A 144,179-nucleotide genomic window follows, 5' to 3' on the forward strand; every position below is an offset into this window, starting at 1 on the left:
TCCAGCCCTGGATGGAGTCTGCCTGGGTCATCAGGGCAGCAGCAGAGACAAGAGGGCTCTGGAAGCTTCAGACTTCAGGGCAATTGTGAAGGGAGGGATGAGGATCCAGACTCTGCCCTGGACCAGGTGAGAGGCCAATGGGTGTGGCATGGGGTCATGTCATCTTCTGGAGCTCACACAGCAGGCTCTGGTTGAGGAGAGAGGTATAAGGAGGAGCCCAGGGCAGAGACTGTGCAGTGGGCAAGGAGGACAGCTGTGGCTACCCTGGGTTTAGCATAGGAACCCAAGTATGCTAGGGACCCCTGAGGCCTGGGCACCTCAGTAAAGCTGGGTGTATTTTAGGAACAAGTTGGGACCCATTGAATTCTGTCTCTGTTCACTGACTCAGGAGCTATTAAATAATAGGCTTTCAGCAGATCTGATGATTAACGGAACCAAAGTAAATTAGTAATATAGACCAAACTAACAAAATCTGACTAGAACATTTTATAAATTAGTGTTTACCATGCATAGCCCAGAAACTAGGACACTTTCTCCTTTATTGAGTCCAGTTTTAATTCAGAGTAAGAAAGGAGCCAGCAGGCCTGGAAGTGCCACTCCCTGAACACACAGTCTCCTATAAGTTTATGACTTCCACGAAGCAGCCATTTTGAAGAGAGACTCTGTTGACAATTATATTCTCTGCTATGTGATTATAATTCAGTGTTATAAAATTATTTAATGATAATTACTGCAATAACTATTTTTCTGTTGAACCAGTGACACAAATAAAAGGCCACTGACTCCAATTTTAAACAAAATTAAAGCAAGCATACATTATGTACACAAGAGAGCTGGCTGGCCAGCAACTGTCTCACACAAAAGTCAGGCCAGAGAACAGCCCCCATCTAAGGGCATAGGGCTTTTTATAACCAAAATTTACAAAGACAACTGTCTTGGGAAACTTACAGCTAACATGTTTCTGGCAAGTGTAATACTAGGGAAGATAGCAGATTAGAGCTCTACAGGGCTTAACATTTCAAGGTAGGGAGTGAATTGAGATTACAACATCAGAATTTATGAGGGGCCACTAAGGTTTTAGGGAGGGTTGTTATCTGGTCAAGAAGAGCCAGGCATGGGGGAGATGAGAGCATAGGCAGGATTTCCAAAAAAGTTTAAAAATCAGATTATGGTCAGGAAAAATAGAAATCCTAGTAATTTATAGTAAAACAGAAATGAACTTTTTATGACTTTGTGATGAGATGTCTCCCAATCTGAAGATGGAATGATAAACCCATCATTTTCCAAAATTGAGAACTTTTCTCTTTTCAGGTAATGGATTAAAAAAAGAAAACAAAACAAGCAAAAAAAACCATTTACTTTGAGTGTCCTAATATCTTGGATTTGAAGGTGGTATAATCTGGGACAATGGAATTTGTCCTAAGGGTCTGTTTTTATTGATGATAAGCAAGTTTTTTTTTTTATCAGAGATGAGACTTATTTTCATGCCCCTGAATTACATAAAATATCACCCTTTAGTTACATTATAACTTGGAGAATATTGTTTTTGTGGCTACTTGTTATGTCAAAGATTAATGTCTCCTTTAATCATCCTTAAAAACAATGCTCAATGATGTAGTAAAAAAAAAAAAAACCCAGACAGACAAACAAAACCTCATTTGACAGGTCCTAGCACATATAAGTGAAGCAAGAGTAGAAATACAAGTTTATGTTACAATGTTTACAAGTAATGCACACTTTTAAAAGTATTACAGACAGTCATTTCAAAAACAATGAGCAAACAGTTGAGCCTCTGCTAACTCAGTCCCAGCAACCTCAGGTGAGAGCTGTGGAGAAGGAGTAAGAGAGCTGTGTGTGTCCAGTACATAGCAGAGCCTGAAGGGGTGTCCCTCTTCCCTCTTCCTCCCATACCTCAAGCATGGAGGAGACTCAAACCCAGGGAACTGCATTATCCCAATTAAGATTAATTACTAGTTTGTTAAAAATTAGTAAAGGGGTGTCCAGCAACTGGAGTGCCAATTTCTTCCAGGGTAGTGGCCAAGTAAAATAGGCACAACCAAAATAGGAAGTTTATCTACATTGAACTCTTTTGTAGACAGTCCTATAATCCTATAATCCTGGAGAGCATCACACTGTGGGATTTTAAAGTTCACATCACTTCATTTAACTTTTTTTTTTTTTTTTTTTTTTGGTACTGGGGTTGAACCTTAAACATTGAGTACATTCCCAGAACTTTGTATTTATTTATTTTTTATTTTGCTGATGAGCAGAAAGGAATACTTTGTGATTTCAGCATAAACATGATGGCTAGAGGTGGAAGCATTCAGCCTCACTGCTCCCACCTCTAGCCATCATGTTTCTGCTAAAATCACAAAGCCTTTCTTTCACCTTGTGCATTGTCCCCTAGTTTATTGTTTTGTTCATATGTCTTCCTTTGCTGTTACCTTGTTCAAGTGGAAAACATTCCTCACTTCCTCGGGGCGGGGCCTACAAGAGGAACAGAAAGATGAGCTGTTGCACCTGGTGTAGATACTTCCTGCAGCAAGCCTTGCATGTCCTCCTTCTCCTCTAATTGATCCCCAATTTCCAAGCCCAAGGGACAGAAGCCTCGGCCATTTCACCTCTATTTGCTGACTTGGAAATAAACTCAGTTCAAATTTAGAGCAAATTCACCAACCTGCTCAGCTCTGCAGCTCTGGCCTGATGCCCAGAATTAGTCTCAGGAGGGAGATACCCAGCTATTCCAGAACAGGATGGAGAGCTTTAAGTGTTAGATAATGGTGATTTGAATCCCTTTGCTTGTAAATTAGAGACAGAAGTTTCAACCACACATAGGAATCACTTATTAGTCTTCTGCTTGATGATAGCTACACTAGTAGCAGGAACAATTACCTTCTATAATCTGCTTAGTTTTCACAGGAAATTGTTGAAGATTGTGACTAAGTTAATTTCTGCTAAGACAAATAAATTGTTCTATTTGAACAAAGGTAGATCATGGTTTTGTGATAATAATAACACAGTCAGAAATTCTACTAACATGGAAATTTTGATTTAAATAAATTGTGATAAAAATAAAGTTTAAGATTCAGGTAAATAAATCTATAATACAAGATCCACCGCTGACTAGGAGACTGGCTTGTGATAAACATTTAAAATATTAGTTTATTGACAAATCACTAAAACAAAACTAATTTTAAGGACATTCTGAGAACTAAGTGGAATTATGCATGCCAAATGTTTGCAGATTATCAGCTGCAGAGGTGAGCATGGAGAGACGTGAGGGTCTGTTACTATCTTATTAACTCCAGAGACTGATAAAATAGAGAGGTGTGAATTCAAGTTATCTTGGGTACTTGATTTGTCCCATAGCCTATTACTATATCATGCGATGACAATATTAGTTAATGACATTGTACTTAATAAATATTAGTAATTCATATTATGGAAATATAATAAAGTATAAAACTTTAAAAAATGAGTTCAAATTTCAGGAGTGCATATTATAAATATATAGATTTTTAAAATATTATTTTTGCTCATCTTTTGCAAGTACCTTCTGCCTTCCCATGTGCAGAGTGGTGCTCACTGCCCCTGCTGAAGAACTCCAGTTCACCTAAGCCCACTTCAGCCTGTTTCCCTGGCTGCACAATTCACACAGAACAACAAAACATGGCTGGAGAAAGGTACAAGCTATGACAACAAATCTTAGTTTGAATTTATGAACACAAATATCCTACTGGTCATTTTGGAATGGCACAAAACATTCTCACTCTAAAATCTAGTAGTTCATGCCCTTTCCAAACTCCAACACCCATCCACATTTCCTTGCCATAACTTGGAAAGGAATGAATTTGGTAAGAAAGTATGGTACGGGTTCAAATCTACTGTCATTAAATGGATTGGCTTCCTTCTCTCTGGAACCACAAGCTCAGCCTTCTCTCCAGTGAATGTGCGGGAAGTGGCCCTTTTCTAGCCTAAGTGCACCATCATCTTCTCCAAAGGCATCATTTCTTCTGTTGTCTTCCCTTTCCGTTTTCTTTTTTTCTCAGCTAGACCAGCCTTATAAGCATGTATACAATTTTGTTGAAACAAAGTGGTTGTATGAAATTTAATCATACTTTTTAAACCAATGTAAAATTCAAAAAAAACCCTGATATGAGATTGAGGATCTTTTTCTGTTGGTAGAGATGGTAGCTGCTCATTATTAAGGTGGTTGATGTGGGTATTATAGATAAAGGGTATACCAGCTCTCCCTCCATCCCCTTGCTCATCACTTCATAGACCCTTTAAAAGTGGCTGTGGGAGCTTAGACAGAGTCAGTGCAGGAGCTCATCAGCACGAGTTTGGTCTTGCCGTGGAAAACCTTTTAAACTATTATTATTAATAATATCATCATTATCATAATTTAGAAGTACTATCAATATGCTTCTGGGATCCTATAGGATAATCTGATATATTTACATAAGGCATAATGAGCAAATCAGGGCAATAAACCCTTTCAACCATTCAAACACTAATCTGTCCAGAGTGTTGGGAAGCTTCATCCTCTTCTAGACATTTTTCAACATGTCATCTGTAACTGTAGCCAACACTTACCCTACGGAGTAGAGAAAACCAGAAGCTATTCATCCTCCTCCTTTGTTTGTGCCTTTCTCTCACTTTTCCTTCTTTCTACTCCCCACTGTTCTTCCCAATCTATTTTTACCAATTTACCCTGTTTATCTTCAAGATCAACTTTTTAATTTCCACAAATGTGTGATAATATATCATATTTGTCCTTCAGCCAGTTTAATTCACTTAATGACTAGCAGTACCAAACAGAGTGGGGAAAAAAACAAAATTTCATTCCTTTTGTATCTAATTAATGTTCCATTGTTAATATATATTATTTTCTTTAATGTTGAAAGTTTTTTTTTAAATTAGTGTTTCTAATGACTAATCTGACTTGTCAGCTGGATTGGATTAAGAGATGCCTAAGTTTAAAAGGATTCTGAGTATCTCCATGAGACTGTTCCTAGCAATGATTGGCACTGTGGGACAGCAAACTGAATTGGAGACCCACACTAAGAGGTTGGAGCCTTGAGTGGAACAACCCTGTAGGCTGGAGTCTTAGATGGAACAAAAGTGGGAAGCACAGCAAAGCACAGTCGATGCAAGCTTGCTACTTCTTGGATGGACTGGTGATTGCTCCTGTGATGGCCTGAGGACACCAGACTCCAGGTCCTTCATGCTTACAAAGCAGTCTTTGCCCAGTGACACTTCAGGGAGTTTCCAGGCCTTCAGTCCTGGAGTGGGAAATAACCACAGGATGAATAAAGAGGCCCACTGGATCCACTGTGAGATGAACCTTGGCCAAAACTCCATTGGTCAGCTGACATTCACAAGTCCCCCTTTTTTTACAGGACAACTAAAATAACAAGTTTGATCTCCCAGAATCAATATCAAGTAAGAGACTGTATCTAGCTGTCCCATAAAGGTCTTAATCACTGACTTTTCACCCATGCACAGTTACCCTGGTCAAGGCCTCTGGTGTCTTTGGGGAAGAATGGGAGAAAAATTAACAGTAAAGCCCGGAGTCTCAGAAGAGATTTTGGACTTGGACTTCTGGTAATGCTTGAACTGTCGAGACTATGGGGACTCTTGGAAATGGACTAAATGTATTTTGCAGCATGAGATGAGTATGATCTTTGTGAGGCCAGAGACAGAATGTTATGATTTCAATATTAGTTGTACCCCATAAAACTCATTTGTGACAAAATTTATGAGAATGTAGAAGAGATGTGATTGGGTTATGACAGCCCTAACATAACATGTGAATTAATCCCTTGATAAGATTACTGATTAGTAAGTGAAGGCAAGCAGGGTAAAAGTGGAATCTGTTGGTCATTGCCCATATAGACTGGCCCATAACATTTCCCCCTTTTCTAGAAACAATGAAGCCCTTGATTTATCTTTGAAATTAGGTAAGGAGTTATAATGGCCATGCATATACAATAACTCAACTGATAAAATGTGTTGCTTTAACAGCTCAGCCCTTATAATGTAGTCTAAGCAAGAGAAAAAAATGGGATTAACTTTTTTTTTTTACTCAAACTAGCCTCCATTTTGCAATTCAACCCAATTATCTATCTATCTCTTATTTTTTCCTCTAATTTTTGGGACTTCATATTGCTATAAGGAAAAGGGTGTTGACCACTCTTGCTGCTTAAAGCTGAAAGTGGGTGACATGAAGTGAAACAAGCAGTTTGGAGTCCCTTTTTAGAAATTGGTTTAGTTGGGGTGTCCATGGTAAAAGTCTGGTTCAGGAGGAACAGGTTGTAAATTCACCTGGGGTAGGTGTTTCTATGAGAGAAACAAAAAGACATGATCACTGAAATGAGATTAAATGTTGCAGCATCTGGAACATGCTAATGGATATCATGAAGATAATAGAAATCAATAAGCTCTCACTAGGAGGAGAGATAACTGAGAGATTGTCTCCTTAATGTGGCCTAACAAAGTCTAATGAGGCCTTTATTTGGGAATGTAAACCTTTAACATTGTCAGAGTTATTAGGAGTGTAAAGACAACATTTAGCTAAGTTACTTAAGGGATACATAATCATACTAGCAAACACTGATTAAGCTGTGTAGGAGGTTAGGAAGATCTTTAGGCATTAAAATGACTAAAAACTTCTGACTCTAGAAGTTTCTCTTGATAGTTATCATGCTCTCTTCTCTAAGAATTTATTTTACTTTCTTTTCTTTTTTTTGCCTCCAGTCTTACTTATTCCTGAGGGGCTAACACACATATACATCTTAAGTTACATTAAAATAAATATATTTTTTTAATGCCCAGAAAATGCTGTGTTTGGTTTAACTGTTTTTGCTAGATGTTTAAGATGGCCAAATTGGTTTTGTCCTCATTTGTTGTTAAGAGTCAACTGAGTCCCCTTGGGTACACTTTTGGCAAACTTGTGAGCAGCCTTTTAGACCCACAAGTGCCATCTGCTCTAGTATGGCTCTAGGTCTTGCTGACCGTGTGACTTCATTGGAAGCATCAGGAATGTCTCCCCTTTATGATGACCCTCCTATTTTGGAGTATGTACACTGTTTGGCTTTCTTTTTAGAGTTCCAGTCGTCTCCCTGATTCAGAGGTCTTGTGACCCAGAGTTCCAAAGCTCTTCCCCTTGTTCCCTGGGTTTAAGCTTACTCAGAGGGCAAGAGCCACATATTGGTTTTCTTGAGCCCTTTATTTTTATTTTTAAGCCTTGGTCTTAAACATCTTGCAAAGCAGTATTACCAGGCTTAAACTAAGAGTATTGGGCTTTAAGTTTAATGTTTATAACTTCATAGTTATTTTTGCCTCCTTTATTTACTATTTGTTTATACTTGATGGCTTAATATCTGAAATTAATTATGTGTTTTGAAGCAGTACCTCTGCAAAACATTAACAGGCAACAGTTGTAAGGAAAATAAAATGTGAAATTAACAAGAGTAAAAACATATATAGTTTGTGTAGTAGCTATCTTGAATTTGGCTGAGTTATACATTATACCTCTTGTTTGAGATCACTGTAATATTTATAACAAAAATATGATCTACTTTGGAGTCATTCTAACATGTAGTAAGGAGAAAGGTAGAGTCTTATCTCAGGTAAGGCATGACTTTTTACAAATCCTGGATTAAGTGTCATAGATCTAAAGCTGACTTTTGTGTCTTTTTTGATATTATTTAATAAAGTTTACATATATTTTTCTTGAGTGTATATGAATGTTAGCTAACACAACACAACATTACATCTAAAACATGAACCAAATAAAGGCTGAGAGCCCCCAACTTCTCTCTTGTGTGAAAAAGGTGGCAAAATGTTTTACAATATTAACCTTTACATAGATAAAGCTCTCATTATCTTTTATAAATACATTTACATTTTTATCATCAGTGTAACATAAGGTTTAGGTTTGGTTAGAAAACATCAAGTAATATAAATAAATCCCCAATAAAATTTGCCATCTTTTTAAGTCTAAAATTACCATTGCAGACAACTCTAGTTTGGAGAACACCAGCTTGATTAAAATGCTCCTATAAACATCTTACTTTTAATTATTTGTATACCTGAAAGATATGAACATATTGAATATAGAAAGAAGAGTAATAATACCATAATTACATATTTTTTGGTGTGTGTGTGTGTGTGTGTGTGTGTTGCTGGAGATTAAATCCAGGTCCTTGTGCATGAAAGGTAAGCATTCTACCAACTGAGCTGCATCCCGAGCCCCCTATATTGATGTCTTTATATTAAACAAGTTTAGATTTTAGAGAAAAATTTAGACTCTGTAATGTAATACAATACTCAGAAATAACAGTTGCTGTTTAACCAGAATTGTACAAACCTTAATTTCTTTAAGACTAGTTGTTCTAGAGCATAAAACGTACCAAACAAAATGTTGGAAGTGAATTAATGTTTTAAGAAATCCTTGTCATTTTAACATAGAGATAAAATTTTGGTTTATATCATTATATTAGTATTTGACATTAGGGAAAAACCTTAAATAGCTTAAACTGTTTGTGTTTCTTATTTGTAACCAATTTAAATACATTCAAATCTTTTAAAATAGACCATTTATTTATATAGACCTTTATATTACTGAATTAGACCCACTTGTTTTTTACATTCTGAGATAGAACTTATGAATTCTCAAATTTAGAGAATTTTTTAAATTTTAATAAAATAAACTATTTCATGTTATTTATGGTAATTTAATTGAAATGTACTTGAAACCTTTGGTTTCTATGTACATAGAAATATGCCTGCTGGGACTTTTAACTCTTAGTAACATTGCTTTCAGTGATGACACACAGTAATCTTAAACCATTTTTTAAATAAAAGCACCAATTATGTTTAAGTATATTACCCTATGAATTTAAGAAGTTAAGAGTTCTTTATTTTATATTTAGTAGCATTTTGACTCTGTAGATTAATTATATTTATGATCAGTCCCATATATGTCAAATACAATTTACTTATTTTAAAAAACTAAGGTATCAGATAAGTGCATTTAACAGCATTAGTAATTTTTTTCTATTGAAGAGAAAAATCCTAGAAACAATGGATATTAAACATTTCATATACATTAATATTTTACTAACAACTGTTTAACCACCTAGAAAAGCTTGTGAGTTAGTAACTTTCCAAAACATCTTTATTTTATTTGTTTACCCAATTTAAATTGAATTTTTCAATCATGTGAACCAAAGGTATTTGTATCCATTTTTTAAATTTTAATTTATGAGCTCATATGACAATTTTGGTACCAAACATATGTAGACATGACAGTACACGTTGACTGACAATACATGATGTACATACACAAAACAAACAGTCAAAGCCTTGTAAATTATGTTCATTTTTTTTTAGAAAAACTATTGGATTGAGAGCTAACCCTTGTAAATTGACTTTGAATAAATCAGAGTGTAAAAAAAAATTGTAATTGGATAAAATAGGTCTGAATGGTCTCTTTGGGACAGCCCCTCAGGTTGGGTCCTGATCTACATTGGTTTTTCTGGTCTTTTGGATAGTGTCCACTAAAATCTTAGCCTGGCATTTTGAAAAACCTTTATCAGTTGGACTGTCACAATTAAAAATCTTTAGGGTTACCTCTAATAGTTGGAAGTTACACATGCAAAACTGTAAATTTTTGTGACTATCTGGGTTTGAGAGACAAAAAACAAAATTTGTAGACAAAATTACACTTTTACATATTTTAGAAATGGTAATCCTATACAATTCTCTAATTCTAATCTGCCCTTTATAGGAACTGACATTATCTACTCTGCTGGCTACTGGCCAACTTCCTAAATGAAGTCCTATGGATCAATAAGATTCAGGAAACATATACAATTGTTCAGTTGGACAATAGACATTTTAGATCAGGAACAACTTCTTTGTATAGTCTGGTCATATTCCAGAGGAACTTGTTGGTGTTTCTGAGTATGTTAATTTGTGCTATGACAAGATACTTTCTTCAATTTGAAGGAGGTAGAAAATTGATTCATGAAAATATAATGCAGTCATCAGTTCTACTAAAGTGGAAAGTAGACTCAGAGGTCTTTTGATAAAGTGAGGACTTAGAATTAGAGAGAGGCGTCCAGACTTCCAGATCCCCCATGACTGGGACACTGAATTGGCACAATTATGTCATTAGTTTGTTGCCAGATTGGCAAAACAAGACTAATTGAAGGGTCATTCTGGGAACTAACTGGAGGTATGCATGACCAAGGTCTGCAAAATATCTGTTGAAGGAGTAGAAATGAATAGACATGACAATCTCTTATTGTCTTACTAAACTACAGATGGGCAAACCAGAGAAGTGATGATGTTACATGTCGAGTTGTTTTGGATACTTAGCTGTGAACTGGAGACTCTTATCATAGGAGATAAGAATCAGGACACTGTACCCATACATATTAATGACCCATTAGATAAAAATATGATGAAGCACAAAACTTAACCAATGAGGTTCATTGCTTTAAATTTCAGAGGTAAATCAATTATAAATCCACAGAGATTTGTTTTTTTTATTACCATTGTTCATCTTTGTGAATACCCCCTTCTCCTGTTTATGCAGAGTTGTACTCATTGTGTTGAAACCAGCTAATCTCCACTTCCAGTCTATTACCAGAACTACAAAATCTATATGGAATAATAAAATTGCCAGAAGAAGAGGGCAAGTCATGAAGATAGATCTAATTTCAAATTTAGGAACAAAAAATCTCATATTTGTGTTTTTGGCCTGTTACAGGCCAAAATCTAGCCTTGTCCAAACTCCAGCCCCTTTGCAATAGCTGGAAAGTGCTGGAAGTGGACCTGCTCTTGTGGAAAGCCATGCTTCTGCTTTGGCAAGGTGCCCATCTCTCATCTCTTCATCTCTTTCCATTTTCTTTCAGCTAGATCATTCTCAGAGGCATGTAAACATATATTTTTTTGATAGAAAAAGTATTGATATATGTAATTTAATATTATTCTTTGAGCCAATGTAAAAATGAAGACTCTGGAATTAAGTTGAGCTTCCTTTGCTGTGGAGATGGAAGTTTCATCATAAGGTGGAGGTATAGTAGTTGATACCCATTTTCTCAGAGGACTTGGTATAGGTAATTCCAAGGGTTTCTGGCTTTTAAGATCTGGGCTAGGAAATCAGTTAAAATCCTAACTGACTCACCTCAAAAATGTGACCTGCTGCTTTTTTTCCCAGCTTTAAAAAAATCTATTGATATCCTGTATATTAGGAATTTTAATCAAAATGTGCCTTGGAGAGGATGTTTTTTATATTGCCTATTTGGGTTCTAAATGTCTCTTGTGTCTGAATTTCTACCTCATCCTTAAGATTTATAAATTTTAAAATCTTATTTCATTAAGAAATTTATGCAATCATTTTGTTTGTATTTCTCAAATTTCATCTCTAATATTATCTTAATGTTGAATATTTTGTCCCTGGTCTCTTAACATATTTTCTTCATTTTCAACTTTATTTTCAAGTTTGTATGCTTTGTCTTAAAGGCCTGAGAATCTGTCTTCAGTGTGGTTTAATCTACTAGTGATGCTTTCAACAGAATTTGGTAATCCCAGCAACAGCCAGGATCCCTGAATCCTGAACTCCTACACACCACAGAATCAGGCAACAGACATTATCTGCAACTTCTGAGCAGCCACCTTGAGTGACAAATTAGAAGCAGCTGGTGGGAAGTTCATGGCAACCAGGGGAGTGACCCATGTGTCCCAGAACCTCCTGGGATACCCAAAGCCAAAGAATGATGGACATCTCCTAAAGGTCCCAAATACTGAAAAAAGCCCTGTCAAAACTCAAGAATTTTCTTCATCTGGGCATAGTTTATTATAAATAGCTCTAACAGTTATTGTGAATAGCTCAACTTTGATTATGTATATATTACTTTTCATTTTCATTTGGTGATTGTTAACTTGATAGCCAATATTGTGTCCTGAATCCTTTTGATTGTGTTTCTTCTATTTTTAATTTTGAGTTAGGGTTTGAGTCTCAGGGTGCTAACCACTGAGCAACATCCTCACATCCCCAGTGCTGCTTAATTTTGTTTTGAGACTAGGACTTCTATGTTGCTCAGGGCTTTGCTAAGTTGTTGATGCTGGCTTTGAACTTGTGATCCTCCTGCCTCAGCCTCCCAAGCTGCTGGGATTACAGATGTGCCCAGATCTCTTATAATATTTTAAATCTTTAATTAGAATCATCCTCTCTGTGTGTGTTTTCCTAGATCAGGTTCACATAGGTTCCTCTTACCTTTCTTTTCCTCTTACATCACCTGCTCCTGTCTCAAATCCCCTTAATCATCTTTTTCTTCTTTTTATCTTGGTAGGTACTATTCTTAAATACCTTTTCTTTTCTTCTTTTGACCTGTTTTTTCTCTACCCATTTTTAGTTCCTATATTAAATTATATCAATTTTACTAAATTTAATAACTAACTTTTTAACATATCCCATCACTATATCAAAAGTTCACATACTTGAATTGGAGAAACTGTGAAGAACAGTATCAACTTTTTCATTTTTCACGAGTTTGAATAGTAGCTGGCTATGCTTTGAAGAAATGGTAGTAAATAGGGTTTTGTGGCTTTTGTCAAAGAGGTGCTGATACAGGGAACAACAGAAGAGTTAAAACATGAATATTCAGATATTCACCAAGCACAGGACTTTGAAGAGAAAAAAGCTCATAAAATGGTCACTTACATAAAATAAGCAGTGATAATCACCTCAAAAAATGGGTAGATGCACAAACAATTTTAAAAAGCAAGGGAATAGTCACCCCATTATAGCCCATAACACTTCAACAACTGACTACAGTGATACCACAGTGGATAAATTATTGGGGAAAGAATTTAGAAAATTTATAGTTAAAATGTGCAATGAGCTTGAAGAAGAAGTAACAAATGAAATTAGAGAGAAAATTCAGGAAATAAAGACCATTTCAATAAGGTGATAGAGATTCTGAAAAGGAGCCAAATAGAAGTCATAGAATTAAGATGAAATTAAAATTAAAATCCAATTAAACTTTAATGAAAAGCATCACCAGTAGATTATACTAATTAAAGGCTGATTTTCAGGATTTAAAGGCAAAGTTTAAAATCTGAAAGTAAAGTCAAATAGAAAGAAAAGATATTAAGAGATCATGAACAAAACCTGGGATAACATCAAGAGACCAAATTTAAGAATAACTGGAATCAATGAAGTCTCTGAAATAAACTAAAGGAATAAACAATCTTTTCTAGGAAATTACATTAGAAAAACTTTCAAATTTTAGGAATGAGATGGAGATCCAAATACAAGAAGCACACAGGACTCCAAATAGGCAAGATTAATTAAGAAAATCCTCTGCAAGGCACATCATGGTAAACATACCTAAGATACAGAGTTTTAAAAGGTGAAAGAGAAAAACAGGAGTTTGTTCATATATCAAATGATCTCTCAACTCAGACTTAAAAAGCCCGGAGAGATTGTAGTAATATATAACAAGCCCTAAAAAAAAATGGGTACCAACAAAGATTACAACGTTCAGTCAAATTATCCTTCAGAATATAAGAAAAATAAAAATATTCCATGATAAGAAGAAACTGAAAGAGTTCATAATCAGTAAGCCTGTACTACAAAATATATTTAAACATATATATCATGTAGAAGATTAAAAAATGGAAAATTAAAACCAGCATGAGGATAAATTGTAACAGAAGAATTGTCAGTTAAAGGAGAATAAAGTTTGAATTATGCATTAAAAAAACTCTATAACAACATTAAAGGTAAATGGTCTAAGCTGTTCAATCAAAAGACATACACTTGCTGATTGAATTAAAAGAAAACAAGACCCAAACCATATTCTTTTTGCGAGGGACTCACAATTACAAAGACATCAACAAATGAACGTGAAAATAGAGAAAATCTATAACGTGCAAATGGTAACTTAAAGAAAGCAGAAGTTGATACTCTTATCTCAGACAAAGTAGAAATCAGGTCAAACTAATCAGAAGACAAAAAGAAGTCACTTTTTACTGGTTACGGGAATCATCCAAAATGTATTGTTATTGTGTATATTTATGACTCAAACATTGATTTATCTACTTATATAAAACAAATGCTTTTCAGTATAAAGAAACAAGTAGCTTTGAATAAAGTAATATTTGGTGATTTGAACACATCCAACTACACAGGTTATCCAGATATGATCTAAGCATAGATTCTTTAGAACCAAAAAAAAAAAAAAAAAGAAGAGAAACAACAAAAACAACAACAACAAAACTATTAATCAAATGAACTTAACAGACACCTATAGAATATTTCATCCACTGACAACTGAATTCACTTACTTCTTATCAGTGCATAAAACATTCTCTAAAACAGATCATATTTTAGGGCAAAAAATGAATCTTAGCAAACACAATAAAAACTAGATATTTACTTGCATTCTAGCAGATCAAAACGGAATACCATTTAAACATCAGAGAAAAAAAAACCATTCTAACATCTGAAGTATGAATAATACATTTCATCTTAAAGAATTGGTCACAGAAGAAATCAGGGTAGAAATAAAAAAATAGGAACAAAAATAGAGATACAACATATAAAAATATCTGGGACAGTATAAAGGTGGTTCTAAGAGGAAAGATAACAGTACTGAGTTCCTACATTTGAAAAAAATAGAAAGTCATCAAATAAATAATCTAACATTAAACCTCAGATTTCTAGAAAACAAAGAAAGTAGCATCAAAATCAGTAGAAGAAAAGAAATAACTAAAATTCTAGCCAAAATCTATTAAATTGGGACTAACACAAACAATACAAAGAATCAATGAGACACAGAGGTGTTTCTTTAAAAAGGTAAAGAGATTGATAAATGTTTGGTCAAGCAAACCCAAAGAAAGAACTAGATTAACAACATTAGAGATAAAAAAAGAAAACAAATATCACCACAGAAACTACTAAAGACCAGACTATCATCAGACACTATTTTGAATTTTATATTCCAATAAGCTAGAAAATCTCAAACAAACTTGCATATTCCTATAGATATTTGACCTACCCAAATCACTCCATGAGGATATAGAAAACTTAATCAGAGCAATATAAAGAAATGAAATAGAAGCAACCATTAAAAGATTTCTAATAAAAATCCAGAACAGATGAATTCTTAGTCAAGTTCTACCAGGCCTTTAAATTCTCCTCAAATTATTCTATGAAAGAGAAAGGAAGGGAAGACTGCAAAATTAATTCTATAAAGTCAGTGTCACCCTGATACCAAACAAAGTCACACCAAGGAAAGAAAAATTCAGGCCAATATAATTGATAAATACAGATGTAAAACTTTTTAATGAAATATTGACAAACTGCATTAAAAAACATTATAACAAGACAGTGTTACCATGAAAGTGTTTCATGTCCCTGGGCTTTTATAAACTCAGGCCCCATATTTCTCTGGGACACTTGATAAGTATAGGGTGGACATTGTTATGTGCTATAAGCTCAAAATTCATACAAAACCTTGACAAATTAGAATTAAAAAAAAAAACTATAGAAGAACATTCATAATATTTCAAAATGATAACAATCTAATATCAGTATAAATATTGTTATGTATATTATAGTAATATAGGTGTAACATATAAAATATAAATAATGTATAATTAATGTCCACATTGCTAACATAACATAAATAATTATAATATTTCCTAACATAAATATCCATAATGATTATGGATCTATATAATAACCAACATATTATTTAAATTAATTTTACTTTTAAATGAGTCACTATAAAATTTAATTTGCAGGCTGGGGATGTGGCTCAAGTGGTAGCGTGCTTGCCTGGTATGCGTGTGGCCGGGTTCAATCCTCAGCACCACATAAAAAACAAAGATGTTGTGTCTGCCGAAAATGAAAAAAATAAATATTAAAAAATTCTTTCTCTCTCTCTCTCTCAAAAAAAATGTAATTTGCACAGGTGGCTTGCATTATCCTTCTATTAGTCAGCACTGCTCTGAAGTTTGCATGAAAAGAAGTGATGCAGAGAAGCAGGAACAGCCATGCTCACTTCTTCCTGGGGGAGAACATCCCACAAACTCTTCCCATGGCCCCCAAGGACCTCCTTGTTCCTCAGGCTGTAGATGATGGGATTGAGCATGGGGGTGAGGATGGTGTAGAAGACAGCCAGATTCTTATCCTCTGCTGGGGAGCAGAGACTCTTGGGATGGAGATAAATACAGACAAAAGGAGCATAGTAAAACATCACCACAGTTAAATGTGTGGAGCATGTGGTGAAGGCCTTTTTTCTTCCCTTTTTTGAGCGCATGTGGAAGACAGCAAAAAGAACCCGTCCATAGAGGCAGTGATCCCAAGGAAAGGGACAAGGAGAAACAAAACTGTTCTCACAAACACCATGTACTCATAGACCCAGGTGTCCACACAGGCTAGGGGCAACATGGCTGGAATGTCACAGTAGAAGTGATTGATGACCCTGGATCTGCAGTAAGGAAGATGAAGGGCATAGACAGTGTGTGCCAGGGAGCTGATGGAGCCCAGTATCCAAGTTCCTATGATCATCTTCACACCAGTCCTTTTACTCATGCGGATGAGGTAGTGGAGAGGGTGGCAGATGGCCACAAAGCAGTCATAGGCCAGGATTAAACCTTCAGAACCAGCCATGGTCAGGAAAAAGAAGCTTTGCACACCACAGCCCAGGAAGGAGATGCTTTTCTGGCCAGAGAGGAAGTTGTACAACATTTTGGGGACCGTGAGGAGATGTACATCAGGTCCATGAGGGAGAGCTGGCTAAGGAGAAAGTACATGGGGGTGTGGAGCTGGGGGTCCAAGAAGATGAGGGCAGTCATCCTTGAGTTCCCCAAACAGGTGAGAACAAACACAGAGATGATCAGGAGCAAGAGAAGCAGGCCAGTTTGGTTTTGAGGAAACAACCCCAGCAAAGTAAAATCATTTGATGTTTCATTCCATTTCTCCATGAAAATGCACTGCTTTAACTTTTTAAAAATGAAAATAAAAATAAAATTTGAGAGAAGTAAGTTTGTAATTAGAAGATTCCCTGATTACAATTTTTGAATTTTTCAAAATGTTTAAACACCGGTCTGTGCTCAGTCTGCCAGGCTAAGCAGTCGGGCCTGCCACTGAGCAGAAATAAGAACGCATTCAGTGCTTATTGCTCCCACCTCTACCTTTTGTCTTTATGCTGAATCACAAAGCTCTTCCCCTTGTTCAGTGTTCCCTGTGTTATTGTTTTGTCCATACATCTTCCTTTTCTATTACATTGTTCAAAGGGAAACAGTAAAACATTTCTCATTTACTCAGGTTCTACAAGAGGATCAGAAGGATGAACTGCTAAACATGATGTGCTGGACCTTCCTGCAGAAAAACTTACATGTCCTCCTTTTTTCTCTAATTGATCCCCAATGTCCAAGTCCACAGGGACAGGAGCCTTGGCCATTTCACCTGACTTTGCTGACTTGAAGATGAACTCAATTCAAACTTATAGCAAATTTCTTTTAACCTGCTCACCTTCACATCTCTTGCCTGCTGCCCAGAATTAGTTTCAGGAGGGAGCAACCCAGCTATTTCAGAACAGGATGGAGAACTGTCAGTGGTGTTAGGTAATGGTGACTAAAATCCCCTTCTTTTGTAAATTAGAGATCTAAGGAACAACCAGATGTAGGAATCACTTATGAGTCTTCTGTTGGATAATAGCTACATTAGTAGCAGCAGAGATTATTTTCTATAATATGCTTGGTTTCCAGGGGAATTTTTTGGAGAATGTGACTAAGTTAAATTATGCTGTGAAAAATATATTGTTCTATTTGGGCAGAGGTAGATGATGGTTTTGTGATAATACTAACCCAGTTAGAAATTCTACTATAATGAAAATTTGATGTAGACAAATTATGATAAAATGAAGATTAAGATACAGGTAAACAAGTCTGTCCTACCAGATACACCACTGACTAGGAGACTGAGTTGGAATAAACACTTGAAATACAAGTTTCTTGACCAATAATTTAAACAAGAATAATTGGAAGGACATTCTGAGAAACAAGTGGAATGCCAAATATTTGCAGAGTATCTGTTGCAGGATAGACATGTGGATCTATTATTACCTTATTGAATCCAGATGCTGACAAAACAGAGATGTGTGCATTCAAGTTCTTTTGGATACTTTACTTTGACCTGGATCTCTTTTCATATCATGATATGACAATATTATTTAATGAAATTGTATTCAATAAATATTTGTAACTCATATCATGGAAATATAAAGAAGTATAAAAGTTTTAAAAAATGACTTCCAGTGACACTGCTACATCAATGTTCATAGCAGCACAATTCACAATAGCAAGACTTCGGAACCAACCCAGATGCCCTTCAATAGATGAATGGATAAAAAAAATGTGGCATTTATACACAATGGAGTATTACTCTGCATTAAAAATGACAAAATCATAGAATTTGCAGGGAAATGGATGGCATTAGAGCATTTTATGCTAAATGAAGCTAGCCAATCCCTAAAAAACAAATGCCAAATGTCTTCTTTGATATAAGGAAAGTAACTAAGAACAGAGTAGGGACAAAGAGCATGAGAAGAAGATTAACATTAAACAGGGATGAGAGGTGGGAGGGAAAGGGAGAGAGAAGGGAAATTGCATGGAAATGGAAGGAGACCCTCAGGGTTATACAAAATTACATACAAGAGGAAGTGAGGGGAAAGGGAAAAATAATACAAGGGGGAGAAATGAATTACAGTAGAGGGGGTAGAGAGAGAAGAGAGGAGGGGAGGGGAGGGGAGGGGGGATAGTAGAGGATAGGAAAGGCAGCAGAATACAACAGACACTAGTATGGCAATATGTAAATCAATGGATGTGTAACTGATGTGAGTCTGCAATCTGTATACGGGGTAAAAATGGGAGTTCATAACCCACTTGAATCAAAGTGTGAAGTATGATATATCAAGAACTATGTAATGTTTTGAACAACCAACAATAAAAATTAAAAAAAATTACTTCCATTGTTTCAAATTTCAAGAGAGCCTATATTATAAATATAAAACTTTTTATTATTTTTGCTCATCTTATGCAAGTGCCTTCTGCCTCCCTCTTGTGCCAAGTGATGCCCACTGTACCTGCCAGCAGAACTCCATTCAAGCTAAGCCCACCTGCAGCCTGGGATCACAATCCACATGGAATAATAAAACATGGCTCGAGAAGTGTGCAAGCCATGATGACAGACCTTAGGTTGATTTTTTGAACACAAATATTATAGTGGTCATTTGAAACATGTATTGGTTAATTTGAATTGTCTATTTGATTGAATTAAAAGATGCCAAGGATTAAAAGATGTCAGTGAGGGTGTGTCAAGGAATGATTGGCATATGGGTTAGCCAATTGAAATGGAGACTCTCCCTAAGCATGGGAAAGAATAAAAACTGGAAAAACAGGAAAGCAGCAGCAAATGCAAGCTCTATTTTTCTTGCATGTTTTCTAGATTGCTGCTGTGATCATCTGAGGATATCAGAATATCTCCGTTTCAATCTTCCAAAGCCATGCCCCAGAAGTTTTTGTTCTCGGACTAGGTTAACATTGTTGGTACCTCCTGTTCTAGGGCTCAGCCCTTTGGACTGCACAGCTTCTGGTTTTTCCAGCTCTGCAGCCTGCAGAAAGCCATAATGGATTATCCAGCTTCTGGTTACATAAGCCAACCTACTAAGTCCTCCTGTTATAATTATACTTCCTGCAGATTCTGTTCTTCTGGAGAATACTGACTAATACATTAATTGGCACTGGATGTGTTGTAAGGATGAATTTTCTTAATTGATTTTGTGGGTTTTGGAGAGGCTGTCTAAACTGGTTAGACCTAATGTTAATAAAGTCTCTCCTACTGGTACTAAAAAGAGCACTGATAATTCATGATGTGAACTGTTTAAAGAGATTTGTAAAGTAACTACATTTGATACTACCAATTCACCACTTTTAAAAGCAAGATGTTTAGTGACTCTGTACATGAAAGCTTTGAACAATTCTGGAAAACTAAGAAATATGATGATGTTTATTGGTGGCTTCTGGTTTCATGGGAAAAAGTAACATAGGAGAATGATGAGATCAAAAATTTAGTTTCTAAGCTGCCATCACATATAATTGATCTGAAAGCTGCTAAGTGTATTCTGAAGGAGATTCTTCTCTCTTGTAGTCAAAGGGCTGAGGTTGCTGAAAACCAAACACAAACTCTAATTGTGCAATTGGCTGAATTAAGATGGATGTTTAACTCTGAGCCTCAGAAGGTGTCTGCAGTTAAAGTGAGAGCTCTGCTTGGAAAAGGATGGGATCCTGCAAATTGGGATGGTGATGTATGGGAGGAGGCTAAAGTGGCTGGGGTCATTAAACTTCCATATTATAATGAATTTGTCTTGCCAGAAATCCTGAGTTCCCACCCTTAGCCACAACAGAGGAATCCCTATACACACCTTTGTGGCATTGGCTTCTTCACCCTGGCTGGAGGAAACTTATGGAAACAGTAAAAACCTTCTGTGACTCAGTTGCTCAGCATGAAGATGTTCATACTCCTTAGGACCTACCCTCACCACCCACGTTTGCCTCCCGGCCTATAGCTAGGTCTAAATTCAAGCGGATCTCTAGAATTGACATGTCTTGAAAATAGATCAATACCTTGCTGAATGTCACTCCTCAACCTTGGCTCAGGGTTGTCTTGTGTCATTACTTACTTGGCCTCTGTTGTCCAGGTCTGAGAAACACACTCATAAATAAAAGCAAATCATTGGCCTTAACCCCTAGGTGAAAGGAGACTGGACCCATGGCTTCTCTGCATCTCTATAGAGATCTCTAAGATGTGAAGATGAAGAGGTACATTTACTTGAAAAAGAGTCAAGTAGTTTACCTAGAAAGTGACTCATTTATTGCTGCCCTCTGGACATGGGTTAGCAAGGCAGTGAGATTTGAATGTGAAACCCTCAATATGGCTGCTGTGTTTTATCATGTTTCCTGAGGATGATGTTCAAAATGACAGTTGTAAACCTTTGGTTTCTGATAATGGAGATGATTCCACAGAAAGGCTGCCTCTGTCCTGGATTAGGACATGGTCCCCACAATGTTATTTTAATTTGTCTGTTTACCCAAGATTATTGATATGCTCTGTGAAAATACTTGGCACCTCTCAAGTCTGGAAAATCAGTGGCCTGTCTCCACCTGCTACTCCTCTGACAAAGGCTAACTTGGACACAAAGCTCTGCAGCCATGTGATCCTGCAGGAGCCAGGCAGGGGGCACCCTTCCCACACACTTCACATGACTTCTCCTGCAGTATTTCCTAATTCAAGGAGAAATGATGGAGTCTGAATCTTACTGATGCTTTCACTGCAAGTGAAGTAATAAAGTGGAACCTCCTTTCTCAACAGAAAAGTCTTAACAGAGTCTCTCGAGAAATCTTCACCATGGCTGATTTTAGGACTCTCAGCAAATGAGTCTCTACAAAAGAGTTCAATGTAGATAAACTTCCTATTTTCATGTTGCCCTGTTTCCTTGGCCACTGGCTGGGAAGAAATCAGCACTCCAGATGCTGGTCACCCCATACTAGTTTTTCACAAACCCATGTATACAGTATAGTAGTTTGTAGAAATGTGCAAACAAGGCCTCTGATCTTGAGCTGGGCTTCACAGAGATGTCTATATTTTTAGCATAAGTTACCAAACAGACTCAATGGTAACAGCTGGAAGGAGGAAAGAAAGGGGAGAAGCAGCTCTCCCCTTCTTAGATGTTGTTCTTGTAGAGTTAACTTGCCCAAAACAGTAAAAAAAAAAAAAAAAAAAAAAAAAAGCTGCTTTTATGTGAATTTCTGCAGACTGTGAACTTCTGAGTCCCTCTCCTTATATACTGGGTATAAAATTCTAGAACTACCTGAGCTTGTGGTTCAGGGGATTCATTGATTACAGCAAAAGCTGTGCCCTCCAACCTGGTTGCAGCCAAATAAAACTGTTTCCTGCTATCTTCAGTGTCTTGCCTCATCTGTCCCTACAACAGGTACAGGACAACACCAAAGCTATAGATGACAGAGTTAATACCATGTTGAACTCTAGCATTAACTAATCATAAAAACTAAATGCTTTTCTCCCTCACCATTATAATAGGAGCTAGGAAGTGCTGTCAGCAATGAGGGATAGGGACATCAGCTCTTTTCATAATCTTCCTGGAATCCAAGGGGGAGGCTGGGTGAAAACTGGCCAGCCTGTCTCCTCAGAGCTGGGGGGCTGATTGGAACTCTGTGGGTCACAACTTCATCCTTCTGCTGAGGAAGAGGGTGCAACTGACCTTATGTAAGGAGGGGGTTCTTCCACTTACAGAGCTATGACATGAAGGCCAGGAGACTCCAAGGAAGGCTTGGTTTCCATGAGGCTTCCCTCAGAACCTTAGGCCAGTCTCCTCGCCCCCACTGTCTAGTGTGCGCCTGCTCTCACCACTTGCTGGTGCCCACATGTGTGCCTGTCATGTGGAAAACATCCCATGCATCCAAACCACACAAGTGAAAGAGGCCATAAATCATTTACTTTGGGAAAACAGGAGGCATGGGACTGAAGCCATCTGGGTCATCTGATCTAGCCCAAAATATAAGACAGCCCTGGGAAGAATCTTGTCATTACTACTATTCTTTTTATTTTTAATATTTTACTTTTTACTTGTAGTTGGACACAATATATATATTTTATTTATTTTTATGTGGTGCAGAGGATTGAACCCAGGGTCTCACACGTGCTAGGCGAGCACTTTACCACTGAGCTCCAACCCCAGCTCCAGTATTGTTCTTTTCTGCAGTGTGTGACAAAGTGTCCATCCACCAGTGACCCCAGATTTACCTAGACCAAGGCATCCTCCCCTAGGCACATTACCTTTCACTTTGAACATGGGCAAAAGAGAACGCTGAAAGAATTTCCCTGGATATTTGTCTAGACATGCATCCAGTATGGAAGGAATAGAACCTGAGGTGGGCAGAAGATTTTCAATCCTCTCTTTCCATTTCAAATTCCCCTCTAAAGGAACTCTTGTTTCTAGGCTGTTGGGCCTTCCCTTGCCGCCAGAGAACAGGCAAACGTTACCCCCCAAGCCCTTTGTGGCTCTAATGACTGTGGAAAATATGGTCGCCCACTAGGGCTAACGCACACCTCTGTGGGTCTCAACTTCCTACTCAGACTCTCCTAGATGGCCAGAGTCCCAACCTGCATGCACTCAAGCAGCCAGGAAGGAGATATGGGTCATACCTGAGTCAAAGTTCCTCATCACATTTCCTCTTCTGGGCCCCAGGTGCTGATGAAATGTGGGGGTGGGGGACTTACACCAGTCTGGGATTGTCACTGTCCTGGAAATGGGTCTTGCAGTGGTCTGTGTAGAGCCCCATATTGCATCTGCAACCCAGGTGGCCTGGGATCCTGTCCCCAAAGAAGCAGAAGCAGTCTCCAGAACTCAACCTTCTCATGGGAGTAAGATGTGGCATGTCTGCCATTCTGTCATTGCTTCCCCACCCATTGTTCTCAAGGCATCCCATTCTTCTGTGTAGACATGAGGCCATGTTTCCAGTCCCAAAGTCAGCTTGTGTTTTCAGTTGATCCTGGAATCATTCATCTTGGTAAAAATGTGAAAGGATGCTTCCATAATCCAGTGGAGGCCATGAAGGCCAATCATCTAATATTCTGTGGACACTGCCAGCTTTTGAGTCTGCAGGACTCTGTAGAATAATTTAATTCTAAACTCTAATTGAACTCAAACTAAGGACTTTTTTTATTTTATTAGTAAAATATTTTGCTTTGTTCCAGGTGTAGTGGTGAGGACTATAATCTCAGCCACTCAGGAGGCTGAGGCAGGATGATCAAGAGTTCAAAGCCAACCTCAGCAGAGGTGAGGGGCTAAGCAATTCAGTGAGACCCTGTTTCTAAATAAAATGCAAAATAGGGCTGGAGATATGGCAAAGTTGTTGAATGTCCCTGAGTTCAGTCCCAGGCATTCCCCTTGCCAAAAAAGCCCCCTGTTTCTTCTGATGATCAGAATCACAGCCTCTGGGACAGGAACTCATGTGCTGTTCCTTTGATAGAAAAAAATTTTTAAATACATTTTCTCTCAAAGTCATGTTATTATTGGATTGGCATTGGGGCAGAGAATGAAACATTCAGTAACACCTTAACTGCATGTTTTCATGACTCATAGCTGTTATCTATCAGCAAATTTTTGGTTTTGAAACGGTTTGCCTGATGTTAGGAGAAGTACTATAGCATAGCTTAATCATGCTGTGTGCTTCCATGGTGTATGATTCATATCCTTCTGTTTTCAAACTATATATTTGCATCCAGACAGTGACTCCTGTAGATAATATAGAATTTGACCTTGTTTTTATTCTGCCTGATGATCTCTAGCTATGGATAGGATTCTTTAGTAATTTCACATTTCATTTTACTGTTGATGCAGTTAAAAAATTTATGTCTGCCTTTTTACATTCTTCTATTTTCTTATGTTGTTTTTATTCCTCTATTCCTCTTTACTGTGTGTGTTTAGTTTTACTGGGGATTGAGCCCAGGGGTGCACTATAACTGAACTACATTGTCTGTCCCTTTTAAAGTTTTACTTTGAGAGAGGTGGAGGCCAAGATGCTGAGGCTGGCCTAGAATTTTTGATCCTACCAGCATGGTTTGTACCACCATATCAGGCTACAGCTCTATTTTGTTTTGTTTGCTAATGAAGAATGTCTTCAATTATTTGTTTTCAGTGTTTTTATGTATTGGTCTAGTGATAACTTATCATGTGTGAGAAATATGCTCACTTGTCCAAACCCAAATAATTGCCTTGTTATAGACCTGAGCCTTCTGAGAAACTGAGGCAGAATAAAGATCCCCTTCAAATCTCAATTCTTGCAATCAAGTCAGAAAAATTTCAGACATGTCACCTGGTAATAGGCATGAGTTTATTGAAGGGATAGGAAAAGGGGAAGGGAATACTTTCAAGAGAGAATGTGGTTTCTCTCAGAGAGGAGAAGTACACTGTGCTTCTCCTGCACTCCAGTTTTATTGTGTTATGGGCCAGGCTTTATGGGCAGTGACCAAATAGGCTCCACTTTACCTGAGATTCCACATCATTTAAGAAATGCTTCTCCCATGGAAAAGCACCACCTCTGTACTCATTAATAGTTACCTAGCATAGCACACTTGGCAACACAACATAGCAATTCTTATACAATATAAAATTGTTCTTTTTTGTTCCATTTTTCTTGGGTAAGATACCTTGTCAGATTGATTGTCTGGATATTAGTAAACATTTTCTAATGTGTACTGTACTAGGATCATTTTGACCCACTTCCTTCTGCTTGCTTGCTGCTATGCCAACCTGGAAAGCCCCGTGAGAAATGCCAATGTACCCATTGCATCATCTTGCTAACTGCCCAATCCATCTTCTGTACCTCTGCTTGCAGCTATGTCAACCCAGATGTGATTTTTGCCTTTAAATATCCTAAAATGCTCAGTCTCAGGGCTCTTCTTTGCAGAGACAGTTATGGATCCTGTGGGGTGCAGTTGCTGGTTGGCCAGCTAAATAAAAACTCCTCAATTTGTACAAACTGGTGTGTTTTCTAAGTGACTGGCCCCACAACAATTTGTATCCCAGAGAAGTTTCCATAGAGGCCTGTGCAGGTCCACACACTTGACTTTTGGCTGACTGTAGGGTGACATCAGATTTTCAAGTCGCCACTGTCATGGCAACTCTATGTCACCTTGATCCATGCCGAGTGGTTTTAATTGGATTTATTATAAAAAAAAAGTTATCCTTATCTTCCAAAATCTTGCCTGTGGAAAGGGTCACAAAAGTCTCCCTGCAAAGTAATTTGGGTTCCTCTAAGGGTGTTTCCTGACTGTATTTCTTCTGCAGATAATAGGTGGTTTGCTGAGGAATGTGACATCATCTGTCCATGTTGGCTGGGCAGGGTTGGAGGTAAATTGCTTTTTGGCAAGGAAAGCATGTGGGGATCAGCACAGTGGGCCCATTTTATAGAATAATTCTCTTTACATTGTGTTCCCACTATTGACTTCAATCTTTACCCTAAAAGACTGAGACAAAGGTACAGAGAAAGCACAGCTTTACTGATGGTCTCACAAGATGGAATGTCTGGGAAAGCAGGCACATCCAGAGCCGTTATGATCAGCATTTTATCCTCAGGTGCACAAGGTCCCCTCTACCTAACCCAGTTTCTCATTGGCTAAGTAATATTGGGTGTTCATCTTCCGGATCATCACCTGGGTTCCACTGTCTCCCATTGGGTCATTTAAAGTAATGTGTTGCCAGACACAGTCACACATACTTGCAACCATAGGGTCTTGGGAGGCTAAAGCAGGAGGATTGCAATTTCAAGTCTCTGAAACTTAGTTATGTCCTAAGCAACTTAGCAAGACCCTGTCTCAAAATAAAATAAAACTAGAAGGAACTGAAAATTTGGCTCAGTGGTTAAGCCCCCTTTAGTTAAATCCCTGGTATCAAAAAAATTATATTTATGTATTTAAAGAAATATACCATTAGTTGTCTCCACTTTCCTTTGTTATCTTGCAGCAGAAAAGTCTTTGTGTATTGAGTGCATCTTGGCATGTACAGAGTTTTTACTTCTTCTAAACTAACAGATATTTCTATCTCTGTTGGTCAGGTTGATCTCTTCACCTACCTCCTGTGGTGGTGAAGGTGATCCCCCACTCACTGTCTTGACAGGGTCACAGTGAGAAAAAGTGCTGGCAAAGCCGCTCTCCCACTGTCTTGACAGGGTCACAGTGAGGATGAATGCTGGCAAAGCCGCGCTGATTGGTGGGAAACCAAAACCATGAGACCCTTTTTTATGTAATTGGGACTTTTCATTTTCATGCTTATGTTCTTGACAGGAGGCATGAGCATGTTAAATACCAAACAAATTAAATTTCAGATGGCTGAAAAATAACAGGTATTTCATGCCTTGGAGGCTGTTCTACTACCCCTCAGCATATCAAGGACAAAGTAGAAGGCTGTTCTTCTATCTCAGTTCATTGAGGACAAATCTGACAATGGACAACAATCATCCTCTGAAAAAGGTCATGAGAATTTTAGGCACCACATTGATTATATCAACTAGAACCCAAGCCCGTATTTCCAGCCTCTTAGAAAACCTAATCATTATGCTTATTTTACAAAGTTCACCACATGTAGTCTCATTTTTGATTAAGGAAAGTTATATTATACACTTAGGAAAGTTAAAACATATAAAGATATATTCTTCTCTTTTTATAAACCCCTTTTTACTTTACATAGGGATATATGATGAGCATAGTTAATATTGGTGGAAAGTGGATTGATGTTTAGAACTTACTTTCTATTGAGAAAGATTATAAAGATATGAGAACAAGTGCACCTTGACTGAGAAACAAAGAAACTCTTTGAGAAAGCAGCTCAACCAGTTTTATGAGAATAAATTTAGGAATTAATTAAAATAGCTTTATAAGATACAGTTTTAGAATAATGTTAGAAATATTATTTTATTTAGATTCTTAAGTTTAGAAATTCTTAAGTTTTTAGTTGTATGGGTTTCTGATATGTTTTAAGAATGATTTATAAACTTTAGGATGTTTTAAGTATAAGATTTAAGGGGACTTTTTTAGATGGGAATTTTAGATTAGAAATAAAGTACAAGTGTACTTTAAACTTAAAGGTTAATGATTGGTTAGGAGACTGAGAGTCTGGTTACGTAGTTTGGCATTAGTTAATAAGAAAATAGCATATCTTGCGGAAAATAGTAAATCTTGGGAAAATCTGAAAAATGTAAATTAGTGACGTATTTTATTAATGATTCTGTACTTTTAATAATTAAATAACTAAAGGTCATATCCTGGAAAAATGTAAATTAATGTTACATTTTTTGTACCCCCCAATCATGGTTAAGGACATGTCATGTCTTGGCAAAGTTTTAAATTATATAATCAATGACGTATTCTGAATCCATAATGATGAGAAAAATTGTAATAAAAGATGAACCAGAGAAAGCTGCATTAGAGTTCTCTCTGGAGATTGCTCCAATGGAATGACTCCTGTCTCATCTTTTCAATGATGCCACTCATCCTTCAGGACTCCCTGGACCCCGCTAGGGCAGGACCCCGGCACTGTGGGTCAAGTGTATTTCAGGTGCATGAACTCTGGATCTGCCACATGCAGAGGCTGTGGTGCTGTTTGGTAACCTCCAATTATGCTCTGTTTCCCATCAGGCTGCCTTTCCTACATTCCAATTTTACATTTAAGGGCTAAATACTATATTCTGGAAATTGATCCCTGGACTTTTTATTTCTCACACCATGTATATCTCATCAGAATCATCCACATATTCATTCTAACAATTCCAGATAAAGAGAAACATTATCCTACATAGCTCTATATTGCCCTACACATATAGCTGTATATCCCTTTTCTACATTCTGCTTTTGCATATTATTATTTTATATATCATACCTATAAAATTATAGATTGAACAGTAATTGGCTGGAATAGTTTTAGCATTATGTAAAACTATGTAACTATGTCTTTTGAGGACATTAAAGGGAGAGAAATGGTATAATTAGAATTTTTTTCTTTTTTGTTATGGGGGATTGAACTCAGGTCCACTGACCATGGAGCCACATCCTCAATGCTATTTTGTATTTTATTAAGAGATTGGTTCTCACTAAGTTGTTTAGTGCCTTCCTTTTTCTGATGCTGGCTTTGAACTAGCAATCCTCCTGCCTCAGCCTCTGAAGCCACTGGGATTACAGGAGTGTGCCACCATGCCCAGCCTAATCTTTTTTGTCATTTTCTTTATTTAATCAATAATAGATTGGAGTCACCATCTGGAGTTATATTCTAAAACCCATTACATATATGCTCCCTCCCACCTTCTTTGTACTACATAAAAAGGGGACTGGGGATGTGGCCCCTGCCATGGATTCAATCCCTAGAATAGGAGAGAGAAATCAAAACAAAACAAAACAACAACAACAACAACAACAAAAAACACCTGGAGTTCAGCTTTCAGCCCTGGACAGGTGTGTGGCTGCTTTTCCACACTTGTGGAGATATGATCTTTATACATTAGCCCCCCCTCCCCTTGTTCATGGGCGATTTTGTTAGGTAGCATGAATTAGGGCCAGTGTGCAGGATGTGGAAGACTTCACAAAGTCCAAGTTTACAGTAAAGAAAAAACTTTATTTACTTTCCAGGAAGGGGTAGATACCACAGGCCTTATCTGCCCCAAGTATATTTTCATATGCAGGCTCTATGAGCAGAGCTGAGCAGGGTTTTTGTTTCTTTCTGGTTTGACTATCAGTTGAAACCCAGGAAGCTGAGAGCACTGGGTCAGCATCTGGGAGTATGTTGCTTTCCTGGCAGGAGCAGGTGGGCTTGTGGATTTTTTAAAAAAATGTAGGTGTCTTTGAATGATTGACATGGGAAGAACACATGAGAGGGGGGACTCCTCCTGAGACACAAAGTGAGGTCAGTCTGTGCAATGAAGTGATGGGTGTCAAGGGGACAAATGCACATGAGCTCACAGACATGTTATGGGATCCATGGATGCATGGATCCTCAAAGCCACAGATAATAGCAAACCTTACATAGAGTATTTCCTATACATACCTGCCCATGATCATTCTTTCTATAAAACCTCAAAATCCTTGTCAGCCCCTGAAGACAGGGCTAAGCACAGGGTTCCCTTGTCTTCCTGGTGCAGCTGCACTAGTCAAAGTTCCTTTCCTGCTTTTCATCATGACATTTTTTTTCTATTTGGTTTTGGTGTAAACAGCTGACCTGACCTATGGGATCACCAGAGTCAGGCCACTGCCTAGGACTCCTCTAACCGTAGAATGTAGAACATGTACAAAAAATGCACAGGCATCCAATTTATTTCCACTGCACATTGCTGCCTTACAGGATTGCCTCCTTCTCCCACCCGCCTTCTGCTGGGGATGGGACACTGAGCCAAGGCACCAACACTAATTACTTCCTTTCATAGCTCAGGCTGCCTCCTCTAAAAAACATTGGCAGGAGGTGATGAGAATTACTAAAATAATTGCCAAACTGTTTGCATTTTTAGATATCATATATGTGTGACAAAAGTTTCAATTTTTTTTTTTTTTTTTTTTGAGGTACTGTGGAATAATCCCAGTGGGATTCGACCTCTGAGCCGGGTCCCCAACAGTTTTTACTTTATTTCCAGACAGGGTCTCACTGTTTGCAGAAGGTGGCATGAACTTGGGCTCCTCCTGCTTCAGACTCCCCAGGAACTGTTGTTATCATTGCTGTTCCTTTCCGTGGTGAGGTTACAACCTAGGGCTTCACCTGTGCTAGGAAAGCCTCTCCCTAGAGCCACAGCCCAGGCCCAGAGGTCACCTTTTGTGCCGGGTTCCCAGCAAAGGCTTCCTTCTGGGATTGGTTCCCAGAACGCAATGAGGCCCGCGAGAAACAGGGCGGGGCCCAAGGATCTGTCCCTCTAGCCTAGGTCTGCCATTGATCGGGTGATGTTAGCTGTCACTCACTTTGCGGAGCCGCGCCTGGAGGCGGTCCATCAGGGAAGCCCGGTGGAACTGTCCAATCAGGTGCGCCGACGGCGGGGGAGGGCGGGCTTCCGAGGCCTGGCGGGCTTTAGCGGTCTGGCGGTCTTTTCTTCTTCAGCAACTCCGTTCCTACCTTTCAGAGCCCGTCGTCCTCGGCTCGGAAGACTCAGGTGACTGCGCAGCCTGTGTACCGCGCTAGCTTGTGTGCCCGAAGGTCCCTCGAGAGGACATCGTGTTCCTACGGAAAGCAGAAATGGCAAGTTAGCGACCAGGGCTGAGGGCACCTGTCAGCGCCTGCCTTGAGGCCTGGAGTGCTGGTGAGCTGCGGAGCCTGGCAGAGTCGGTCCTTGCTGGTGGCCCGGTCTCTGTCCCCTGGTCCCGCGGGTTGGGCTGAGGGGCAGGTTCTTGAAGTCAGAAGCAGGCGTGCGGCCTTCTCCCCCCCGGCAGGTAGCCCTAGCCGCGGTCCCCTGGGCCTGAGGGCCGGGCTCTGTGGCTAGTCCCTGAGGTCAACTGCGGACGTGCAGTTCCCGCTGGTGGCCCTGGGCCGTGGCTCTGAGTGTTGAGTGGGCGGCTCGGGTCCCTGCTTGCCCTCCCCTCCCTGCCGGCTGTGTACTCCTACTCTTCCACATGTGTCCCAAGTAGGACCTCAGATCGCTTTCCTTCCCCCACTTAGGCGCCTTTGAAGTTGGCTGTGGGTGCTGAAACTGCACTTGCCCTCTGCTTTCTGAAGCGCCATCTGCTCCACAGCTTTGTCAAATTGTCCTTCTTCCTGCTGTTTCCAACGGACACATCTTAGCAATTTTCATTTTTCCCCCTCGTGAAATATTGCAAAGCATCTATCTATCTATCTATCTATCTTTCTATCTACCTATCTATCTATCTATATTGGGAGCAAAACTAGGGAAGCTTTGTCAGTGACATCCCAGCCCCCCCTCCCCGTTGTTTTATTTATTTATTTTTTTAAGAGATCTTCTCCCAGGTATTTTGGATGCTAGCCCCCAAAATGTGATCCTCCTGCTTCAGCCTTCAGAGTCCCTGGGATTACAGCCTGTGCCACTATTCCTGGCAAGAATAACACTTTGAAAGCATTTGTTTTCTGTTATAGAATATTATACTTGAGGGGAAAGAATAATCACCTGACACAAACTGTGTTTGGGTAAAGTAAGTGTTTTAAATGAAATAAGGGAGATTGTATTGGTACTAGGAATATTGAATCTTGGGGTACATCACCAGCCCTTTTTTGTTTATTGTTTTTTTGTGGTAAATTATTTATTTTACTTTGTTTTTATTAATTATACATGACAGGAGAATGCATTTTTTGACACATCATACATAAATAGAGTGTAAGTTCTCCTTTTTCTGGTTGTACATGATGTAAATTCACACTGGTTGTGTAGTCATATATGCACATAGGATAGTAATATCTAGTTCATTCTACTGTCCTTCATCCCCATCCCTTTTAAGCTTTATTTTTAGACAGGATCTGGGTATGTTGCCCAGCCTAGCCTGGAACTTGTGATCCTCCTGCATCAGCTTCTCAAGCTGTTGGGATTAAAGGCCCTGGCCATCCCACCCGAGGAAAATAGTTTATTTTGGTTCAAATATTAATGATGATAGTCAGACACATGAATTCATCTCATCCTGAATGATGTACGTGTCCCACCCTGGAAGAGATTCATAATTATAATTATATTTATATACCCAGCCCCCTCTATAATTCTTTTTTTTTTAATTTTGATTCAGATTATTGCCAGCTTGCTTAGGGCCTCACTAAGTTGCTGAAGCTGGCATGGAACATGAAAGCCTCCTGCCTCAGCCTCCTGAACCTGGGTTTTTTGAAAACTGATTTCAAAAAACACTTTTCCTGCAGCATTCTTTATCAGATTTTAGGTGATGGTTGACTGGATAAACAATAATCTGCTGTTCTTACCAACTGCAGGCTGTTTGTTTAGTTAAATTCTTTTAAGGAATTTCTGCTAATTTTTCACAGTGATTGTTTCTAACATAGAAGAGTGAAGGTTGTTTTGAACATTAAGATAATCCTGTGGTGATTTTAGTACAAAACACAGAAACTTGGATGAGATCTGCTGTGTGCATTGTGTAGCCAGTGACCAGGGTCTCACACTGAGATGTGAGGCCACTATCCTACATAAGAGAGGGGCTGTCTGAAAGGGGAGTGAAGGCCACACCATGCTTGCTATTCTCCACTGTTCTTCATGACTGCTTCATGTGGCTGTGGTGAACAGTTCAGGGCTTTTGGTCATGATGATGTTCTTGTTCTGATGGTTCTGCTTGTGTTTCCACTTTTCTCTGGAGGGCAAGCTTGTGGAGCACTCCCTCTCCCTGGAGCCATCGTCATTTTGGATTTAAATGACTTTTCTTCTTCAAAGATCAGTTGATGTATTTGTGTGAGTGTATTTTGGGAGCTCTATTCTGGTGTATTTTATGGCAGTACCAGGATGGTTCCAGGTTTTCAGTTCTGTTCTGTTTCATTGCAGTAGTCTGATGGTTCCAGACTCTCTATTCTGTCATTTTGGTGTATGCTGATCTTTTTTTTTAGTGCTTATGATTTTTATAGAATTGTGTAGCTTATGACAGTACTGTGATGGTTCCAGACTCCCTGTTGTGTCATTTTGGTGTGTTTATCTTTTTCCTTACTGCTCATCATTTTTGTAGAATTGTTTAGCTTATTCTATAAAACTAAATTTCCACTGGGTGCAGTGGTGCATGCATGTAGTTCCAGAAGCTGGGGACACTGATGCAAGAGGATGACAAGTTTAAATGCTAGCCTCAGCCACTTACGAGACCCTGAGCAAGTTAGTGAGTACTGTTTCAGACCACAAATGTGCTGGGGATATGGCTCAGTGGCTAAGTGCCCTTGGTTCAATCCCACCTTTTTTTTTTTTTAATTTGCCCCATAATAAATAAATAAATAAATAAGCAAGCAAACAAATAAGTAAAACTACATTTCTTCTATGCTTTTCAAAAGTGTTAGTCTTCCACATTTGAATGTATAATAAATGGACTTTTGTCTACAGAATAGAGGGATGGAATGCCTTTTGCCACCTAGATTCCAGTTTGCCTACAGCATCATTGTGATTTCTCTCCATGACATCTGCTGTCACTTATCTTTCCATTCTGGGAAGGCCAGCTCATGATGGCTTTCTCATGGTACCTTTCTAATCTCTGCTGATATTGTGGTGCTCAGAATGTCACATGTTTTAAGTCCTTGAGTATGGTTGTATGTCAGTGGTAGGGGCACCTTCTGGTGGGTGATATTTTTGGCTGTCCCATCACTGTGCAGACACCATAGTGTGCTTACAGTTGTACTTGTGGTGGCCTGTTTCACACCCAGACTGTGTTGAATAGGTGAGGATCAGGCTGATTTACCTCACCCTGGAAGTGCTCCCATGTTTGGTTTATTTGTAACAGCATCATTACAAGCATGAGGAATCTCTTTCTCAACAGACAACCATTGCACATGTGGCCTATCTTTGTTCAAAGGGCCCTTGAGCAGAACATGGCTATGTGGCACGTAACTGTACCTTATGCTAATGAACTGGCTACTGTTCAGAAGAAATTGACAGTCATTTATCATTCATTATTGCTATGAAAATTAGAAAAGTAGTTTCTGCTATTTATTAAGAATACTGTTTTTTAAACTTATATAAAACTTTGTAAGGGTGTTATTTGGACAAGGTGATATCTTGGGGTGATATCACCTATTTCTAAGACACATGCTATCTTTCCACTTACCCCATTCTGCTTTTACAGTAACCAAATTATCAAATTGTTGTGTTTATTAATCATTGTACTTTACTAGTTGGCTAAAGTGGTTCTGGAGTAAAGCACCTGCAAATTGTAGTTCTTCTCTTGGTGCAATCACACAGGATGAGCTCAGTCCCCAGTTAATACATTGTGACCACCTGTGTGAAAGATTTTCTAAATGTTTTCTGAGGGAACTCCTTAGTGACCCCACACCAAGAGTTTTTGCATGGGGGCTGAATATAGGCACTTTTTAAAGGAAGAAACAATATACTTTAAGAAGGAAACAGTAGATCAGTAAATGCCAAGTTGTTTACATTAACTGAGTAGGCACAGTAAACCACTGTGGTTGGCAGGATCTGTCCCAAATGCTGAGTTTCCTGATTCTAGCAATTTCCTAATCAGTTAACTTTCTTTCTAAGTATAAGTAATATTGGGGGTGCTAATATCTGCTTTCTACTCCACAGGAATTGTTAGAATGGGTATTGGAGGTGCAACCAACAAAAAAGTTAGGAGTGATGTGGGAGCCTGTCTTTCTTACTGTGAACTCATCAAAGGAAGGCTGTAAAACACTCTACTGTTTTCCTTTTGAGTGACCCAATTACAGTGTTGGAATAACTAAGGAATTGAGTGCAGTAAAGATTTGGTGGACCAAATCATGGAATTGATTGTGAGTCCAGAGAATCATTATACATCATGCTTCTTGAATATTGATTCCTCATTCTGTCAATCTCTCCTGGCCTCCACCATACATTTGGGGGATATTTTAGATCTCGGTGACCCTTGAGGATGTGGCTGTGAACTTCACCCAGGAGGAGTGAACTTTGATGGATCTACCCCAGAAGAAACTTTACAGAGATGTGATGCAGGAATTCCTCAGAAACCTGGCTTCTATAGGGAATAATGATGTTTCTTTATTTAATCAAATAGAGATCTAATGTTTATTTTGGTCATTTATGTGGAACGTGAAAAGGAAATCATTTGGTGAATTATTGCAGCAAAAAAGGCACCTAGAATTTGTTAAGGAATTTCTAGTTCCTAAGAAGTCATAATGATAATTCTGGATTGGTGTTCTGGGTTGGGGGAGGGAAAGGAGAAGACAAGAACATTGAAGATCAGATTGAAAATTCTGGGAGCAATCTAAAGTAATCATACTCATAAAAGGAAGCAATGTCCTTGAGGGAATCTGAGAATGTCATATTTTTAAAACAAACCAACTTAGGAATATTCACAACTTGAAATTAATTTATTCTTATAAGATTTTTTTTAACTGGAAATATATACTTAACTGTGACAGATATTCAGTCTTCTCAAGTACTTGACATGCTGAAAATAATATGAAACTGCTAGTGTGAATATCACTATTTGGATAATAGCCATAGGGAAGCTGTGTTGCAAAGGATTGTTTCCTTTGAATCTCTCTTATTTTCAGGCAATTTGAACAAGTCAGAAAATCTCACCGTTACCTGATGTTGGTACTAATGTAAGCCTAAGACCCATGAATAAATACAAAATCATGAATGAATCAAATATTGATAATGTGGCGGTCATTATTCCAAGAAGTCATATGGTAAACCTCAAAGGTAAAGAAGATAATGTGGGGAAACTTTCAGTGAGATTCATAACCCGACAAAGATAAATTTTAATAGCGTAAATCCATGTGACTGAATTATGTATGCAAAAGACTTCATATGTCCTTCTTTCCTTCATAGGCAGATTACATCTCACTCTGAGCAGAAAAGCTACAAGCATGAGGAATGTAAAGAGAACCCGTGTGAATTTAAACAGTATAGGAAATCACTGGTTTCTTTCAAAAGTGTTCATACAGAAATGTTAATATAACCTCAAGATGGACTTTATAAAAGTACAGTAAGTGGGAAAGTCTTCATTTGTTCCAGTTCCATTCAAAGACACAAGGAAACTCATATTTGGTGGCAATCCTATTAATATAAACAATGTAGTAAAGCCTTTTCTTCTCTCACAAGTGTTCAAAGACACATGATTACACACAGTGGAGATAAACCTTTTCAGTGTAAGGTATGTGGGAAGGTTTTCATTTTCATTCATTATTTAGAAGACCTCATTCTGGAGAGAAATCTTATGAAGGTGGTCAACCCCCACCCCCCTTTTTTTTTACTCAAAAGTCTTCAAATCTCATGATTATGCACACTGGGAATGGAAGTTTTAAATGTAAGTTATGTGGGAAAGTCTTTGGTTAGACCAGTTTATTTAGAATACATCAGAGAACTCATACTGGAAAGGAGCCCTATGAAAGTAAGCATTGTGGTAAATGCTTTCCTAAACCCAGTTACCTTCAGATCCATGAAATAATGCATACTGGAGAAAAGCCCTATAAATGTAAGCAGTGTGGCAAAGCCTTCACTCATTCCTCTCACCTTCATGTGCATGGAAGAACTCATACTGGAGAGATGCTCTACAGTGTGGAAAAGCCTTCACTCAGTCATCTAACCTTCACTCACATGAACAAATTCAGAAGAGAAGCCCTGTGAATGTAAACAATGTGGGAAATCCATCACTAGTTCCAGTCACCTTGGGATACATGGAAGAATGCATACTGGAGAGAAGCCTTATGAATGTAAACAATGTGGTAAAGCCTATAACACTTCCTCTTATCTTCAAATACATGAACAAACTCATACTGGAGAGAAGCCCTATAAATGTAAGCAGTGTGGCAAAGCCTTCACTTGTTTCTCTACCCTTTACTCACATGAACAATCTTAAACTGGAGAGAAGCCCTATGATTGTAAACAATGTGGAAAAGCCTTTGTTTCATCCAGTGAACTTCACTCACATGAATGAACTCATACTGCAGAGAGATCATACTAATAGAAACAATTGGCAAAGTCTTCTGTTATTACTTTTTCACTTATAAACATGTAGAAAGTTTGCTGGGAAAAAATTCTTTGAATTTAAAATGTGGTAAATTAATTTTCCTGTCAACTTCAAAGACAAGAAAGGGCTCAAACTGATGAATATATTTCTCTATATATTTGTCCCTGGGATTAAGTCTGGTGGTTCTCTACCCCTGAGGTACATTCCCAGTTCTTTTTTCTTTTTTCTTTGGATACATGGACTTGCTGAGTTCCTTAGGGTCTTACTAAGGAACTGAGGGAGGCCTCAAACTTACGATCATTCAGCCTCAGCCTCCTGAGTCTCTGGGATTACAGGTGTACACCACCAAGTCTGACTGAATAAGTTTTTAAATATGAAAAATATGACAAATCATTCCATTTCCCCAGTTGTCTTCAAAGCCATTTCACTCACACTTGAAAACAAACCCCCTAAATGTTTGATGTTCCATTTTCCTGTTCGTATATGAAAATACTCATGGAGAGAAACCCTGTGAATGGGAGAAATGTGGGAAACGTTTCAGTTTTCCCCGCTTCTTCTCTGGACTAGGAAGATTCTTATTGAAAGATTTATGCCAAATAAATAAATCCTGTGCAAGTAAGAAATGTAAAGTCTTCAGATGTTCTAGTTTTGTTCAGTTGTATGAAAAGACTCATACTGTAGAAAATCCTGTAAATAAGCAATGTGGGGCAGTATTCAACTTTCACAGTTTCCTTCAAAGACATCAACAGATTCACATCAGGGAAAACCGTTCTGCCCTTTAAAAAGTGTGGTAACACTTTCAACTTTTCAATTGTCTTTAAAAAGCATGAAAGAGCTCATTCTGGAGAAAATCCTTGAATGTAGAAATGTGGTGAGGCTTCCAGTTGTTTCAAATCCATTCAGATTTGTTCAGACTTAAGGGAATTTTATTTTATCTATCTATTTATCTATCTACCTATCTACCTATCTTTATATTTATTTATTTTGGTATTAGGGATTGAACCTAGAGATGTTTAACCACTGAGTGATATCCTAGCCCTTCTTAATTCTTTTTTTTTTTTTTTTCCAATTTTGAGCCATGGTCTTACTGAATTTCTTAGGTCCTCACTAAGTTGCTGACTCTGGCTTTGAACTTGTGATCCTCCTGCATTAACCTACTGAGCCTTTGGAATTACAATCATGTACTGCTTTCAGCAAATGACCTCTTTCTTGAGAAAACTACTATAGGTGTGTGAAAAGAATGTTTGACTTCATTCCTCCTCTTTTCTATTCAGAGGTAATGGAATGGCACCCTGGGGTGGAACTAAGTGTTGCATCAGTGTGAAGATGTGAAAACAGCATTCTTTGCTGGGTTAAATCTCTTTTTACTTATTATTAGATTCAATTTTCCTGTATTTTAAGTTTTTTTTTTTTTTTTTGCATCTGTAGTCAACTCTCACATATTATGACACGATCTTATACATACTATGCATAAATATGTGTGTAAACCTAGTATATAGTATAATTTTGTATATAGAAGTATATATTATATAGAATAGTTGACAAAATTTCTAGTTTAAATTTATAAACATTTATTTGCAGCATTTTAATTATTTTTTAAGTTTCCATCTATCTACTTCCTTAAGAACATTTTCTTTCATATTTTCTATTTTTTTCCACTAAAGACCTTAGCAAATAAATCATATTTTAAACCTCTGGTTTCATACTTAAAGTTAACTTTTTAGAGGCCCATGTGTAATTCTAATATTTTCTGTCTCAAATATCTTACAATTTTATATATGTTGTGATGGAATAAAAATGTGAGAGGTTTTAAATATGATTACCAAGGTCAGAGAACAAAGGAGGAACAGAAAAGTAAAATTATCATCATCATCATATCTGCAGTGCTTAAGCATTGATCCCTATCCTTATCTCTCTTTTTTTTTTTTATGTTGCTACAGGATCTTTCTAAATTCTTCCCAAGGGCCTCATTAAGTTCCTGAGGCTGGTTTTGAACTTGTGATGCTCATGCTGTTATCTTTTATATCACCAAGAATACAGGCATATGCTAGCATGCCTGGTTCCTGGATGTTTCTTGATACCCTGATGTAAATCAAAACATGCCTTGTTTGTGTGTAGTTTCCAGGTGTTGACCAATTCAGAAGCAAGAATTTGTTTCTAATGGGTTTATGTACATTTATGTCCTTCAAGCTGGAAGATTCTATGCTTCTGTTTTTAATAATTATAGCTTGGCTATTCAGTATCACTTTTAAAAGAGAATTTTGAAAGCTCCCCAGGACTACTGAAAAGTTTCTTTCAACCTAATAAGACAATCTGGCAATTTCCTAGTTTTATATATTTGATTCAGTAGAAATATTTCATATTGGTCTGTGATTAGTTGATGCAGAGTCTGGGTTTCTCTGTAATAAATCCATTTGCCAAAGGCAGGAGTTACAGGTGTGCTAGTGGCCAGTGTGAAGCACATGAGTGATTGCAAGTGTCCTGGGGTGGGGGCATGCTCTGTAGGAGTTCAGTCTTGGTGAGTACATGAGTGCAGGAATCAGACTCCTAGGAGGGCCACAGTATCTCCTGGCAGGAGCTGCCTATGACTTCTGGGCAATTGGCTGGTATGTGATGTGGCAGGTGGACGGCTGCCTTCTGATGTATTTGGTTGAGTAGCTGAACCAGTAGGGAGCAATAAGAAATACAAGATTCTTCACTGTACTGATGACATGTTTTGAGAGCCCCAAACCTTAACGTCTTGGATCTTGAGCCACATATTTTCCTTCAAGTATGCTTTTCCCCACAAACTTTTGTAGCTTGATCCTTTTGTGGAGTGAACTGAGATGGATATGAAGAGGTTTTATATAATGGCATAGTGTTCTGGAAATTTTGAAGACCTGCAGCAGATTTAAATTCCAACTCGTGTTACAACTTTATGGAAGATTGGAAAATTCTCAAAATGCTATGACTCATCAGGTGCAGTGCCACACAGCTGGAATCCCAGTGGCTCGTGATGGTGAGGTAGGAGGATTGTGATTTCAAAGCTAGTCTCTACAAAAGTGAGGCACTAACTAACACAGTGAGACCCTGTCTCTAAATAAAATACAGAAGAGGGCTGGGGATGTGGCTCAGTTTTGAGTGCTCCTGAGTTTAATCCCCTATAATTTCTCCCAAAATACATATGAATCAAGTTTTAATATACTGTATGATGGGAGGATGGGCCTGTCCATTATACCACTTTTTTTTCCCTTTGATTTCTCATGGTTTGGTAGTGCAGGAATTCTGTAAAATGAACAAATTCAATAAAAAAAACACAAGTATATGGATTTCTAAAACAATGAGATAGCCAGAGTTATCATATTTTAAACCTCTGGTTTCATACTTGAAATTAACTTTTTAGAGGACATAAATGTACATAAACCCATTAGAAACTAATTCTAGGAGGGCCATAGTATCTCCTGGCACTAGCTGCCTACCACTCTTGGGCAATTGACTGTTATGTAAGGTGGCAGGTGGATGGCTTCCTTCTGATGTATTTTGTTGAGTAGCTGAACCAGTAGGGAGGAGTAAGAAATATAAAAAAATTTTTCATAATGACTATTCCCACAATCTCCTGCTTTGGGAATCCTCAGTAATTGATGGTCATTACTGGTGACCATGATTTCTTTATTCCTAAAAGAGTTGTGAAAGCCTCTGCAGTACAGGAGTCTCTGAAGCTATTAAGAGTGCCTGTCTGTTCAGAGCCTTTTGGTGGAAGAATCCCATATGGGCTTGCCTGATTTGTAGATGGCATCATCATAGAGATTGTGTGAGACTTACAAGTGAGGAACACATTACCACTAGGTCCCCTGCAGCCTAAAAAGTGTCAGATTTGCTTGTTTTTAAAGAGTGTGTCAGGGATCCTTGGAGGAGGATGTCAGCAATGTAAGGTCAACCCTGTGCTCCTGGAGAAAGGGGATGCTGTAAGTCTAATCTCATGGTACATGTCAAAATCTGTTGGGTACTCTAAAAGAAGTACTTGGTCCTTTTAGAAGTAAGTACAATTTTCAGTAGAATTGCTATTGAAATAAAGGCAACAGAAAACATTAGCCAAATCTTTCTGTTATTAATGTAGAAAATCCAAGTTATATATTTTTTTCTTTCAGAATTGCCTTCATATTCTCTCAACGATTTGGCATATTGTATCCTCTCTTATTTGTTTCAAAAAAAAATATTTCTCCCTGGATTTCTTTTATGATCGATTCTTCTTTCACAATTATATTATGTAATATTCAGGTGTTATAATGGTTTCTGCTTTTTATCTTGTTTTTTTTTTTGAATTTTATTCCATTATAATCTCAAATGCAAGGAATTATCTCTAATTTTTATATTTGATAGACTTGCTTTGAGCCCTAAAATATGATATTTTAGGGAAAATTCCATGTGCCACTGAAAATGAACTGAATTTGGTTGTCAGTGAATGAAATATTTGATGGATGTCTTCTGGATCCTTTTGGTTAATAATGATTTTTAGTTCTGAAGGCTCTTAAATTAGTATATTTCTGGATGATCAATCTACTGGGAAGAAATATGTGTTGGAATCTCCCAATGTTCTGGTTTTCATGAATCTTTATATTGGGAAGGGTTTGTTTATGTGGGTAGTTGCATGAATGTTTGGGGTATAAATATATACAATGATTATATTTTGTTGGATGATTCCCATAACCAGTATGAAATGGCCTTGGAGTATGTTAAAATGCTACTGCAAGCAAAGGAGTGCAGGCATCTCTTTGAAATAAATCATTTCCTTTGTGTATACACCCATTAGTAGTATTGTGAAATCCTCTGAAAGTTCTATTTTTAGTTTCTAAGGAACTCTCCATTTTTTTTCCATAATGACTATATTATTTTACATTCCATCCAACAGTGTTTAAGAATTCCTCTTCTTCAACAGCCTTGTCAGTTTTTGTGAATTATTTTTTTCCCTTTTGTAATAAATAGCCTTTCTAAATTGGGTGATATGACTGCAGTTTAGATTTGCCTTTCTTTGACAATTTATAAAACTGAGAAGATGCAGAAATGAGAAAGTTTTAAATACTAGGATATTTCAGTTTGTGCTTAAAGAAGTTTTATATATGCCTTCTCAATAATTTGGTAGCTACAGTTTTCTATTTGTATATATTTTTTCATTTTTTATTTTGGTAAATTAAATATAAATCTATCCTTATTTTAGATTCATTACCTAAATATATTTTAGGTGTTAGTTACTTAGACCATGCATTTATTTAAAGCTTGTATGTTTATATTTAATTTCAGAATGCAAAACATATTCTTGTGTATGTATATGTGTTACATGTATATATGCATGTAAAATTTTATATGGTTTCATGTATGTGTGTGTACAGTGGAATAGCTAGGATCTAGAAAAGTTCATGAGCTTCAGGCAAGGTACTTACAGCTGTTTCAATGGATAAAAATTAAAGTGGACCTGTTATCTCAATTTGATTTATTTTTACATGAGAAAAAAATGTCCTCACATTATGGAAACAAATGCATATTGGTTAAGGCTGCTTCCATGTGATGTGAAGGCTCTATTTTATTATGTTATAGTTATTATAATGTTAGCAGATTGGAACATGGGTAATGAAATAGATGCTGTGTTGGCTTTTACGACACACAGTAAAGTATATAAGATTCATGTGTCATTTATTTTTATCTCTTCCCTTCTCTTTTTCCAAAATTTTGAATCAGGATAATTTTGGCCATCTCATGGTAGATGAGTCATTGACAATCCTGTGTAAATCAGAAATGGCAGAAATTATTGTAGAGGTTGTTGACTTTGAATAGTATGTTTTTACTTGCTAAAAACTAAGTTATTTAAACATCATGATACATGATGTTATCAGTCTAAACTGCTTGTTTCATGTTGACTTGAAATGACATTTAAAGAATAATTTGTTCTCATTTTTTTTTCTTTTACAAATTATCAAAATTCATACCTTAATGTCATTTACTCCATAAAGACTCAGAATTCTACCTAAATGATCTTAAAATTCATTTGGCTATCCAAATTAGAATGACTGAAGCTCATTTAAAAGTTTTGACTTTTATATTAGGATAAAGATAGATAAGATACAGTGAAAGCATTCACATTAATGTACAATCATCACTGCCATGCATTTTCAGAGGTTTTTAATCAATATAAACTAAAACTCATTAATTAAATGCTCTCTCTCCCCTTCTGTTATTCCCAGACAACCACCATTCCAATTCTTATTTCTGTTAATTTGACTCCCCTGCTTTTTCTTGACTGGCTTCTTTCCCAAAGTATAATCTCTTCAGTGTCCATCATTACTGTAATCTATGTCTATATTTACGTTTTTGTAACCCCATTTATTTTATCAATGTGTAAGTGTTTCACATTTGTTTCTCATTAACCTGAAGATGGACATGGCACACAGATATCTGTTTTAGCACTTCCTTTTTTTTTTTTTTTTTTTTTTTCGTGTGTCTGTACCCTAGAGGTGGAAATGCTGGCCCATTTATTAATTCAAGGATAATTTTTTTTGAAGAATCACTGTATTGCTTTCCATAGTGGCATCACCATGTCAAAATTGCCACAAAACCCAGCAAAGCTTCAAGTTCTGCACATACTTGTCCAAACACATTTGTCTTTTATTTTTGGATGAAACTTTTCCTAGTTGATGTGAAATGGATTCTCATTGCAGTTTTGATCTTCATTTCTCTGATAAGTACAGATACTGGGCATGAATAATGTTTTTATAATTCATTTGGATATCCTCTTTTGAGAAATGCAGTCTTCAAGTTGTTTGGTCCTTTTGAGTTTCCCTTATTCATTGAGCTGCAGGTCTCTTAATGCTCTGGATATTATTTCTAATCGGATGTGTGATTGTGAGAATCTTTCCCTCCTGTGCTGCCTTTGCACTTTCTTTCTAGTATCTGATGATACAAAAAAGTTTTAATTTTGATAAAGTCAAACTGATTTTTTGCATGTTATTTTTTCTTTTGGTGTCATATTCAAGAAATCACTTCCTAATACACTGCCAAATACATTACTAGAAAGATTTCCTCTGTACTCTTTCATTGATATGCCTGTCTTCTACCTCCCCCACGCTGCTCACCCTTCCATGGCTCAGCACTCAGCACCCTGTGCTGGCGAACTGACTCCTGGCCTCATCACCCTCTGCAGGGTGCACGCCCTCTTCCAAATCTCTCAAGGACTGTGTCCCTCATGATGGCTCAAGGGAGAGTTGACTACATCCTTGCAGTTATCAATACTAGTGTTTTCTCGGATGTTTTAGAATCTTGTTCCCAAGGAGAAAATACTTTCAATAAAATGCTTCTCATTTGTTTTGTGATGTTTTCATACAATAGCAAAAATATTTGATTTCTGAGAATTTTCTTTCCTTTTGCCATATGAAATCTTTTATTTTATTATATGTTTCTATGAATGCACATAATCATCCATTAGTTATACATTATTATTTCTATTTTGTACTTTTTATATTGTCAATTATCTCATGCTGTTTCTTCTTTCTCATATTACCCAGTTTGTCCTTTAAAACGTCTCTTTATATTTTTAACAATCAATGTGATTTATTTTCCAGTAGTCCTTTACTGTTCCATCATCTTGTAAAATTAAAGAGACATGTTTTGTGGATTTAATGACATCAGATTCTTCTCCAAAGTTATGGAATTTTCTGTAAAGCGATCATTATCCCAATAACTTCCAATCTAGGGAATACTCTTGCATCTATTCTAGTGTATACACTCTGTGTTGCCAAGAGCATCCTGTGTGTGTGTGTGTGTGTGTGTGTGTGTATGTGTGTGTGTGTGTATGTGTGTGTGTGTGTGTACAGATGTATGCACACAAGAACACTTGTATGAATCTTAATGTTTCATGATGTGAACTTTCCTCAAGTCTGTTGAACTTTGGTTCTAAAATAATATATAAACCTAGAAATCACATACCTTTTGGGAATACTTCTCAAAATTGTTCAATGATCAACTTCATCAAGACCAGAATCCCCTATTCTCCTCTGATCTGAATATTCTTGGGACACAGCTCCTCCATCCACTTAGGCAACTGGCAGGTCTTCTATCCAATTTCTTTTTGTTGAAGGGCCCATAAAGCCATGTGTTTGGTATATAAGTGTCACAGAAGCACAGAGACATAATACAAATGCTTTTTGGTAAGAGTTTGGGTACAGCTGGGAAGCTGCAGAGAATATTGGCATAAAGTTAGGGACTGACATTCTATAGCACTCTTGAGATTAAATGAAGACCCAAAGGAGACTTGGTGGAGGTGAACACTGAAAATCCAGAGTATGATGAATTACTGTGACTTTGTATGTGAGGTATTTGGCAATAAGATTTCAGTATAGATTTCAGAACAGAGGAAAAAAGTTGTTGATCCCTGACTGAACAAATGCTGGACCTGGATGTGTTGTGCAAGGATCACTCAAGAAGGTAAAATCATATTTCCTTACAGCGAATATTAGAATACTGAAAGTTTGGAAGTAAGTCTTACAAATATAAATATGGAAGAAATAAATCATGCTCTGAGGATTTTACATTATTTTGTAATCTGGAACTCTACTGGATGCATTACGTGAATTTTCTATGCCTATATTTCTGGGAAAAAAACAAATATAATAACTTGTGAGTGTGTTTATTGATATAAGACATTTGTATCCTACTGATATTTTAACAAATGTTATTTTCTGTACATCTTCAAGTTTCTTACAAAACATTTTTATCATAATATTTCTCAGAAATATTATTATCTAAGGAAGAATATGAGATTTCTTTTTGGTAAATACATAAAACTGGTTCTTCATTTATGATGTACAAATTTAATGAATAATGCCACAGCCTGATTCACAAAGGAATTTTCCAAATTGATGTAATAGTCACTACTCAGCATACTGATTCTTGTGTGTCATTGCAGGATGAGCAATATTAAAGCTCTGTGGCAAATTATGAACAAATGTCAACTGATTTAATCTTGTTGGGGTTGTTTCCATTATCAAGAGTAGGTCTTGCAGAAAGACTGTCACGTGCCTATAATTCCACTGGCCCAAGAGGATGAGGCAGAAGGATGGCAAATTCAGACAACCTCTTACTTAGTGAGGCTCTAAGTAACTGAATGAGACCTTGACAAAAATAAAAATTAAAAGGTCTGGTGATGCTCCTCACTGGTTGCGTACCCCTCGGTTCAATATTCTGTAACAAAAAATTTGGTCTTTCCTGTATATTTTCATTGTTCTCATCATCTTGATTGCTCTAATTGACAACCTATTCATGATCCTTCTCATCCTTTTCGATATCCACTTCTGCAAACCTATCTATTTCCTGCTTAGTTGGCTGTTTCTCATTTATCTAAGTTACATCTCCATAAGTGTCCCTAAGATGGCTTCTGCTTTCCTATTTCATTGAATGTGGAATTCAGTGTTTCTCCTTTCTTGCTTTACTAGGTGGAGACACACTATTTCTGATATCTGTGGCTTGTGATATATAAGTGGAATTTGTTTTCCTCTCCTCTAGCCCATCTGCATAACAACAACAAAATACCTGATTACCTGTACTGGTGATAATGTTTTGTTTTGTTTGGTACCTGCTATTGAAATTAGGTGCACTCAGCCACTGACTCACATCCCTAGCCCTATTATAGGGTCTCACTGAGTAGCTTAGTACCTTGCTTATGCTTAGACTAGCTTTGAACTTGTGATCCTCTTTTCTCAGCCTCCTTAGCTGCTGGGATTACAGGTGTTTGCCACTATGCCTAGCAATACTGGGTCTTTATAAAGGGTCTTTATCATCTTCTGTGCTTATATCACATATGCACTCCATATCTTTTACTGTTGATCCAAGGCCATCAATCATTGCTTCTGTGATATCTCCACCATTTTGGCTCTGGCTTGAATGAAGATTTGGGTCCATGAGTACACAGTGTTTGTGAGCACTACCCTTTCCTCGTGATTGTCTTAATTGGAGTTACTTCCTTCTGTGGTGAAGTTCTCCTTGCTCTCTGCTTTATGCACTCAAGATAGGGAAATAGAAGGCTTACTCCCCCTGTAGCACCTACCTCACTGCTACTATATATCCTTTTCTTACACTTACCCACAGCCAAGATCCCTCTGGTCTCCACCAGAGGACAAGATTCTGGCTGTCTTCAACACCACCCTCACCCCAGTGCTCAACTCCATCTTCTACAGCCTAAGAAGGGTATGGGGCCCTGAGCAGATGGACTCAGAGGACCTGTTCTGTGTTATGTAGATAAACCTTCTGCCTTATTCCCCAGGACTTGTCTGAAAGTCCACTCAGCAATGTGTAGTAACTGAAAATATTATTTTATACCTAGAGGGTAGAGACTAAAAAGAATCTAGAATATAAATGAACTGTTCATCTGTACAAATTGTGTTTTAAATATGTGTAATTTGAAATAAGACTTTTTAATGATGTATTTTTCACTAATTATGAATGTGTTTATTTTCTGCTAATTTACTATCAATGTGGAGATTTTTTTTCTTGGTCTTGTTGAAATACAATTGGAGAATGACTATCTGGATTGGCACTCAACATAACAATTTTATTATTTTTCAATTTATTATTTATGCACATCCAAAACAGAAAAAGCAATTCTGCTAAATAATGAAGCTAATCAAAAGTTGTAAGCTTTGTATTTTCTTCCCCTCATTGAATAAATTTAATCATTATCATTTTTTTTAATTTAGGGAAATTATTACAGGATTCAGCAAAGAACTCATTAGGAATTTTTAAGTCTTTATATATCACGTGTCAAATTAATGCTTCTTTGTAGGGGCTGAATCCTAAGAGTGTGAATATCAGTGAAGACTGAGAGGTACCAACAGAGGCCAAGTGTGGAGGGGAGGTGAACCAGAAGATATAGAGGCCAGGGTTTAGTCTGATGAGTGGAGGTAAAAATACGGAGGCCCTCCTACCATCCCCTCCAGCTTGACACACAATCCACTTATATCCCACATGACCACTACTACTCATGCATCCCCTAATGCCTGTCAAATGAGGCTTTCTTTACTTTCTACTTGCCACATCTCGTACATTTATTGAAATGAGTTAGGGAAAGTCAGCATTTATGCATCAAGAATTTCAGTCATTCTTAGAAGATATTTGAAGATGATCTTAATAATTTTCAGCTCATTTAACTAAAGTTTTGCTGAATATTTACAGTTGTAAAATGTTTGGTATGAATTTCTGATGAATAAGTGCAAAAAATTTTATTATGCTAAAGTCACAAATCTTAAGAAGTAATTTATGTTCTAATAAAATATTTAACTCTTGCTAAAAGTGAAATTCATATCATTCAGGGTTTAGGCTTCAAAAATAGGAAACACACACATACACACACACACACACACACACACACACACATGCTGAGAGTCATAGCCAAGTAGGAATGAAGCATGGCAATTTCTTTGTCAGCCTACCCAATGTTGCTTATATGGAGGACTCTCCATTGTGGAAATGGGCTTGCCTTGGACCCAGGTTATTTGCAGTGACATTGCATGAATGTTTGAGAAAGGTGACCCTGCTCAAGGACCAGGGCGGATCCGGGTTTAGGGCAGTTCCAGGTTTAGGGTGTATCCTGCTGGGAATAGGGCGTATCCTGCTGCCTCAGGCACCCGCTCCACTCCTTGAGTTCCCGTTGAGTTCTCACGGGATTCAGAGAGCATTTTGGGATGCAGAGCCTGGTGGAGGTGTGGATTTTCCCCAGAACATGCATGTAGAATGCTGGTGAGAGTTTTGGGAATAAAGAATTGCTGTTTGAATCTACAAGGCTGTGAGTGGCTCGTGATTTTGTGCCCAGCCAGACTGCAGCACACACGCACAACACAAAAATTGGTTTTTGGCAGTGTCAAGTATCCAAACCTGAGACACGCACCTATGAGGCAATCTCTCTACCACTAAGGTATGCTCTTTGACTAAATTAAAACTTCATCCACAGCATTCAAAAGATTCTCACTGGGCTGGGGTTGTGGCTCAGTGGTAGAGCACTTGCCTAGATATATGAGACACTGGGTTTGATCCTCAGCACCACATAAAATAAATTAAATAAAGGTCCATTGACAACTAAAAAATATTTTAAAAAAGATTCTAACTTTTTTCCAAAGTTGTGGAAATTTTGCAAAAATAGAATGTGTGCATGCTCAGCCTAGTTATGTATTATAAATCTTGTAATACAAAGTACACTTAATTTTTTCTTTACTCTTAATAGTTGGTTCCTCTGGCTCTTTATAATAAAATAGCATTTTGATCCCCCAGATTTTTTACTTTTCATTCCTATAATCTTTCCATAAACTTTAAATTTCATTTTTGTATCTCAATTAATGGGTATTCATTTCACAGTAAGAGTCTTTTGATCCTTAGAATTCAAACTTGCTGAACTCTAATACGTTCCTGCTAGGTGTTTCTGCTAGGTGTTCTTGCAATGATCAGGTGTACATTTCTATTTAGTTATAGCTTCCTAGTGAAGCATAATACCTAAGTTCCCAAGAACTTCCTGTCTGTCTTTCAAATCAGACCATAAGGGTGTTGTAGATCCCACAGGGCAGGGTTCTGGAACAGAAGAGAAAACCAGCTTCTCACCATGGCTAGTGCCACTGCCAACAGAGTTTCTCTTCTCTCCTGGGCCATGTTCCTCTGTTACATCTGCTGCTCCCACCATAACTACTTTATCTGAACCCAGTACACCCCTGTGGCTCCCTTGGTTACAGAGGAACCATGATCTTGTCCAAGAAGTGTGTTTGCACAATGTCAGAGGACAAACTAATATCTCTGTGTACAAACCTATACATAGAGCAAATGTGTGAGCCCTGCTGCTGAACTGAACTCTGTGCTAATGCTGTCACCAGTTTAGCCCCTCAGCTTTCATACACGCTCAGAGATGAAATGATGAACCATCCAACATGGCACAGCACAGCACTGATGCTCTCACAGGCCCTTTCTGAATGGGGCACACTGTGTACGTACACAAGTCTCATACCCTAAGAGAGCCCTGGGAAGGACAGCATTCAGATATGGAAATTGATGGGAATGTGATATGGTGGGAATGTCTGTCCCCTCCAATACCACCACCACCCTTTGCGGTGGCACTAAGAGCCAGGACCTGTAGGGGGTGCCTATCAGGTCATGAATGTAGGGAATCATGAATAGAACTGGTAACTTTGCAAAAGACCTCCTAGTGAGCTTGTTCATTCTCCACCATGTGAGGTCACAGAAAGAAGACACCATGATTAACCAGGATGCAGGCATTGAATCTGTACAAATAGATTTAAATTCTTATATGCTTCCCACCTTAAGGTATCTTGGCATCACAGTTTGAATGCACTAAGGTCCAATCTCTGCTTTTCTTGTTAGTTCCTGTCCTGGAAAGGACCTGAAGGATACAGAATTAAGCAGTGGTGCTGAGTGCAGGCCCTATCTTTATTCCAGGCTGTGAATGATGGAGCCAAACAGGAGCCCAGTCCACTCTTTGACACATCATTTCCTTGGGGGAACTTGTGCATTTCTCTGAACTTAGTTTGTTTGAAAGCAAATGTCAGCACTGTGCCCTGTAATATCAATAATGACACCACTAAAACTGAGCCTGCAAATTGAACTCTTGTAATTACCCATTTAAGGTAGATCTGACATGCCAGAAGAAAAACAGTAAGGTCACACACAACTGTTTCAGGAATTGCCCCAGTAGGTCACAGAATCAGCCTGCTGTCTTTTCCTGACTGTATGTTTTGTTCTTAGCATCTTTGATGGTACAGCCAGCCATGACCTTAAGATTACCTTTGCGCAGTAGCTGCTGGACCCATCTTGAAGTGCTTTCCAGGTTCCTTAGTGACTTTTGCAGATTCTTCTTCAAAATTCTTAAGGTTTGATATGGGTTGTTCTCTCCTAAGTCCAGTATAGACGATAGAATTCCGGTTTCCTTTGTATGAAGCAGGCTGGCTGCTACATAAAGATAAGAAAAGAAGGCAGCAAAAAAAATTTAAAAAATTAAACACACACACACACAAACACACACACACACACATACACACATGACACAGAAAGTAATTTTAGAAGGCGAGGGCAGGACACCTCTTTGACGTTAGGGGTCCAGCTTCCACACTGGAAAGAGAGAACAAGAGCTTGTGTTTGCTTTATTTTTATGGGGGAACTTCAAAGGCTTTCTACAGAATGTTCTTAGCAATTAAGCTAGGAGATGAACTGTCCAGTTCCAAATGGGTCATGCCCAACTCTGGAGCTCCAAGATCAGTCTCCTAGCCAAGTGAAGACAAAAGTCATGTGCACTGGGCAATCAATTCAGTGGGAAGAGCCACAAAATAGCTTGCAGTGCCAAACCAGAATCTCTTTGGCTCCAAAGCTGAGTGAAGATGCTCAGGGGTGGCTCCCCACAAGGTATCTAACAAGAGTTCATGTGTGAAACAATGCAAGAATTTTCAGAGGTGAAATGATCTAATTATAAAATGTGTGACCTGATCAATGTATTAATGCACTGATTTGGATTAACTAGGTGGTAATGGAAGATGGTAGAGTGTGACTGAAGAAAGTATATTCCTGTCTGTTGCCTTTTGTGTTTGTGTTTTTCTCTGATGAGTGGAGGTTCCTCTCTCTCTGCTTCTTGACCCTAGCATGAGGGCAGCAGCTTTTTCCACCAAGACCTTCCCCCATGATGTTCTTCCTGACCCTGTTTTGTGATTTGCTTTCTATAAAAATAAAAAAAATAATAATAAAAATAAAAATTTAACAAGGGACAAAAAAAAAAAAAAAGAAGAATCAAGTTGACTGTGTATAGACTCAGGTCTATACAACCATGAGTTCCAAGTAAACTTTCCCTGCTCTGTGTTGTTGACAATAGTTCTTTTGGTCATGGCAACACAAAACAGATTAAAATACAAATAAACCCCTTAACCTTTCCTGTGTACTCCATATACTAGCATCAACTTAGTCTTTTCACCAGGATTCTGCACAACAATTCTATTCTATTCTTTCTTTCTTTCTTTCTTTCTAAAAATATTTTGTAGTTGTTGATGGACTTTGTTTATTTATATGTGGTGCTGAGAATCGAACCCAGTGAGTGCCTCACACATGCTTGGCAAGTGCTCTTCCACTGAGCTATAACCCCAGCCTGCAACCCTATTCTTTATTCCCAGATTTAAAAATTTTTTGGAGACTCATCTGTCCGTATTAATTTTTTGTTTTAGTTTTAATGGTTTCCATACTGACTTTCCAATGAAGGTCAGAGATGATGTAATTTTCATGCCAGTATCTCTTTGCTATCAGTAATATGAAGAAGACCAAGGCCATCAGAAATGATTTTCTGAAATCCTTCACTCTAGTATGTCCTTGGGATCAGAAGAATTAGAAAGTTGTGTCCACAGCCATGCAAATGTACCCAAAGGCTCTTTTCCCCCTCAAATCCCTGACATTTGGAGAATGAGTATAGAAAGAGGAGACACCTGAAATTTGTTATGTTCTTTCCCAGCATCTACTCCATATGGTCTTGAATGTTGTATGATGATGCAGCTCAGGGAGACTGATCAAATCATCTCCACATCACGTTTCTGGTGCCCTACTCAACATGCATCATTGTGGTCATATTTTATCCCAGTTGTTAACCTGCAGTCAATAGTTTGCATTGCCTCTCATTCATTTTTCCCCTCCAAATGTTAGATGCAAACTTCACAGCACATGTGATCAATTCAGATTATTTTTAATGCTCACCATGTGCACTATAGTGTTTAACATCTTAAGATATCAAAGTTTGATATGAGGAAAAAGAAATGAATATTTTCTTTCTTTCTCATTCACAATTGTGGTTTAGCATTGTGAAAACATGGAATGTAGCAACAATTGACTTATAAAATCTACATCAAAGTTATTCAGTAATTTTTTCGTGGTTTTAAATCTAGTGGGTAAAACAGCAATTACTTTTACAAGGAGATATTGTATCACTCTGAATACTGATAATTTAAGACATTTTTGTGAACACATATATGTATGTTCCCATTAGTTGAAGGCTAGTTTGATATTTGGGCCTTAAACTGAGTCATTCTCTTCCTTTTTCAAAACTCTGAACAATCATAAAACAATTTTACTTTTCAGCCAGCTCTATAGTCACTGTCCTTACTTTTTCAAGTACTTCCCAGACACAGTTAAACTGACATTTACAGTATGATTGCAACACCCAGGGTTCTTAATTGAAAGAAAAACAAGTAATCAATCCCCCCATACAAAAAAAAAAAAAGATTCTGAAAGCTATCTGGTGGCCCATAAAATCTTCAGATGCACAGAAAAATCAGGTTGAATGTGTGCACATGAATAGTGCCTAACAGCCATGAGGCAGAATTAATAGAAATTGTCACTTAGTCAAACCTCACCTAGATGTGCTGAATAACTCCAGGACTTTCAGGACAAGGGACCTCAAGACAGCCCATGGGTTTGTGGAATGTGGACATTAAATTGGATGGAGAGTTACCTCCAGGAAGGAGCTGAACATGTGACTGGTGGCTCATGGAATTGGCCAGGCAGATAGATTACAAAGGATAGGTCATAGTAACAGTATTCACACGGTTGCTTGTGAGACATTGGATTTTAAAACTAATATACCCTGTTAGAGGCACACTAAGTACTTAGATTTTAGGGAATCAGAGATCCAATGTCCAGTTCAGGTGACCACTGATGACAAAAGCTCAAGTTGATCTTTCAATGAAGGCAAGAACCATGGCAATTATTCTAACATGGAATGGGAAAAAGACAAAGAGAGAAAACTGTGGCATTGGTCCCTGTGGCAGAAAGAACTCCTTTATGTATTGTGTGCCTGGAGAAAAATTTCAAATGTAAATGATTCTGTTTTCTAGGAGTCATTTGGATTTCAATATGTCTGTGTAAATTAAAACTAAAATTTATAAGGATAGAAAATTTTTCTTTGTTTGTTTCTGTTGTTCCTGACATTTTTTTTTAAATTGGTACTGGGGATTGAACCATGGGGTACTTAAGCACTAGTTACATCCCAAGCCCTTCTTTTTTCTTTTAATTTTGAAACATGATCTCCCTAAGTTGTTGAGGACCTTGCTAAGTTGCTGAGACTGTCTTGGAACTTGCAATCCACCTGCTGTGTTTAAAAACACAGTAATACTGAAAACTGTGACTCTCAAATATTTAAATATTCATATGTTTGGTCTTTGAGTTTATCAAAATCTTTCAAGTATCCAAACATGTTAACAATACATTTAGTACAAAAGATTTTTGTATGAATGTACCCATGTACCCACGATGTTCAAGGATCAGCTGCTTATGGTATTTCCTAAATCCTACCAGCTGGTTCTTTGAGGTGATCTTTTGTTCCTCTGAAGTTTGGACAGGAACTTGTGGTTCTGGAGGAAGCAAAGGTTGGAGCTTGGCAGGTTTGTGCCTTGCCTCTCTGGAATGACAGACCACCAGGATGGATAAAGATTAAGATATCAGCCATAATCCCTGAGTGTAGACCAGCTCTGCCAGTCTACATGCGACATTTACTTAATACACAGGTGTGTCAGTTTCCTTTTCTCTAAGTTGAGGATAATATTAATAATAATCATAGCAGAAGGTCCACACCACTGTTTAGGGGGTAAGTGAGTAAATAAATCTGCACTGTGCTCATTTATACCTGACCAGTAGTCCATACTCCCCAGCATCAGCCATTGCCACTACTGGAGTTGACACCTCTCCTCAGGTGCAGTAGAGATGGACTGGAAAACAGAAGCAACCAGGGCTACTATGTTCTCCTGAGATTTTCTGACACTCTCTCCTGGAGAGGATCCTCTTTATGGTCATTCTGGTAGCCTACCTGCTGACCCTGGTGGGCAACAGCACCATCATTCTGGTGTCTCTGCTAGACCCCTGGCTTCACACGCCCATGTACTTCTTCCTCACCCACCTGTCCTTCCTGGACCTCAGCTTGACCAACAGCTCCAGCCCCCAGCTGTTCCACAACCTGAGTGGCTGCAAAAAGACCATCAGCTATGTGGGCTGTGTGGTCCAGCTCTTCCTGTTCCTGGGCCTAGGTGGAATGGAGTGTCTGCTGCTGGCTGTCATGGCCTATGCAAGTTTGTGGTCGTCTGCAAGCCCCTACACTACATGACTATTATGCATCCACAACTCTGCCTGGGCTTGGTGTCAGTGGCCTGGGGTTTTTGGGATGGCCATTTCTTTGATCATGTCACCAAGGATGTTGTGGCCACCTCAATGTTACCACAACAACGTGGACCACTTTCTGTGTGAGATGCCCACCCTGATCTGGTTGGCCTGCATCAGCACTGCTGCCGTGTAGGGCATCATCTTCATCCTAGCTATGGGTATTGTGCTGTCTCCCCTGATCTTCATCTTGGTGTCCTACGGCCACATCGTCAGGGCTGTGTTCAGAATCCAATCATCCTCAGGAAGACATAGAATCTTCAACACCTGTGGCTCCCACCTTACCGTGGTCTCCCTGTTCTACGGGAACATCATCTACATGTACATGCAGCCAGGACACAGCTCCTCCCAGGACCAGGCAAGTTCCTCACCCTCTTCTACAACATCCTCACCCCCCTCCTGAACCCCCTGATCTACACCCTCAGAAACAAGGAGGTGAAGGGGGCACTGAGAAAGTTGCTTCTGGGACACAGAGATGGGGTAAAGAGTGAGGGCCTGAGGAGTGTCATGTATTCAGCCCAAGGCAACTGCAGTGGGCCACTACTGGTCTATGAGCTGTGGAGCAGAGGAGGTGTCAGCCTGCAGGTCTCAGCACCCTTGCATTGCTGGCCTTCTGGAAGTCTGTTTAAGGTCAGCATTTTGAGTTCTATGAAAGAACTGCTCAGGGTCTGTCATCAATACCCTAGATGTCCAGACCTGACCCCACCAACTCATACCAGGACCATGCTGGAAGCAGCTCCACTCTGAGTCCTGCTTATGTTGTGTGTTTTTAGTTCATAGTAGTGCTCTCAGCATTTTATCTAGAATCTCTGAGATCTATCAGGACTCTAGGTGTGAACCACTGTCTCTTTCTGGATGGCATCAAATGCTGAGTTCAGAGGGGTTTTCCAGGCAGTTGGTGTTTGCCAGGATTCCAGAGCTCCCAGTTCACCTCACCTCTGTCATTTTGAGAGGCCTGTGTGACTGGCATCCTTCCCACTGTACCCACTTGGTGCTTGAGATTTGGAGGTTGCATCAGGAAATTTGTTCAGGAGAGGAGAACCAGGATTTACCCAAGGCCTCTCTGATTCCAATCCCTGAGGTTCCTACTGCACAGCAAACTTTCAAAGTGAAAAAGTCTTTCAGTCTTTGACAGGTAGAGAATCTCCCCAGGACTCCTCCACTTCCTGTGCACACAGATCCCCTCACAGCTGGGAGGCACACTCTGATTCAGGGGGTCCTGGGAGGGATGAGGGTCTGCACTTCTTTCATCCCCCAGGTGACATTCACTCCTGGGACTCAGTTCACAGTTTGAGGACCTAGGGGCAGGTCACCTTTGCCCTAAGGGCAGACACCTCTGGGGAAGAGTGAAGACAACATCACAAGACCAGGGAAATGAGGTGTGAGAATATGGCACAGGCTCCTCTGCCACCACAGCCCTTCCCATCCCTGTGCCTTCCCAGACCTCCTTGGTCTATTCCTGTCCCAGCCCTCTTCTCATTTCCTCCTCTTCACACCACAAGGTACCAGCGCCATTGTGAGTTTAAGTGGAAGCAAATCAGAGCTCTCTGGATGGGCTTCTTGGGCTTCAGGGAACACAGGTGTAAATATGTAAGTCCCCTGTTTAAATGACTAAGGGTGTGGCTAGGCTGAGAGTGAGGTACAGGCGGTTTCCTGTGAGACCCTCCCCAAAATGAAACCAGGAGTCCTGCTGGAGCTGAGCCAGTCCAGGGCGAGGTTCCTGGGAATGGGGCAGAGATCCCTGGACTCCTGGAAACCCTCCTTGGTTTAGAAAGATCTCAGTGGTGATCTGAGTAGACTCCATGCTCTTTATCCCCAGGCAGCTGGGGATGTCCAAACTTCCTGCTTTCCAATATGCTCCTGAAAGAACAAAGCATCACCAGTTTCGGACCTCAAAGGTCATTTTCCCCTCTTGCAATTTTGGAAGCCAAAACAAGACCAAGTGCCAAATGAGCAGCCAAGGAGACTTTTATTTTTGCCAAGAAGAGGGTAAGCAGAGATAAACTCCCAAGTGAACCCCCCCCCCCCCAAAAATGGGGTGGTGATTTTTTAAATTATTTTTTTTTAATGTAGGCATATGACAGCAGAATGCATTTGATTCATTGTACCCAAGTGCAGCACAACTTCTCCTTTCTCTGATTGTACACAATGTAGCGTCGCACCATATGTACAGTCATACATGTACCTTGGTTATTAATGTCCATCCACCATCTTTCCTGTCCCTATGTGCCCTCTTTCCCCTTTTCCCAATCAAAGTAGGGTAAAAGACATGAGTGGGCAGACCTCTGAAAGGGGAAATATTCATGTGGGTTATATTGATGAAATCTGAGGTGGTCTGGTGGTCACTCTGCCAGCAAATTCATCAGCCCCTGAAGAGGGACTCTGGCCTCCATCAGCCTGTCCTCTAGACAAGATTCGGGTGGGGAAGAAATTCAGTGAGACCACCAAGGCAGGCCAGGACCAGGCAGGTAACCATCGTGGTTTGCCTAACTCTTAAGTGTTTCAGAGCAGGAATCATCAGGGAAACTGGGGCCCTAGGAAGCCCCCTTCAAGCCCCAATTTTTGCCATCAAGTCTGAAAGATTTTAGGCAAGGTTCTCAAAGTAACAGTTATGGTTTTATTATAAGGGATAGAGAAGAGAAAAGGGACAGTCTCAAGGAAGAGAGATGGTTCTCTCAGATAGGAGTGAGACAACATGCCTTTCTGCCTTCCAGTTTTACTGGAAGTACCAGGGAAATTTCCACAGTTCTGCCCAAGTCCACCTTCTGACTTTTTACTGACAGCACAGGAAGTGCATGGACCTCCTCCAGAGATGGGGTGGTGCTCACTGAGGACATTGGGTCCCTGAATGTTCCTCAGTTTTCTGCCAACTTACTTGTTTTAGCACCCTTTCAAGACATCAGCAAATTATCTTTTTTGGTGATATTTTTGTTTGGTTGCCAGGGTAACTGAGTTGTGATAGCTTCTGTGATAAGGGAGGGTCCAGGCCACCTGTTAGGGAATGGCCTGAACTTGAAAAACTAGTTTGTCTCAGGGATGTGATTATGGATGGTGAGGTGTTAATACATCTGATCCCATCAACTTCTCTGACGGAGAGGAATTTGATTCTCCCAGAAGTCCTGTAATTTTGTAGACACTGGCCCCATGTGTTTGTGGGACACTTGAAGGGTTTATAGTCCAAGTTGCTAGGGCTTGGGGGCTATAAGTAAGAATTAGACACATAATTGACAAAATAGGAGAAAAACAAAGTATACAAACAATAGAATTTCATTCAAAGCATTTAGATGTGATTACATATCAACATCAGTATGAACATTATTACTTTAGAAGAACATATAAGGTATATGATAACTTATAATGGCACAAAATAAAATGTGATTAATATCCCCATTGTTAATTTAATGTTTTCCATTAAAGTCATTAATTATTATTATGTTTGTTTATATTGATCAATATATTAGTTAAATTAATTTTACTGACAAAAGTGTCACTAGAAATCTAATTATAGATGTCGATTACATTATACATCTATAGGTCAGCAGTGCTCTTGATTTTTTTCAGTCTGTATGGAGAGAAGCCATGCAGAGAAGCAGGGACAACCATGCTCACTTCTTCCTGAGGGAGAGCATCCCACACACTTTTCTCATGGCCCCCAGCACCTCTTTGTTTCTTAGGCTGTAGATGATGGGATTGAGCATGGGGGTGAGGATGGTGTAGAAGACTGCAAGGATCTTATCCTCTGCTGGGGAGCGGAGACTCCTGGGACGGAGGTAAGTGTAGACAAAAGGTGTGTAGTAAAATGTCACCACAGTTAAATGTGCTGAGCATGTGGTGAAGGCCTTTTTTCTTCCCTCTTTTGAGCGCATGTGGAAGACAGCAAAAAGGACCCGTCCATAGGAGGCATTGATGCCAAGGAAAGGAACAAGGAGAAACAGGCTTGTGCTCACAAACACCATGTACTCATAGACCCAGGTATCTACACAGGCCAGTGGCAACATGGCAGGCACATCACAGAAGAAATGATTGATGGCCCTGGACCTGCAATAAGGAAGATGAAGGGCATAGACAGTATGTGCCAGGGAGTTGATGGAGCCCAGTGTCCAGGACCCCAGGATCATCTTCCCACACAACCTCTTACTCATGCGGATGGGGTAGTGGAGGGGGTTGCAAATGGCCACAAAGCGGTCATAGGCCATGGAGGCCAGGATTAAACCTTCTGAGCCAGCCATGGTCAGGAAGAAGAAGCTTTGCACACCACAGCCCAGGAAGGAGATGCTCTTCTGGCCAGAGAGGAAGTTGATGGCCATCTTGGGGACCGTGGAGGAAATGTACATCAGGTCCATGAGGGAGAGCTGGCTGAGGAGAAAGTACATGGGGGTGTGGAGCCGTGGGTCCAAGAAGATGAGGGCAGTCATTCCTGAGTTCCCCAAACAGGCGAGAACAAACACAAAGATGACCAGGAGCAAGAGAAGTAGGCCAGTTTGGTTTTGAGGAAACAACCCCAACAAAGTAAAATCATTTGATGTTTCATTCCATTTCTCCATGAAAATGCACTGCTTTAACTTTTTTTGTGAAATGAAAATAAAAACAAAAATTAAGCAATGAACATGACAAAATAAGAGGAGAATAAAAGAAATTATATTTACTACTGTTTGTTTAGAATGAATTGGTAATCCTAAAACATCACAGCTTTGCTCATTGGACTTTTAAATAAAAGTATCTGTGTAATTCAGATAACTAATGTGTAGTAGTAGCTCATTTTTTTGTATCTTTTTCCATTTTTAATTGGTACATTATACTTGTACATAATGATTGTATTTGTAGTAACATATTATATATGTAGATAATATAGCCATGTAATATGGCTGACATCACTCCCTAGTATTTCCCTCTTTTCTGTCTGCCTTTACCCCCCAATCCCTTTCCTCTTCTGATCTTCCTGTTGTTTTCATGGAATTCCTTTTCCTCTGGATTTTTTTTCTTCTCTGGCTTCCACATGGGAATGAAAACATGATTTTTAACTTCTCAGTTCTCCTCCTTTCACTTAACATAGTGGATTCCTGTTTCATCTATTTTCCTTCAATTGGCATAAGTTATTTATTCTTCCTAGCTAAATAAAAATACATCTTGTGTGTGTACCATATTTTCTTTGTTTTAAGAGAAAGAGAGAGAGAGAGAGAGAGAGAGAGAGAGAGAGAGAGAGAGAGAGAGAGAGAGATTGATTTTTAATACTATTTTTTTAGTTTTCAGTGGACACAACATCTTTATTTTGTTTTTATGTGATGCTGAGGATCGAACCCAGCACCCCATGCATGCCAGGTGAGCATGCTACTGCTTGAGCCACATCCCCAGCTCCACCATATTTTTTTAAAATCATCCATCCATGGATGGACACCATCATTGGTTCTATAGCTTGCATATTGTGAATCATGCTGCCATAACCATGGGTATGCATGTATCACTATCATATGTTGAATTTAGTTCTTCCATTTAAATACTGAACAGTGCCAGGGCTGAGTCAAATGGGTCGTTCCATGTCTAGTCTTGAGAAATGTCAATACTGATTTTCATTATGGTTAACTAATTTATAATGTCAACAGTGTAAAAGTGTTTCTTTTCCTCCACATCTTCTCTAGGGTTTATTATTATTTGTATTCTTGATGACTGTCATTCAGAATGGTATGAGATAAATCTCAGAGTAGTTTTGACTTGCATTTTTCTATTGTTACTGATACAGACTAGAAAACACAGAGACAAAGACAGACACCTATTCTCATCTGATCCCTGACAAAGATGCCAAAAACACAGTGCAGAAAGGATAGTTTTTTTTTTCAAAAATTTGCAATAGGAAAACTGATTATTCATATGTATAAAAATGAAACAAGAACTTTACCCTTCACACAGCCTAAAGTTCAACAAAAAAGAGAACTAAGCATAAGAATAAGACCAGAAACTTAAACTCCTAGAAGAAAACATGGGGGTCAACACACAGGCAAACAGACACAGGAAATAACTACTCAATAGGATCCTTAATGCTCAACAAATAATGTCCAGAGTTCATGAAGGCATGCCATCAAATTAAAACCTTTCTTCAGAGCAAAATAATCAACAAGGAATGTGACGAGAGAATCTAGGAGATGAGAGAAAAACTTTCCGAGGTATTCTTCTGCCAGAGGATTAGTGTCTAGAATATATAAAGAATGAAGAAAATGTTTTAGACAACAATCAAAAAGCTCAATTAATAAGTGGGCAAATGAATTAAACAGACCCTCTCAAAAACAGAAATACAAATGGCCAACAAATATATGAAAAATTATTCAATTTATTTTCATATGCTAATTGAATATTTATAGTTTCTGCTCCAGTTCTCTATGGTAACCATCTCAACTTGAAATCCAAGGTTTCTTATATGTGAATCAATACAAATTAAACAACCAAGAAAGTCCTTCCTAGACACTTCTGGGCAGGAACATTCCTCAGGACTATGCACCACCAGAAGAAAACATGGGGTCAACACTCCAGCATTCAGGCACATGGAACAACTACTCAGTAGGATCCCTGAGGAAGCCAGGATCCCTGCATTGTTACCACTCAACTTAACGCTGACTGTTTACCAAACTTATGGAGTGTGTGACTCAGAAATTTTCTGTGTGCTTGACACTATGTACTCAGTGACCTTTCCTTTTCAAATCCTCAGTTCCTGCTCTTTCCTCCCCACTGCCATTATTGAAGTAAACCAGGGTCATATTCCAGGTGCTGTGGTGGTCATTCAGGTGCTGTAAATCACCATCCAGAGCATTGTTTTTAAACTGTGAAGGTTTTGTGTGTCCTATGTGATTCACCTAGTATGTCTCTATGATCATGCCTAATTCTATAATTCAGACAGGTAAAAGCACATGGAACTTAGAATGCTTATTTCCTCTTCCAGTTCTGAAGTTTGGTTTCCATAAGGGGCAGGCAGAGGGGAAAATCTGTTACTATGTGGTTCAACTAGGAAAGAATCTTAAATGTGGTACATTCAATATTTATATCTTATATGTATTTTCAATTATTCTCTTCAGATTTAATTACATAAGTAAAGCAACAGAAATTAGATGTTCATCATTAAAAAGAGAGAAAAGGTAAAGAAACCAATAAGAGGTAAAAATGAGTAACCTTCCCCTCCTAGATAAATATTTTATACTTTTTATGCAATTCTTATTAGTATTTATGTTTTTATGTAAGTACTTTATACTTATTGACTTATTTAATTCTGACAACAACCCAAAGAGGTGTTAAAATATCACTGTTTTATAGGTGAAACAACAGAGGCACAGAAAGATTAATTTACAAAAGTTCAGATCACTAGTAATTGTCAGATCTCAGATGCTAACCAAGTAGTCTAGGGTCAGGTAGTCTAAATTCCACTATACCCTAATTTCTCTAATGTTACTGAAATATTAGTTAACTCAAATATTTTAAAGTTGATTGACATTGTTAATATTTTGGTACACCATTCTCAAACTGATAAAATTTCAAGTCTTTATATTTGAGTTGTACTATAAAAATTAAACTAATAATGTTTATATTTGTAACTCAACTTTAATACCTCCTCTTTTTCTCTTTAGTTCTTCTCATTTCTGGTAATGAATTCTACCTTTCATTTATTTCCCCCATTTGTATGAACTCTGATTATGATATTTTATAACTCCTTCCACCTCTAGCCTTGGTATGAGATATGCTGCTTTAAAGTTTTATACACATCCATCTGAAAGTTTGCATCCTGTCTCAGATATAAAGTTTTATCATGTTGGATTATCGGCTTTTCAACAGGAAACAACAGTGATTAATAGCTTGTTGTCACAATTTACACTTAGTAACAAAATTTTTGGCTTCATATAACTGGTAAACACAAGTAACATTTTGGAAAAGGACATCTAATAAAAAATGAAAAGCATTTTAGAGCTTTCTAATTGACAAATTTTAGGAATAAAAACACGTTTGGGAACTGGACAGATGAATGGATGTGTTGGGCATATGGGAGAGACGGGATCACAAACAGCTCTTCTAAAAACTTTTGGAAACAAAACACTCAGCCTCAGTGAAAATGAGAAAACACCAGACAATGATCTTCATGACAAACTCATTCCTTAAACGTGTTCACTCCTTCCATTTTGTGCCAGTGCTGCTGGGTATTGACTTACCCTAATAGATAAAATACAGAAGATTCCACTGTCTGGATTTAGTATTTAGTGGGTGACAGTCAATAAAGCAGCAGCTCACACATGCTCTGTGGTCACACAACCATTCCTAAGGGTAAAAGAAATCAATCAGGGAATAAGGACAGAGGGACAGCTGGGCAGCAGCACTAAGGAAGCCCTACAACGAGGCGCTATTAGAGCCCTCAGTTCCTAGACCACTCTGCACAGACTGAGGAGCAGGACCAGCCCTGGAGAGAGCCTGCCTGAATCATCAGGGCAGCAGCAGAGACAAGAGGGCTCTGGAAGCTCAGGCCCTAGGCAAGGGTGTAGGGAGGAGTGAGGATTCAGACTCTGCTCTAGACAGGTGAGAGGCCAGTAGATGTGGCATGGGGTCAGGTTCCCTTCTGGAGCTTACTCAGGAGGCTCTGGTTGATCAGAGAGGTGAGAGGAGGAGCCTGTGACAGAGACTGGGCAGAGGGCAATGAGGACAACTGGGGCTAACCTGTGTTTAGAAAAGGTAGTCAAACAAGCAAGGGAACCCTGAGACCTGAGCATATCAGCATAGCTGGGTGCTGCTTAGGGACAGGGTGGGACCTATTGACTCCTCTGTGTGTCCCCTGGCTCAGGGGCTATTGCATATTGTGCTGTCAGTATATCTGCTGATTGACTGAACCAAATAATAAGCTTAGGAGTAAATTAGTGATATAGACCAAATTAACAGAATCTGACCAGATCATTTTATAAATTAGTGTTTACCCTGCACACCCTAGAAATGAAGGTACTTTCTTCTTTGTTTAGTAAAGGTATAATTGCAGAGGAAGAAAGGACCTAGCAGCCCATGCAATGTCAAGACCTGAACACACAGTCTGCTGTAAATGTATATCTCAATGGCCCAGTCATTTTGGAGGGAGACCTGTGTTAAAAATGAGACTCTCCTAAGTAATTCATGTCATAAAATTGTTTAATGATAATTACTGCAATAATTATTTTTTTTCCAAAGTTGAAAACTTTTCTGTTGTCAGGTAATTGATAAGAATATTTACTTTCAGTGTCCTACATCTTGGATTTGAAGGTGTTATAATCTAGGACATTGGAGTTTGTCCTAAGGGTCTTTTTTCATTGATGGCCAACAAGTTTCTTTATCAAAGATGGGATTTATTTTTATGCTCCAGCTTTACATAAAACACCACCTTTTAGTAACTTTATAACTTGAAGAATATTGTTTCTGTGGCTACAGATCAGTGTCTCTCTTAATCATCATTCCAGGCATGTTGCTCAATTCTGTAGTTAAAAAATCCTGCATTTGACAGGTCCTAACAGAGGTAAGTGAAGCAACTGTAGAAACCCAAATTTATGTTGCAGAGTTTACAAGTAATACACATTTTTAACAGTATTACAGACACTCATACCATAACCAATGAGAAACTAGTTGAGCCTCTGCTAACTCAGTCCCAGCAACCTCAGGTGAGAGCTGTGGAGAAAGGGGTAAGAGAGCTTTGTGTGTCCAGCATATAGCGGGGCCTGAAGGTGTATCCATCTCCCCTCTTCCTTCCATACCTCAAATATAGAGGAGACTCAGACCCAGAGAAATACATTATCTCAATTAACGTCACAGCCCTGGAGAAAAGCACAATGTGGAAATTTGAAAGTTCATATCATCTTATTTTACTTTTTTTCTGTATTTGGTGCCTGGCATTGAACACAGTGCTTAACCACTAAGTACATTCCCATCCCTTTTTATTTTTATTATGAGACAAGTTCTGGCTGAATTGCTTAGGGCCTTGCTAAATTGCCGAGGGTTGCTTTAAACTTGTGATCCTCTTGCATCAGTCTCCAGAGCCACTGGAATTAAGGCATGCACCACCATACTCATCACCTCATTTTACTTTTATGTTTACCCTTAACTTTCCCAATCTGTCATGTAATGACTTACTCTTTGTACAGTAGAAAGTGTTTTCTTTTGAAAGGAAAACCACATCTCCACAAGGTCTCCATTAGTTAAAGCTAACAGAGATCAACAGCTCAGCTCAATAATACCATTTTGTCTCATCTCATTTGAAACTCATGAGTTTGTATTTGTAGATAAATAAGTTTATAATTAAAGGATGCCCTGCTTACATTTATTGAGTTTTTCAAAAAGGTTTAAACACCAGTGAGTCCTTAATCTTCCAGGCTAAGCAACTAGGGCCTGCCACTGAGCAGAAAAGAATTCTCAGAACATATTCATGCTCACTGCTCCCCCCTTTAGCCATCATCTTTATACTGAAATCACAAAGCTCTTGACCTTGTTCATGGTCCCCTATGTAATAGCTTCATCCATACATCTTCCTTTGCTGTTACCTTGTTCAAGTGGAAACAGTAAAACATTCCTTACTTACTCAGGTTCTACAAGGAGGACAGAAGGATGAGCTGCTGCAGCTGGTGTGCAGGACCTTCCTCCAGGAAGCCTCACATGTTCTCCTTTTGCCTCTAATTTATCCCCAGTGTCCAAGTCCACAGGGAGAGGAGCCTGGCCATTTCACCTGACTTTGCTGACTTGGAAATGAACTCAGTTCAAACGTAGAGCAAATCCACCAATCTATTCAGCTCTTCATCTTTGACCTGCTGCCCAGGGTTAGTCTCAAGAGGGACGAACCAGCTATTTCAGAACAGGATGAAGAGCTGTAAAGAGTGTTAGGTAATGGCTATTGAATCTCCTTCTTTTTTATTTAGAGACCTAAGGATCAACCAGATGTAGGAATCTTCTGCTGGAGAATAGCTACATTAGTTGCAGGAGCAATTACCTTCTCCAATCTGGTCAGTTTCCAGAGGAAATTATTGGATCTAATGTGACTAAAATAAATTATGCTCTGACACATACATTCTTCTATTTGAGCCGAAGTAGATGATAGTTTTGTGATAAACCAGTCAAAAATTTACTAACATAAAAATTTGATTTAGACAAAATGTGAAAAAATAACATTTAAATTCAGATTAAATAAATCTATCCTACCAAATCCATTACTGACTAGATGACTGAGTAGGGATTAAACACTTAAAATATTAGTTCATTGAAAAAAATCATTAAAATAAGACTAATTGGAAGAACATTATGAGAACTAATTTGAAGTATACATGCACAATGTTTGAAGAGGATTTGTTGCAGAGATGGTAATCTCTCACTATTTTATTGATTGTCTTACTAGATGTGAGGATCTCTTACTATCTTATTGAATCCAGAGTGATAAAACTATGAGGTGTGCTTTCATGTTGTTTTTGACCTGGAGTGTTTTATTATATTATGAGATGACAGAATTATTTATGAGATTATATTAAATAAATACTAGTAAATCATATTATGGAAATATAATGAATTACAAAACTTTAACAAATGAGTTTCATTATTTCAAATTTCAGGAGTGCATATATTATAAATAAATTATTATTAATATTATTGCTTATCTTTTACAAATACCTCCTCCCTCCTCCTTGTGCAGAGTTGTGCCTACAGCATCTGCCTGCAGAACTCCAGCCCAGCCTATCCTCAGCCTGTTTCCAGGCTTCACAGATGACCTGGAGCAATGAAACATGGCTGCAGAACTGTGCAAGCCATAATGACACTTCTTAGTTTGAATTTAAGAACACAAATATCATATTGGTTATTTGGCATGTCACAAAACATTCTTATTCTCTAAAATCTAATCAAGCATGTTTTTTGCAAAATCCAATACTCTTCCATGTTTCCTTGACTTAACTTTGATATAAATGGATTTAGTGAGAAAGTACAGTCAGAGTTCAAATCTCCTGACATTAAGAGTATCAGCCTCCTTCTCTCTGGACCCACACACTCAGCCTTTTCACCACTGACAGTGCAAGAAGTGGCCTACTCCATCCTAGGTGCACCATCATTTTCTGCAAGGAGATCATCTCTTCTGCATCTTCCCTTTCCATTTCTCTCTCAGCTGGATTAGCCTCATTAAGCACGTAAACAATTTGTTAAAGAAAATGTGTGCTGGTAGAAAATTTAATCATACTCTTCAAACTAATGTAAAAATCAAACAACCTGAGGTAAAGTTCAGGATATTTTTCAGTTGGTAGAGATGGTAGCTGCTCCATATTAAGGTGGGTAATGTGGGTATTATGGGTATTAAGGTGGATGATGTGGGTATTAGGTCCAGGGGTTCATACCGACCTGCAAGGTAAAAGGACTCTAAATTTCCATGATGGGAATGGGAGAAGACAGACAAAGCAAGTATTTTCATAAGTGTGTGACACAGATGAAGGGTGTAACATGGGAGGTACACAAAGTAAACTTTATTCCTTGAACACTTTGGAATGTATGTCTAGAATTTTAAGGGAGACTATGGGGTGAAACTCACTTCACAAAGGTTGCATACTCTCTGTGAACAAGAATGACCCAACTTAGGTGTGATCTGGACATCAGAAGAATCTTTAAATGAGAGAATCATTGCTGAGTTCTTTTTAATAGTTGTTGGAACACCTGGACACCCAAACCAGTTCCCTTATATTGATTGCTGGCAAGAGGTACTAACAGAAACAGCCCCCTTGGCTGAGAGCCTGTCTAGACGGACAGTCCAAGCTGATGTTAGATCAAACCATAGCAGCCTCTAAGACCTCCTGAAAAGGCAGCTAAAGAGAAAAAAAACTGACAAAGTAAATACATAAAAGGAACCAGTTTTTCCCCAGTGAGGGAGAAAAGAACCCACCACCTTACACCTCTATTCAATATAGAAGAGCTTATATGGGTGACCCAAGCTGCTTTAAAATGGCTGGAGGTATATGTTCCACATGCAGAAGGCAACATCCAAGTCTATGCCCAAGCCTAGTTCCCTGACATAGACACAGGGTCGGATCTCAACAAACATGAAAACTTCCAAAAGATACAAACAACCCACTCCACCCAACCTCACCAAGACTTATGAGACAACATATAGGCTGCCCCCTCAGCCCCTTCATCCCCAGAGGCAACAGATGGTGCCCCTTCTACACCAGCTACTTCTTCTTCTGTGATGTCCTCAGGAATCAAAGGGAGTGAAAATCAAAGGAAGTGAAACTATTGTAACATGGGATTCAAGCAAGTGACTTAAAGCTGTTTCAATGGATAAAAATTAAAATGGATAAATTATCTCAGTTTGATTCATTTTTATGTGATGAAAAAAATGTCCTAACATTATTGAAACAAAATCACGATGGTTAAGGCTGCTTCCATGTGAGGTGCAGGGTCTATTTTATTAACAATATTTTATGATAGGTGTTGTTAATGTTAGCAGATTAAAACATGGGTAATAAAATAGATACTGTGTTAGCTGTTATGACACACAATAAAAATATTATATTTATGTGTTGTTCATTATCTCCTCTTTTTTCAAAATTTTAAATCAGTATAATTTAGACCATCTCATAGTAGGTGAGTAATTGATAGTATATAATTAAATTAATACAATATAAAATACAGAAATTGTTGTAGTGTTATTTAATTTCAAATAGTATACTTTTTACTTGATAATAACTAAATTATGCATCATGATATATTATGTTATCAGTTTAATATGATTGTCTCAAGTTGATTAGAGTTGACATTTAAAGAAATAATTTACTCTCCTCAATTTTTTTCTTGTGCAAATTATGAAAGCTTAGACCATAATTCAATATCAACTGCTTCATAAAGACTCAGAATTCTACTTTAATAATCTTAAAATACATTTTATTTTATTTTTTTTTTTAAAGAGAGAGTGAGAGAGGGAGAGACAGAATTTTTTAGTTATCGGCAGACACAACATCTTTGTTTGTATGTGGTGCTGAGGATCGAACCCGGGCCGCACGCATGCCAGGCGAGCGCGCTACCACTTGAGCCACATCCCCAGCCCCTTAAAATACATTTTAGAATCCAAATTTGGAATAATTGAAGTTTATTTAAAAGTCTTGGCTTTTATATTAGGGTAATGATAAATAAGATAAAGTAAATCATTTTAATATTTTAAGTGTATAAGTTTGTGCTATTAAGAGCATTCACACTGATGTACAACAATCACTGCCATGCATCTTCAGACTTTTTAATCATTTCAAACTAAAACTCATGAAAAATTTATCTCCCCTTCCCTGAGCCCCAGGTATCCACCACACCAATTCCTGTCTCACTTAATTTGACTACTCTATTTCATGACTAGTTTTTTTCACTAAATATAATGTTTTCAGTGTTTATCCTTATTGTGGTCTATGTCTATATTTACTTTATTGTAATCCCAGTGAGGTTTACATTGTGTATATGTATCATATTTTGTTTACCATTCACCTCCAGATGGACATGGCACACAGAGAGTTGTTTTAGCATTTCCTTTGGTTTCTTTGTGTGAATACCCAAAGGTGGAAATGCTGGATCATTTATTAATTCAGGGCTAATTTTTTTGAGGAATCACTATACTGTTTCCCACAGTGGCATCACCATTTCAAATTGCCACAAAACCCTGCAAAGCTTCAAGTTTCATACTTTCTTATCCAAACATATTTTCTTTTATTTTTGAATGAAACTTTCCTTAGTGAATGTGAAATGGCTTCTTTTTGTGGTTTTTGATCTTCTGTTGCCTGATGAGTACAGAGGTCTGTGATAGCTTCATGCCTGTGGCATGCTTGGTGACTAGGGAGTTTCTGTGCAAAGACACAGAGTGCCAGGCTGCGAGGAAACTTCTATGCAAAGACACAGGATACCTGACTGCTATGGCAATGTCCTTCATGAGGATGCTCTGTGTTAGAGTCTTATCAGCCTCCTCCTTGATCTCAGGCCCACAGCTCCTGGGAATAAATGAACACTTGTTAGACAGCGGCAATGTTTCACTGAGCCTAAACTTGCACATAACAGTAACTTTATACAATGGAATTTCCTCAGAGCTACACAAAGCTCCTAACATTACATATTCCAACTTAGTATGTAACTGAGGAATAAGCTGCATAAAGTTGCTAAATCTGTAACATGTCTAGTAATACAAGGAACAATATGTATTAATGATACCAATATAACCTATTGATATAAATAAAGCTAGCAGCTCAGGTGAGCAGCTTTGCTTTTGCCTGTGCATTTTGCTTCTTTCTCCTTTTATTTTCTTTACACCTGTGGCTCCCTTGGCTACAGAGGAACCATAAGATGCTCCAAGAAGACTGTTTGCACAATGTTAGAAGAACAAGCTAATATTACTGTGTACAAGCCTGTACATAGAGCACATGTATGAGTCCTGCGGCTGAGCTGAACTCTGTGCTAATCCAGTCACCATCTCAGCCCCTCAGCTTTCATGCATGCTCAGAGATAAAATGATGAAAAGCCCACATAGCACAGCACAGCTCTCACAGGGGCTTTCTTGGTGTGGGACACTGTGTTTGTGTACATGTCTCATGTGCCAAGGCAGCACTGGGAAAGAAAGAACAAGGGAGTAGGAGGGGAAGGGCAGTATTAAGATATGGAGATTGATGAGAATCTGCTATGGCGGGAATATCTCTCCCCTCCCAATGCATATACCAAGATCCTCACCCTGCATTGATGGTGAGTATAAGGTCATGAACATAGGGACTCACAAATGGAATCAGGGCCATTGAAAATTAGCTCCTAGTGAGCTTGCTCATGCTCCACCACGTGAGGACATAGAACAAAGGCACCATGTTTAATCAGGATGCAGCCCTCACCAGGCACTGCATCTGCAAGAATAGATTCACATTGCTTACATGTTTCCTACCTTGAATGCACTAAGATACAATCACAACTTGGATGCACTAAGGTACAATCTCTGCTGTTCTTGTCAGGTTCCACCAAGCATGACACAGACATGAGGCTATCAGAGATCTCTGTACTCATCAGGCAACTGAAGATCAAAACCACAAAAGGATACTGAATTCAGCAAAAGTGCTGAGTGCAGGCCCTGTTCTCATTCCAGGCGGTGAGTGTTGGAGGGAAGAGGAGCCTGGTCCACTGTTCTCTGACACTCTGTGGCCTTGGGAATCTCATGCATCTCTCTGAACTTTATTTGTTGGAAAGCAAAATGTCAGCATTGTTCCCTGTAATATCAGTAATGCCATCATTGAAACTGAGCTAGCAAATTGAACTCTTGTAACACCCATTTAAGGTAGACCTGAGATGCCAGATGAAAAGCAATAAAGTCACTGCTTTGGGAATTGCCCCAGTAGGTCATGCAAACTGTATTTTTTTCTTTACAACTCTATTTTTTTTTCTTAGCATGTTTTTTTGGAACTGTCAACCATAACCATAAGATTGGACTTATACAGTAGCTGGTGAACCCATCTTTAAGTGATTTCCAGTTTTCTTAATGAATTGTGCAGATTCCACTTCAAACTTCTTAAGATTTTGATATGAGGTATATATGAAATGATCACTTTTAAAACAATGTAAGAATTTTCAGAGTGAAATCTAATCATTTTCAGAAATGATTAGATTAGCAAAAGTGTGACCTTATCAGTGGATTAGGCCACTAGCTACGTGGTAACTATAGGCAGCAGAGCATTACTGAAGCAGGTAGGTTCCTCTGTGTGTGCCTTTTTGAGTTTATATATTGCCCTGATGAATGCAGTGCTCTCACTCTCTCTCTCTCTCTTTCTCTTTCCCTCTTCCTCTCCCTCTGCCTCTCCTCTCTCTCTTTCTCCCCCGCCCTCCTTCTTGACCCCACCATGAGGGCAGCAGCTTTCCTCTACCATGCCCTTCCTCCATGATGTGCTTCCTGACCTTGGAGTCAGAACAATCAAATTGACTATATAGACTCAGATCTCAGAAACCATGGGTTACAAATAAAATTTCCTCCTCTGTGGTTTTGACATCAGGTCTTTTGGTCATGGCAACACAAAACTGACTAAAACAGAGTTTTAGTATATGGCTCCTCCACATACTAGAATTTACTCAGTCTTTTCACCAAGATTCTCCAAGTCAATCCTAGTTTTTATTCCCAGATAAAATTCCTTTGTTGGAGATTCATCTGTCTATATGTAGTTTTTTGCTGTTTTATTGGTTTTCACACTGACATTTCAAAGATGGGCAGAGATGATGTAATTTTCATTACAGCAACTTTTTGCTATCAGTAAGCATGCACATGTCAAGCCCATCAGAAATGATGTTCTGAAATATTTTTCTAGTAAGTCCTCTGGATCAGGTGAATTATAAAGTAGAGCCCACCCACATGCAACTAAATTCAGAAGCTCTCCTTCCCCTCAAGTCCCCGACATTCAGAGAAGAAATGTCGAAATCTGTGGCATTGCTCAGATTTCTGCAATCTGCTAGGTTCTTTATTAGCATCTACTCCATATAGTCTTGAATGTTGTGCAATGATGCATCTCAGGGATACTTATCAAATCATCTTCCTCTCAGCATCCTGGTTCTCTACTCAACATGCATAATTGTGGCCACATTTTTAACCCAATTGCTAACCTGCAGCCATTATTTTGTACTTTCTTTCATTATTTTTTTCCTTGCAACTGTTAGATGAAAAATTTATAGCACATTGTATCTATTCAAGTTATTTCTAATGCTCACTGTACTGGTCTTTAATATATTAATTAGGAAAGTTTGATATGAGGAGAAAGAAATGAGTATTTTCTTATCTTTTTCATCACAAATGTAGTTAAGCACTGTGATAACATGGAATGTAGCAACAATTAACTTATAATATCCACCTAAATGCTAATAAGCCTTTTTAATGCCTTTATATCTACAGGAGAAAAAGAACTTATGTTAAAGAGTAGATGTATAAGTATCTGAATATTGAGTACTTAAGTTATTTTAGTGGACAAAGATGTATAAATGTCTCATAAGTTGGATACCGGTTTGATATTTGTGCCTTAACCCGAATTCTTCTATTCCTTTTTCAGAACCCTAAACAATCATGAAACAATCTCACTTTTCAGTCAAATATTGAAATATTGTTTTAATTCTCCGCAAGCCCTGTAGTTACTACCATTAGTTTCTAAAGAACTTCCTAGCCACAGTTAAACTCATATTTACAATCTTATTGTAGTACCTGGGGTTCTTAATTCAAGGGTAAAGAAATAAATTAATCTCCATTGAGACAAAAAAGATCATTCTGAAAGATATCTGGTTGCCCATTAAATCTTCAGACACAAAAGAAGCAGGCTGGATGTGTACACCCCAAGAACAGTGCCAGAACAGGCATGAGGCAGCATTATTAGAAGATGTCACCTGGTCAAACCTCACTCCAGGACTGTCAGGTCAAGGCAACTCAACACAACCCATAAGCACAGGTTTGGGGGATGTGGACAACATATGGGATGGAGAGTTACTCCAGGAAGGAGTTGGGTATATGGTTGATGGCTCATGGAACTGACCAGGCAAACAGGAAGAACGGGATACAGTGATACAAGGCTGCCAAGGAAATGTTTGATGTTGACACTAGTGTGCCCTGTTGGAGGCCCAGGAATTACTTAGGTTTTAGGGAATCAGAGACCCCATGTCCAGCTCAGATGAGCCACTGATAACAAATGTCAAGGATAAATATTTAGTAAAAGCAAGGAACATGGCAAGTAGACAATCACAGAATAGGAAAAAGGCAAAGAGAGAAAATTGTGGCGTTGGTACCTGTAGCAGAAAGAGCTTCTTCATGTATTATGTTCCTGGAGAAAGATTACAGGTGTGAATAATTATGCTTCCTATTCCATTTGGATTTCAATATCTACAAAAGTTAAAACTAAATGTTAGGAGAATACAACTTGTTGTTGTTATTGTTTTTGACTTTTTTCCACATTGGTACAGGGGATTAAACTCAGGGTACTAAACCATTAAGCTACATTTCCAGACCATTTAATTTCTTTTTTTTTTTAATTTTGAGACATGTCTGCATAGGATTCTCAAAGCCATGCTAAGTTGATTAGGCTTCCTTTCAATGTGCAATCCTCCTGCGTCAACCTCCCAAGTTGTGATTTTCGGCACCACATCCAGGTGAAATCGTTGTTTTAAGAGTATAATTCCTTGTCCTAAGACCAGAAACCATAGAGAGAATAATAATCCATATGTGATCCTGAAGGAGAGGACTACTAGCCAACCAGAAGTGCTGGATATTTGGAGACCCAGGCCCCATGTTGTTGTGGGAAACTTGAAATGTACACAGTGCAAGCTGCTAACAGGATATAACATGCAGTGCTGGAAAACATAAAATAAAAACACAGGATACAAGCACAGCAAGGGTATAATGTCAAACAGAAATAATATTTCAATATCAGTTTATTATTACTTTTAAATATTATGTGAACAAATAGCATATTTTATATTACATATAATAGGATAATAAACATTGTCAATGTTATCATTGAGTTTTCAATTAAATATATTAATTATATATAATAATATATAATTTAATATAACATTTAAACATGTTACTAGAAATCTAATTACATATGTGGAATAACATACATCTATATGTCAGCAGTGCTCTAGAGAGTTCCAGTCTGCATGGAGAGAAGCCGTACAGAGGAGCAGGGACGGCCATGCTCATTTCTTCTTGGAGGAGAACATCCCACACACTCTTCTTATGGCTCCCAACACCTCCTTGTTCCTCAGACTGTAGACAATGGGATTGAGCATGGGGGTTAGGATGGTGTAGAAGACAGCTAAATTCTTATCCTCTTCAGGTGAACGAAAACTCTTGGGCCGAAGATAAGTGTAGGCAAAAGGAGCATAGTAAAATATCACCACAGTTAAATGTGTGGAGCACGTGGTGAAGGCCTTTCTTCTTAATTCCTTTGACCTCATGTGGAAGACAGCAAAAATTACTCGTCCATATGATGCTGTGGTGCCAAGGAAAGGAAGGAGGAGAACCAAGAGTGCACTAAAAATAACCATGTACTCATAGATCCAGGTGTCCGTACAGACCAGACGCATCATGGCTGGGATGTCACAATAGAAGTGACTGATGGTCCTGGACCTGCAGTATGGAAGATGAAGAGCATACACAGTGTGTACTAGGCCATTGAGTGAACCTAGTGTCCAGCACCCAAGGATCAGTTTCACACACATTCTTTTGCTCATATATATGTGATAATGCAGGGGGTGACAGATGGCCACAAAGCGGTCATAGGCCATGGAGGCCAGGAGTAAGCCTTCAGAACTTGCCATGGTGACAAAGAAGAACATTTGCACACCACAGCCCAGGAAAGAGATGCTCCTCTGGCCAGAGAGGAAGTTGATGGCCATCTTGGGGACAGTGGAGGAGATGTACATCAGGTCCATGAGGGAGAGCTGGCTGAGGAGAAAGTACATGGGAGTGTGGAGCCGGGGGTCCAAGAAGATGAGGGCAGTCATCCCTGAGTTCCCCAAACAGGCGAGAACAAACACAGAGATGATCAGGAGCAAGAGAAGTAGGCCTTTCTGATTTGGGGGAAACAACCCCAACAAAATAAAGGCATTTGAAGTATGGTTCCAATTATCCATAAAAACCTATTTTCTCAAATTCCTTGAAAAGAAATGAAAATTGAGCATTTAAGATGAAATGAAACAGTAAAGGGAAAAAAGAAGAAATTGCCTTTATTAGTGTTTATTTAAAATTAATTATTTTAATTTCAACCTGTACCTTTTCTTAAATTTATTTTGAGACCTGAATTGAATTTTCCTTCCCCAGTTCTCTCTGATAACCATTTCAGCAAGTCATAGGCACATACATGCTCATGAAATACAAAGTTTAATATGACACACAGCAAGGACAGTTGAATTTGCTAGAGCCTTCCTGCCTGATGACTCCCAGTAGGAGCATTCCTAGGACTATACACTAGGCTCAGCCTCAGAAGAAGCCAGGATCCTGCTTTTCCAGCTCCCCAACTCAGCACTCAGGTTCACCACAGACATGGCCTGTGGGGCACAGAAGTGCCCTGTGTACTTGAGTCTGCATCCTCAGTGACCTCGCCTCCTCCACACCTTTAGTGCTTGCTGTCCCCTCCCCACTGGCACTGCTGCAGCTGAGTAAGCCAGGGTCTTCTCCCAGAGCTTTGCTGCTCACCTCCTAAACAGAAGCTGCTCAGCTGGCCCTAAAAGGGGGTCACCATCCAAAGCATTATTTTTGTCCTGTGATGATATAGTGTGACCTATAATATCCATACTTATTATAATATATCCTTTGGATATTGTCTCCTCCCTAATGAGTTTTCTATTTTCTGAAGTCTTATAAACTCATTTTTCCTTTTTTACATGTGTGTTTGTGTAAGGAAAAAACACATGATAAAAATAACAGGTTACAGTAATATGCAAGATTTTTATTCTATTTTTCATAGCAGCAAGCACCACTTTATGTGGTGATGGATATACCAACATGGGTTTTGATAACAGAAACACATAGTCAGAGGCTTTTTTTATGTTTATATAGAAATCTTTGAGATGTCATTGCTTGTATGAACACTTTTTTATATTACTTCATTTATCTTAATCCATATAGAGCCCAATTATGTAAATATAGACACTGATGTCTTCATTTTCTAAGTATGAAAAGTAAAATTCACCAATTAAAAAAGAAATTTTTGAAGCTACAGTGTGTACTCAGAGTAGGAATTGAGCCTGTGTGACTCCTTTACATTTCCAATCATTTTTTAACTATTTGGTAAACTCTTTACTGTTTCTACACATTCAAAACAATTTCTATAACTATCACTGTCGTCCATAAGATGAGGCCTATTTTCATATCTGAGAGTAGGTCAGAGCACATGGACCTTAAAGAGGAAGTTCTTTTGTTCTCCCTGTCCTGCACTGCAAGTTTTCATCTTGTCATTTAATAAGGAGGCCTATGATTACATTTAGAATAGCAGCTACAGAGAGTTCAGAGTAACATAAAAATATAGATGATAATTGCTGTATTAATTATCTTTTTTTTTCCTAAATTGAAAATGCATGTGCATTTTCAATTCAATGCATGAGTATATTGACTTCAGGATCACATTCATCTGTATTGAAGATTTTGCAATCTGGAACTTTGGAGTTACATATGAGGGTATAATTCCTTTGAAGACCAGAAAATTTCTATATTGGGTATTGGAATTTATTTTATTTCCTATAATATCTTCAAACACCACTCTTTTTGTTACATTACAATATGGAGAATATTGCTCTCTGATTACAAGCGTTCTCAAGGATTAGTGTTTCCCTTGATTATTTTATAAGACATGTTATATATAAAATATTGAGAGTTTAAAAATATAACCTTGATCTGACAGAACTCAATAGATACAACTGCGGCAAGTGTAGCTGGATGAGTTCATTTTGCAAAACTTACAAAAAAGCAAAACTAATTAATACAATGAAAATTAATGGTCCCTGAAAAAATGTTACAGTCAGCCCTGGACTAAAAAGTGAATTGTTTGACTGAGCCTAGGCTAACTCAGTTCCAATAACCTCATGGAAAAGCTTTGAAGATGGAATTAAGTGAGATTTGGGTTTAGCTTATAGAACTCTGAATAAGTTTCCCTCTCCTCTCTTCCTTTTATATTTTAAATTCAAAAGAGGTAGACACACAGATATTAATCTCTCAATTAAGTTCACACTCCTGGATAGCAGTACATTCTAAAATTTTAATGGTTTCACATCAAATAATTTTACATTTACACTCCCTCTTATATTTTACATTTTGTTATACCATGGCCTATTCTGTGTGCAAAATAAGTGATTCCTAATGATGAGAAAATATCAATTCTAAAATATTTCTTGGTTAAACCTAACTCAAATTAATTTAGCACAATTAATTAATTTTGATTTCATTTTGTGAAATTCTTCAGACTGGGTTTTGAGAGATGAGTTATTTTAATTACAATGTACCCTGCTAAAAGTCCATTGAATACTTTGAAATATTTAAACCCAAAGCTGTGCTCACACTCTGCCAGGATAAGCAAATAGGTTCTGACACTGAGCAGCTGGCCTGGATCTCACCCAGCTCTCCTGATGTGAGGAGCCAAAGGTACCAGGAGGGAGTTCTCAGAACACACTCAGTGCCCATGGCTTCCACTTCTAGTATTCTCTTATGCTGAACTCTCAGAGCTCCTCACCTTGGGAGCTGCTTCCTTATTGCTTTGCTCAGTCATCTCCCTCTTCTCTTCCCTTGTTCCAGTAAAACAGACTCAAACATGCCACACTTACTTCTGGAGAGTGGGACAGAAGGATGAACTGCTGCCTCTGATGCACAGAACCTTCCTCCTTCAAGCCTTACATGTCCTTCTTCCTCTAATGGATCCCCAGGGTCCAAACCCATGGGAGAGAAACTTGGTCATTTCACCTGACTTTGCTAACTTCAAGGTGAACTTGGTTGAAGTGTGGAATAAATCAGCCAACCCAGTCAGCTGCCACTCTCTCCTGCTGCCCAGAATTAGTCTCAAGAGGGATGAGCTCAGTCATTCCAGAACAGGATGAGGAGATGTAGGGGTGTTAGGTCATGTCTAATAAAACCTCGTGTTTTGTAAGTTAAAACCTGAGGATCAACAAGAAGCAGTGTTGAGCTGGGTGATATCAGCTATAGTAGTGAGAGCAATTACCTTCTATAGTCTAGTCAGATTCTTAAGCAAATTATTGGCTGTGGTGGCTGAATTAAATGACAAAATATCTTTTTCTATATGAGGAAAGATATCAATTGATTTCTGAAAATATGAATGAGGAAAGCAATTCTCCTAAAGTAAAGGTTGACTTTGAGGTTTTGTAATAAAATGAGGATTTGGAAGCACAGTGGTTTCTTCCAGGCAGCTCCAACACTGACTAGGGGAACAAACTGGAAAAATCCCTTAACACTTTTCTCTCTTGTCAATGTTTTTTGGTTTTTGTTTTGTTTGTTTTTGTTTTGTTTTTCTATTTGGTACAAGAGGTTGAACCCAGTGGTGCTTAAACAATGTGCCACATCCTCAGCCCTTTTTCTATGTTTTATTTTGAGACAGGATCTCATTAAGTTGCTCAGGCCCTTGCTAAATTGCTGAGGCAGGCTTTAAACTTGTGATCCTGCTCCCTCAGCATCCTAAGCTGCTGGAATGACAGGCATGTGCCACCAACCCTGACAGTTGTCAACTCTTTAAACAAGACTAATTGGAGGGACATTCTGGGAACAGAATGGAAGTATGCATGCAGATGTTTGCTCCCTGTTGCACGGGTAGCAGTGACAGATGTGAGGATCTCTTCCTTTCCTGGCAAACTACAGATTGGTACACCAGGGAAGCGTATATTTCATGTCATCTGTGGGTCTTAACTGTGACCTGGCTCTCATCATATATGAAGAAAATATTCACCCTTTGACTTTCTGAGTCTGTCTTTTCCACAGAGTATATGTTTTCTTGTTCCCTCAGTTTACTGTCAAATGCCATAACCTCATTTTTCTTTATGGCTGAGTAAAACTCCATTGTATATGTATAGCACATTTCCTTTGTATATTCATCTCTTTTTTTAAAGAGAGAGAGAGAGAGAATATTTTAATATTTATTTTTTAGTTTTCTGTGGACACAACATCTTTGTTTGTATGTGGTGCTGAGGGTCAAACCCAGGCCACAGGCATGCAAGGCGAGCGCGCTACCGCTTGAGCCACATCCCCAGCCCAATTTATTCATCTCTTGAGAGGCACCTTTCTCACAATATGGGCATCATGAATTTTCCCACTATAATCATTGATGTCACTGTAGACTTTTGGTGATCTTCCACACAGCTTTTAAAGTGGTTTCATTAATTTGCAGTCCCGTAAACAATGCATGAGTGTATTTTCCCCATATCTTCACCAGCATTTATTATTACTTATATTCTTGATAATGTCCTTTCTGACTGGAGTGACATGAATTTTCAATGTGGTTTTAACTTCAATTTCCTAGATTCTTATGGATATGAAACTTTCTTTTTCATGTATTTGTTGGCCATCTATATCTACTTTTGAGAAATGTCTGTTTTGTTCTTTAACCATTAATCCATTTGGTTATTTGCTTTTTATGGTAAATATTTTGGATTTTAGAAGAATGGCTGGTGAATATTTTCTCTCTTTTTGCAGGCTGTCTCTTCATACTTTTTTTTTCTTTTTTTGATGGTGTAGAACTTTTTATCTTGATGCTGACCCACTGATTGACTGTTGCTTTTATTACTTGAGCTTTAACTTTCTTGTTAAGAAAGTTAATACCTGTGCTGATGTTTTGGAGTGTTCACCCTATGTTTTATTCTACCTTTGCAAAGTTTCTGGTGTATTTCTTTGATATTTATTGCACTTTGAGTTGGTTTTTGTATAGAGTAGGGATCTAGTTTCATTCTTCTGCAAATGGACATCCAGGTTTCCCAGCCCCGTTTTGTTAAACAGTCTGTCTTTCTCCAATGTTTTTGGGAACTTTGTCAAGTATCTGATGACTTTGTTTATGTCAGTTGTCTCTGTGTCTTCTATTTTATTCAACTGTTCTTCATGTCTGTTTTGAGACCAATATTATGTGGATTTTGTATAGTTCTGTAGTATAATTGAAAATTTGATATTGTGACACTTCCTGCACCACTACTTTTGTGAAGGATGGCTTTGTGTACTCTGGGATTTTTATTCTTCTAAAAGAGTTTTAAGGTTATTTTCTCTTCTTCTTTGAAAAATGTCATTGTTATTTTGTTGAGGGTTCCATGGAATCTGTATATTGCATTTGGAAGTATGGCCATTTTGACCATATTAATTCTACCTATCCAAGAAGGGCAGTCTTTCCATTGTCAATGTCTTCTTGAATTTCTTTCTTTAGTGTTTGTAGTTTTTATTGCAGAGATCCTTCAGCTTCTTCATTGAATTCATTCTAAAATATTTGTTTTTGTAGTTATTGTGCATACGAAAGTGTTCCTGATTTCTTTCTCACCAGATTTGTTATCACACTATAGGAAAGCAATTTTTTATGCATTTTGTTTTTGTGTCTGGCAACTTTGCTGAATGTCTTTATCAGTGTTAGAAGTCTTCTGGTGGAGTTTGAAGGGGCTTCTAGATACAGGATCATGTCATCGGCAAATAGATAATATGAATTATTTCTTACCTATTTGTATAGTTTCAGTTTCCTTGTCTTGTGTCATGTCTCCTGAAATAGATTCAAGACACATGTGGAATAGTAGATATAAGAGTGTCCATTCTTTCCATATTCCTGATTTTAGACAAAATCCTTGATTTTTTTTCCAGTCAGTACAATGTTGGCATTGGGTTTTTCATTCATTTCCTTTAAACTGTGGAGGTAAGTAAGTATCTTGTATTCCTTTCACTGTTATGGTAACTTTTTCCACATATTCAACATTAATGAATACTGGATTTGTTGAATGCTTTTTCTGCATTTATTGAGGTGATTATGTAATAATTGTAATAATTATTGTCCTTAATTCCACTTATGTGGTGGATTATACATATTGATTTGTGTGTAGAATCAAACCTGCATAACTGGGGTAAAAGTTGTTCATGGTGGACTTAATGTGTTTTTACATGTGATTTGGTCATATTTTATTTTATTGGGGGATTTTGCATGTATGTTTACTAAGTACATTCTTCTGAAGTTTTCTTTTCTTGATGTGTTTTTGTCTGGTTTTGGTGCCAGGGTGATATTGGCTCCATAGAATGAACTGGTAGTGTTTCCTTCTTTCTATTAATGGAATAGTTTGAGGAGGATTGGATTATTTTAAGTTTAAGGTCCAGTAGAACTACTGTGGGAACCCATCCAGTACAGCAGTTTGTCTTTTTAAAAGGCTTTTGTTCTCTGCTTCAATCTCATTGTTTGATATTAGTCTATTAGGTTTTCTGTTTCTTTCCGGCTCAATTTATGAAGGTCATATGTGTGTAGGAATGTTTCCATGTCTTCGTTTCTCCAAATTATTAGAGAATAAGTTTTTCAAAATAGTTTCTGATGATCCTCTGGATTCCAGTAGTGTCTGTGGTAATATTTCCTTTTTATGTTAGATTTTGAAATTGCACCATTCCTTCTTATTTTTAGTTAGTTTGACTAAAAGTTTAACAATTTTATTTGTCCTATCAAAAATCAACAATTTCATCAACCTTTTATGTTGTTGTAGCTGTTGTTTACCTTAATTTCATAGATTTTTGTCTCTCCTTTCAATTATTTCCTGTTTTCTACTGAGTTTTGGTGTTGGTTTGGTCTTTTTTTATGTCCCAGAGATGTAAAGTTAGATTATTTATTTGGTGTCTTTCTATTCTTTTAAGGTATGCACTCAATGCCATGAATTTTCCTCTATATTTTTACTTTATCATAAATTTTAATAAATTCTATCACTACTCTCATTTACTTTTCAGTATTTTCTACTTTCTCCCCTGATTTTTTCTGCTAGCCATTTATCATTCAGAAGCATATTATTTAATCTCCAAGTCCTAGCATAATTTCTGATTTTTAATCTTTCATTGATTTAATTTTATTGCATTAAAATATGCATGTATAAATATACCACAGTAAATCTTATCACCATGTACATCCACAAGACAGCAATTTTTAAAGACTTTAATTAAGTAGCAGAAAGATCAGTGGATGGGACAGGGGGATAAGGAAGGGAAGTACTGGTGACTGAATTAGAACAAATTATCTTCTGTTCTTTTATAATTATGTCAAAATAAACTCCCATCATGCATAACTAAAAGGAATGCACACAAACAAAATTTTTGAGAATCCTTATGAAAAACAAGACAACTAAAGGAATGCACAAGCTTTTCAATAAAATCATAGCAAAAAATAAATTCCATACTTTTGGAATGAAATTGAAATTCAAATGCAAAATACATTTAGAACCCTGAATAGGAAAGATTTTTAAAAATCCTCTTTAAAATAAAAATGCCTAACCTATAGTATAAAGATATACTTTTAAAATCTAAAAAAGAAAAGCACATGTCACATTTACAGGCAAGCTATTCAACTGATTTTCCAGGCCAGGCAATAAATTGGAGAAATTCTGAACAAAAAGAGGTACCCAACAAGAATTTCATACCCAGGAAAACTACCTATCAGTCTTGGAGATGAAATCAATCTTTTCAATTACAAGAAGAAACAAAAACAATTCACAGTGATTAAGCCTACATTACAAAATTATATATTGAAATATTTCATCCCAAATAAATGAAATATAGACATCAGAGCCATCCTAGGGTCCAATCTTACTAGAAGAATAGCAATTGTAAGAAGAAACAAATCTGAATTAATTATTAGAAATAAATCAAAATGGCAAAAAATACAAATCATCTCTCTATAATAATACTGAGTGTAAATGGTTTAAGCATTCCAGTCAACGACTTAGATTGACATAGTGTTTTTACAAACAAACAAACAACAAACAAAAACTAACGAGAGTATTTTAAAAAGCCTTAACTGTGAAGACAAAAAGTGTCAAGTTGAAGAATAATCCATGTGTGTTGTTGTCTGTATAAAAGGATAATTGCAAGCATGGGTCACTGCATAACTGGGTCATTCTACCCAAGAGCTGGCCACAGCAGTGAGGACATGTATGCCTGCACACTGTATCCTGCCACCTGAGATTTTCTGACTAATAAGCTTCAGCATTTCTCTTGGTATCATTACAAAATAGCTTGAATTGTATTTAAGGTCACTAATAGTGATTATTTATTAGAATATCATTCTCCAACAACAGATTTTTCAGGTGTAAGAATGAATAGAAATGTTTTTCAGAAGATTAAAATTATCTCATGAGGGGTTCAGGAGATAGAGGAGGGGAGAGAAAGAAGAGGTACCCAGGAACAACACTGACCAAAATATGTTGTTATATTACATGAAAGAAAATACACTATTACGTATAATTAAAATGTGTTAGTGAAAAAAGAAAATAAACAACAACTAAAAAAATTGTGGGTATATAAAACTTGATGTGCAATATAACCTTAATTACTGAATATTTTACAAAAAGCTGTAATAAAAAAAGCTTTCAATTCCTACATAATGGAAAAAAACTTCATTATTTAATGGTAATTTTCACAATAAAGAAACAATTTGAGCATACATAATACCTAAAATTAGGTAATAAATACAACATATGAGATACTCAAATTTTTACTCATGGTTTTATTAGGCTCATTTTATTGTAATTTTGCTATTATAAAGCAAATGGAAAAGAAATTATTATTTTCAGAGACATTACTATGTGCCATTACTGTGCATATATTGAATAACAACACATGAAATACAGATTTCAGAAACTACCAGGCATTGAGCAATATCTCAGGGACTCCCTCATCAAGAGAAGCAAATCATTACCCTCAACACACAGGAGGATGTCCCCTGGCTGCTCCTTAGTCTCCACAGAGGTCTCCATGGTGTGAAGAGGAGAGGAGTGATAAAAATATTCATTTCAAAAATACTCAAAGAATTTCCTCAGAAAAATGACTTTGTTGGCGGATGACTTCAGGACATACTGCTCAGAAAGGCAGTGAGTGAGTAAGTGTGCTGAGGCCATAAAAGGTATGAACCTATTTATTTGTTATTTTTATGTATTACCTGGGAGAACTTTGCTTCAGAGATGGCCTTGAAGTTGACTTTGGGGTCAAGAGCTCTACTTTTAATACTCTGTGTAGTGGAAATCCTGGGCATGAAACACAGAAAAGAGAAAGTGATTTTGAGCTAATTTATAAATCCATTGTCAGGAAGGGAAGGGAGGTGAGGTAATGGAAGGGGCAGCCCATGACACCTGGGAGGAAGCTTCTGACAACAAGTGAAGCTGGAGACTGACTAGGCCCCCAGAGCCCAAGTTCACAGTAAGGAGGTGATGTCCCATTTCTCACTTGGATTTTCCTTTACTTGGTTCTTGCTTTAAGTTTGTTTGTCTTTTCCCTAGTGACAATTGATTACATAACACCATTTGTAATCTTTTTGAAAATATATATTAGCTGTAGTTGGACACAATACCTTTATTTTATATTTTTTATTGTTCCTAAGGATGGAACCCAGCTCCTAGCATGTGCTAGTCAAGTGCTCTAATGTAATCTTAATGCTGTTTCCTCTTGCTAAATTACCTTCTATGACTTCATGGTTTTCCAATTAACTACCTTGAAACTACTATTGTTGATTTTATGTGAAAGGAGAAGAAAATGGAGTGTGACTTACTCTGTGCTAAATAGCTAAACACAGTGTTCAGTTAATTGCATCATCACAGATCTCAGGGGTGGTTTTTGGGAGTGAGTTAGCTGAGTCTCAGACAAACAATTGGCTTATTGGTCATGGGCTGATTGTCTGTCACTCTTTTTCAAGGATATTAAGTCTCATTGTATTAATTATTATTGCTTTCTTGTAACTTTTGCAAAATGATCTCAGCCACCTACACTACCTACACTTGGTGCAGTGATATTGTTGGATTCTGTCAAGTGAAGGATATTTCTTTCAACTCTAAGTATTTGAGCAGTATGCCCTGTAAAATGACAAAGGGAGACCATCATCCTGACACCCGTGTAGTCACAGAAGCAGTACTTCCCTGGTTTTAGTGTAACCAAGAGAGTGGGGTTTCAAGAAATTCTGGCACATGAAATAAGGTCCAATACCCAATAAAGAAAGTTGCTGGCCATTCATGGAAATAGGCCCTCATGTCTAACTCCCAGATCCTGGCACTTCAATTACAGATGAATGGGAAGTAAATAATCTCATCCATTATCTGAAGTATGAAAGTTTTTAATTTAGTAAAAAATATTACTAATGTATCTTTTTGATGGTACTCTGAACTCTCTTCTGATGAGAATCTAAGTGTAACGTATGACTCCTTATTAAATAACTGGATCACGGAAAACATAAACTTACAGCCCGTTGTGTGATCAGGGCTTGGTACTGCCAGAGATGCTGGCACCTTTCTTCATCCAAGATGAAACCTAGACTAAACAAAGAAGTGGAGAAAGTACCACAGAAGGCCCTCATGCTCTAATATTAAGGGCACATATTGTATACAATGATGTAAAAATAATATAATCTCACATATCATTAGTTTGAACATTCATACTAATTTATTTCAGAAAGTCATATTTAGTTCAGTTAATCAGCAGATCTGCTGAGAGCCTACTATGCAATAGCCCCTGAGCCAGGGGGCAGAGACAGAGGATTGAATGGGTCCCACCCTGTCCCTTGGCAGCACCCAGCTGTGCTGATGTGCCCAGGCCTCAGGGGTCCTTGGCATGTTTGGGTTCCTTTGATAAACCCAGGGTAGCACTAGCTGTCCTCATTGCCCACTGCCCAGTCTCTCCCATGGATTCCCCCTCTTAGCTCTCTGCTCAACCAGATCCTCCTGTGTGACCTCCAGAAGGAGACCTGACCCAATGTCACACCCACTAGCCTCTCATCTGGTTCAGAACAGAGCCTGAGCCCTCATCCCTCCCTTCAAAATTTTCCCGAAGTCTGAAACTTCCGGAGCCCTCTTGTCTCTGCTGCTACCCTGATGACCCAGGCAGGCTTCCCCCAGGACTGGTCCTGCTCCTCAGTCTGTGCAGAGTGTTCCAGAGCCTGAGGACCCCTGCAGCACCTCCTTGGAGTGGTGCTCAGTGCTGCTTCCCAGCTGTCTCTCTGTCCTTCCTTCCTGCTCTATTGTTGCTGTCACTAATGTCCACACAGCCCACAGCATGTGTCTGAGTTGCTGCTCTGTTGTCTGTGACACTCACTAAATATGAGCTCCAGACTGTGGAATCGTGTGTATTTTAACCACTAGAGCCAGGAGCACTGCCATCAATCATTACATAATTCGAAGGACCATGTGTCACCTTGATGGGGATATTGTGTTCATCTTCTCTGTGAGGTCATGAAATTTTTTCCTAGTGTAGTTAGAAGCAGAGAAGCCCATAATCCTACCTCCCCAGTTGCCTTGTGATTCTGTGCTCCTTTTGGGTTCCTGACCATGCATTTTTAATTCTCAGTGTGTCTCAATTAGATAGGCATCAAAAAGCTCTTCCATTTTTATGATAAACTCTCTTCCACATTTTTATTCATTTTTACCAGAGTTATATGTTGTGACAATTGATTTAAAGTTACTAAATATAAACAATGACAACAAACTCTTAATAGCTTTTCTTTCCTTTGGAAAATTAATAATGCAAATTGATTATACAATTAATAGCTGGGACATAATGTGGCATTAGTATTTCTGTAAGATGGAAAAACACAAAGATATGAAGTTGATAATCTCATACAAAGTCTAGATAAATAAAGAAGTAAAAACATATAGATTGTAAATATAAATCATAATTTCTCCATATTTGGGAGAATGAATGATAGAAAAACTAATTTCCTGGACTGGGATGACTCAGGATAAAAGAGAGGTTATTTAGAGTGAAATTACAGTTATAAATTCCCAAGTAAAGGCATGGGCAAAAAAATGAAGACAATTTTATTTAGGAGGAAAATTTTGCTCATTTTTATCTAACTTTAATTTTCACTCTAAATGATTAACACCTTTTACTTTAATGATTAACTCTGAAGATGAGAATTACAAACACGTTAGCTATAATTCCTAAGGAACCACTGCTCACTTGCTTCCTACTTGCATAGCTCAACATAAGATCCACCCTCCTGCCTGTACTGGGTGAGAACTAAACTGCAGTACAGGGAGATAAAACCAACAGCCCAAGATCCATGTGCTCTTACCTCATCTCAAACATGTAATTAGGCATGATCTCTAAAGGAGATCAAGACTAATACAAATTGAATTGAACAAATTGTTCTGTACGGAGTAAGACATTTTCCAATGAATGACTAAATGCTTAAAAATACAATGTAGGCACACAGACTCATAGTCTGATATGTAGCATAACTTAATTTGAAAATGTTATCATTCACATCAATGAAGTCTATTGTATATATGTGTCAAATGAGGACACTAATGCCTGAATTTATAGAATTTGGATTATGGATACATTCTAATAAATTATGTAATAAAAAGAATAATTAACAAAATTGGGACATTTAAAGATTCCTATAAAAATAAGAATATCTGCAAGTGTGTTTCCCCTTTATCTATACCCATGCTACATATCTATTACCATGATATTTTTAACTGCTGCTCTGAAAAACAGGGTGAGTTTTGCCAGTAAATGGATGCTAAGTGAAATAAGGGCAATCCCCCCAAAACCAAAAGTCGGATGTTGTCTCTGATATATGAGTGCTAACACACAACAAGGGGACAGCAGAAGGATAAAAGTCTAGTGGTTACACAATGGTGAGCCAAGAGAAGGGAGGGGAAGGGAATGGGAAAGACGTGGAATGAATCTGACCTAAAGCTGCTATGTTCACATCAGAATACAGCACAGTGAGACTCCACCTCATGTACAACCACAAGACTGGGATCCTGGATAGAAGAAGATACACTCCATGTTTGTATAAATGAGTCAAATTAAACTCTGCATGTATAACTAAAAGAGGAAATAAAAAAAATCAGGGTAAAAACTATTTTGCACATTATTTGATTTGTCACTATTGTCATTTGTTATTTGCTTATATGAAGAATAAAAACATGCTTGACTTACTTTTTTTGTTTTAGAGTTTGTAGGGCTTCAACAAATAGAATGTCCTCAGGGAAGAGCCACTATCCAGAACACATTTAAATTAGAGTGAATCTTACAAGACACACAACAAGTTTACATTCAAGAACTTTTGGATGGTGGCCCACTTTTAGGGCCAGCAGAGCAGCTTCTGTTTAGGAGGTGAGCAGCAAAGCTCTGGGAGAAGACCCTGGCTTACTCAGCTGCAGCAGTTCCAGTGGGGAGGGGACAGCAGGCACTAAAGGTGTGGAGGAGGCGAGGTCACTGAGGATGCTGACTCAAGCACACAGGACACTTCTGTGCCCCACAGGACATGTCTGTGGTGAATCTGAGTGCTGAGTTGGGGAGCTGGGAAAGCAGGATCCTGGCTTCCTCTGGGTCTGAGCCTGGTGCATAGTCATAGGAATGCTCCTGCTAGGAGTCAGCAGGCAGGAAGGCTCCAGCAACCTCATTGGGTTTGACACAAGTGGTACTCGAGTTTATATCTTAAGACCTTACATTTGTCTATGACTTGCTGAGATGGTTACCAGAGAGAACTGGGCAGGAACATTGAGTTTAGGTCTTAAATTCAACAAAAGCTACTGTTGGATAAATACAATTCTTTCTAAAAAAAAAAACCACTAACAAAGATGATTCTTTTTATTTTCCTCTTCTATTTTTTTTCAGGTTAGTTCTTAGTTTTTATTTTGTTTACATCTCAAAGAAATTAAAGAAGTGTGTTATAATGGAGAAATGGAACCAAACTTCAAAGGATTTTATTTTGTTGGGGCTGTTACCCCCAAACCAAACTGGCCTATTTCTCTTGCTCCTTATCATATTTGCATTTGTTCTTGCCTTGGTGGGGAACTCATCTTCTTGGTCCCCCAGCTTTACACCCCATGTACTTTCTCCTCAGCCAGCTCTCCCTTATGGACCTGATGTACATCTCCACCACTGTCCCTAAGATGATATATAACTTCCTGTCTGGCTACAATAGCATCTCCTTTCTGGGCTGTGGTGTGCAAATGTTCTTCTTTATAAACATTGCATGTTCTGAAGGCTTAATCCTGGCCTCCATGGCCTATGACTACTTTGTGGCCATCTGCCACCCCCTCCACTATCCTGTCCGCATGAGTAAAATCATGTGTTTGAAGATGATCATAGGAACCTGGATACTGGGGTCCATTCATTCTCTGGCATATACCACCTATGCCCCTCATCTTCCTTATTGCAGGTCTAGGGCCATCAATCATTTCTTATGTGAGATCCCATCCATGATGCCTCTGGTCGGTATAGACTCCTCGGACTATGAGTACATGCTGTTTGTGAGTGCAGTCCTGTTTCTCCTCCTTCCTTTCCTTGGCATCACGGCCTCCTATGGACGGGTCCTTTTTGCTGTCTTCCACATGCACTCAAAAGAGGGGAGAAAAAAGGCCTTCACCATGTGCTCCACACATTTAACTGTGGTGATATTTTACTACACACCTTTTGTCTACACTTATCTCCAGCCCAAGAGTGTCCGCTCACCCACAGAAGAAAAGAACCTGGCTATCTTCTACACCATCCTCACCCCAATACTCAATCCCATTGTCTACAGCCTGAGGAACAAGGAAGTCCTGGGGGCCATGAGGAGAGTGTGGGGAATGCACTTCTCCAGGAAAAAATGATCATGGCTGTCCATGCTTCTCTGGATTGCCTCTTTTGACACAGACTGTAACTCTCTCAAGCACTGCTTACCTATGGATGTATAATATGATACACACATATAAGTAGATTTCTACTAAGATATGCATGAGTAAAATTAATTAGATGATACATGGATTATAATATATAAATATAATAATTATTACATGTGTTAGAGAGAAAATGTTTTTGTTAATTTTACTACTAACAAATTAATCTTATTTTACATATAAAAGTATACATTTCTTTTTTCATATACTAATATTAATGAAATATTTTTTCTCATGTTGACAATTATAATTTTTATATATTTTACATGAATTATTACTGTGCTTGAATAACTTATTTTCATTCTAAATTTGCACAGCTTTGTGGGAGTTTTAGAACCCATACCAACTTGCACTTAACATATTTCAAATGTCCCAAGATCATATTTGCCAGTGTCTATGGACAATAGGACCTCTTGGTGACTTGCACTCTTCTCCTTTAGGAACTGATATGCCTTATTGTTCTATGTTCCTTTATTTGGGATAAAGAATTCTACTTTGATCTCTTTTTAAAAAACCTCTTGTTTTCTTTTAATTTTAGTTTAAATGCTTGTATTAAAAATGAACTTCAAGTGACCCCTAGGGTCCAACATTATTACATCTCTAATTTTTCTTGTTGCACATAATATGGAAAACACATTCTTTCTTTGATACTATACTTTTCTTTCATTGTCTTTTTAAAATTTTTTGATGCATTAAAAATTTTTGGTCCTTAACTTCAGTAGAAGATGGATCTTGGTTCTTATCACCAGTGGCTCCTCTGAGCAGCTCTTTGGGGTCTTCTTTCTTACCATCTGGGGTGTCAACACAGTGTGCCTCTCTCAGGTGCATGGCTGTCCCTCCCCAGCCTCACAGGCAGCCTGTGTCTGCAGGTATCACTGTGTCCCATCCTTTCTTATCTGTCTGCCTGTCAATTCCATAAGTCATCAGTCACATGCCCAGCTCTTTCCTAAATGTAACTCTCCATCCCATGTCCTGTCCAATTTCCCCAAACCCGGGTTTATGAGCTGTCTTGAGGTCCCTTGACCTGACAGTCCTGGAGTGAGTCAGCACATCTAGCTGAGGTGTGACTGGTGATAACTTCTATGAATTCTATCTCATGAATGTGCTTGGCATTGTTTTTGATGTATACATTCAGCCTCATTCCTCTGTCTGTCTGAAGATTTTTTGGGCCACCAGATATTTTCAATGTTTTTCTTTTCTTTTTCAGCAGGGATTCCTTTTTTTATTCTCTTTTGTTTAAGAACCAGGGCTGAGACAATCAGATGCAAATGTTAGATTGCATATAACTCAGAAATCCTATGGAAAGTAAAGAGAAGGATAATAGTGATGGAGGAGGATGATCTCATCTTTAAGTATTTAGGAGTAAATGAAAGAAAACTTTATAATCATTTAGATCTGAAGCAATGATATTGAAGGGTTCAGTTTTAGGCCCAAATGCCTATGGCCTCCAATTTACAGGACACTTGTATGCACACTGTGTCACCTCAAATGATGCAAGCACTCAGTATTAGAGACTGCAAAAGCATCTACTATTGGAAGTAACTGCTCTTCTTCCCGACTTTAAAGAGAAGTAATAAAATGAGTTGTAGTGTTGAGGTAAATCATATAACAAAAAATTAATCATTACTACAGTCCACATTATCACACTGCTGAACCACATTGTGAAGAGAAAGATAATCTTCCTTCAAAAGAAGATAGAAAAAAAGTACTCATTTGTTTTTTTTCTAAATAAAGTTCTCCTAAATTAATATATGATAAATATACATATATAAATATATATATATATATACATATATAAATATATATGTATGTATATATATATATATATATATATATATATATATATATATATATATATATATACACATACACTGTGCATTAAAAAATCATGCAAAGAGACACCAGGTGCTATAAAATCTTTCTGTCACAGTTGGAGGTGAAAAAATGAATGACATAAAATAAAATATAAAGACTATAATTTAACAGCTGTTTTACAAATGACTGAAATGATGCATAAACCATAGGAAATGGGGTACTGTGAGGTGAAGAGCAACTGGGTAATTTTCCCCAAGAGGCATCAGGGTTCAACAATTAAGACCACTTTGAGTAGAATCTGATAATGTGGTAGAAGTTAGGGAAATGTTAACACTGCTAACTCCTTCTACATGACACCTGCTAATGTCAGGAACTTCCTGGTAAGAAGAGCCTCTGGGTACAGTTATATGACAGTGGGCATTAACATAATATTTTCCTGAGCCAGAGGACCTAGAAGGGTAAAGGATTTCAGAAAGTCATTTCTGAATGTCTTGGAGTTCTCCATATTTACAGGCAGTAAAGAGTTAGTGGCATGAAAACTTACTTTATCTCTGATCTTTGTAGGAATGTCAGCATAAAACTCAATTAAAAAATAGATGAGTGTCTAACAAAGGATGTCTATCTGAGAATAAAATTAGAATTGCACTGCAGGATAGTGCTGCATGAACAGTGTATGTTATGGTGTCTGGAGAACACAGGAAAGGTTGAGGGTTTATTAAGAAGAGTAATCTTCAGGAGTTATTCAGGAACCTGGCAAACTCTGAAAAATGAGTCCAGCAGCAAACTGTAAAACTACGCTAAATATAATGTCAGCAATTGCATCAAAGGATGCTAAGAACAGAATTAGAGTCTCAAAGCAAAGGGCTTGGCCTTCTGAGGCAGTTCCCAGAATAGTCTTTCTAGCATCTCAGCTGTGACTTATCTGGACATTCCAGGAGGTGGTCTGTCTGTCTCTTTAGCAAGCTCAGCTTCCACATTGGCAAGAGGGGTCTCATGGAGCCCATTACTGATATTATAGAACACATTCCCTCCAGTTTTCTTTCCACTAAACTAAGTTCAGAGAGATGCACAAGTTTCCCAAGGCCATAGTGTTTCAGAGAACAGTGGCCTGGCTCCTGGTTCCCTCCATTATTCACTGCCTAGAATGAGAACAGGGCTTGCACTCAGCACCTCTGCTAAATTCAGTATCCTTCAGGTTCTTTCCAAGGACAGCAATCGATATGAACAACAGAGTTTGTACCTTAGTGCATTCAAGCTGTGATAACATGACTTCCTAAGGTAGGAAGCATAGAAGCAATGTAAATCAATTCCTCATGGCCCTGGACGCTATGAAACCCACTATCATGAGGGCTGCAGATTCAGTGCATGGTAAGGGCTGTGTCCTTGTTAAACATGGTGCTTTCTTGCTGCATCCTTACATGGTGGAGGGTGAACCAGCTCCCACCCAGCTATGTTCCCAAAGTACTGATTCCATATATGATACCTGAGCTTTATGACTGAATAGGCACCTTCCACACATTCTACCTCCTATAACATTACTTTGGGGTTAGGATTGTGGCATGTTTGTTTGGGAGAGGACACAAACCTTCCCACCATAGCACATTCTCACCAGTACCCAGGTTTACATAATGTTCTTCCTTTCTTACCCTCTGATTCTACCCTTCCCAGGGCCGTTTCAGAGGGTTCTACCTATTCATCCACATCCTTCTTCAAAATAGAAGGGCTAAGTTTATGTTTTATGGCTGTGCTATTGCCATGTTGAAATTTTAAATGATTTTATCTGGGCAATGCATGAAAGTTGAGGGGCTAAGCTGGTGGCAGCATTGCTTACCGTTGAGTTCAGAAGCAAGGCTCACACACTTACTCTCAAGCAAACTGTTGACAGAGATATTAGTTTTTCCTTTTCATGAACACAAACACAGTTCTTGAAGAAGCTCATGGTTTCACTGAACCCTCTTGAGACACAGGGTTGGGACTGGGTTCAGATGATGGCAGCTAAGGCAGCAAGACCATAAGATTTAGACACTGACACTTCCTGATCTCAAGAGTTGCTAACAGCTAAATTTTCAGTGTGGTGTGGCATACAGGTAGATATTTAGGCCAGTGGAAAATAGTAGAGCAAAGAAATAATCCCTCCCATATGTGACCAAATTATCTTTGAAAAGGGATCCATGAACATCTACGTGGGAAGGAAAGTCTTTTCTATAAAAGTTGATTGGAAGATTGGTTATTATTTTGAAAATACTGAATCTTCATATTTACCTTATACCACATAGGAAAAAAAAAACAAGTCCAAATCAATTAAAGATCAACATGTAGAAGCTAAAAGTGTTGAATAAAAGCATAAAGGCCAACTTAATGTGCTGTCCTTCACAGTGATTTGGTGGATATGACGCCAGAAGAACAAATAACAAGGAAAAATAACAGAGTCAGTGATAATGCTGCACGCAGCACAGGGAGCGATTTCTAGCACCGAGTAAGAAGTGAAATGCAGAAGACAGGACACCCACACTTTAGGCAGTGTAGACCAGAGAGTAAGCAAAGAACCCAAACAGGCTTTGGTTTCACCCAAGAAGACACACAAATGGGTAATAAGACCATTAAAAATGCTCACCATCAGGGATTACTAGAGAAATGCCCATGAAACTCACAGACAGACACCCTTTCACACATTCAAGAAACAATGCAGAATATATGTTCTGAGAAGGGTGTGAGAAGTTGGAAACTTTGTATAGCCGTATGGCTATTTGAAGTGATATTGCCCTTGTGGAAAATGGCAGCTGGTGCTGATGAATGCTCTTGAGATGCCATAGAACAGAACACTCAAAAGTGGTAAGATATACACTTTATCTTAGTTTCTCACCTCCACCTTAAAGCCAAAACATTTAATAAGCTGAACATTTTCAAATCTTATTCCCCCAATGTATTTTAGTAAAATTAAGGCAGGATCCTGAGTCTGTATGCAGCAATTGATATTCCATGACAGTAGGCTGCTGATAATTTGCAAAGAAAACTTGAGGAGGAAAATTATTTTTATAAACATTATTCTGAATTAATTTGAGGCCAGTGAATTATAAAGACACTATTCTGTATAATTTATATAAAGAGCTTAAATTGTTTAGTTATTAGCAGGTAAAAAAGAGTATTTGAAATTAGTAACTCAACTGACACTATAAACCTCTTTAATTTGTGTTTTATATCTGTGTGCCAAGGACAAACTTGCCATGAGACAGTCAATATTGTCCTGATTTATTGTTCTGGGAAAGGAGAAGCACAATTGATGTTATTCTTGTGTGTAATGCTTATTTGAACAACTTCTTGCATCCTGTATACCTGGCTTTATTGTCCCTTACCTTGAACTTGGCCAGATCACAGATATCTTCATGAAAAATAGTTCTGACTACATGAGAATTTGTGTTATTTTCATTAGAAAATTGTTCTTACTCGGAGAATATTTTGACAGAGAAGCACCTGAATAAGTTTATTACTCTAGATCAAGCTGAGGACACACATATTCTACATAAGGATTAATATTCTTAAGTACTGCCTGCTTCAAAATGAAGAATGTGTTTCCACATTTTGGGACACAGTGCCTCATTTCATTGCATAGACCTCTAATCCTCTACTTTTAATTAGAGTTAAAAATGGGATAATGAAAACGCCTGATTTTAGTGATTCATATATTGATAAAGTATAGATTTATCAAAGGCATCATCATCATCATTGGGATGAATAAGTGAATCACAGAGATTTAAACATGTACTCAAGAATACAGAGGGTCCTAAGATAGGAAATGGGGATCAAGGGGGAGAGAGTTCTCAGAGTCCAGGTAATGCAGCTTCCATTGAAGCACAGATGTTCTCCCTATAAACTCCTCTCTTGGATCAAAATGCTCCTCAAAAAATACCATTTCAAAGTGTGTTTGGTGTTATTAAATATGGTCTGATTATCTGTATAGATGCAGCAAGAGTGTAATTTTCCATTAGAGCCTCCTTAGGTTGGCTTGCAGGAATTTTTTCTAAGAAATCTGTTTGTACTTTGAAGTCTCTAAATAGAATGAACTGATAGAGAAATATTCAACACATAAATAAGTAAATGCCTTCCTCTAAGATCCTTATCACTCTCCACCATGCTTAGCAGAAATTGAAATTGCTTTTTTTCTTCTTCACCTGAAATATCCTGAGGGTCCTGACCTTGCAGAGTGAACCAGGAATCAGGTCAGTTTTACCAGGAAGCTTTAGGTTATGGATTCTGTAGGTCCAGAGGCAGTCCTTAAGAAAGCTAGTTGAAGCTTCATCTGGCCACCAGCAAGAGGAATTATCATGCATGAACCTCAGCTACCTAGAGTTGACAGCACTGTAAAGTGACTCTTCTGGAATCTTGAACAGATAAAACAAAGAGTTCTCATTAGAATGAATGTTTTGTGTCTACTTTGACATCTATAACAGTAATTACCATCTATATAGGAATGCTTTTATAGAATTGCTGTATTCATTAATATTCTCAAAAAATTAGTTTTATTATCTTTCTGCATGTGTAAGAGAGTAATAGTATCGCTACTATTGCTGATATCACCCAGCTCAACATTGCTTCTTGTTGATCCTCAGGTTCTAACTTACAAAACAGAAGGATTTGGTAGACATGACCTAACACCCCTACAGCTCCTCATCCTGTTCTGGAATGACTGAGCTTATCCCTCTTGAGACTAATTCTGGGCAGCAGGAGAGAGTGACAGCTGAGTGGGTTGGCTGATTTATTCCACACTTCAACCAAGTTCACCTTGAAGCTAGCAAAGTCAGGTGAAATGACCAAGTTTCTCTCCCAGGGGCTTGGACCCTAGGGATCCATTAGAGGAAGAAGGACATGTAAAGCTTGAAGGAGGAAGGTTCTGTGCATCAGAGGCAGCAGTTCATCCTTCTGTCCACTCTTCAGAAGTAAGTGTGGCATATTTGAGTCTGTTTTACTGGAACAAGGGAAGAGAAGAGGGAGATGACTGAACAAAGCAATAAGGAAGCAGCTCTCAAGGTGAGGAGCTCTGAGAGTTCAGCATAAGAGAATACTAGAGGTGGGAGCCGTGGGCACTGAGTATGTTCTGAGAACTCCCTCCTGGTGCCTTTGGCTCCTCACATCAGGAGAGCTGGGTGAGATACAGGCTGGCTGCTCAGTGTCAGGACCTAGTTGTTTAGCCTGGCAGAGTGTCAGCACAGCTTGGGGTTTAAACATTTTAAAGAATTCAATGGACAATTTGGAAGGAATGTTGTAAATAAAACTATTTCTATTTCTCTCAAAACCCAGTCCCAGATTTCAGATGATATAAGTCAAAATACTATCATTGTACTAAGTTAATTTGGGTTAGCTTTAACAAAAAGATATTTTGGAGACCAGGTTTTCTTATCATAAAGAAACATTTACTTTGCACAAAGAATAGGCCATGCCATAACAAATTGTAAAACATATGAGTCAATTTAAGTGTAAAATCAGTTGATGTGAACCTGTTAAAATTCCAGAATATGATGCTCTCTGGGAGTGTGATCTCCATTTCACTGGTCTTCTCTGTTTAAGGTCTGAATTTCTGAGTCTTCTCCATTAAAAGTATGAAAGGAAGAAAAGGGAGTGAGACCTACTCTGTGCTAAACACAAGTGCTCAGTTAATAGCATCATCCCAGATCTCAGGTGTGGTTGTTAGGGGTGAGTTAGCTGAGACGTGGCTTATTGGTCATGGGCTGATTGTCTGCAACTCTTTTTCAAGGACATTAAGTCTCATTGTAATAATTATTATTGCTTTCTTGTAACTTTTGCAAAATGAACTCAGCCACCTACACTTGCTGCAGTGATATGTGTTGGATTCTGTCAAGTGAAGGATATTTCTTTCAACTCTAAGTATTTGAGCAGTATGCCCTGTAAAATGACAAAGGAAGACCATCATCCTGACACCCTTGTAGTCACAGAAGCAGTACTTCCCTGGTTTTAGTGTAACCAAGAGAGTGGGGTTTCAAGAAATTCTGGCACATGAAATAAGGTCCAATACCCAATAAAGAAAGTTACTGGTCATCCATGGAAATAGACCGTCATATGTAACTCCAGTTTCCCGGATCCTAAAATTAGAAATGAATGGGGTACTGAAGTGAATAATCTCATCTCTTGTATGACAGTATGAAAGTTTTCAACTTAAAAAAAAAGATAATTAATGTAGCAAACAAAATCAAACATTTTATGATAGTTTAAACTCATTGTATCTGCAAATTTATATGTAAAAATAGGTCTCCATATAAATGATGGGGCCAGTGAACATAAAGTTAGAGAATAACATGTGTTCAGGTCCTGGTACTAACAACAAAATTAAACCTGGAGGATTAAAAGAAGTGGAAAAGTACCACAAAAAGTTCTCATGTTCTGCTTTTTAATACACAAATACTACAAACTTATTTTAAAAATTGTCCTCTCACATTTCGTTAGTTGAATTATCATACTAATTCACAGAAAAGGCCTCTGAGTGTGTGTTTCCATTATCAAAACCAGTGTTGTAAATCCATCGCCACAGAAGTTATGTTTGCTACTGTGAAAACTAGAATGAAAGTCTTGTATATTATTTTAATGTGATTTTTTTATTATGTGATATTAGCTTGCACAGAGAAAAAAACATGTGTTTTTAGAATTTCAGAAATTGGAAACCTTAATGGGGAAGAGACAATACTCAGAGAATATAATATAATCATGGTGGGTTGTATAGGATACACAGTACCTTCACGGGACAAGAACAATGCTTTGAATGGTGACCCACTTTTAGGACGAGCAGAGCAGCTTCTGTTTAGGAGGTGGGCAGCACAGCTCCGGGAGAAGACCCTGGCTTACTCAGCTGTAGCAGTGCCAGTGGGGAGGGGAGAGCAGGCACTAAAGATGTGGAGGAGGCGAGGTTACTGAGGATGCAGACTCAAGCACACAGGGCAATTCTGCGCCCCACAGGCCATATCTGTGGTGAACCTGAGTGCTGAGTTGGGGAGCTGGGAAAACAGGATCCTGGCTTCCTCCGGGGCTGAGCCTGGTGCATAGTCCTAGGAATGCTCCTGTCAAGAGTCATCAGGCAGGTTGGCTCCAGCTACCTCATTGGGTTTCCTGAGTCTGGTATAGACTTTGTATTGCAAGACCATGTATGTGTCCAAGATGTGCTGAGATGGTTACAGAGAGAACTGGGCAGGAACATTCTATTCAGGTCTTAAAATCAATTCAAGAAAAAGGTACAGATTGAAAAAATAAACTACAATTAACTCTAAACAAACACTAATAGAGGCAATTCATTTTTATTCTCTTTTACTGTTTCAACTCATGTTTAATGTTCAATTTTTATTTTTTACTTACTTTCAAGGAATTCGAGGAACTAGGTTTTCATGGAGAAATGGAACCAAACTTCAAATGATTTTATTTTGTTGGGGCTGTTTCCCCAAAACCGAACTAGCCTACTTCTCTTGCTCCTGATCATGTCTGTGTTTGTTCTCGCCTGTTTGGGGAACTCTGGGATGACTGCCCTCATCTTCTTAGACCAGCGGCTCCACACCCCCATGTACTTTCTCCTCAGCCAGCTCTCCCTCATGGACCTGATGTACATCTCTACCACAGTCCCCAAAATGGTGTACAACCTCCTCTCTGGCCAGAAAAGTATCTACTTATTGAGTTGTGGTGTACAAAGCTTCTTCTTTGCCACCATGGCAAGTTCTGAAGGCTTACTCCTGGCCTCGATGGCCTATGACCGCTTTGTTGCCATCTGTCACCCCCTCCATTGTCACATATATATGAGCAAAAGAATGTGTGTGAAGATGATCTTGGGCTCCTGGACACTAGGTTCTCTCAATGGCCTAGTCCACACTGTGTATACTCTTCATCTTCCATACTGCAGGACCAGGACCATCAATCATTTCTACTGTGACATCCCAGCCATGTTGCTTCTTGTGTGTACAGACACCTGGGTCTATGAGTACATGATTTTTTTTTAGTGCAGTCCTGGTCCTCCTCCTTCCTTTCCTTGGCATCATGGCCTCCTATGAACGGGTTCTTTTTGCTGTCTTCCACATGCACTCAAAAGAGGGGAGAAGAAAGGCCTTCACCACGTGCTCCACACATTTAACTCTGGTGACATTTTACTATGCTCCTTTTGCCTTCACTTATCTCCGTCCCAAGAATGTCCACTCACCAGAAGAAGATAAGAACATGGCTGTCTTTTACACCATCCTCACCCCCTTGCTCAACCCCATCATCTACAGCCTGAGGAACAAGGAGGTGCTGGGGGCCATGAGAAGAGTGTATGGGATGTTCTCCCCCAGGAAGAAGTGAGCATGGCTGTCCCTTCCCCTCTGTATGGCTTTTCTCTTTGCAGACTGGGGCACCCGATGCAGCACTCACCAATAGAATTATAATGTGATTCTACATATGTAATTAGATTTCTAGTGACATGTTTGAAATCAAAGTAAATATTGATTATTATATAGATTTATCTACATTAATAATTAATATATTTACTTAGTTGAAAACACAAATGGTAACATTAACAAGGTTGATATTATATTATTTTATATTATATATAATACTCAATATAATGTTAGTTCACATATTTTAATGTAGTAACATACTGATATTTAATATTATCATTAGTATGTTTAACTTTATACTTTTTCTTTGCTTATAACACTTGTTTTCATTCTACATTTTCCAACATTGTGTGACTTTTATGTTATATCCCATTAGCAGCTTGCACTGTGTACACTTCAAGTTTCCTACAACCAAATGGGGCCAGAGTCTCCTGATATCCAGTACTTCTGCATGCCTAGTAGTCCTCTCCTTTGTGATCACATATGGGTTGTTATTCTCAATGTGATTCCTAGTCTTGGAACAAAGAATTATACTCTGAACACTTTTTTTTAAGAGAGAGTGAGAGAGAGAGAGAGAGAGAGAGAGAGAGAGAGAGAGAGAGAGAGTGAGTTTTAATATTTAATTTTTAGTTTTCGCTGGACACTACATCTTTGTTTGTATGTGGTGCTGAGTCGAGCGCGCTACCACTTGAGCCACATCCCCTTCCCTGAACACTTTAAAATAGATATTTCACTCAGTATGTTAGGGAAACCTTGTTTCTAGAAAAAAGAAAGGCTTGGGATATGGCCAGCCAGTATTTCCCCTGGGTTCAATCCCAAGTACCAATAAAAAATCAGAAAACTCAACAAAAAAAAACCCATTTCTACTCTTCTAAATTTTAGTTTTGATTTTTGTAGAGATATTGAAATCCAAATGGCTCCTAGGAAGTACAGTTATTTACATCTGTAATCTTTCTCCAGGCACACAATACATAGAGAAGCTCTTTCTACCACAGCTACCAAGGCCACAGTTTTCTCTTGCCTTTTTCATACTCCATGATAGAATACTTGCCATGGTTCTTGCCTTCACCGAAAGACCTTCCTTGGCCTTTGTCAGCAGGGGCTCATCTGAGCTGGACATGGGGTTTCTGATTTCCTAATATTCAAGTAGTTGATTTACTTCTAAGAGGGCACATTAATTTTAACATCCAACATCAGGTACAGCCATGTGCATATGGTCACTGTGACCCATCTTCTCTAATCCATCTGCCTGGTCAATTCCATGAACAATGCCAAGGATATGAGCAATATCCAGGTCCATGAACATACCCAGCTCCTTCCTCGAGGTAACTCTCCATCCCATGCCCTGCCCACATACCCCAAACCTGTGCTTATGGGCTGTCTTCAAGTCCCTTGACCTGACAGTTCTGGAGTGAGTCAGCACATGTAGCTGAGGTTTCACCAGGTGACATCTGCTATTAGTTCTGCCTCCTGCCTGGCCACTGTTCTTGGTGTGTACACATCCAGCCTGTTTCCTCTGTGTGTCTGAAGATTTTATGAACCAGTGTATTTTAGGATGTTCATTTTTCTGTCTCAATGCAGATTAATTTCTTTTTCTTTCACTTAAGAATCCTGGGTGAAATGTGGCTAGGAAGTCCTTTGGAGTGTAAGGGCAGTGACTATAGTGCTGAAGGAGGATTAAAATGATGGTTTAAATATGGCTGAAAGGTAAGATCATTATACAGTTGTTTAGAGTTCTGTAAAAGAAGTAAAAAACTCAGTTTAAGGCCCAAATATCAATCTGGCTTCAAACTTATGGGACACTTCCACATCTGAGTCCACTAAATGTCTTAAGTACTCAGTATTCAGAGATGGGTACAATATCTACTCCTTAAAGTAAGTGTTTTTTTTCCCTCTAGATTTAAGAGTAAGAAAAAATACGTAAAGACTTTGAGGTAATACTTATAAGTTAATTGTTACTTCATCCCACATTAATCACACTGCTGACCCACAATGGTGATGAGAAAGATAGGAAGAAATCATTCATTTCTTTTATGGCCACAAGTGTGTGGACAAATCTCAAACACTCACCCACAAAGGCCCAAAGCCCAGCCAAGACCAAACCCCAACTAGTGTAACTTCTAACTGAAGATTACACCATGCTGCTACCAGAACACAGTTTATCATCATTCTCTATCATCCCACTCTACATGAGGAGACAGGAAGCTGAGAGCAACTACAATCAGCTTTACAAATTCCCAGCCACACAGGTTGGCAACTGAGTGAGGAGCACAGAGACATTGGATTTTAAAAAGCGCAGCTCTGTTCTAAAATAGATCACATTCTAGGTCACCATGGAAGTGTTAGAAAATACAAAGAAAATGATATCATCCTGTGCACCTTAGCATATCATAATGGAATGAAACTAGAAACCAATACAAAAAAATAATAGAAAACCTATAAATTTGGAGAGTGAGCAATTCTATTTTCAATTAGGAATTGAAAATAGAAGAATAAGTAATCAAGAAATTATAATAAACAAGGAGAACAAAAACAGTAATATCAAAATATCTGCAAAGCTATCAAAGCAGTTCTAAGAGAGAAATTGATACCATTGAATGCCTACATTAAAAAATAGAGACTCCAAATAAATAAGCCTATATTCCATCTTGAGGCTTTAGAAAATAATAATAAAATAATTCCAAAATAAGATTGAAGTCAAAATTAATTAGATTCAGAATAAAATAAACAAGATCAGTGTAATGATTTGGTTCTTCATAAAGATTAATAAATTGGTAAACCCTCAAACTAACCAAAAATAGAGAGATATAATGCAAAGAAGCAAAATTAAACTTAATAAGGAGATTTCACAGCAGAGACCTCTTAATTCCAGAGAATCATTAGAAACTATTAATTGAAAATTTATACTCCAGTAAACTGAAAAATTTAAAACACTTCTACAAATTTCTAGACAAATAGGATATATTCCACATGAACCATGAGGAATAGAAAACATAAACAGAACAATTTCCAGTAATGGGATTGAAATAGCAATTAAAATCCAAAATGAAAAGCCAAGGATGAAAGGGATCTGCAGCAGACCTTTAAGAGGAACTGACATCATTCTTTCTCAAATTCTTCAAGAAATTAAAAGGAACACTCTCCAACACTTTTCATGAAGCCAGTATTACCCTGATACCAAAACCAGACAAAGACACATCAAGGAAAGAAAATTACAGACCAATGTCCTGATGGAGAAAGAAGAAAGAATTATTAATAAAATATTAGCAAACTACATTCAAACACACATTAGAACAGTAATATACCACAATCCAGAGGGTTTCCTCACAGAGATGCAAGATTGATTTGACATAACAAACCAATTAATGTAATTCACCACTTAAATTCAATAAAGAATAATCATCTCCATAGATGCAAAAGGCAAAATTCCAACACCCATTCATATTAAAAATGCTGGGGCTGGGGATGTGGCTCAAGCGGGAGAGTGCTCGCCTGGCATGCGTGCGGCTTGGGTTCGATCCTCAGCACTACATACAAAGATGTTGTGTCCGCCGAAAAACCAAAAAATAAATATTAAAAATCTCTCTCTTAAAAAAAATGCTGGAAAAACAAGACATAGAGGAGTTTTCTTCAATACTGTAAACAAATCCAAAGCCAGCATCATACCAGATGGAGAAAAACTAAAAGTATTTTCTCTAAAATCACAAAAGAAATGCACATGAAACTCAAAGAGACACTAATTTCAATCCACTAGGAAAGTTAATCAAGAAACAAAGCAGAGAATATATTTTGACAAAGGTGCAGAGAAATGAGAAACATTGTTGTTTTTGCAGCAATGTGAAAAGGCCTTGTTCTTGAGTAAAAAGAGCTTAGTGATTCTTTGAAAACATTAAGGCTGCTATCATTAAGTGATCGAGTTCTTCCACCTCTGAGATGCACCTTGAGAAAGAAGAGCAGACACTAAAGAGCAGTCTGGACTCCATATCCACCCACAGGAGAGATGGTGAGCAAAATGGGGTGGCTGCACTCAGTGGAAATCATTCAGGGCTTCAGAGGAGAGCAGGTGGCACATACAGCCACAGGGACAAATGTCAGCAGCATCAGATCTGATGTTTGACCTTGTGAAACACAGCTTTCAGTACAGCACCTTCATTATCCATGTTCCAGTTTACCAAAATAACACTTACCTTGTAGTAGTTTGTAAATAAAAAACCTGTGTCTCACAAGAGAGCACCTTTCAACACAGTGCATTTGCTTCAATGATGTGAAGAGGATATTTATTCTTATTTAAAAATGAATCCTGTTGTGATATTTTGACAATTTGAGTTTTAGACATCTAAATAGCTGTAAGAAATTTATTTGCCACCCTTGATAATATTTTCACTTGATTTGATTTTCTTAAATTGTTCCTAGAATTGTTCCTCTGAAATAATAGCCTACACACAGGAGAAAAAAGTAGGCACCCAAAGTTTTCATAGTAAGTACAAAACAGAGCTTCAAATCTGCATTGTGCACTGCATAATAGGAAGGTCAGATGCATGGGATTTTAAAAAAAAATATTGATCATACTGGCTCCTTGAATGCAACAGAGTTCCTTCCAGTATGCAACTTGATTTAATCTCATTAACAGGACCTTGTGTGAATATTCCATTTTAAAATGACATAAGTGAGATTCAGAAACTATCAATGAACTTTCCCAGTGCCGCAGTCCGGCTGGCTGGGCAAAATAACCAGGGGGGTGATGAACAAATTGTGTACATTGATACAGCAGGAGTAGGAGCCGTTTATTGTAGGACAGGAACAGTATTTATACATTCCACACAGCTTATCTGATTAACATAAAATAGATACAGCAGTCAACCAATAAGGAATCTCCACACTTAATGGCTCGCTGGTGTTACTTCACAAACCACTCCCTCTGGCATTTTGCCAGGCGCCATCCAGACTTGTTTACAGACTCTAACATTTCTCTGGCAAAATGCCAGGTGCCATCCTGACTTGTTTACAGACTCTAACATCCCAGACCTCCAGCTATTATGATCTACACATATGTATGAAATCACCTATAATTTACATGTGTCAATACACACATGTGGTACTATCCTTATCAACACAAGCTTATGTTACATTGTATAAAGATTTAAACATGCAAGTTTTTGATAACTGCCAGGTGTATCTTATAGTATAGACATGTTGTTTAGGTAATGAATAAAAAAAAACTGAGTTGCTCAGTTTTTAATCAACCATAAAACGTTACAAAAGAAAAGGAAACAAAATTTATTAAAACAGAAATGGCATTCATTAATAAATTTTGGAGAAAGAATATGAAAGACTTCCTTAAGCCCAAATGTTGATATCCTAGTGTTGAAAAGGGACTCATCTCAGCATCCTCCTGCTTCCTGTATCACCTGCTTTACTCTCCTTTCACTAGACTTGAAACCATCATAATTATCTTCAAAGAATTTGAGGGATCTACGTGATAATTTGTGTTATTCCCAATAACAAATTGTCCCCAGGGGGGATAAATATTATTAATCCCACTAAGGACTGCCTGTTTCTAAATGAATGGCATCTTGCAGAGTAAACCAGGAGCCAGGTCTATTTTACTGGGAAGATTTAGGTTATGGATCCCATAGAGGTAGAGTCAGTCCTTAAAGAAGCTGGTTGCAGATGCATCTATAAAAACAGAAGAACCATTTTGCATTACCTCATTTATTTAGAGTTCACAGCACTGTGTACTGACTGTCCTGGAATCTCTAGAAGACTGCACTACAAAGTGTCTCCTAGTTTCTGGACACAGATAGTCCTAGAGAGTCCCTGCAGGGATTCTGTGAGAAGTTTCTCCCTTCATATGTGTCCACAGCTTTCCATACAGTAATAGTTCTAAACATTGTCTAACCTAAGTGATGAAAGATTTAAATAATGTGCATTTTTCAGCCATTCAGAGGGTATGAAGTTGGAGAATCATATTTTACAGAGGACACAAAACTCCAAGACACCATGAATGTTTCTGTGTTCCAAAGTTACATAGCCCCATGATTTTCCAGAATGTTGAAGCACCATTAATAGATAAATAGTAAATACGTAGACAAGTATTTTCATGGATAGATAAAAACTAATTTTGAGAACATATCCTTTGAATTTTCTTTTGGAATGAAGTTGGGCTTATTCTGCTTTATTTAATCTAATTTAGTTTTAATTTAATCTAATTCTAGCCCTTCATTTAAAAGGAATGTCCACGTTTGGTGAGTGTAATACTGGAGTATGTACCTTGGAAATGGACCACAGAGGAGCTGGATGACTTATACACTCTGTGTCTCTGAAAATATTTATGAGTATCTTGCACATGTAGCTGTAACACTTAGAATTTCCATGACTGACTAGATCAGAGCATTGATGTAATTACCATCATGTATATCCCTATGCTGTCAACCACACAGCTTGTACAATAAAATAATTGCCATATTATTTCTGAAAAGTGTGTCAATTTCATTCTGAAAAAGAAATCTTAATGGTTTCTAGTATACATATTACTATTACTTCATAATATATTCTGTTGTTGCACCAAAGGATAAAACAAGCGAAGTGCAAAAGTTGAAAGCACAAAGCATCAAAATTGACACATAAAGGCTTTACAGACAAAATCTTGATAAAACTAAACCCAATGCAAATCACAAATTTACTTGTATCATTTTCATGTGCCCATTACCTTAAAAAAGCTGGTCAATGTTCCATATATTGGTAATTCTAACTATAGTCAATTACCTCATACAAACACAAACATATTAAATTTCACATAAAATCAACAATAGTAGTTTCAAGGTAGTTAATTGGAATACCATGAAGCCATAGAAGGAAATTTAGCAAGAGGAAAACAGCATTAAGATTATTGTTGAGTTCTGGCTCAAGAGTAGAGCACTCGCCTAGCACGTGCTAGGAGCTGGGTTCCATCCTCAGAAAGACAAAAAAATAAATAAATAAAGGTATTGTGTCCAACTACAGCTAATATATATTTTTTAAAAAGATTACAAATGGTGTTATGTAATCAATTGTCACTATGGAAGAGACAAACAAACTTAAAGCAAGAACCAAGTAAAGGAAAATCCAAGTGAGAAATGGGACATCACCTCCTTACTGTGAACTTGGGCTCTGGGGGCCTAGTCAGTCTCCAGCTTCACTTGCCATCAGAAGCATCCTCCCAGGTGTCATGCGCTGCCCCTTCTGTTACCTCACCTCCCTTTCCTTCCTGACAATGGATTTATCAATTAGCTCAAAATCACTTTCTTTTTTCTGTGTTTCATGCCCAGGATTTCCACTACACAGTGCTATTAAAAGTAGAGCTCTTGACCTCAAAGTCAACTTCAAGTTCATTTCTGAAGCAAAGTTCTCCCAGGTAATACATAAAAATAACAAATAAATAGGCTCATGCCTTTTATGGCCTCAGCACACTTACTTACTCACTGCCTTGCTGAGCAGTGTGTCCTGAAGTCATCCCTAAACAAAATCATTTTTCTGAGGAAATTCTTTGAATATTTTTGAAATGAACATTTTTATCACTCCTCTCCTCTTCACACCATGGAGACCTTCACACCATGGAGACTATGGAGCAGCCAGGGGACAGCCTCCTGTGTGTTGAGGGTAATGATTTGCTTCTCTTGATGAGGGTGTCCCTGAGATGTTGACAACAGAGGCCACATCTGTAATGACACAAGAGGGCCTCATTCAAGGGATGCTGAGGTGTGGCAAGGAAGAAAGGTCTTCATTCAGATCACCACAATGTTGCTCAATGCCTGGTAGTTTCCGAAATCTGTATTTCATGTGTTGTTATTCAATATATGCACAGTAATGGCACATAGTAATGTCTCTGAAAATAATAATTTCTTTTCCATTTGCTTTATAATAGCAAAATTACAATAAAATGAGCCTAATAAAACGATGAGTAAAAATTTGAGTATCTCATATGTTGTATTTATTACCTAATTTTAGGTATTATGTATGCTCAAATTGTTTCTTTATTGTGAAAATTACCATTAAATAATGAAGTTTTTTTTCCATTATGTAGGAATTGAATGCTTTTTTATTATAGCTTTTTGGAAAATATTCAGTAATTAAGGTTATATTGCATATCAAGTTTTATATACCCACAATTTTTTTAGTTGTTGTTTATTTTCTTTTTTCACTGACACATTTTAATTATACATAATTGTGTATTTTCATTCATTCATATAATATAACAACATATTTTGGTCAGTGTTGTTCCTGGGTACCTCCCCTTTCTCTACCCTCCTCTGTCCCCTGAACCCCTCATGAGATAATTTTAATCTTCTGAAAAACATTTCTATTCATTCTTACACCTGAAAAATCTGTTGTTGGAGAATGGTATTCCAATCAATAATCACTATTAGTGACATTAAATACAATTCAAGCTATTATGTAAGGATTCCAGGACAAATGCTGAAGCTTATTAGTCAGAAAATCTCAGGTGGCAGGATACAGTGTGCAGGCATACATGTCCTCACTGCTGTGGCCAGTTCTTGGGTAGAATGACCCAGTTATGCAGTGACCCATGCTTGCCATTCCCCTTTTATACAGACAACAACACACATAGGTTATTCTTCAACTTGACAGTTTTTGTCTTCACAGTTAAGGCTTTTTAAAATATTCTCAGTGGTTTTTGGTTGTTGTTTGTTTGTTTGTAAAACCACTATGCCAATCTAAGTCTTCGACTGGAATGCTTAGACCATTTACACTCAGTATTATTATAGAGAGATGATTTGTATTTTTTGCCATTTTGATTTATTTCTAATAATTAATTCAGATTTGTTTCTTCTTACAATTGCTATTCTTCTAGTAAGATTGGACCCTAGGATGGCTCTGATGTCTATTTTTCATTTATTTGGGATGAAATATTTCAATATATAATTTTGTAATGTAGGCTTAATCACCGTGAATTGTTTTTGTTTCTTCTGGTCATCCAAAAGATTGATTTCATCTCCAAGTCTGATTGGTAGTTTTCCTGGGCATGAAATTCTTGTTGGGTACCTCTTTTTGTTCAGAATTTCTCCAATTTCCCCCCCCCCCTTTTTTTTTTTTTTTTTTGCCTGGCCTGGAAAATCAGTTGATTAGCTTGTCTGTAAATGTGACATGTGCTTTTTCTTTTTTGAATTTTAAAATTATATCTTTATACTATTGTTAAGGCATTTTTATTTTAAAGAGGATTTTTTTTTAATCTTTTCTATTCAGGGTTCTAAATGTATCTTGCATTTGAATTTCAATTTCATTCCAAAAGTTTGGAATTTATTTTTTTGCTATGATTTTATGGAAAAGCTTGTGCATTCCTTTAGTTGTCTTGTTTTTCATAAGGATTCTCAAAAATTTTGTTTGTGTGCATTCCTTTTAGTTATGCATGATGGGAGTTTATTTTGACATAATTATAAAAGAACAGAATATAATTTGTTCTAATTCAGTCAGCAGTACTTCCCTTACTTGTCCCCCTGTCCCATCCACTGATCTTTCTGCTACTTAATTAAAGTCTTTAAAAATTGCTGTCTTGTGAATGTACATGGTGATAAGATTTACTGTGGTATATTTATACATGCATATTTTAAGGTAATAAAATTAAAATCAATGATAGATTAGAAATCAGAAAGTATGCTAGGACTTGGAGATTAAACAATATGCTTCTGAATGATAAATGGCTAGCAGAAAAAATCAGGGGAGAAAGCAGAAAATACTGAAAAGTAAATGAGAATAGTGATAGAATTTATTAAAATTTCTGAGAAAGTATAAATACAGTTCTAAGACGAAAATTCATGGCATTGAGTTCATATCTTAAATGAATAGAAAGACACCAAATAAATAATTTAACTTAACATCTTTGGTACATAAAAAAGACCAAACCAACACCAAAATTCAGTAGAAAACTGGAAACAATTGAAAGGAGAGACAAAAATCTATGAAATTAAGATAAACAACAACAACAAAAAAAAACACAAAAGGTTGATGAAAGAGTTTATTTTTGATAGGACAAATAAAATTGTTAAACTTTTAGTCAAACTAACTAAAAATAAGAAGCAATGGCTACATTACAAAATCTAAGATAAAAAGGAAAATCACCACTGACACTACTAAAATGTAGAGGATCATCAGAAACAATTTTGAAAACTTGTACTCTAAGAATTTGGAAAAACGAAGACATGGAAACATTCCTAGAAACATACAACCTTCTTAAATTGAGCCAGAAAGATACAGAAAACCTAAATAGACTAATATCAAGCAATGAGATTGAAGCAGAGAACAACAGCCTTTTAAAAGACAAACTGCTATACTGGATGGGTTCCCACAGTAGTTCTCCCAGACCTTAAGTTAAAATAATCCAATCCTCCTCAAACTATTCCATAAATAGAAAGAGAGGAAACACTACCAGTTCATTCTATGGAGCCAGTATTACCCTGACACCAAAACCAGACAAAGACACATCAAGAAAAGAAAATTTCAGAAGAATGTACTTAGTAAACACACATGCAAAATCCCCTAATAAAATATGACTGAATCACATGTAAAAACACAATAAGTCCACCATGAACAAGTTTTACCCCAGTTATGCAGATTTGATTCTACACACAAATCAATAAGTAAAATCTACCACATAAGTGGAATTAAGGGTAATTATTACATAATCACTTCAATAAATGCAGAAAAAGCATTCAACAAATCTAGTATTCATTAATGTTGAATATGTGGAATAAACTTACCACAACAGTGAAAGGAATACAAGATATTTACCTCCACAGTTTAAAGGAAATGAATGAAAAATCCGATGCCAACATCATACTGAATGGAAAAAAATTTAGGATTTTTCTCTAAAATCAGGAACATGGCAAGAATGGACACCCTTACATCTAGTATTCCACATGTGTCTTGAATCTATTTCAAGAGACATGACACAAGACAAGGAAACTGAAAGTATACAAATAGGTAAGAAATAATTCATATTGTCTATTTGCTGATGATATGATCCTATATCTAGAAGACCCTTCAAACTCCACCAGAAGACTTCTAACACTGATAAATACATTCAGCAAAGTTGACATATACAAGAACAAAATGCATAAACAACTGCTTTCCCATAGTCTGGTAACAAATTTGGTGAGAAAGAAATCAGGAACACTTTCCCATATACAATAACTTCAAAAACAAATATTTTAGAATGAATTCAATCAAAAAGCTTAATCACTTTGCAATAAAAACTACAAACATGAAAGAAAAAAATTCAAGAAGACATTGACAATGGAAAGACTGCCCTTGTTGGATATGTAGAATTAATATGGCCCAAATGTCCATACTTCCAAACCCAATGTACATATTCAATGGAACCCTCAACAAAATAAGAATGACATTTTTCAAAGAACAAGAGAAAATAACCCTAAAACTCTTTTGGAAAAATAAAAATCCCAGAGTACACAAAGCCATCCTTCACAAAAGTAGTGGTGCAGGAACTGTAACAATATCAAATCTTCAATTATACTACAGAACTATATAAAATCCACATAATATTCATCTCAAAACAGACATAAAGAATAATTGAATAAAATAGAAGACACAGAGACAACTGACATACACAAAGTCATCAGATACTTGACAAAGTTCCCAAAAGCATTGGAGACAAAACAGTCTGTTTAACAAAAAGTGGTGGGAAACGTGGATGTCCATTTGCAGAAGAATGAAACTAGATGCCTACTCTGAAAAAACAAACTCAAAGTACAACAAATATCAAAAAATTACCCCCAGGAACTTTAAAATGCTAGAATAAAACACAGACTGAACACTCCAAATTATCATGACAGGTATTACAGGTATTAACTTTCTTAACCAAAATATTAGTGCTTCAGAAATAAAAGTAAGAGTCAATCAGTGGGACAGCATCAAATTAAAAAGCTCTGCATATCAAAAATTTTTAAAAAAATGTATGAAGAGACAGCCTACCAAAAGAGAGAAAATATTCACCAGCTATTCTTCTAATATCCAGAATATGTAAAAAAATCAAAATGTTTGCCACCAAAAACCAAATAAACAAATGCATTAATGGGCAAAAACCAAACAGACATTTCTTAAAAGTAGATATAGAAAGGCCAACAATACATGAAAAAGAAAGTTCCACATCCATAAGAATCTAGGAAATAGAAAATTGAAAATTCATTTCACTCCAGTCAGAAAGGGCATTATCAAGAATATAGGTAATAATAAATGCTGGTGAAGATATGGGGAAAATACACTCATGCATTGTTAATGGGACTGCAAATTAATGAAACCACTTTAAAAGCTCTGTGGTAGTTCATCAAAAGTCTATAGGGACATCAATGATTATAGCAGGAAAATCTATGATGCCCATATTGTGAGAACGACTCAGGTGCCTCTCAAGAGATGAATAAATAAAGGAAATGTGCTAGACACACACAATGGAGTTTTACTCAGCCATAAAGAAAAATGAAGTTATGGCATTTGACAGTAAATTGATGGAGCAAGAAAACATTATACTCTGTGAAAAAGACAGACTCAGAAAGTCAAAGGGTGAATATTTTCTTCATATATGATGAGAGCCAGGTCACAGTTAAGTCCCACAGATGACGTGAAATGTACCCTTCCCTGGTGTACCAGTCTGTGGTTAGCAGGACAGGAAGAGATCCTCACGTCTGTTACTGATATCCATGCAACAGGGAGAAAACATCTGCATGCATACTTCCATGGAGTTTCCAGATCACCCCTCTGATTGGTCTTGTTTAAAGAGTTGACAACTGTCAGGGTTGGTGGCACATGCCTGTAATTCCAGCAGCTTAGGAGGCTGAGGGAGCAGGATCACAAGTTTAAAGCCAGCCTCAGCAATTTAGCAAGGCCCAGAGCAATGTAGTGAGATCCTGTCTCAAAATAAAACATAGAAAAAGGGCTGAGGATGTGGCACATTGTTTAAGCATCACTAGGTTCAGCCTCTTATACCAAAAATTAAAAGCAAAAACATTGACAAGAGAGAAAAATGTGAAGGGATTTTTCCAGTTTGATCTCCTAGTCAGTGTTTGGAGCTACCTGGTAGAAACCACTGTGCTTCCAAATCCTCATTTTATTACAAAACCTCAAAGTCGAAGACTCAACATGGTGGTGGGTGGGGAGGCAGTGCTTTCAGTACCTCCTCATCCACGTGGACAGAGAGACGTAGTATAATGTTCAGATTCTACCTATGAGAAACTCCCAGTAAAATTCCGCTGAAGTGAGACCTGCTGGGGAATTTGAAAATATTGGAGGTGAAAGCTTGCCCCAGATGGGTGAATCTCAGCCATGTGGCGCGGAGGTCCAGGCCCCCGCCACTGCCTGGTGACCAGCACAGTAGGAGGGAGTTCAGCACTGTTCAGCATAGGGACCCTATGAAGAGGTTGCTAACCAAGCCTTCATGAAACAGCTAACCAGAACTGAAACCAACTGAGACTGGGACAGACCAGAGACAGGCCAGACCCACCCCTCCCATTTGACACTCCAGCAAGGAGTCTGGGGCCTGCTATAGCAGAGAGCTGATGTCACCAAAGTTTGGTGGATGGGATCCCTTCCCAGCGGAATCAGCTTTAGCAGGTGTGTGACTCCCACACCCACCAGATACATACAGCTGGGAAACCTCAAAAATCTCGCCCCAGAGTTCTTTAGGTGTGACTGTAGGGGTCAAGGGAAGCAGATGGGACTCCGGATCCCCAACTCCCCCTACCACCAGGGGTGACACCCAAAGCCTTAGCTGCCAGATCCCAGGGGCGTGGCCACCAGAGGGGTCCAAACAAATTAAACTGTGGGTTCCCCAGATCACAGCTCCACAGCCCTGGGGTCTGGATGAATGACAGAGAGAGTGCTCAGTCGTTTGGTAAATAGGGCACGCAGTGGGGCTGCAAGTGTAACCATATCCTTGGAGATAGCCTCCCAAGAGCAGGGTCTGGCTGTTTGGCAGGAGGAAGGGGGGGAGGGGCCAGAGAAGAGAAACAGCTCTGGACTAACAAGATTAGAGAGAGACCAGTAGGGGAAGAGGAGTCCCCTTACAGGGATTGCTGACAGCACATAGAGGGCAGAAGTTCCGCTGGGAGGGCACAGCTCCGCCTACTGGAAGAGAAGAAAATAGAACTCTAAGACTTCATGGATCTGTTTTTTTATCGAAGTTTCTAGCCTATGTCGCTTAATTGGTGAGTTTAAGCCATTAACGTTTAGGGTTACTCTTGATATATGGTTTGTACTTCCAGTCATGTTTGTTTGTTTGTTTGTTTGTTTATTTATTTATTTTAATTTGGCTTGTTTTTCCTTTTTGATTATTTTCCCCCCTTTACTGGGTTACCCCCCACTGTTGATTTTGGGTGCTGTTTTTCATTTCCTCTTTTTGTAGTGTTTTTCTCAAAATGCTTTGCAGTGCTGGTTTTCTAGCTGCAAATTCTTTTAACTTTTGTTTATCATGAAATCTTTTAATTTCATTGACCCCTTTTATTAATTGGGGTCTGTATTTTCTTATGTGTCCTCTGGGTGTGGTTTATTATCTTAAATTAATCCAGCTTGTGTGTTCTTGAATCAATACCTCTGCAAAATATTAAAAGGCAACAGTTACAGCATTTATAAAGAGAATGCAAAATGAAATTAACAAATGTAAAAACATATTTAGTTCATGTAATAGCTATCTTGAATTTTTGCTGAGTCATACATTATATCCTTTTTAGGTCAATTTGAGGTGGCAAAGGGAACAAAAGTGTCAGGCAACCTGTGTGTGTGAAAGAACAACCAATCAGGTGCCAATAGACACGCAGTGATGATGCCTCATATAACAACCTGTCAATCAAGGGGGTCCCCTGATCAATCCTGGAGGGACACAGATCTCAGCAAAATTCCTTAACCAACCCTAGGAGACAACGGAATTGAACAACCTCTCTTTCCTGTCTCAATTCCTCCCTTCGTGCCCTACGCTCAATAAAATTCCAATCTGGCTGAGCCTGGGCATGATTCCCCCAGACCTGCTCTGTTGGACTGGAGGGTCTTGCCCAGGAGTGAATCTCAATAAAACCTTGTTCAGCTGCCTTTAATCTGCTTCATTTTGATCACTGGTGCCTGATCTTACAATCCCCTGTTTGAGACCACAGTAATTCTTACAACAAAAATTTTAACACAATTTCAATTGAAGTGTGGTCTACTTTGGAGTCATTCTGCTGTGTAATAAGGTGGGTGGGCAGAGCCTTATCTCAGGTAAGGTGGGCTCTTCATAAATCTTAAGTGTTGTAATTTTGAAGCCAATTTTTGCTTCTTAAATATCATTTTATAAAGTTTACATATATTGTTATTTGAGTCCACATGAATTTTAGCTAGCAGAATATATTACATTTAAAAGTAAATTAAAGAAAAGCTGAGAGCTCTTAACCTTTTTTGTAGAGAAGTAGCAAAATGCTTTTATGTTTAACAATATTAACCTTTAAATTGATTAGGCTCTCATTTACTTCAAAATATATTGAAATTTTACACCAGTGTAAAAGTTAACAAGTCCAGTTATAGATCAGTAAGTGATATAAATAAATCCCCAATAAAATTTGTAATCCTTATAAGTCTAAAATTACCATACAACTTTAATTTGGAGAACACCAGCTTGAGATATACATTAAACACTTGTATATCTGGAACATATGAACACAGTTAATATACAAAGAGGAGTAATAGCACTACAATTACATTGATTTTTTTGTATTAACAAAGTTAACTTTTAAAGAAAAATCTAGACATTGTAAAAGTGCAATATTCCAAAATAACAGTTGTTTAACCAAAGTTGTATAAATCTTAATTTCTTTAAAATTAGATGTTCTAAAAAATAAAACTTAACAGACACCATGTTAGTAAATTAATGTTTTAAGAAATTTATTGTCACTTTAACATATAGATTAATCTTTAGTGTGTACCAGTATATCAACATTTGATCTTAGGGAAAAAACTTAAATAGCTTTGAATGATTGTTCCATATATGTAAATAACCAACTTAGTATCATACAAACTTGTTGAAATTTGCTCTTTATTTACACAGATGTTTTTTATCACTTACTTAAATTCTTTTTGTTTATTTTATCAAATGATGACTTTCTTACCCCCAAACACCAACTTTTCCTTCTATTGAATATAGTTTTCATATCTAGAACCTTTTAATTTCTCTTTCCCATCTGTTAAACCCATTTTCTGTTCACATTTTGAAACAATCCTTGTAAATTTCAGAATTTAGACTCTATTTTAATGAGAAGAAATACTTTATGTTATTTATAGTACTCTAATTAAAAACACAGTTGAAATTTGGGGGCCCCTTTGTATACAGAATCACAGCTGTTTACCATGTTATGAAAACATACAAAATGTTCTCTTATATAGAATTATATCTGTTGGGACTTTAAAATGTTAGTAACCTTGTTTTCAGTGTTGACAAAGCAATTTTAAACTCTTTTCTTATTTTCCAATTTTTAAAAACACCAATAATGCTACTCAATGGAATTTAAGGAGTTAAGAGTACTTGATGTTATAATTCAACAGTTGACATTTTAACCTTGTAAATTAATCAGATGTCTAACAAACACATTTATGAGAAATCCCAACTCAAAATTAACTTACTTATTTTTACCAAAATATCATACAAGTGTATTGACCAGTATTAGCCATCTCTCCCTTGTTGAATAAAGGTCCCAGAAACAATGGATATTTAACTTTTATAAATATCAATATTTTATATTAGTTCCTTGAACAACTAGAGAGACTTGTGTGTTAAGTAATTTCAAAATATCTTTACTTTTATTTGTTTACCCAATCTAAACTTAACCTTCTTAATTCATGTGAATTAAGGTATTTGGATCCTTTTTAAAATTTATGAGCACTCCTTTTCTATGTATTCATAATGTATGGATGCACACACATGTGGACAGACAACACAATACACAGTATGCACACACACAAAAGTGAAGGCCTTGTAGCTTTCCCCAGGTGAATCTCCATTATGATGTTATAGATGTTTAAATAAATAAATACATAAATTTTTAGAAACCTCTTTGGTTGAATAAAAAATATGACTGATCAGAAAAACTTTATTTTAGGTTTGTAGAATCAAAATTATGAGCTAAAAAATACAGAATCTAAGAAAAATTAAGACTCCTACCAAAAAAAAAAAAAGACACAACTGGTAACTATTTTAGTAAATTACTATACAATTAACTTTTTGGTTTAGTCTAGTAAAAGTTCAGGTAAAAGACACTCCCCCGCCTTCTTCTATTTACATTTCAATGTAAGTCCTGGCTAAGATCTGCAAAGAGCTCAGGAAAACCACTGTTCTGAGCAGAAACCTCATGCTCAAGGCATTTTAACCATTTTTGCTTGTTGGTAACCTACAGGTCTGGATGTCAAAAATTATGATACCTTATTTTCCATTATTTTTGAGACCAAAGTTACTATGTTAAGCTTCTTACTGAGATAAGCTACTTTCTGTTGAGTAGGTCCATTCTCTTGTGTGACATTTCTAGGGCTATTCCTCCTCTCTCAGTGACAAACAGGTTAAATGTTGCTACATAGGTAAGTTGAGAACAAGGTCTTGAAGTAAGTCCCCTTTTCAGTGACTGAAAACTTTTACAATGTTTTGGTTCCCATATCAGGGAAGTTGTTACTTGGTGTAGAGTTCCTTTAATGAGGCTGTAAAAAGGCTTAGCCATTTCCCCATTCCCAGAAATCTAAAGCCTGTAGTATCCAGTATCCATAGGTAGCCTCTGAGTTGCCTTGTGGTCTGGGGTAGAGGGTATTTTCCTGTGGGGTTATTCTTTCCTGTCCTGGCTTGCAGGTTCCTTGAGATAGCTATAATCCTAAAGTGGGAAACAGGTGGGCTGGTGGGGCCAGGGAGGAGTGATTCAGTCAGGAAGGGGGTGTATGGAGTGAGAATCCCTTGGACAGGTTACCTTAGCAATAGGTTGGACCAGAGGCAGGTTATTGATAAAAGGAGGAGGAAGGGCTCTGAAGGAATTAACATTTCAATCTCTCCATTCTCTGGATCTGATCCTTGCTTCTCTGCCTATCTAATTCTGGCTTCTTCAGGCCCAGGAGTCTTGGCTTATCAGCAGAGGATGAGAATCTAGCTGTCTTCTACACCATTATCACTCCCAATGTGCAATCACATCACCTACAGCCTGAGGGACAAGGAGGTCCTGGGGGCCACGGGAAGAGTATGTGAAGTGTTCTCCCCCCAGGAAGAAGTGAGCATGACTGTCCCTGTGTTGAACCCTGATGCAATGAAAAGACCACCGACTCCAATTTTAAATCAATTAAAGCAAATTTGTATTTGTGTACACAAAGAGAGCTGATCAGTGGCTGTCTCTCTTGACGTGGGCTAGAAAGCAGCCCCCCAGCTCTTCAGGAACAAGGTTTATAGCACAAAAAGTTGCAAAGGGGAGGTATCTTGAGAACTTATAGTTAACAAGATTTTGACAAGCATAATACAAAGGCAGATAGCAGGTTACTGAACTGCACAGCATGATATTTCAAAGTAGGGAATAAATTCAGATACCAACATCAGAATTTATGAGGAGCTGCTGAGGTTTCTGAAGGGTTGTTATTTGGTCAAGGGGAGCCAGGATTTATCAGTTGCCACTAAGGTTTCAGAGAGGGTTGTTATATGGGCAGGGAAAGCCAGGCATGGGAGAGTTCAAGTCATGGGCAGGAATTCCAAACAAGTTTAGAAATTGCAGTAATTTATAGTAAAACAGAAATTAACTTTTCATGACTTTGTGACAAGATGACTCCCAAACTTAAGGTAGAATTAGGCTGGGTTCATCACCTGCTTCTCTCTGTTGTGTTCCTTCATGCTGCATAGCACACTCTGGAGCAGAGATGCCCAAGAGAATTATGATGTGATTTCACATATGTAATTAATTTCTAGTAAGATGTTTATTAGAAAAATTAATTTAATATAGTGATCATTATAAACAAATATAAAATAATTAATGAGTTTAATGGAATACATTAAAATCCATGTTAATATGAATGATGTAGATATTAACCACAATTTATGTCATTATAAGTTATCATATATATGATATGTTCTTATATATTAGTTAATGTTCTAATATTCATACTGATGTTGACATGTTAGCGCATCTACATGCTTCACATAAAATTATTATTTTCTGTAGACTTTGTTTTGCTTCTATTTTGTCAATTCTGTGTGTAATTCATACTAGCCCTCAAGTCCCAGCAACATGGACTATAATCTCTTCTAGTGACTCACAACACAGGAGGCCACTGTCCAAAAAAATCACAGGATTTCTGGGAGACTCAAAGTTTTCTTCTTCAGGGAAGGAGAGGGTGGAGCCTGGTGAGTCACACCTTCCACAGCCCATAGTCACAACTCTGAGAAAAAACAGTTTTTCAAGTTCAGGCCCTTTCCTGCCTGGTGGCCTGGACCCTTACTTATCACAGAAGCTATCACAACCCAGTCACCCTGGCAACTAAACATCAAGACCACCAAAAGAAAGTTGATGAAGGTGTCAAAGGGTGATAAACAAAATGAGGGGGCAGAAAATTAAGGCATATCCAGGGACACACTGTCCTCAGTGAGCACGTCTTCATCTCTTAAAGAAAGAGTAAAAGCGTCTTTGGCTGCTCAATTGGAACTGAGTCTTGTTTCTGCTTCCAAAATTCCAAGAAGGAAAAACAATCCAGTCTATAAGGTAAAAAACTGGTGATGTTTGTTCTTTCAGGAACATACTTTGGAAGCAGAAAGTTTGGACATTCCCAGATGCCTGGGGACAAGGAGCATGGAGTCCACTCAGAACACCAGTGAGCTCCTTCCAAAAAGAGGAGAGTTCCCCAGGGGCCAGGGAGCTCTTCCCCATTCCCAGGAACCTCTGTCAGGGCTGGCTCAGCTCCAGCAGGATTCCTGGGTTTCATTCTGGGGAGGGTCTCACAGGGAGCCCCAATTGCCCATTCACCCTCAGCCTGGCCACACCCTTAATCCTTTGCACAGGGGACTTGCATATTCACACATGGGTTCCCTTGAAGCCTTGGAATCCCATCCAGGGAGCTCTGGTTTGCTTCCACTTACTCCCATCCGGGGCTGGTGACTTGTGGGGTGGAAAGGAGAAAATGAGAATTGGAGTGGGAACAGCCCAGGCCAAGGAGGTCTGGGAGGCACAGGGCTGAGAAGGGCTGTGGTGGCAGAGGAGCCTGGGTCACCTTCCCCCACCTCCTTTCCCTAGTCTGTAATGTTGTCCTGGCTCTTCCCTAAAAGTATCTGCCCTCAGGGCAAAGGTGACCTGCCCCTAGGTCCTCAAAATGCAACCTGAGTCCCAGCAGTGAGTGTCACCTGGGGGATGAGGAAAGTGTAGACCCGCAGCCCTCCCAGGACCCCTGAATCAGAGTGTGCCTCCCAGCTCAGGGGATGTGGGTGCACAGCAAGTGGAGGAGCCCTGGGGAGAGTCTCCACCTGTCAAAGGCTGAAGGACTTTTTTACTTTGAAAATTTGCTGTGCAGTAGGAACCTCAGAAATTGGAGTCACAGAGGCCCTGGGTAAATCCTGGTCCTCTTCTCCTGAACAAATCTCCTGATGCAACCTTCACATCTCAAACACCAAGTGGGTACAGTGGGAAGGATGCCAGTCACACTGGCCTCTCTCAAGCACAGAGGTGAGATGACCTGAGCACCATGTGGGAATCTGGCAAACATCAGGTGCTTCTCACAAGCTAAATTTAAAACACAACTGCAAAATTATCATGTTTCAAGATGTAAATGAGCCAAAATTCAAAGTCATTGTGAAAATCTTCATGAATTCAGAGTGTTAATCCAGACATGAATCCATACAATGACCAAGGACAATGAATCAGGGCAATGACCAATTTTGGGGATGAAGATATTACAGGTATGGGGCCTTCAGGGAAACTGAGGCATAGGAAAGACTCCCCTTCAAACCCTGACTCTGTGATCATGTCATTAAGGTTTCAGACATATCAGTCAGAGTAACAGGCATGAGTTCACTGAAGGGTTAGGAAAATGGGGAAGGGGACACTCTCAAGTGAGAGACTTGGTCCACTCAGAGAGGAGAGGGACAGAGTAACATTCCTGCACTCCAGTTTTATTGAGGTCCTAGAAAAGTTTCCAGAAAGTCTAGCCCAGGTCTGCCTCTTGACTTTAGATTGAAAACAGGGTGACCTCAGACTTTCAGGTTCCCACTGTCATGGCAACCCTATGTTACCTTGGCCCATGCTGAACAGGTCTAATTGCAGTCTTCACTACATATTCTTACAGGTTTATAGTTAGGAGACATTTTCCTTATCTTTCAGAATCTGATATGGAAAAAGGGTCACAAAAGTCACTCCCTTCAAAGTGTTTTGGGTTCCTCTCATTAATGCTAATTCCTACCTGCATTTCCATGCAGATAACAGGTAGTTTCCTGAGGAATCCACACATTCTGTCCACTTAGGCCTGGCAGGGCTGCAGGGAAATTGCTTTTTGGTAAAGAACACTTGTGCAGTGAGCACAGTGGGCCTATTTTATGCTTTTCTCTTAAACTTGTGTTCCAACCATACTCATCTATCTGTCCCTTAATAAAGGACAGAAAAAGACAACATGATCCCGTGTAAGTCTGTGGTGCAATATGGGAGAGAAAATACCAAACCACACTCAACTCAGCCTTTGATGCCATCCAGGAAGAGACAGTGGTTCACACCAAGAGCCCAGAGAGAGCTGGGGGATTCTAGATAAAATGCTGATAGCACTATGTGAACTAACAATAAGCTACAGAAGCAGGACTCAGAGAGGGGCTACTTCCAGTGAGGCCCTGGTTCGAGCTGGTGGGTGAGGTCTGCACACCTGGATGTGGGTGACAGGCCCTGTGCTGTTCTCTCATAAAACTCACAACACTGTCCATAAACAGGTTTCCAGAAGGCCAGCCCTGCTAGGATGCTGAGAGCTGCAGGCTGAGACCAGTTCTGCTCCACAGCTCAGAGGCCAGCAGTTTCCCCACTGCAGCTGACCCTGAGGCTGGATGCTGGGCAGTCCAGAGCCTCACTCCTTGCCCCCCTTTCTGTTCCCCAGCAGCAACCTTCTCAGTGCCCCAATCACCTCCTTGTTTCTGAGGGTGTAGATCAGGGGGTTTGCTGGGAGCCATCAGCCAAGTAGGTATGACAAATTCCTTGCCAGCTTACTCCCATGCTGTCTAGTGGAAGGACTTCTGAAAGGTGACCTTGCTCAAGGACCAGGGCAGGATCCGTGTTTAGGGTGTTCCCCCTTTAGAATAGGGTGGTTTAGCATAATAGGAGATTAGGGTGTTCCCCCTTTAGAATAGGGCAGTTTAGCATAATAGGAGATTAGGGTGTTCCCCCTTTAGAATAGGGTGTATCCTGCTGCTGAGTTCCTCTTGAGTTCTTAGGGTCAGACAATATATTTTGGGAGACAGAAGCCCATGCGGAGTGGATTTGGGCAGAGAGTGGATTTGGGCAGAGAACGTGGATTTCCCCAGAATGTGTTTGTAGAAGGCCGGTGTGAGATCTGGAATAAAGAATTGCTGTTTGAATCTACAAGCTGTGTGGTGGCTCGTGATTTGTGCCCAGCCAGAGACTGCGGCATCTGGTGGCTCGTACGTGGAATGCCTGAAGCTTGGGGGTAAGTGAAATTGCTCGCCCCTGAGGGAAGGTGAGAGAATGGGTGACCATTTCAAAAAACAATGTGTTCTCCTTTTGATTTATTTTGTTTTTGTTTCAAGCTGCCTATCCCTAGAAATTTCTCAGGCAAACTGGAAAAAATGGTTGACTAAAGGTTTGAAGTTTGTCGGCCCTGAGGAAGAGAAAATTGATACAACGATTTTTTATTTCGTTTTTGCTTCATTCAGTTTCGGTTTTGTTTTGTGTTATCTTATTGGGTTGCGTTATCTTTATAGTAGATTAAAACAAACTGAAAAGATGTTAAGTAAATTGTTAGAGGTTCAGAACATGGAGAAAGACATTTTAGATCAAGCAAAAGAGAAGTTCTCTCGAGCTAGTCAGACAGAGGAAGAAAATTTAAAGGAAAAGGGGTTGTTAGGGAAAAGGCCACAACAGGAGGCTGTTACTAACTCCGTTTTATCACAAGAGGGTTTAATTCAACCAACAGCCCCACCGATGGAGACAGCTGAGTGGCCCTCAAACCCTGTAGTTGATAATTGGGATCCTGAGACAGGACCTCGAAGATTAGCATGCCCTGTACTTGAACAGGTAGGAGGGCAGCGAATTCACCGTGCTTTAGATATTAAAACAGTGAAGCAGTTAAAGGAGGCTGTAACAACCTATGGTCCCCAAGCTCCCTTCACGGTAAGCATGGTCGAGTCCATTACTAACTTGGACATGACGCCAGCAGATTGAGTTAGCATGTGTAAATCTGTGCTAAATGGAGGACAATATTTGTTATGGAAGGTTGCCAATGAGGAATTTTGCGCAGAGACAGCTAGGCAAAATGCAGCAGCCGGTTACCCTCAAAGAAATCTAGAAATGTTACTAGGGAAAGGACCTTATGAGGGTCAGCGGCAACAAATTGAATATGATCCTGCTATATATGCACAAATTGCTGCAGACGCAGTTAGGGCATGGAAGACTTTACAAGGACATGGAGATTTACAAGGTCAGCTATCTAAGGTAATACAGAGAGCTAATGAACCTTACGCTGACTTTGTAGATAGGCTAATTCAAACGGCTGCCAAAATATTTGGGGATACGGAACAAGCAATGCCATTAATAAAACAACTGGCTTATCACCAAGCAAACTGTTGCTGCAGAGAGGTTATTAGACCATGGAGACATGAAGATTTAAACACATATATTAAATTATGTAGAGATATTAATGAACAAGGGCAAGTCTTGGCAGCTGCAGTACAACAGGCTTTAGATGCCAGGCCAAAAACATGCTATGATTGTGAACAAACAGGACATTTTAAAAGGAGTTGCCCCATAGGAGGAGGATTTAACAAAACTAGGATTTAACAAAACTAGAATACCGGGTATTTGCCCACGTTGCCGTAGAGGGAGACATTGGGCTAATGAATGCCGTTCTCAAACCACCATAGAGGGTACTCCCTTATCAAAAAATGGACAAGGACCAGGTATTTACCCACGATATCGTGGAGAAAGGCATCAGGCTCCATTGCCAAAAAACGGACAGCCGGGCCCAATGCTCTGGGGCCCACAACCACAAATATACGGGGCAGTGGAGGAACCCAGCAACACCATCAGAGTAGTGCCCAGGACACATTGTCCATTAAATCCCTCATCAGACAAACCCGAGGGAGCACAGGGTTGGACATCTGCACCTCTGCCAGAGCAGTACTAACTCCAGAGATGGGAGTTCAAATCATTCCCACAGGAATAAAAGGATCTCTTCCCCAAGGGACAGTAGGCTTATTATTGGGACGTAGTTCATCTACATTAAAAGGACTTGTGATAAGTCCTGGGGTAATTGATCCCGATTATGTAGGTGAAATAAAAATTATAGCTAGTTCTCCAAGAGGTATATCAGTAATTTCACCTGGAGATAGAATAGCACAGTTGTTAATAATACCCAGCCTACATAATAAATTTCCTAGTCATAGTGTAAAAAGAGGTTCCAGGGGATTACGCTCCACAGGTGTAGATTGGGCTATGTTGTCTTTAAATTTAGATTCTCGCCCAATGTTAAAACTAAATATTTAAGGACAAGACTTTAATGGGCTACTGGACACAGGTGCAGACCTTAGCATCATATCTAGTAAGGAATGGCCAAAATATTGGCCATTACAACAAGCCACTCAAACGCTTCGAGGCCTAGGAGTGGCGACTAATCCCCATAGAAGTGCAATGATATTAGATTGGAAGGATCCTGAAGGATGTGAGGGAACTATACAGCCCTATGTATTGGATCATCTTCCTATAAATTTATGGGGATGAGATGTCCTAGATCAATTAGGTTTGACGTTAACAAATAACATCAATCCTAATGCGCCCACTACTAGGGCTAGACAAGGTTTTAGGAAAGAAAAAAGATTAGGAAAACAAGGACAAGGTATAGCAGCACCAATTCAAATAGATCAAGGAACAGACAGACATGGGTTGGATTTTCAGAAAGGGCCACTGAGACAATCAAAATTACTTTGGAATCAGAAAGACCAGTGTGGGTTCCTCAGTGGCCCCTGACTAAAGTAAAGATACAAGTAGCCCATGATCTGGTCAAACAACAATTAGCGGAAGGACATATACAACCTTCCATATCTTCCCATAATACTCCCATTTTTGTCATTAAAAAGAAATCTGGTAAATGGAGATTATTGCAAGATTTAAGAGCCATTAATAATGAGATGGTTATTATGGGACCTGCTCAATCAGGGATTCCTCAATTGTCTGCTTTGCCAAAAACCTGGCATGTTGTAGCCATAGATATTAAAGATTGTTTTTTTTTTCAATTCCAATTCATCCCGAGGATAGTCCACGTTTTGCATTTACTATCCCTGCATTAAATCATGAAGGTCCTGATCAGAGATATGAATGGAAAGTACTCCCTCAAGGGATGGCTAACAGTCCAACTATGTGTCAAATATATGTTAATAAAGCAATCCAGCCACTTAGAAATCAAAATCCTGAACTACAAATATTTCACTATATGGATGATGTATTATTGGCACATAAAGATAAAAACATATTGCTGGAATATTATGCCACACTTACAAACTTATTAAAAAATTATAATCTAGAGATAGCAATAGATAAAGTACAATTAAATTTTCCAATTAATTATTTAGGAGTTCTATTATCCTCAACCATGGTCCGTCCACCAAAAATTCAAATATGAGTAGATCAACTCAAGTCACTTAACGACTTTCAAAAGTTAATGGGAGACATAAATTGGATAAGGCCTTATCTAGGCATACCAACAGGAGAGTTGGGACCTTTATTTGATATCCTAAAAGCCCCATCATATCCAAATTCACCCCGAATATTAACGCCTGAAGCAAGAAAGGCATTAAAAATTATTGAAACATATATGGAAAATATACATTTGGATAGAATTGATATAAGTTTGCCTTTATTATTTATTGTACTACCAACAAAAAATATTCCTACAGGAGTATTTTGGCAAGAAGGTCCATTATTGTGGATACATTTATCTTATTCTCCTAACACTATTCTTACTAGGTATCCTGAGGCTGTAGGACAATTAATACTCAAAGGAATAAAAGCAGCGAAGGGAGTGTTTGGAATTTCTCCCAATAAAATTATTACTCCATATACTATGGATCAAATTGATGAGTTAGCTAATGAGTTAAATACTTGGGCAATAATCATGTGTAAATCTAATGTTTTATTTGATAATCACTTACCATCTAATCCTTTGTTGTCTTTTTGGTCTAAGCATCCTATAGTTTTTCCAAAAATGACAAGAAAAACCCCTATCATGAATGCTCCAAATATATTCACTGATGGGTCAAATAATGGTACAGCAGCAGTAGTTACCCCTGATCAAACTTTTACATTTTTAGTACCCAAACAATTAGCTCAAAAGGTAGAGCTTAATGCAGTATTACAAGCCTTTTTAATGTTTAAAGATTCTGTATTTAATTTATTTTCTGATAGTCAGTATGTAGTTAATGCTATAGTATCTCTTGAAGATTCTGGTAGGATTTCCCCTTTTTCTACTGTTTTCTCTTTGTTTTCCACTATACAAAGTCTAATCTGGGACAGAAAAGATCCATTCTTTATAGGACATATTAGAGCACATACAGGATTGCCTGGAGCCCTTAGTTTGGGCAATGATTTAGCAGATAAAACTACACATGACATACATATTTTCTCTACACTAGAAGAAGCTACGAATTTTCATAAAAAATTCCATGTTAATGCTAATACTTTACAAAAGCATTTTAAAATAACTAAGGAACAAGCCAGACATATAATAAAACAATGTCAAAATTGTGTGACCTTTTTACCACAAGTTAATCTTGGAGTCAATCCTAGAGGACTGATACCTAACCATATTTGGCAGATGGACGTCACACACTTGCCAGAATTTGGAAAATTAAAATATTTACATGTTACAGTTGATACTTCTTCCGGATTTTTGATGGGCTCCCTTCATGCCGGAGAAAAAACTAAAGATGTTATAGCTCATTGCTTACAAAATTTTGCCACTGTGGGCGTTCCTAAACAGTTAAAAACTGATAACGGTCCTGGCTATACCTCTACCTCTTTTAAACAATTTTGCTCATCATTTGGTATTACTCATATAACAGGAATTCTATACAATCCACAGGGACAAGGCATAGTTGAAAGAGCTCATCAAACTATTAAAACGTACTTATTAAAGCAAAAAGAGGGAATTGGAAAGGGGTATATATCCCCCAAAGATAAACTTAAAATAACGCTTTTTACTCTAAACTTTTAAAATTTGGATTCATCAGGACTTAGTGCTGCGGAAAGGCATATGTATCCAAAAAATGTGCATAAGCCTAAAGTTCTTTGGAAAGATATTCTAACAGGACAATGGAAAGGTCCTGACCCAGTAATTGTCTGGAGTCGGGGCTCTGTTTGCGTGTTTCCACAGGGAGAACAGCAGCCGATTTGGATTCCAGAAAGACTAACCAAAACAATTTCTACAGATCGAAAAGAAGATGATTTGACTCAAATCCATAACAGCTGATATCCAGAACTCCAGCTTGGCCATTCTTACATCTGTGACTGTGATTAACCAAGATGCTTTTTTCAATATCTATTTTATTATTGCATTTTTCCACATCATAAGGTTCTATTTTTTATTTTTTGAGCTCATACAAACCTAGGTTAATGTTTTTCTGATCAGTTTTATTTTTTGACTATGGAGTTTTTAAACATTGAAATGGAGATTTCTCCTAGGTAAAGCTACAAGGCCTTTATTATTATCTTATGTGTTGTACGTTTGTATGCACATTTTGTGTTTTGTGTTGTATGTCTGTGTGTGCGTATTTCATATATGAGGAGCGCTCATGAGAAAATGGATCCAAATTATTATTTTTTTATTCACGTGATTTAAATGGCTTAATTTAAATTAGGTAAACAGCTGTTAAGGATTGTTTTTAAAGGTGGTTAACAGATCTGCTTGTTTACTAATTTAAATCAGGTAAACAGCTGTTAAGGATTGTTTTTTAAGGAGGTTAACAGATCTGTTTGTTTACTTTCACCTTTCCTTTTCATTATATTTAATAATTCTTTTCAGAATAATGTCTTTTTAGCATCATTGCCAGAATTCCTATCTTCATCCCAATGAATATAACTCAACAAGTATGCTTAATCAAGGAGTCAACTTACTTTGGGAGGAAACGGACTTTGGGAGGAGATGGACATATTGATAGATTCCTCCACTTTGAACCGCTTGCAGAACTTGCCTGGACTCTGTAACTACGTTTAGTGCAGCAAATTGTGGTAATGCTGGCATATCTTTGCTGATGGTGTCACCAGTGATCTTTGCTGATGGTGTCACCAATGATGCAATTTTTCCAAAGGAACTGTCAATTGGCTTGGTGTCGTGGCATTTCTGTAGCCTCCTCCCTTCTGCTAGTGATGGTCTAAAATTTGGGGGCCAATGGCTATATGCTGGACCGGTAGTCAGTGACGGGTATGATCCAATTGCAGTGGTATCAACCTAAGACAGGAGGCTGACGCCTAAAGGTCAGTTGCCTAAAGGTCAGTTTTCCGATGACGGGTAAGAACCATATGTTGAATTGGACAACTTACCAGGCACAGTCCTTAAGCCACATTAACCTCACTCCCCCATTGGCACCAAGGCCAAATTTGGGGGCCAACAGAGGTGAGGCAAAGAACCTCACCCCCCCCACTGGTGCATAGACCTATCCACAAGTATGGCTGTATGCTGGACCGGTAGTCAGTGACGGGTATGATCCAGTTGCAGTGGTATCAACCTAAGACAGGAGGCTGACGCCTAAAGGTCAGTTTTCCAATGACAGGTAAGAACCATATGTTGAACTGGACAACCTACCAGGCAGGGTCCTTAAGCCACATTACTTGTTGTTTAATTAATCAGAAGGGGGGAGATGCTGGGAGCCATCAGCCAAGTAGGTATGACAAATTCCTTGCCAGCTTACTCCCATGCTGTCTAGTGGAAGGACTTCTGAAAGGTGACCTTGCTGAAGGACCAGGGCAGGATCCGTGTTTAGGGTGTTCCCCCTTTAGAATAGGGAGGTTTAGCATAATAGGAGATTAGGGTGTTCCCCCTTTAGAATAGGGCAGTTTAGCAAAATAGGAGATTAGGGTGTTCCCCCTTTAGAATAGGGCGTGTCCTGTTGCTGAGTTCCTCTTGAGTTCTTAGGGTCAGACAATATATTTTGGGAGACAGAAGCCCATGCGAAGTGGATTTGGGCAGAGAACGTGGATTTCCCCAGAACGTGTTTGTAGAAGGCCGGTGTGAGATCGGGAATAAAGAATTGCTGTTTGAATCTACAAGCTGTGTGGTGGCTCGTGATTTGTGCCCAGCCAGAGACTTTGGCAGGGGTTCAGGAGGGGGGTGACGATATTGTAGAAGAGGGTGAGGAACTTGCCCTGGTCCTGGGAGGACCTGCTTCCTGGCTGCATGTACATGTAGATGATGTTCCTGTAGAACAGGGAGACCACGGTGAGGTGGGAGCCACAGGTGTTGAAGATTCTGTGTCTTCCTGAGGACGACTGAATTCTGAACACAGCCCTGACGATGTGTCCAGAAAAAGACAACATGATCATATGTAAGCCTGTGGTGCAATATGGGAGAGAAAATACCAAGCCACACTGAACTCAGCCTTTGATGCCACGCAGGAAGAAAAAAGTGGTTCACACCAAGAGCCTGGAAACAGCTGGGGGATTCTAGATAAAATGCTGAGAGCACAATGTGAACTAACAACAAGCTACAGAAGCAGGACTCAGAGAGGGGCTACTTCCATCGAGGCCCTGATAGGAGCTGGTGGGGTGAGGTCTGCACACCTGGGTGTGGGTGACAGGCCCTGTGCTGTTCTCTCATAAACAGGTTTCCAGAAGGCCAGCCCTGCTAGGATGCTGAGAGCTGCAGGATGAGACCAGTTCTGCTTCACAGCTCAGAGGCCAGCAGTGGCCCCACTGCAGCTGCCCCTGAGGCTGGATGCTGGGCAGTCCAGGCCATCACTGTGGGCAGGCTGGGGTGGGCTGCAGCGAGAGGGGCTTATGCTCCTGTGCAGATCAGGCCTTCGTGCTCCCAGGTGACTGTGTGCCTCTCATGTCACTACCCCTGCACTAGCAGAGGTTTTATAGCTTCAAATGTCACCTCTCAGTGTTCTATACAGCATTTTTAATAGTGTTAGCAGAAGGAAAACTCTGTTCTCACAGTACCCAGTGTAATTTCACAGGTAAATCACAAATGGGGACATTTTCAATAAGGTTGAAGGGCATTTTGAGAAGCTGAGGCATATTTGGGGTGTGGTATTGTCCTTAAGAAAAGGAAAAAAAAAAGATATGGCTTGGGAGGCTTGGAGATGCCAGGTGCCCTGGTTTGAGCTCTGGGTCCCCATCTGCCTCTGGCTTTCTGTGCCACCCATTTTTGCTGTGTTGAGCATTTTCTTCTTCTGCTTCCCCACTGACACTGGTGGAAAGAAGATTTCAAGGTAACAACATGCACACAGAAGCACCCTACTTAGGAGGGTTATGGGAATGTTACCTTGAAATGCTACTTGTGATAGGAGAGTCGCTCTCCACCTGTGGATCTTGGAGGGAGCTGGATATGAGTGCCAGAGCTGGACAATGGTCTCCCCCTGGGTAGGAGTCCTCTGTCCCTGCTGCCCTCACTACACATTTCTTCCTTCCTTTCCCCTGTGTCTGGTGACCACACCTACCCCTCAGCTGGTAGGCACAGAGGCAGATGACTCACAGCCTAGCAGGAAAGGGGCCTCAAGGCATGTACAGGACTGGAAGCTGCCCTCTGCACTCCTCCCATTTATCCCTTATCCCAGATTGATCCAGTTCCTCTAAGCCTCAAGCCCTTCTCATTTATCCCTTATCTCAGATTGACCCAGTTCCTCTAAAGATTCAAAACCCATCTTCAGACATAGCCACTCCCAACCCAGCATTCCCACCTGGTCAGTGTCACAGTGAGACTCCTCCCAGGTGGAAGCAGCATCTGGCTGTGGCTCATTGTCCCTCACCTGGCACCCACCTATTTTCCTCTCTGGGCAGCCTCTGGGCCCACACATAGGGGTCCAATCCCTCATAGAGGCCTGGCAGAGAGCCTAAGACTGTCTTCCATATTTTATCTTTCAAATTCTGTTACTTTTGATCAAGTTTATTAAAGAATTTACACCAAGTTAGCAGAATGGATTTCGATTATCAGGGTCATAGAGCTTCCCGTAAAGCCTACTGAGATGTCACAGGCAACTCTGTTCCTTAATCAAGGATAATTTAAGGAGTAGTATTGCTTCAAAGTGAAATTCAAAAGCAAACAACACAGCCTGAGCATGATGTGAGACCAAGTGTGATTTCAACCCCAGTGTTCCAGAGTGTGGTCACCCTCAACCTTGACCTTGCAAGTCAGCTCTCTCTCATTCTTGCTTTCACTCATTCACAACACCTGCTGATGTTGAGTAAGATCCAGGGACCAAGTGAAGCCCCTAAATACAGAGACGTGCTTGCTGTTCCTCCCTCCAAAGACCACAGAGGGCCGACAGGCACAGGGTGTAGCCCCATTCCACAGAGTGAATTTGCAGTGCTGTAGGGTGGACAGTGTACATGCTGAAGTACCCCACCCTGCCAAAGCCGCCAGATGGAAAACGAGAGTGAGAATGAGGATGAGGAGTCAGGGGAGCAGTGTGGAAGGGGACAAAGCTAAGCAGAGACACCTTGAATAACTGGAATTTGGGCTGGACATTGGAATGACTGGGTGGGACGTGAGGATATCCTGGGTGAACTCCACTTTTGGCCAACATCAACCTTATACTTACCTAGTCCACCCGTCTTTGGCAAAAAAAACGAGTTTCTACAAAGGGATAAAATCAAAGTTAGCAGAGTTGTGCTGTAAATTTATCTGTGACTCTATTCCCCTAGTTTCTAGTCTAGCTCTCCTTTATAAGACAGTGAAAATAGCACTAACACTATTCCTCTCTATATATGTTAGACCATGACGCAAGAAAAGACCACTGACTCCAATTAAAATCAAATTAATGCAAGCTTATTATTTTGACCAGCTGGGCTGCCTTTCCCATCAAAATCATGGGAGCCAAGAACTGCACCTCAGCTTCCTTGCAGCCCAGCTTTATAGCCCAAAAATTTACACAAAGTGGAGTTACAGATAACAAAACTCTGAGGAGCATAACACACAAATGTTAGTTTACATTTTTGCTGGCCTCAACATCAGAATTTATAAAGAGCCTCAGAGAGGGTCATTATCTGGCCAGGGAAGGCCAGGATTTATGAGGCATCACTAAAGTTTAGGAAAGGGTTGTTATCTGGTCAGGAAAAACTGGGCATGGGTGAGTTCAAGGCATGGGCAGGCATTCCAAACAGCTTTACAACATCAACTAATGGCCAGGCCATACAGACATCCTAATATTTTTACAGGAAACAGAAATGAATCCTTCATAACTTGTGACAATCTGGCTTCAGATCTAAAGAGAGAATTAGGCTAGGTATATCATATACACTTGCACACATACATAAATTAGGTCATGTTCAGCATCAAATATTATGTTCTCCTCAGATCTCTTTGCCTCCAGAAAAAGAGAAAGCATTTGTAAGGATAGGTATTGAAACTGTCAGATTCTCCAAAAGCTTTGAGCTGGGGATTTAAACAATTCTCTTATTGTATTTCTCCCCACATTTTATTCAGTGCAAACACAGAACTTACATAATCCACAAACATTAGATGATCATGTAAAATGTTGCCACAATGATTTCATTTTTTAATATTTCTTTACTGCTTTATAGATATACAGAATAGTGAGGGGCAGGCTGAAATTTTCATTCATATACAGAATATAATTTGCTCCATTTCAATACCAGTACATCTTCTTTTCCTCCCCTCCTGCCTGTCCTCTTCCCCTTCCTCTAGTCTACTGATCTTCCTTTCATTCATTGATTGGTTGACTGGTTGATTGTGCTTTATACATACACATAAAGACATTATTCATGGAGATGTGTTCGTACATCCACCTCCCCAAATTTTGTTGGTGTTATTCCCTAGTTCCTCCCTTTCCCATTCCACTTACCTAACCTTCATCCCCTTTGTCTCCCACTGATCTCCCCTCTCTTTTCAGGGAGTTTCTCTATTTTTCTTACTTCACTCTGACTTCAGCATATGAGAGAAAATACCCTCAAGTGTCAGAGTCTGGCTTATTTCATTTTGTATGGTAGTTTCCAGGTCTATGCATTTACCAAGTAAAATAATTTCATTTTTCTTTATGCTGAACAAAGCCACATTTTCTCTGTGAATTTGTTTGTTCATGGGTCCCTGTATAGGTTCCCAAACTAGATTTTTTGTGAATTGTGCTGCCTTGCACATTGATAGGCATGTATCACTGCATGCTCAATGTATTCTTTTGCATAAATACCGAGAAGTGGGACAACAGGGTAATAAGATGGTTTCATTCCTATACTTTTGAGGCCTCTCTATGCTTTTTCCCAATGTGGTTGTACTAATTTACAGTCCTTCCAAAAATGTATGAATTTACTTTTTCCCCCACATTCTCACCAAAAATTATTATTGTTCATATTTTGGGTGATTTTTATATAGTCTTGATTTGCATTTCCCTGATTACTACAGATTTCTTCTGGTAGAGTTTCTCGTGTCTTCTCAGTGTAAGATGTCCTCAGCAAACAGAGATACATCCCCTTCTTCCTTACCTACTTATATCTCTTTAATGACCTTCTCTTGCCTCAGCTAGAGTTTTAAAAACTATATTGAATAAGAGTGACAGTGGACATCCTTGTCCCATTTTTCATTTTAAAGGAAATATGTTTTTTCTCTACATTCTAGACGATGATGACTTTGAATCTGTCATATATAGTCCTTAAAATTACAGTTTCTTCTATCGATAGTTTCTCCAGTGTTTTTAACATTTATGGGTGCTACATTTTGTCGAAGTCTTTGCCTATGTCTATTTAGATGATCATGTGATTGTTATCTTAATTCTGTTGATGTAATGAATTAAATATATTGACTTGTGTATATTGAACCAAACTTGCATTCTTGAGATGAAACCCACTTGATCGTGGTACACTATCTCTTAATGTGTTTTTGAAGGCAGTCTGCTGATATTTTTAAGGATTTTTGTTTCTATGTTCACTGGGTATATTAATCTATACTTTTATTTTCTTGATGTATCTTCGTCTGGTTTAGGTATCAAAGTGACACAGACTTGGGGCTGGGGATGTGGCTCAAGCGGTAGCGCACTCGCCTGGCATGCGTGCGACCAGGGTTCGATCCTCAGCACCACATACAAACAAAGATGTTGTATCCGCCGGTAACTAAAAAATAAATATTAAAAGTTCTTTCTTTCTCTCTCTCCTCTCTCACTCTCTCTTAAAAAAAAGTGACACAGACTTCATAGAATGAATTTTTTGAGTCTTCCCACTTTTTATATTTAATGGAATAACTTGAGGAAGATTGGCATTGGGTTTTCTTTAAAGGTCTAGTAGATCACGACTGAGAATCCATCTGAACCAGGGCAGTTCTTCATTGGAATGTTTTAAATTGCTGTTTCTGTCTCATTGCTTGATATTGGTCTTTTTACATTTTCCATATCATTATGGTTCAATTTGGGTAGCTAACAGTGCTAAAAATTTATCAGAATATTTTTAGATTTTATCATCTATTGGAGTATAAATTTTCAAAAGAATTTCTAATTATCCAATGGATTTCAGCAGTGCCTATGGTGATATCTCCTTTTGTAGCTCAAATTTGAGTTATTTGTGTCCTTTCTGTCTCTTTCATTTAGTAAGTCTAAGGTTTAACCATCTTTTTTTAGCTTTTCAAAGAACCAATGCTGTTGCATTCATCCTTTGCATTTTTTTATTCTTAACTTTTTGAATTATGGTTATCATCTTAATTATTTCCTGCCTTCCACTGGTTTTGGAACTAGCTTGCTCTTTTTTCTCTGGGTTTTTGATGTGTAACATTAGATTATTCATCTGTGATCCTTCCCTCCTCCTCCTCCTCCTCCTCCTCCTCCTCCTCCTCCTCCTCCTTCTTCTTCTTCTTCTTCTTCTTCTTCTTCTTCTTCTTCTTCTTCTTCTGTTTTTATGTAAGCATTCAATGCTTTAAACTTTCTTATGATGAGGCATTCATGCTGTCCCCGAGAATTTAATATATGTATATATGTTCTAATTAGTTTCTATTTTTCTTCTATGATTCATTCATTATTTAAATATATGTGTTTATCATTTCTATAATTTTTCTTTTTTATTGTAATTTCATTCCTATATAATATGATGACAGGCTTAGAAATATATCATTTTTTATATTTTCTAATATTTCTTTTGTGCCTTACTCAAATGAACACTCCTAAGCATTCCCTTCATCATGTTGATCCTTAGATCTCTAACCTAGGAAATCAGAAGATTTTGGTGAACATTACCAAATATCTCCTACAGCACTCCATCTTTTCCTGTAATACTTTAGTTCCTCCCTCCTGAGAATAATCTTGGGCACAGGCCAGAGCTGCAGATCTGAGTGTGTTGGAGTATTTGTTCTCAGCTTGAATTGAGTCCATTTCTACATCAGCAAAGTCAGGTGCAATGAATTAGGTTCCTGTCCCTGTGGGCTTGAACACTGGGGATCAATTAGGGGCAAAGGGAGGACATGTAAGGCTTGCTAGAGGAAGGTTCTGCACACCAAATGCAGCAGCTCAATCTTCGTTGCCCTTTGTAGAATCTGACGAAGTAAGTAAGTGTGGCATAACTTAGTTTGTTTGGGCTTTAACAAGGCAATAGCAAAGGAAGATATGTGAGCAAAGCAACAACACAGGGAACGCTCACAAGGTGGCTTTGGAATTTCAGCATAAAGATGATGGTAGAGGTGGGAGCAGAGAGCACTGAATGTGTTCTGAGGATTCCTTCCTGGTGCCCTTGATATCTTGTGTCAGGAGAATTTGGTGGGAACCAGGGCTACTGCTCAGTGGTAGGACCTAGCTCCTTAGCCCAGTTGACTATGTGGGAACATTGCTGTTTAAACATTTTGAGTTCAATACACTGTCAGTGGGGATTCTTTTAATGATAAAGCTACTTCTCTTAAAATACAAAATCAAGCACTTCAGACAAAATAAGTAAAGATGATATTATTGAACTCAGTTGATTTGGGTAAAATTTAAATAAGGGAAATAGTTTGGAGACGAGTTCACACACGTTTTGTTGCACAAAGAACAGAAAAGTGGTTTGCTATGGTGTTCCCTTAACCAACTGAAAAAGCTAAGGGTGAATTTAAAGGTAAAATGAGGCCATGTGAACCTGTTAAAATTATACAAGGTGCTGCTCTCAAGGATTTGGAGCTTCGCTGGGACAACAAATTTCTCTGAGCCTGAGTCTTCTCAATGTTTAGCATATGGAAGGAAGAGAGGAGGTGGACTCACATTCAGGACCTTCTATGTGCTGAACACACAGAGCTCACTTACTTCTGTCCTCTAAATTCTGTCCTCAGAATTCTCATAGGAAAATGCTGAGATTGAGTTATCTGAGGCTCAGACAAGTTGCTGGTTGTCTTGGGCTGATTCTCTGTAACATTTCAAAACTGTGCAACATTCATAACATTCACAAGGTAAAATTAGGGTCCAACACTTGCTATGTTTACATGTATCAGGCTCTGTCAAATTGGATTTTCATTTTTTCTTTTTTAAAAATTCTATATATTTGAGCAATGGGCTTTGCAGGATGACCCACCTTGCAGCCACAGGAATAGTTCTCACCAAAGTATAATACAGCAAAAAATGTGGTGTTTAAATAATTCTGTTGTAAGAAATAAGATTCCATACCTAATTTTAAAAAAAAGTTGCTGGTAATCAATAATAATAGTCCCACATGTACTACCCAAATGTTCCAGATCATAACAGCTCAATTACCAGGTGTACAGGATCCTGAAAGTAATGATTCAGGCCCATTCTCTGAAAACATTAAAATTTTTAATGTTGCAAAATTATTTATTGTAGTAACTACCATCAAAACTATTTAATTTGTAAGTATACAGCACATAATCTAAATATAAACATAGCCTACCTCCAAAAATGGCCCAAGGAAGACATAAACAGCAGACTGAAATTAAACCTGGACTAAATAATGAAAGGAGGAAAGCACCCCAATGGCTCTGTGCCCTCCAAGCCCAGGCTGTGTGTTAAGGATTGATTTATGAAATGATCTAGTCACACCTTGTTAGTTTGGTCGCTGTTACTAATTTACCTCTGAAACTAATATTTCATTCAGTTGATCAGCAGATCTACTGAGAGCCTCTGAGCCAGAAGTAGAGACAGAGGATTCAGTGGGTCCCACACTGTCCCTAAGCAGCACCCATCTGTGCTGGGGTCTCTGGCATGCTTGGCTTTCTTTGTAAAACCCAAGGTAGCCCCAGCTATTCTCATTACCCACTGCCAACTCTCTGCCATGGGCTCTTCCTCTAAACTCTCTGCTCAACCAGATCCTCCTATGTGAGCTCCAGAAAGGGACTTGACCCCATGCCATACCCTCTGGCCTCTCTCCTGGTCCAGAGCACAGTCTGAGTCCTCCCCTCCCTATACACTTTCCCTGAGGCCTGAGCTTCCAGAGCCCTCTTGTCTCTGCTGCTGTCCTTGATGACCCTTCAGGGCTGGGCCTGCTCCTCAGTCTGTGCAGAGTGGTCCAGAGCCTGAGGGCCCCAGCATCTCCTCCTTGGAGTGGCTTCCTCAGTGTTGTTGCCCAGCTGTCTCTCTGTCCTTCCTCCCTGCTCTGTTGTTCTTGCTGTCACTAATGTGCACACACCTTGCAGCATGTGTTTGGGCTGCTGCTCTATTACCTGTGTCACCCACTGAATATGAGCTCCAGAGTGTGGAATCTTGTGTATTTTAACCACTAAATCCTGTTGATGCCCAGCAGCACTGCCACAAACAGAAGCAGTGAGCACATTTTGGCGGGATGAATGGATTTCAGGGCTGGGCACTTTGTGTTTTCCTTCTCTGTGAGGTCAGAGCTCTGCCTCTAGACCTTGCTGGAGGCACAGGAAGCCTGAGATCTCACTGCTCTGCAGGTAAAGTGATGCTGTGCTCCTGTTGGCTTCCTGACCATGACTTTTTTACTCTCAGTGCTTGTCAACCTGACAGCTTTCAAAATGTGTCCCCTCTTATGTGAAAAGATCTCCTTTGCAATTGTATTCCTGTTTACTACAGTATATCAAGAAATCACTGCTGTTTACTTACTGAGATGAATCATGGCAACAAACTATTGGTTGCTTTTCTTTCCTGTCAGAAAATCATTAATCCAAATTAACGTCCACAGTAGTCTGTGGCAGCATCCCCATGGAAGAGCTCAAACATAAAGTGCAACTCTCTCTAAGACCAGACACAGGGAAAAGTCAAACACATACTGGCGATATAAGAAATGTGACGTTCTCATTTTATGAATATTTGTGAGAATAAAAACAATAAAAATGAAATTTCCATATCTGACATGGCACAAGAAGAAGAAGAGAAGCTGTTAAGGGCTGAGAGGCAGATGCACATTCGCAAAGACCAGCCTAAGCCACCATATCACCTAGGAGAGGAACTCACTCATTTTCTTCTCATTTTGGTTTCTTTAAATGATTAATAACTAATTATGGTTTTACTTCCCCTACATAATTAAGTCTGAACAGGGCAAGTGCACATACGTGTAAGCTATAGTCAGGACACTGCCTCTGCCCACATTCCTTCCTAGGTGAGCAGTTCAGCAGCAGAGCCAGATCTTGCTTGTAACTTGAGAAACTAAACTGCAGGACAGGAAGAAACATCCTCTCCATGGCCCATGTGCCTGACCTAGAATTAGGCCTGATCCTATGAAGGACAGTAATCATTACACCAATTACTTTGAATGCTTTATTCCACACACAGTAAATCACTCACAAGTAACTAAATGTGCTATTGTGAAATGATTAGTAATATGATGTCAAATCTCTTCCAAGGCATAACTGTATTTGGGAATGTTGTTCTTCACATCCATGAATTCTTCTAATTATCTGGGAAATTAAAAAAAATTAGTGCAAAAATCACATTAAAATAAATGAAGTAATGAGAAGAACCTTTCATGTAAGTTATGGCACATGCAAGTTTTTTGTATATGCAAAAAGTCTGTCCCTGTACGAGATTCCATTATCCATACCCATGTTGTATTTCTGTTACTGTTCTAGTTCTAGCTTGCCGTTGTGAATATAGAATAAAAATATAACACATGATTTAATAAGTCAACTTCATCATATGTAATTTGCTTCCAAGAGGAAAAGGAAAATGTATATAAAAACCTTAATATTTGATATTAGTTTGTAAGGTTTTCACAAATGAAAACCACATTAGGAAAGAGACAGTATCCAAAGAACATACTATACTAAGGTTGATCATATAGGACTCATGATACCTTCACAAATTAAGAAAGATGCTTTTGAATGATGACCCACTTCTAGGGCCAGCCGAACAGCTTCTCTGTAGGAGGTGAGCAGCACAGCACCTGGGAGAAGACCCTGGCTTACTCAGCTGCAGCAGTGCCAGTGGGGAGGGGAGAGCAGGCACTCAAGGTGTGGAGGAGGTGAGGTCACTGAGGATGCAGACTCAAGCACACAGGGTACTTCTGCGCCCCACAGGCCATGTCTGTGGTGAACCTGAGTGCTGAGTTGGGGAGCTGGGAAAGCAGGATTCTGGCTTCCTCGGGGCTGAGCCTGGTGCATAGTCCTGAGGAATGCTCCTACCCAGCATTATCTAGGAAGGACTTCCTCAGTTCTTTCATTTGTATTTGTTGCATATGGGAGTATAATTTGTATTTCAATTTGAGATGGTTACCAGAAAGAATTGGGAAAGCAATTTTTAATTCTGATATCAAAATCTATTGAACATTATTTTTTCACATATTCCTTTGCCACTGTATTTCCTCTATTGAGAAGTATCTGTTTAATTAATTTGCCCATTTATTAATTGAGCTATTTTTGCTACTGTTTTATGAGTTCTTTATGAATTCTAGATAACAGACCTCTGTTAGAAGAATACCTAGCAAAGATTTTCTTCTATTCTGTCTTTCTTTCTTCACATTCCTTATTGTTTCCTTTATGTGTGTGTGTGTGTGTGTGTGTGTGTGTGTGTGTGTGTGTGTGCAGAAAGTTTTTAATTTAATGAAACACCATTTATGAACTCTGGGTGTTATCTCCAGAGCTTTGAGTTCCTATTCAGAAAATCATTGCCTCTTCCTGTATGCTGGAGTGTTGACCCCATGTTTTTTTTCTATTAAAATTTCTGGTTTGATTCCTAGATCTTTGGCCCAATATGAGTTGAATTTTGTAGAGTGAGAAATAAGGTTTTGTATCTCTTTTTTCCATATTGGATAACCAGTTTTTCCAGCCCCATTTGTAGAAAAGACCATCTTTTTTCCAATATATGTTATTGGCACTGTGTCAGGGATCAGATGAATACAGATGCATGGGCTTTTCCCCATGTCTTCTAGTGTGACATTAGCAATTAGGATCATGTAAATTTAAACTACACTAAGATTTGATCTCATACCACTCAGAATGGCAGTCATCAAGAATACAAAATAATAAATGATAGGATGGGGAAAAAAGGAAACACTTTTACAGTTTTGGGATTGTTAATTAGTGCAACCAAAATGAAAAACAGTATGGAGTTTCCTCAAAAGATTAAGCATTGAACAACCATATGACCCAGCTCTACTACTCCTCAGTATTTATATTGAAAATTAAAGTCATCAAACTGCAGTGATATATGCATACCCATGTTTATAGCAGCATAATTCATAGCCAAACTATGGAACCAGCTATCTATCCAGCCATAAAGAAAAAATAACTTTATTTAAAGAAAAATGGATAGAACTGGAGTTCATTATGTTATGGGAAAGAAGCCAAACTCTAAATATTGAGGGTCATATGTTTTCCTTCATATGTAGAAGCTAGAGAGATAAAAGGAAAATAAATTTAGGGGAAGTGGAAATCTCATGAAAATCAGAGATCAGTAGAGGAAAGGGACTGGGAAGTTGGAGGGAGGGAGAGATGGGGAACATTCTAGGGAGAGATTTCAGCCATATTGTATTGCCTGTACAAACATGTTAACAGCAAATGTCATCATTATGTCCAACTGTAATGCACCAATAAGAAATGGGGAAAAAGACAGACACATATTAGCAACTACTACACATTTGTTATCTGAAGCATAAAGTTACTTACATAAAAATTCTATTGAACAGAATCTGTGGTGTTGTATGTATGACAACGCATTCAAAACAAACACTAATAAACTTAATTTCTTTTATTCTCCTTTTCTATTTGATCAGGTTTATTGCTTAGTTTTTGTTTTTGTTTTTCTTTTTTTTTAAACAAAATTTTTAAAACTTTATTGTTTATTTATTTATTTATTATTTGTATGTGGTGCTGAGGATCAAACCCCCAGGGCCTTGCACGTGCAAGGCGAGCGTTCTACCACTGAACCACAACCCCAGCCCCTTTACATTTCTTTTAAGAAAATTAAAGCAGTGCCTGTTCATGGAGAAATGGAACAAAACTTCAAGTGATTTTATTTTGTTGGGGTTGTTTCCTCAAAATCAAACTGGCCTCCTTCTCTTACTTCTGATCCTATTGATATTTATTCTTGCCTCAGTGGGGAACTCTGGGATGACTGCCCTCATCTTCTTGGACCCACGGCTCCACACCCCCATGTACTTTTTCCTCAGCCAGCTCTCCCTTATGGACCTGATGTACATCTCCTCCACTGTCCCCAAGATGGTGTACAACTTCCTCTCTGGTCAGAAGAGCATCTCTTTCCTGGGCTGTGGTGTGCAAATGTTCTTCTTCCTGACCACGGCGGGCTCAGAAGGTTTAATCCTGGCCTCCATGACCTATGACTGCGTTGTGGCCATCTGCCACCCTCTCCACTACCCCATCCGCATGAGTAAAAGGATGTGTTTGAAGATGATCCTGGGGCCCTGGACACTGGGCTCCATCAACTCCCTGGCACACACATTTTACATCCTTCATCTTCCTTACTGCAGGTCTAGGACCATCAATCATTTTTTCTGTGATGTCCCAGCCATGGTTCCTCTGGCCTGTATGGACACCTGGGTCTATGAGTACATGGTATTTGTGAGCACAGGGCTGTTTCTCATTGTTCCTTTCCTTGGCATCACTGTGTCCTATGGACGAGTCATTTTTACTGTCTTCCATATGCAGTCAAAAGAGGGAAGAAGAAAGGCCTTCACCACATGTTCCACACATTTAACTGTGGTGACATTTTATTGTGCACCTTTTGCCTACACTTATTTCCGACCAAAGAATCTCCGCTCCCCAGCAGAGGATAAGAACCTGGCTGTCTTCTACACCATCCTCACCCCCATGCTCAATCCCATCATCTACAGCCTAAGAAACAAGGAGGTGCTAGGGGCCATGAAAAGAGTGTGTGGTATGCTCTCCCCCAGGAAGAAGTGAGCATGGCCATCCCTGCTCCTCTGTATGGCTTCTCTCCATGCAGACTGGGACACTCCCGTGCAGCACTGACCAACAGTACTAGAGTGCAATGATGTATGTCACTATATGTCTCTAGTGACATCAGTAAAATTAATTGAAATAATATACTGAACATTATAAACTAATATAATGATTAATATTTTAATTTCAAACAAAACATTCATGCTAAAATTTACAATGCAAATATTCATTACATTTTATTTTATACTATTATGAATTACTGAATACAATACAGTACATGTTCTTACATATATTAGTCAATGTAATAATATTTATACTGATATTGAAATGTTATGTCTACATGCATCACATGAAATTATTATTGCTTGTATACTTTGTTTTCATTCTATTTTGTCAAATCTTGTTTGTAATTTATATTCACAACCCACAGCTACTCATATTATAGATCCATCAAGTGTCCCACAAACATATGTTACCCAGTGTTTATGAATTTATAGGGCCTCTAGATGACTAGTGTCCTCTCCTTCAGAGAAAAATGTGGCTTCATTTTCTGACCATGATTC

The 144,179-nt window shown here is 38.4% G+C and overlaps 3 protein-coding genes and 4 pseudogenes across 3 annotated transcripts; 4 read left to right on the forward strand and 3 right to left on the reverse strand.

Moving 5' to 3' along the window:
* Positions 1–16,084: 16,084 nt before the first annotated feature.
* Positions 16,085–17,013, reverse strand: LOC143640416 (olfactory receptor 2L13-like; annotated as a pseudogene).
* Positions 17,014–30,586: 13,573 nt separating this feature from the next.
* On the forward strand, positions 30,587–56,179 carry LOC143390369 (olfactory receptor 2W3-like; annotated as a pseudogene).
* Positions 56,180–59,037: 2,858 nt separating this feature from the next.
* Positions 59,038–59,976, reverse strand: LOC143390380 (olfactory receptor 2L13-like). The gene has a single exon (XM_076842797.1). It carries the CDS (start codon positions 59,974–59,976, stop codon positions 59,038–59,040), a length of 939 nt encoding a protein of 312 aa, XP_076698912.1.
* Positions 59,977–75,103: 15,127 nt separating this feature from the next.
* Positions 75,104–76,042, reverse strand: LOC143390368 (olfactory receptor 2L13-like). The gene has a single exon (XM_076842788.2). The coding sequence runs from the start codon at positions 76,040–76,042 to the stop codon at positions 75,104–75,106; it is 939 nt and encodes a 312-aa protein (XP_076698903.2).
* Positions 76,043–89,784: 13,742 nt separating this feature from the next.
* Positions 89,785–90,706, forward strand: LOC143390367 (olfactory receptor 2L13-like; annotated as a pseudogene).
* Positions 90,707–99,972: 9,266 nt separating this feature from the next.
* On the forward strand, positions 99,973–100,912 carry LOC143640415 (olfactory receptor 2L13-like; annotated as a pseudogene).
* A 41,765-nt stretch (positions 100,913–142,677) lies between these two features.
* LOC143388595 (olfactory receptor 2L13-like) lies at positions 142,678–143,616 on the forward strand. Its single transcript, XM_076842262.1, has one exon. It carries the CDS (start codon positions 142,678–142,680, stop codon positions 143,614–143,616), a length of 939 nt encoding a protein of 312 aa, XP_076698377.1.
* Positions 143,617–144,179: the final 563 nt, after the last annotated feature.

Source organism: Callospermophilus lateralis, unplaced genomic scaffold (genome assembly GCF_048772815.1).
Source record: "Callospermophilus lateralis isolate mCalLat2 unplaced genomic scaffold, mCalLat2.hap1 Scaffold_2339, whole genome shotgun sequence".
Taxonomy (NCBI): Eukaryota; Metazoa; Chordata; class Mammalia; order Rodentia; family Sciuridae; genus Callospermophilus; species Callospermophilus lateralis.

Bases quoted from the DNA above. Each gene is read 5' to 3' on its own strand.
- LOC143390380 (XM_076842797.1), bottom strand. From the start codon at position 59,976: ATGGAGAAATGGAATGAAACATCAAATGATTTTACTTTGTTGGGGTTG.
- LOC143390368 (XM_076842788.2), bottom strand. From the start codon at position 76,042: ATGGATAATTGGAACCATACTTCAAATGCCTTTATTTTGTTGGGGTTG.
- LOC143388595 (XM_076842262.1), top strand. From the start codon at position 142,678: ATGGAGAAATGGAACAAAACTTCAAGTGATTTTATTTTGTTGGGGTTG.